Source organism: Artibeus jamaicensis, unplaced genomic scaffold, assembly GCF_021234435.1.
Source record: "Artibeus jamaicensis isolate MK-2021 breed Jamaican fruit bat unplaced genomic scaffold, CSHL_Jam_final contig_3290, whole genome shotgun sequence".
NCBI classification, from domain to species: Eukaryota; Metazoa; Chordata; class Mammalia; order Chiroptera; family Phyllostomidae; genus Artibeus; species Artibeus jamaicensis.
The window spans coordinates 1,477,953-1,600,235 of NW_026521779.1; the positions used below are offsets into that span (position 1 = coordinate 1,477,953).

General features: G+C 49.1%; 10 protein-coding genes, 1 long non-coding RNA gene and 2 other non-coding genes across 27 annotated transcripts; 9 read left to right on the top strand and 4 right to left on the bottom strand.

Moving 5' to 3' along the window:
- Window positions 1–3,241: 3,241 nt before the first annotated feature.
- On the bottom strand, window positions 3,242–10,528 carry GET3 (guided entry of tail-anchored proteins factor 3, ATPase). Its single transcript, XM_037145731.2, has 8 exons — window positions 9,914–10,528; window positions 9,068–9,275; window positions 8,118–8,265; window positions 5,385–5,533; window positions 5,154–5,304; window positions 4,274–4,381; window positions 3,991–4,188; window positions 3,242–3,587 (listed from the first exon to the last, which is right to left on the bottom strand). Exons 2-8 carry the CDS (start codon window positions 9,226–9,228, stop codon window positions 3,456–3,458), a joined length of 1,047 nt encoding a protein of 348 aa, XP_037001626.1. The 5' UTR covers window positions 9,229–9,275; window positions 9,914–10,528; the 3' UTR covers window positions 3,242–3,455.
- A 69-nt stretch (window positions 10,529–10,597) lies between these two features.
- TRIR (telomerase RNA component interacting RNase) lies at window positions 10,598–13,675 on the top strand. 2 transcript variants are annotated; one of them, XM_037145732.2, is made up of 3 exons: window positions 10,615–11,021; window positions 12,876–12,953; window positions 13,247–13,675. In XM_037145732.2, the coding sequence occupies exons 1-3, from the start codon at window positions 10,683–10,685 to the stop codon at window positions 13,352–13,354; spliced, it is 525 nt and encodes a 174-aa protein (XP_037001627.2). In that variant the 5' UTR covers window positions 10,615–10,682; the 3' UTR covers window positions 13,355–13,675. The 2 variants fall into 2 exon arrangements, with proteins under 2 accessions (XP_037001628.2, XP_037001627.2); XM_037145733.2 differs by lacking the exon at window positions 13,247–13,675 and having other exon boundaries at window positions 10,598–10,998; window positions 12,876–12,952.
- Window positions 13,676–18,147: 4,472 nt separating this feature from the next.
- On the top strand, window positions 18,148–35,359 carry TNPO2 (transportin 2). Of its 6 annotated transcripts, none has more exons than XM_037145729.2 (25): window positions 18,148–18,386; window positions 19,690–19,801; window positions 20,377–20,452; window positions 20,536–20,685; window positions 22,852–22,958; window positions 23,042–23,175; window positions 23,256–23,337; window positions 23,413–23,535; window positions 23,622–23,740; window positions 24,801–24,861; window positions 24,959–25,124; window positions 25,309–25,461; window positions 28,974–29,199; window positions 29,403–29,574; window positions 30,041–30,127; window positions 30,206–30,313; window positions 30,396–30,554; window positions 31,032–31,119; window positions 31,305–31,403; window positions 31,967–32,062; window positions 32,394–32,469; window positions 32,749–32,848; window positions 32,927–33,001; window positions 33,117–33,218; window positions 33,327–35,359. In XM_037145729.2, exons 2-25 carry the CDS (start codon window positions 19,703–19,705, stop codon window positions 33,408–33,410), a joined length of 2,742 nt encoding a protein of 913 aa, XP_037001624.1. In that variant the 5' UTR covers window positions 18,148–18,386; window positions 19,690–19,702; the 3' UTR covers window positions 33,411–35,359. The 6 variants fall into 6 exon arrangements, with proteins under 6 accessions (XP_037001624.1, XP_037001618.1, XP_037001622.1 ...); XM_037145723.2 differs by having other exon boundaries at window positions 18,151–18,386; window positions 32,364–32,469; window positions 33,117–33,244; XM_037145727.2 differs by having other exon boundaries at window positions 18,153–18,386; window positions 33,117–33,244.
- On the top strand, window positions 29,255–29,323 carry LOC119049732 (small nucleolar RNA SNORD41). Its single transcript, XR_005082600.1, has one exon. It is a non-coding gene; the product is annotated as a small nucleolar RNA SNORD41 (small nucleolar RNA).
- On the top strand, window positions 31,161–31,235 carry LOC128627172 (small nucleolar RNA ZL2). The gene has a single exon (XR_008391329.1). It is a non-coding gene; the product is annotated as a small nucleolar RNA ZL2 (small nucleolar RNA).
- A 1,221-nt stretch (window positions 35,360–36,580) lies between the features above and the next one.
- FBXW9 (F-box and WD repeat domain containing 9) lies at window positions 36,581–42,370 on the top strand. 3 transcript variants are annotated; one of them, XM_053663771.1, is made up of 10 exons: window positions 36,587–37,381; window positions 38,541–38,680; window positions 38,759–38,887; window positions 40,088–40,200; window positions 40,286–40,377; window positions 41,199–41,347; window positions 41,430–41,543; window positions 41,671–41,760; window positions 41,847–41,912; window positions 41,995–42,370. In XM_053663771.1, exons 1-10 carry the CDS (start codon window positions 36,973–36,975, stop codon window positions 42,067–42,069), a joined length of 1,377 nt encoding a protein of 458 aa, XP_053519746.1. In that variant the 5' UTR covers window positions 36,587–36,972; the 3' UTR covers window positions 42,070–42,370. The 3 variants fall into 3 exon arrangements, with proteins under 3 accessions (XP_053519747.1, XP_053519748.1, XP_053519746.1); XM_053663772.1 differs by lacking the exon at window positions 41,430–41,543 and having other exon boundaries at window positions 36,581–37,381; XM_053663773.1 differs by lacking the exon at window positions 38,759–38,887 and having other exon boundaries at window positions 36,581–37,381.
- A 517-nt stretch (window positions 42,371–42,887) lies between these two features.
- On the bottom strand, window positions 42,888–45,726 carry GNG14 (G protein subunit gamma 14). 4 transcript variants are annotated; one of them, XM_053663779.1, is made up of 5 exons: window positions 45,680–45,710; window positions 44,118–44,200; window positions 43,620–43,740; window positions 43,132–43,224; window positions 42,888–43,050 (listed from the first exon to the last, which is right to left on the bottom strand). In XM_053663779.1, exons 4-5 carry the CDS (start codon window positions 43,222–43,224, stop codon window positions 42,925–42,927), a joined length of 219 nt encoding a protein of 72 aa, XP_053519754.1. In that variant the 5' UTR covers window positions 43,620–43,740; window positions 44,118–44,200; window positions 45,680–45,710; the 3' UTR covers window positions 42,888–42,924. The 4 variants fall into 4 exon arrangements, with proteins under 4 accessions (XP_053519754.1, XP_053519750.1, XP_053519751.1 ...); XM_053663775.1 differs by having other exon boundaries at window positions 42,888–43,224; window positions 45,680–45,718; XM_053663776.1 differs by lacking the exon at window positions 44,118–44,200 and having other exon boundaries at window positions 42,888–43,224; window positions 45,680–45,726.
- A 303-nt stretch (window positions 45,727–46,029) lies between these two features.
- Window positions 46,030–49,970, top strand: DHPS (deoxyhypusine synthase). 2 transcript variants are annotated; one of them, XM_037145715.2, is made up of 9 exons: window positions 46,030–46,392; window positions 47,053–47,217; window positions 47,460–47,581; window positions 47,669–47,765; window positions 47,847–47,933; window positions 48,478–48,583; window positions 48,660–48,763; window positions 49,561–49,686; window positions 49,767–49,970. In XM_037145715.2, the coding sequence occupies exons 1-9, from the start codon at window positions 46,186–46,188 to the stop codon at window positions 49,860–49,862; spliced, it is 1,110 nt and encodes a 369-aa protein (XP_037001610.2). In that variant the 5' UTR covers window positions 46,030–46,185; the 3' UTR covers window positions 49,863–49,970. The 2 variants fall into 2 exon arrangements, with proteins under 2 accessions (XP_037001610.2, XP_037001613.1); XM_037145718.2 differs by lacking the exons at window positions 46,030–46,392; window positions 47,460–47,581 and having other exon boundaries at window positions 47,129–47,217.
- Window positions 49,860–54,426, bottom strand: WDR83 (WD repeat domain 83). The gene is made up of 9 exons (XM_037145719.2): window positions 54,051–54,426; window positions 53,848–53,968; window positions 53,661–53,766; window positions 53,247–53,295; window positions 53,032–53,158; window positions 51,783–51,850; window positions 51,583–51,691; window positions 51,387–51,501; window positions 49,860–50,164 (listed from the first exon to the last, which is right to left on the bottom strand). The coding sequence occupies exons 1-9, from the start codon at window positions 54,151–54,153 to the stop codon at window positions 50,015–50,017; spliced, it is 948 nt and encodes a 315-aa protein (XP_037001614.2). The 5' UTR covers window positions 54,154–54,426; the 3' UTR covers window positions 49,860–50,014.
- A 9-nt stretch (window positions 54,427–54,435) lies between these two features.
- WDR83OS (WD repeat domain 83 opposite strand) lies at window positions 54,436–55,862 on the top strand. The gene is made up of 4 exons (XM_037145720.2): window positions 54,436–54,579; window positions 54,702–54,807; window positions 55,256–55,353; window positions 55,446–55,862. Exons 1-4 carry the CDS (start codon window positions 54,530–54,532, stop codon window positions 55,510–55,512), a joined length of 321 nt encoding a protein of 106 aa, XP_037001615.1. The 5' UTR covers window positions 54,436–54,529; the 3' UTR covers window positions 55,513–55,862.
- Window positions 55,863–60,010: 4,148 nt separating this feature from the next.
- Window positions 60,011–76,480, top strand: MAN2B1 (mannosidase alpha class 2B member 1). Of its 2 annotated transcripts, none has more exons than XM_037145712.2 (24): window positions 60,011–60,205; window positions 60,961–61,063; window positions 61,310–61,483; window positions 61,818–62,011; window positions 62,575–62,707; window positions 62,977–63,122; window positions 63,945–64,061; window positions 68,527–68,612; window positions 68,689–68,809; window positions 68,880–68,958; window positions 69,163–69,272; window positions 69,604–69,711; window positions 69,976–70,092; window positions 70,707–70,934; window positions 71,775–71,872; window positions 71,955–72,072; window positions 73,486–73,604; window positions 73,695–73,796; window positions 73,992–74,079; window positions 74,245–74,325; window positions 74,697–74,924; window positions 75,400–75,555; window positions 75,659–75,761; window positions 76,260–76,480. In XM_037145712.2, the coding sequence occupies exons 1-24, from the start codon at window positions 60,074–60,076 to the stop codon at window positions 76,367–76,369; spliced, it is 3,051 nt and encodes a 1,016-aa protein (XP_037001607.2). In that variant the 5' UTR covers window positions 60,011–60,073; the 3' UTR covers window positions 76,370–76,480. The 2 variants fall into 2 exon arrangements, with proteins under 2 accessions (XP_037001607.2, XP_037001609.2); XM_037145714.2 differs by having other exon boundaries at window positions 60,012–60,205; window positions 68,530–68,612.
- A 10,572-nt stretch (window positions 76,481–87,052) lies between these two features.
- Window positions 87,053–107,453, top strand: LOC119049640 (uncharacterized). The gene is made up of 4 exons (XR_008391327.1): window positions 87,053–87,163; window positions 87,989–88,207; window positions 99,388–99,617; window positions 107,329–107,453. It is a non-coding gene; the product is annotated as an uncharacterized LOC119049640 (long non-coding RNA).
- On the bottom strand, window positions 94,819–113,116 carry LOC119049639 (zinc finger protein 791-like). Of its 2 annotated transcripts, XR_005082575.2 has the most exons (5): window positions 112,965–113,116; window positions 99,458–99,584; window positions 99,197–99,257; window positions 96,928–98,664; window positions 94,819–95,233 (listed from the first exon to the last, which is right to left on the bottom strand). XR_005082575.2 is itself a non-coding variant. In XM_037145711.2 (4 exons), the coding sequence occupies exons 1-4, from the start codon at window positions 112,965–112,967 to the stop codon at window positions 97,011–97,013; spliced, it is 1,845 nt and encodes a 614-aa protein (XP_037001606.2). In that variant the 5' UTR covers window positions 112,968–113,116; the 3' UTR covers window positions 94,819–97,010. The 2 variants fall into 2 exon arrangements, 1 of the variants encoding a protein (XP_037001606.2); XM_037145711.2 differs by having other exon boundaries at window positions 94,819–98,664.
- Window positions 113,117–122,283: the final 9,167 nt, after the last annotated feature.

The following is a 122,283-nucleotide window of genomic DNA, read 5'->3' on the forward strand; positions in this document are numbered from 1 at the left end:
CCTGGGGTGGGAGGGGGCTGAGGAATGAGCACGGATGGTCCCCCCCCGGCCTTCCCTTGAGCTGCAGCCTCAGAACTTTGGAGAAGTCTAGCCAGTTCGTTACCTGGAGCAGGGGGAGAAATCTCCCAGGCCTCCCTTGCTCCACCCCATCTCTGTTCCTGGCATTCACTGACAGGTTCAAGGAATCCTAGAAGTAGAGCTGGGGTTGGGGGCAGGGATTGTGTCCTTTCCAGCCTTAGACACACACACACACACACACACACACACACACCCACCCACCCCTCAATGGGGCTGGTTCACTTCACAGTCCCTTGTAATCATACAGTCACAAAGATGTACTTAGATACACACACCACAGACCCAGGCACGGATTCAGCTTTCCTCAACACCGACAGAACCATGGTGATCCACAGGGCAGTAGGTCTGTCACAGAGAAAGTCACAAAAGTCACCTAGCTCTACCCCCTCCAACATTCAGGTATATGGCAGATGGATCCTATCCCAGCAGGCTCCCAGCCACCAGCCACCCAGGAGCACATGGGCAGGAGCCCAAGGCCCAGCATTCCCCCCTGATTACACCATATAACAAAGACACATTGAAGATCACACCATCAGCAACGTGCAGACCCCAGCCAGAGCCCAGAAAGCCTGCACACACAGGTGCGCACCATCCCACAGAGGGCAGTGCCACAAATTCATTCCCGACCTTCCCTGCACAAAGATACACCCATGGTCGCACACCAGATGTGGGAGTGCCTGCCCTCTCTGCAACCAACTGCACATACTCCTGGGGTCCCTTAGATCATCAGTGTTGCAAGGACACACACAACAGTGACCCCTCAACAGTCCCGCAGACCCTGAGGGGCACATCCAGATGGGGTCACATTCATAAACTCTCATGAAACTCACCTGCATTTGCACACTGATAAGTAAAGACACCCCTCCCCTTGCCTCCTCATTGCGGTGTGCAGCCCCCCCCCCATATACACACACCTCAGATCTCAGATCCTCTCACGCAAGCTGGTGTGCCATGAACACACAAGGTTGGGGACATGAAAACTCATCCCTGCATTTGGCATGGATGGAGGACAGACATTAACTCCTTCACAGACACGCCCACAAAGGGGTCACTCCCAGTCTGGCACGAACAGCTTCCCTACCCCCCCATCTTTCAAACATGCAGCCTGGTGTGGGAGTGCTGGAGGCTCAGAAGTCCACCCTGTGTGCTAGAAGTGCAGACGTCTTTATGTGACCCCACCCAGGATCCCTGCCAGCCAGGATGCTTTGTTCCAAGGCTGGCAGATGCCTGCCCCACCTGGGATAATTAGGAACCAGCCCAGGCTGGCCATCCCTAAACCCGCTCCTCTGCTGTCCGGCTGCTGGACAGCCAATAAAAGTGGACGAGGGGTGGCACTGCTAGCTATGGGCCCCGGGGAGGCGTCGAGTTGATGAGGCAGGCTCTATTCCTGACCAGAGTCCCCCACTCTCTAGTGTGTGTATGTTTTAAAAAAAAAGATTTTATTTATCTTTTTTAGATAGAAGGGAAGGGGGGAGAGAGGGAAAGAAACATTAACACATCGTTGCCTGTCCTGTGCTCCTACTGGGGACCTGACCTGGCTTGCAACCCAGGCATGTACCTTGATTGGGAATCAAACTGGTGACCCCTTGGTTCACAGGCTGGTGCTCAATTCACTAAGCCACACCAGCTAGGGCTAGGGTATATCTTTTTAGAAAAAAATATTTATTTTTAGAGAGCGGGAGAGAAACATCAGTGTTTGTTTCTCAAGCACCTCCTACTGGGGACCTGGCCTGCAACCCAGGCATGTGTCCTGACTAGGTATTGAACCAGTGACCCTTTGGTTCACAGGCCAGTGCTTAATCCACTGAGCTACATCTAGGATATATCTTTATACACAATGCAGTCAAATTCCTCTTCCTCCCTCCTTGTGCTCATTCCCTCCTCCAGTTCAGTGTCCCCACGCAGTTCTGACTGCTGGACCTCTGCTGGGCTAGGGGCAGATTGCCCAAGCTAGTTCACATGCTTAAATGTAACAACGAATAACACTTTGGCAGGTAAATGCCTGGTGCTCTCATAAAGAGGTTACTTATTTCATCTCATTGAGTCCTTACAACCAGGCTTATGAAATTCACACTCGTCATTCCCACTGCCTGGGACTGAGGCAAAAATGACACAGCCCTTTCAGTGCACAGCTGGGATTTGAATCCAGGTGTTTCAGCTGGGAACCTGGGGTCTTTGCCATGGGCTGCACCACTGTTTGTTTACAAGTGCCACCCGGACATGCTCACACTTGCTTGTGTACACCTAGTGCAACCGAGTCAAGGACACGTCTGGGCTGGTGGCTGGGTTCCCTTTACATGCATGCACACACACCCTGACACACCCAGATCCAGGGTGTGCAGTTTGAACACCACTTCCTGACTCATACACATCCTCAGGTACCTCTTGTACATTTTTCCCTGCCCCCCCCCGCCCCCCGCAACAGCTCTGGCTTGGAACCTGTAAATGCTGGAGGTCTTCCCAGTCTTGTCTCCCTGGGGGGAGTGAATGTGGCTGTCCAGGCAGTGGCAGAGGGAGGAGTGAAAGGGATAAAGGGGCCTGCTGGGTGCCTGGCAGGCTGCCATGCTGACCCTTCAAGGGTCAGGTGAATCTGTCCTATGGCTCTTGAATGGCCGGCCACACTTATGTCTCCATGTTAGGGATGAAGCTTGGACTACAACATGACACTCAGAGATGACTACAGGAAGGACAAGACTTCAGGGTCTCTCTGGCTTGGGTCCTCTGCCATCCTGTGTCCTAATCTGTATCTGAGTGTAGCTGTGCTGGGAGGAGCTGATGTCACCCCATGGGGGCAGGAATCGGGGGTGGAGACTGTTAATCCCCAGTCTGGCCAGTCCAATCTCTGCCCAGGGTGCCCACTAATCTCCAAAGCAAACAGCAGGCAGTGCTGGGCCGCTGCCGGCCTAATCTGCTCCCTACCAGCCTGGAGCTCTCCAAGAGGCCTCCTGGTTCCCACGCTCTGAGCCTCAAAGGAAGAAGATATATATCCCTTCTGCTCCACGCATTATGGTAGGGACACCCCTACCTATAGAGAGCTAAAAATATCACCCCTTACTGAAGACACCCACCTTTGTTAGGTCTCATCACTGTGCCCCTTTAAACATGACATCTTTGTGTGATATACAACCTGTGCAACTCTATGGAGGCGCTGACTCCCAAACCCTTGTATGGTTTAAGATAATTTTTATTGAGGTGGGAGGGGCAGGGAGAGGTGGGGGCAGCTACAGCCTCCCAAGCCCCACCAGGGGGAACAGACCCCTCCCTGTCTCCCACCTTCTGAATGGCTCCCCCTGTACTATGGGGGGACTCTGTGCAAACTCTGCCCCAGTGGGGTGGAGGGTGGGTGGAAATGGTAGCAGCTGGGGCTGGCAGCGGTGCTACTGGGCGCTGGGTGGCTTGTAGGGCTCCAGGAGGAGGGCAGAGAAGGTGTTGACCTTGTCTGCCCCGCGCACCTCATGGGGCAGCAAAGGCAGCTTCACAATGTGGAAGTCTTCGTACAGGTCCTCCATCTGTGGCCAGGGCAGGGGGGCAGAGGTCAGAGGTCAGGGGGCTGGATGCAGGGCAGGGACAGAATACGGGCAGATTGAAGGGATTAGGCTGGGGGCCTCCCTGGGTCAGAGGCTTCACAGGGTCACTGGTATGAGTGCCAGTGAGGTCAGAGATCCCTGGCTGGACCACCGGTTCCCCAGGGCCAGAGGTATCCAGGCCAGCCTTGCCACAGTCCTTCAGTGCCAAACTAAGGGGAAAGGTCTGAGGTAGGGTGAAAGGTAGGAGGCTAGGGCAGAGGTCAGAGGTTGGATGAAGCAAAAAGAACATGGAGTAAATGGCTGGCAGGCTGTGGCTAGGCTGGGCCCGGTCCCCACTGCCAGGATCAGAGGTGTGAGGGCTGAATGGGTAGTTGGGCATGCACACCTGGTCCAGGTACTTGGCCTGGATCTTGTGGCGTGCCTCACACATCTTGCAGGGCTTCTCGGGGTCTGGGAAGACGAGCTGGTTGACAATGATGTTGTGTGTGTCAATCTTGCACTTGGCCAGCTCCTGGATCAGCCGCTCTGTCTCATACAGGGACAGGAACTCAGCAATGCACACACAGATGAAAGTTGTCTGCTCCTGCAAGGCATGAGAGAGGACAGTGAGGGCCAAGTGCTATCCCTGTCCCCGAAGCCTCTCACTGTCCACCTGTCCCATGACTCACAGGGTCCTTGAACTGTTCGCTGACGGAGCGAATGACGGGCAGTGTCTCCTCCAGCTTGGAGGCCAGCTGGTCTGCGTTCATATCCCCCAGGCCCAGCATGTTGCACATCTGGGGGAAGAACAAGGGAGGGCTTGAGGCTTACCTGGGGCCATTATACCTCCTGGGTTGGGGGCTTACTACACACCCGGGGTGGATGGCTCCTAACACCTCCCAGTGGTTAAAGGTGTGGGCCCTTGAGCAGCCTGAAGGGGTCAAATCCCAGCTCTGCCTCTTCTGGGGGAACGTGGCCAGGTGGCCTAACCTCCTGAAGGCTTAATTTCCCCATACGTAGACCTTACCTCCAACAGCTGGTGTCCTAGATGAGTTAACACACGTCACATGCTCAGAACAGTGCCTGGCACAGAGTAAGTGCTCTACAAATATGACTACCTGAGGCACAGGTCCCCACTGGGGGACCACACACACCACCTGCGGGCTGGGATGTGTATGTTTGTCAAGGTGTCATGCTAATAATAATAAATGGCAACACTCACATGCTCTCCATTTAGACAGGCAAGGAAGGTAAAGCCCAGAGAAATTAAATGACTTGCCTTTGTCACACAGCTATGTCACACTAGAGTGCAAAGCATTTGAACCTGGGCCACCTGGCTGTGAAATATGTGCTTTCAAGCTCTGTCTGGGGCACCCAGTAGGCGGGGGTGGACACACTAAGTCCCCTAGAGGGGGAACAGTCCTCCCATGATGAAGAGCCACCCCACCTATTGGGAACCATGGACCCAGAGGGACTGTGTGTGGGAAAGGCCTTTGTCACCGCATATCTGGGGGCCTGGGAACTGGCTCCTACTCAGGGGAGACCTGGATGCCCTGGGGCCCTGCCTGCCTGTGAGATGAAGGGGCTGATCTGGTTCTTGATCTGCATGAGGCGGCCTAAGCCCCGCTCCACGATGGTGGGGAAGTTCAGCAGCCTCAGCGTGTGGCCCGTGGGCGCCGTGTCAAACACCACCACTGAGAAGTTCATGCCCTTCACCAGCCTGCAGGGAGATGACGGTCAGGCCCACTCTGCTCCTTCTTCCATCCCAGCCCCAGGCAGCACTAGGCCGCTGGACCTGACCTCATAACCTCCGCATAGCTCATGGCCTCGTCGATGCCTGGGAAGGCGCTCATGGCTTCCTGCATCATCTTCTTGCCCATGCTTAGCATGTTGTCCTCCTCAAAGAACTCGTCAGGCAGCTCTGCCACGCCAAGGCTGGGGTCAATCTCCTGGGGGGGGGGGGCAAGGGATTGAGACTCAGGCTGCTGCTGCTGCTCCCAGGGCTTCCTCACCTGAGTGGGCACCAGGGGAGCCCATAAAAGGCCCCAACACTGGCCTTGCATCAGACCCCTCAGGGAAGAGACTGGGAAGCCCCCTAGGTGTCATGGTCTTCCCTCAGGCACTAAGGTCTCCACACTGCACAAAGGGTCAAACTATTTCAAAAACAGATGGGAAACTGCAAATTTCGATCAGTGTCCCCAGAGGGAAGCCAAAGCCTGCTGCAGGGCTTTCGTCAGCTATTTCCCCCGCTCAGGCCCCTGACTGCTTCCAGGTTATCCCTCTAATGTGAGTTTTCCCTCACCATCTCATTTAACAGCTCACCTACAGCCCCTACTGCCCTGCCTTCCTTTCTCCTTAACACCCAGCCTTTCCTCACATGACTTACTAGTACATCACCTTTCTCGACCTTCCTCCTAATCAGAATGTCAGCTCCATGAAGGGGCCAGAAACTGTATGTACACAGGAGGCCCTCAACATGGATGTGGAATCTACAAAGGTATGACAATCCCCGGTGTCCCGGGCCAGTCCTGGACTTGGTGGCTTGTTCTCTATCCTACTATGGCACCTCATCTTGGTGGCTTCATGAGTTCTGTGAGGAAGCTCCCTTCACTGGCCTCAGAGGTCCATTTTCCCACATGAAGCATTGCCTACCCATCACCCCCCCCCCCCCCCGCCAAATCACACCCAGTTACATCCTTAACGGGTTATTCCTAGTTACTGCATCACCTCTGAGCTCACACATCCCATTCTCTGACCTGGGCCTCTTTGCCTCCTGCCTCAGTTATTTAAACCTCTTTGGGCCACCTTGTCCTCTCTCCCCAGACCCCAGTTCACTGCTGGTGTCCCTCTTGGCTGGCACCCATATCCAGTCCAGGCTTCTCAGGCTGCTGCTACAAACATTCCCTTTTCCCTCTGTGGTTGGCAAAGTCCCCATCCTGCTCATTGCTGGCTCTCTGGTGCGGCTGCACTGAGCTGAACATCAGGGGAACACATCTGACAAATAGTTCCCACCTTGCTCCCCATTTCTAATCACAAATTCTCATGGGCACTTGGCAGCCAGACAATCCACCCTTGGGAGTGTTTACGTCACGTCTTACCCCACGTCAAACCCCTTCTATCCCATTTTCTCCTTGTTCTCTGCTGGGAGGTGTGCCTCACCTGGGTCTCAAAGAGAAAGAAAAGCTATTGGCTGTCAATATCCTTATCTCTGGGAAACGTCCCAGTCCCCCCGCCTTGCCTCTGAATCCCCAGCCCTGAGAAGCCAAGCCATGGGTCTGTGCACTGGATGAAGCTCATTCCCACCTGAGGACAGTTCTCTGCTAGCATCCTCACTCCCTCCTGCAACATCACTTGTCCCTTCCTGTTGGAGCATTTACATCAGCATACAAATATACTCCAGCAACTCTTTTCTAAAAAAAGGAACCCTCCTTAACCCCTTTTCCATCTCCCTCCTGTGATGACTCCCTTTCTCAGCCCCCATCATGACGATCACTGTCTCTACCTTCTTGGCTCACAAAGGCCCGCTTTTGCCCCCTACTCCCAGGGTAGTCTCTTTAAAAAGTGATATGCCTCCTGGAGTGGACCTCTTTCTGCCCAAGTTCCTTTGTCCTCCTGGAGATCCAGAGTCCATACCTTCGGGCTCTCTCACCTCCTTGGTGGCTCCTTCTTGGCCTTCTTCACTATTGAACCCTAAATGTGAATGCGCTCTCAGATTGTTTCTGGGCTTCTCTGTTCTCTCACACTCTCCTTCACTTACACAGCTTTAAATACTGTCCTCGGGGCCATGACCCCCAAATTAATGTCAACTTCCTCTGAGTTCCAGGCTCACGTTAAGCACTTAGACGTTCAGTGGGCACCTTGGACTCCCTGCAGTCAAAATGGAATTCCTGATTTGTCTCTTCTAAACCTGCTCTTGTCTTAGTCTTCCCCATCCCAGCTGCTCAAGAGCCAACCAAGAGATGCACTTAATTCGTTTCTTTCCCTCGCACATTACAACCAAGATGCAGCACTTTATTTCCAAGAGACATCCTGATCTAGCCATTTCTCCCCCAACATTCTTCCTCCATCATCTTGGCTGCCATCATCTCTTGCCTGGTCACTGACCCAAGCTCCTTGTTAGTCTCCTTACTTCCAGCCTCAACTTACAATCCGGTCTCTGCATGGCAGCCACAGGGCACTTTTGAAAAAATGAATTTGGCTTTGACATTGCTCTACTCAAAACGAAAGGCTTCCTATTAATCTTGGAATCAAAGCCAAACTGCTCCCAGTAGCCTACAAGGTCCTACACCATGTGGCTCTGATTTGACCTCTCTGAAACCTGCCTCCCCTTGCACACTAAGGGCCAGTCACTTTGGCTTTCTTTCCACTCAACAAGCATTCCTCAGTCGTTTTCCTCTGGATATGGTGAAGGAGTGAAACTAGAGAGACAAAGGATGTAGACTAGGCAAGACACTGTAGTTGATGGCAGGTGTTCACAGGAAAGGCCTGAATGGGCCTCTGCCAGAGTGGGGAGCTGAGCCTTACTCTACTCACCATGGCAAAGAGGTTGTCATAGCCTTTGACCTTGGTGGGCACCTTGGAGAACTTCTGGTCAAACGCATCGGAGATGTTGTGGGCTGGGTCTGTGGAGATGATCAGAACACTCTCCCGCCCTTTGGACAGCTGGACTGCCAAGCTGCAGCTGGGCAAGGAAAAGGTCAAAATGCAGAAAGTAAGGGATCAGTCTCTACTTTCTAGGTCTGCATAGGCTGATGCAGGGCCCAGAAGCGGGGCCTTGAGAACATGGGTAATTGTGGGATCAAGCCTCAGTATCTTCAGAGGGACCCTCTTAGATCTTGAACTCCTGTACCTGGCTAGATTGGTGAGGTCCAGTCTGGCCTGATGCCTACTTCTTTGCTGGCACAGAGTGACATGGTCCAGGTGTGTTCAGTCAGCATAGATAAGGGGGTCCCTGGCATGCCCTCAATGCTAAGGAGTCTTTTGAACCTTCTGCTAAACTCAAGATGGTTCAGTCCACCTGCCCAGGATAATTTGCCCCAGGGACCCCTCCCCTTCCTACCAGCTTAATGGAACAGTCTAATCACGTTCCCTTTCCCCCTTCTTCCACCCCCACCCCGGCCCCACGTGGGCATAATGTAGAAAGGTTCGTCAGAGGAGGATGGCTTGCCTCTACCCCTACTCTGCGCTCACTCTGGCATGGTCCAGTTGATTGGGACATCTAAGTGTTCTGATGGCACCCGTGCACTGGGTTCAATGTGGTTCGGTCCCTGAGCCCCAACGCGGATGGTCCAACTGAGAGGTTCCCAGGCCTGCATTCAGGAGTTATCTTCCATTTGTTCCAGGAAACTTCAGGAGAGTACAACCCGGAAGACCCCGGCCCAGCCCCCGTGTCCGGCTCGTGGTGGAAGAGCCGGTCACTGGCCTCCCCTTTGCCCAGTGGTACATCCCACCGGTGTTCCCGGCCCCTGCCACAGGCTCTTTACCTGCAGGTGGTCTTGCCAACGCCACCCTTGCCCCCAACGAAGATCCATTTAAGGCTACGCTGCTCGATGATGTTGCTAAGCGTGGGTTCTAGTGGCTCCACATCAGGCGCATCCTCGAACTCTTCTGTCTCAACCCCCCACCCGGCCACCCCTGCCGCCATCTTGAAACCGGCTCACGTGACCAAGCAGAGCGCACCACACAAGGCACCTACAGGGGAAATTCCTTATCATATCTCCGTCAGGGCTATGGGCCCGAGTTAATTTTCCCTTAGCCTGACTTTTAGTTGCGAATAGAAGCTATATCTTCAATGTTTTCCTTTTCTAGGGTTTTCCTTGTCAATCGGTCGACTATCTTTCCTCAAAGACGCCCCCTAACTAATTAACATATTGGCACGTTCCAGAATACTCCCCTTTACTGATTGGGCTCCAAGTCTCGCAGCTCTCTTTTCATTGGCTACATTTTTTTTTTTTAACTTTCACCAGTCACTTTCACGTCCCAGTAGCCTCCAACCTCTCCTTAGCAACCAGCCAAACACCCGGTACAGGCTCTTAAGGAGAAGTTGTGTCCTCTCTAGCCTGACTCTTATAGGCTCAATCTCTTGTCGGTCTTTTGCCCCCCGCGCTATACTCCAGATTGGGTCCCAACCCCCTCTTAGGTCCGTCTCCTGGGAGCCAGATGGCTCCTGATGCAAACCAGTCCTAGACGAATTGTTTAGTTGGCTGAAGACCGGTCCCGGCGCTGTGAGAGGCTAGAGGGAGAAGACTCTACTTGTGAGCAAGGTCCGCAGACCCTTGTCCAGTGCTCCCTGAACCTCCATGCGGGTCAAACTAGGGCAGGGACGGTACCTGCAGCTGCGCTCCTTGTCTTGGAAGAGACTCTATTCCCGAAAACCTCCTTGCAGTTTGCTCCTCGTGGAAGGAGAGACTCCAGAGAATTCCGTTTGAACTTCTGCGCTGGGTAGAATTACAAGCTGGGGTCCAGGCCCTTGGCGGACACTCTTAACTTTAAACTAGAGGACTCCAGTTTAGAAATACCTCCGGCTTCATCTGAGTATTCTAGCCCATAAAATAATAACCTGATTCTCAGATGGAGACCACAGCTCCACAGAGGATCTGTGCCTGCATTCCCAAACGAGAGCTCCATCCCAGAGACAGGACCCCAACCCAGAACCCTCTCATTTTTAATCCGGCGATAGGCTCTCTAGACCTAGTTAGGGACCTATGTTCCAAGGTGTTGAGCACACAGCCTCAAAGGGAATGGGATACTTCTTAGATTATTTCTGGTTCCAAGAAGGGGATTCTAGTCCTGGAAATCTATGCGACCCCAGTCCCAAGCGGAAACCTCATTCCGAAAAGCCAGCTACAACCCTAGACGATGGCCTCACTTCCCGGGTGTCCGGGTCTGCGAAACGCCTGCCCAAGTCTGAGCCCATGAGTCCGCTACGCCAGATTTTACCTCTTATTCACTCGGCCCCTCAAGCCCCGCCCCCACTGCAGACGCAGCGGGGCCAGACCGCTCTTCCCGGCAGGCATTGCACGGGACCTGACTAGTCGGGCGCCAAGCGCGGGGCCGAGCAATCTTCCCGGAGTCCTTTGCGCGGCACCTGGTGACAAAATGGCCGCCCGAGGGAGACGGGCGGAACCTCCGGGCCGGGAGGCGGTGGGCCCCGCGGCGGGCAGTGGCGGCGGGAGCCGATGGGCTGAGTCGGGGCCCGGGACGTCACCCGAGAGCGGGGACGAGGAAGTGTCGAGCCCGGTGTCTGGTGGCGTGAACTTGTTTGCCAACGACGGCAGCTTCCTCGAGCTGTTCAAGCGGAAGATGGAGGAGGAGCAGCGGCAGCGGCAGGAGGAGCCGCCCCCGGGCCCGCCGCGACCCGATCAGCCAGCTACCGCCGCCGCCGCGGGGCCTGGGGATCCGAAGAGGAAGGGCGGCCCGGGCCCTACGCTCAGCTTCGTAAGGAGCCGCGGGGGTGGGGGCGGGCGCCAGGGCCTTCCTTGGCAGGGAGAATCGGGCCCAGGAGAGGGGATCGGGATCCAGGTATAACACTCCAGCCCCAATGAGGGGGCATCCAGGTCACCGCTGAAGATGGGAAACCTGGATTCCCGACGAGAGAGGTTTGGGGGCGAACTTGGGCACCCCCTGTAGCCTGCTCGCGAGAACCGGGAGTCGGGAACTAGATAGGGATTCCTGTTTGAGTGGTACCGGAACTGTGGATACCGGGACAATGAACCACTATTAGGAACGGGAGCAAACTCAGATCTAGAGTCTAAGATGCGTTTGGATTAGAGATTCAGACCTCTTACTGTTACCTCAAGAAATTTGCTTGCCTTCCCTGAGTCGTGTTTGTCCAGTATGTCTCTGGAGCACCTTATCTTGTGTCGGGCATTGTGTTAGGTGTTGGATAGGCCCTGGTGAACATGACAGAGAAGATCGCTGCTTTCCTGGAGCGTTGGGGATGGCCTACCTTCGCTTTTTTATTCGCAAAAATGGACATCATCTTTTCCGCTATGATGAGAGTTCATTGAAGCCATCCTGGAAGAGGGGTTAGCATGGGGTCAGACTTACAGAAAGGGCCGAACCAGTCATTTTCAGTTGGGGATGATCTTCCCGTGTAGCAAAATGTGGAGACATTTTTGGTGGTAGAACTTGGGGAGGGAGTGCTATTTACATCTCTGAGTGGAGACCAGGGATGTTGCCCAATATTCTGCAATGCACAAGACAGCCCTCCTCACACCCCCACCCCCAGCAAAGAATGATGCAGTTCCAAAAGTCATTAGTGCAAGATTGAGAAGTTTTAGGCTAAATAAAAAGCATCTATAGAGATTGTTCACTCTGGGCTTGTTTTGTCTCTGGTGTTGAGATCAAGTCCCCATAGTGTGGAGAGAGAAGTTTTGACTTGAGAATAACAGACCGGGGGTCAAGTTTCTTTATCCACCAAAAATGGGTGTGAGATTAGTCCCATTAGGACAGCTCACTTAATGTTTGGTTGAGGGGTGGAAAAGCATGATACTGTCAAGCCTGTTGCAGCTGGTGGAGCACAGGAAACCATCAGTCAGTGGGACACCGTGGAAGGCCAGGATAGAAGTCTGGAGTGAGACATCTGTTTGAGGCTGGGTTGGTGTGAGAATGGTATGGAAGACGAGTGCCCCTTCTTGAGTGAAAGTAGCAGTAGTTATTCCCACCTTTTTTCATTTGTTCATTGAAGGGCTGTTGGGGGAGTACCCTCAAAGAGGCCAGGCCAGATTAGGTGTGGGGGACACAGTGTTGCTTGGTGGTTAAGGATACTGCTCTGTGGCTTGGACTCCCTTGATCCTGAACCCAGATCCATAGTTTGCTGGCAGCAGGACTGAGAGTACAGGCCTCTCCTTCTCAAAGATGTTTCCTTATACATAAAATGAGGATGGTTGTAACTGTTAAAGTAAAAGACAATACACACAAAGCACTTGGCACAGGGCTTGATGTACAGCAAGTGCTTAATAAAAACCTGGGTGGTCACTGCTAGGGGAGGGTGAGGCTTACAGCATGGAGAGTGAAGATGAGCCCGGCCCTACTAATGTGAGGGTTCTTCTCACTCCCTGGGAGGGCCACCTGGGAGCCCACAACTGCCTGGGCATAACGGGCCCAGGGCAGGTGCTAAGAGTCGCGTGTGCTCCTCTCTGATTGCTGCGCAGGTTGGCCGGCTGGCGGAGCTGGGCGCGGCGTCGGGACGGGCCACCCGGCCGGGCTAGAAAGGTGTAGTGGGCCTCAGCGCCGCCAAGGGCGGGCCCGGCTCCTGTAACCGTTGCAGTCTTCTGTCCCTTCACCCAGGTGGGCAAGCGCAGAGGCGGGAACAAACTAGCCCTCAAGACGGGAATAGTAGCCAAGAAGCAGAAGACGGAGGATGAGGTGAGCAGGCTAGGTATCTGGAGCTTCCCACTAGGCCTTTCCTTTCCAACCTCTGCACCTGGCTAATCAGCCCTCTCTCTCCCTGTCTAGCATCTGGGCCTTGGATGGGGGTACTGGGTTGGGGGGGGGGCTTTCAACAAGTCCCCAGATAACTTGACCCTGAATGTCTTTACCCCAAACCCAGATCTCTGGGGTGGTGACACTGGGGGTGGGTCAGTTGTCTCAGGACAGTCCTGACTCCAGTTCTTGACCTCCTTGGCATTTCCTTTCCAACCTCCTGTGTGCCCCCACAGGTATTAACAAGTAAAGGTGACGCGTGGGCCAAGTACATGGCAGAGGTGAAAAAGTACAAAGCCCACCAGTGCGGCGATGATGATAAAACTCGGCCCCTGGTGAAATGACCCCCTTCTTCCCCTGCCTGCCTATGGCCTGGGACTCTCTGCGATGTACATAACTATTTAATGCGGCGGCAGTGGCAGCAGCCTTTCCCCCCAAGGACTTAAACACAGAAGGAAACCGAGATGCTTCCCGCAGCCGCGGACGATTCTCCAGGACTCTTTTTTACCTTGAGCACTTGCCTCCTGAGACTTCATAGAACAGTGGTTTACTGTCCCCTGTCTCCCACCTCCTCGCCCTCTCTGGCTCTTTCAGTCTTCCTTTTCTCACCCTCCCTTTCCTCTCCTTATCCATCACTTCTGGGAAGTAAAGAACTTAGTGCCGGAGCTGTGTGATTGATTTGACTTCTTTATTCCTTTCAACCTAGACCCTTCCTTGCTGTGCTCACGGGATCCTGGATCTAGCTTGGTGTGGGGGTGGGATGATGGGCGTGGGATAATGGGGGTGTGCCCTGGCAGCAGACCTGGACTCAGGACCCATTTACCCTTACCCCTGACTCTATCCCCACTGTTGCCCCTCATGTTCAGGGGCTCTTCATGGTCCCATTTAGCTGACTAAAGCTGTCATTCAGCAGACACTGAGCACCTACTGTGTGCCTGGGCTGGGTCCTGGGGCCCTAGAAGAGACCAAGCTCTCTGTCCTTGTGGAAGGAGACAGACAAAAAGGGGAAGCCATTTGGGAGGTGCCTGTGAAGACTTACAGGGTTGAGTCTGGAGAAGGGTGTCTGTTTTCACTGACATCTGATCAGGGACCTGAGGGAGGTGAGGAAATGAGTTCCAGGAAGAGGGAACAGCCAGTTTAAAGACAGGAGGGAGAGTACGTGGCCCTTATGTGGAACTTCCAGGAGACCTGTATCACGAGCCAGGTGAGTGAGGGGGTGGGGTGGGTGTATTACATACAGAGCCTTGTATGTTAGGGCGAGAACTTGGAACTTCATTCTTACTTAATAGAAGCCTTTGCTGGTTTTGAGCTAAGAAGCAACCTGTTGTGCCTTACATTTTAACGGGATCTGCCTGGCCAAAGTGGAGTTGGGGTACAACCTGGGAGATGGGAGGCTGGGTCATGATCTGGGTAGCTAGGGTGCTGGGCTGTTGGCAGTATAGGAAGTGAGGAGGGCTAGGATCTGGATTCCACTGCAGCTGCTCTTTCTAGCTACTTGCAGACCTTCCAGGGAGGCTGGGATTGACCCTGTCTGGCTACGTACATGATCAGGAGGAGTACACTGGTTGGTTTGTCCCACCTACAGACATAACGACGTATTAGGGTACAGAGTATCCCAAAGTCTGACTCCCCTAGCGTTCCTCTAATGCTCCTTGTACTTCTGTACCCTCCTGGCCCCTTTGTTCATCCCATTTGAGCTGGGATGTTTTAAGATGCCAGTACCTTCCAACTCCTTCTTGGGGGCTCCCAACTCCTAATAGACCTGGGGCTCCTGACATGATCCCACCTCTTAGGCCTTCCCAGGCCTGAATGCTGAGCAGCCCCGCACTCCAGCCTGTCCTAGGGTCAGGTTCTTGTATCCCTTCCATCAGGGAAGGGTCAGGACTTGGAGAACCATGGTGGTTACTGGGGCCTGTAGAGGCAGAGGGAGGAAGGGCAGATTGTTGTGGTCCTGGGAAAAGGCTGAGATGGCAGCTGCTTGGCTTCAGACTCTGCCAGAATCCAGCCTGTGGGGGTTGGAGTGGAACACCAGTGGAGGTGACATTATAGTTGGGTAGAAACAGACAAGAAACATAATAAAACATAGAATACATCAGATGGTTATACATCCTAGGGAAAAAATAAAGATTGAAATGGGGACTGAGATGAGAGTGGAAAAGATGGCAATTTTAAGTAGGTCAGGGATGGCCTACCTCCTTGAGAAGGCAGCATTTGTCCCAGGTTCTGAAGGAGTTGAGACTGGCAGTGAAGTCTTTGGAAGTGTTCCAGGTGGGAGGAACAGCAGGTGCAAAGACCCCAAGGTGAAACCATACCTGACTTGAAGAGGCAGCAAGCTGGAGGTTTGCTTGAAGAGGAGCAGGAGATACATCCCCTTTCATCTGCTAATACACAGTAAAGCTTGTCTGGTTTATTTTCTACATTGGCTCAAAGTGCTCTTCCCACTCTGGGAATGCTAAGCTGTCCCATGTGTTGACTTTAGCCTTGGGGATATAGAGTGTGTGTGGGGGGCACATAACCAATAGAGCCATCTCTCCTCTCAGTCATCAGCAGTGGCTGGATCTTTAAAAAAACACGAGGGAGAAAGTAGGTCGCCTCTGCAGCAGCTCAGCCTCTAGTTTGAAGTGTCAAGAGGCAGGAGGAGATGGTGGAGTCTTGTCATCTCCTTTCATGGTGCTCACCAGCTCTGAACGGGGGAAAATATGAAAGGGGAGGAAAACCAAATACCAGGTTTTGGTGAGTCACGTAGCCCCTTGCTTCAAACTATTCTGATACCTGTTGAGCTTGGATAAGTCAATAAACCTTTCCGTGGTTCAGATTCTTCTTCTATAAAATAGGGGAAAAATGCAGAACCATCTCTAGAGTCAGGTTCAAATACAAGAGCAGTGCTCATATAGTAATGTTAACCCTGACATCATTGCAAACAACTGTCACTGCTTTCTGGGTGAAGCAAATGGCTTGCGTTTGGTGGCTGTGTTTGAGAAATGCTGAGCTTTTTTGTTTTTATTTTTTGAGACAACTTTCATTTATTAAAATCCATGTATATGGTATTTAACAGTCAAAAGTACAGATTTCTCAACATTCAGGCAATGAACGCTATTCTCAGAAGTGTTTTGCGAGAAGTCCAAATTCTTTGCTGTCCTTCCAAAAACAACAAAAAAACTTTATACTTCTGAAAATGATGCATGTATTACATGACCTCTCAAGAACAATCCTGTTGAGATCCCAAAAACCTTCGGAGAGTGAAGAAAACCCCCAGAATGTAAAGACTCATCACCTTTAAACACGGGTGTAGTGTGGTAACATGCTCAGGCAGGGAGGTAAAGTGATAAGCGTTTGTCTCCTATCTCAGATTCATGGTTGGGCATCAGGTCCTTGAGTATCATTTGCCCTGAAAGCTTCTACATGAAGTAAGTTTGTTGTGCACATGGCTGTTCAGAGAGTTACAATTGGAAACCTCCTGGCTGGCAGTAGGTGCTTAAGAAATGGGGGCGGGGGGTGGGGATTGCCCAAATCAACACACCGGCTGGAGAGAAGGATTTCCGTCAGTCCCAATACTGTGGACCATACAGGCGACGCCACATTATTCCACTCCGATGCACTCTTACCCGGAGGCTTGCTCAGAGTCCCTAGAAACTGCGTGTTAAAAAAGGAGGTGAACCCTAACAAATTCTTTCCTGCGTCTCTAAGCCTTATATGGGGCAGCCCCCAGCCCTGAGCAGAAAACTACCTGTCTGTACGCTCTCCGGAAACCTGCAAACCTAATGTCAGCCGCTTAGCCTGACTGCTTTACGCCCACCTCCACAGCTCTCCAGATACCTGGGATTTGAGCCCATAAACTCGCGCACGCGGCAAGAGGGAATTTGTAATTCAGGCAAGTTCCGGCGCCACGGAAGGTCATTGCGCAGGCGTAGGCGGCGGCTTTGCGCATGTGTTTCTCTGGTCGGGTGTTTGTCCAGCGTAGCCAGCTGAAGTGGGAATCTTTCCGGGAATCTGACCGTGAGGCTGGAGCTAGATGTCAGCGGACCTTTCCCAAAAACAGTACTCCGAGAGAGATGTCTTAGGTTCCTGTTTTTTATGAACGGACAGAGCCGGGACTGACTTTGCCAAAGGGAAGTGAACTAAGAAACCGATCTCCTTCCTCCAGGCTGGAGCAAAAATTGACCTTGTGCCTCTCTCAAGCCAAAAAGTTTCTCAGGGCAGGGCTGGATTGTTCTTTGGGATTAGAGCATTAGTTGATAAAGTAAATTCAGTAAATACTGGTTTAGGGAGGGGCTGAATACAGTGAAAGGATGGCCTTGGGCCCCTCCCGGTAGATGCCACGATATGAAAATTTTGGTGATGCTTACCTTACCTCTAAACCAGCATACTACGTATTTGTATACCAATTTGACAAGTGGGGAAACCAAGGCTGTGAATGGTAGGGAAAACTGGTCTCCCAGGGTCTCCAGCCCCTTCCTGGTCTTAAGAGGAAGAGGGCCGTACTATGTCCTCGGACGGTGCGAAGATCACAAAAAAGTCTTCCTTCACTACCTGCCTCTTGCCTAAATTTCCTGGGCTGTCCGCTTTATTCAGCCTCAAGTGGGGAAAGGGAGTAGGCCGTTTTGATCCAGCGTTTATTAGTTCATCTCATTAATATTTTCATATTCTTGTGAATTTTTTTCATATCCTTGTAAAAACTGTTAAACAGTACTGGGGAATATGTAACTTAAAATGTAGCAGGTTTCTGTAGAAAGCCAGCCCGTCTCAGGCACTCCTTTTGTCTGGCTTTTTAAATTATTTTTTATTTTATTTTTTGTCTCGGGTATAAAGTCCACTCCAGGCTGTCCCCTCCACTCCTTCCTTGAACACAGGCTGTGCTTCTACAGAGAATCCTCTGGATGCGGGAAGGGAGACACAGTTCAATGCTTAGAGGAGGGGGTTACGAAGGCGCAGCCAGCTCTGGGTGAGAGGTTCCCGAGTCTACGACACCTCAAAAGTCCCCACGCACCACCAAACTCAGCTCCCAGAAAAGTGCTCCCGCGTGAGAGCCGCTGAGAAAGACGCGACGCTGGGAGGACCGGCCGGCCAGAGAGGCGGAGAAGGAAAGACACACACGCTAACTCCCGGTCACGTGACCGGACCTCCGCGGGGCCTGGGTCTCCGGGGTGGCTGGCCACGTGTGAGGATTACTTCTTCCAATTGGCTCTGCTAGGCCAATTTGAACGGCATACGGAAGCCGCCGCGGCTCATATACGGCTGCGTTTTTTTTTTTTCTTTTTTTTTTTTTCTTCTCTCTCTCTCTCTTTTTTTTTAATTCCCTCGCTTTGGTTCCCTCCTTCCGCTCCAGTCTCACGAGAAGCCGCAGCATAAGGCGCTGCCGTTGCTCCCTCTAGCCCGGTAAGTGGGCCTTACCCACAACCAGGTCATCTCGGTCCCGGTTTGCGTTGAACCCCGCCAGGGTCCGTGTCTGTGCAGCGTGCGGCCGGGGCATTAGGGCCGCGCCTGACCCGGAAAGGCCGAGAACCCGGTTGGGCCCGATTCTCCAGGCAGCTAGAATGGGCAGAGGGTGGGGGCTGGGGGAAATCGAGCCGGGCTTAGGGGGTGGGGCCTCGGAGCTCGGCCAGATACCTGTGAGAATCTGGCCAGTGGGGCGCCTGGGGTCGGGCTGGAGGGGATCTAATTGGGGAACAGTGCAACGATCGGGTGTGTGTGTGGGAGGAGGCTGTTTGGGGGGCTCAGTGAAAAGTTGGAGGGTCTTGCTTGGCTCTGTTAGGGAGACTTCGGCCTGGAGGGCTTTGCTGGGTCTGACTGTAAGGCGTCTCTGGGATCCGTTGGGAAGTGTGCTGGAGGGGGAGAGTGCTAGACCAGGCTTAATTGGAGAAAGCCGCATGGATCCGATGAAGGTTGCTGGCTTGAGGAGGTGGTGGGGCTTGGCCAAACTTGACTGGGGAAGCAGCAGAGATCCGTCAGCAGGAGATAATGCTGACTTGGGGTGGAGGGCGGGAATGGGGGAGGCTTGGCAGACCTGAATGGGGAAAGGGATGGCGGCTTCTCAAGGAGGTTCTTGTAGCGGGGTGGGCATACTTGACGGGCTCTCCTTCGGAGAGGCAAAGCGGACCAGTCTTCTGGCCTGATTAAGGAGAATCGCTGAATGGGGTCTGGCTAGGCCAGAATGTGGGAAGTCTGGCATCCGGCTGAGCTTGGCGGTCCGGATGCGGGGAACCGGCAGGGATCAGGTGCAGCTGGGGAGGCTTAGAAACTAGACCGGGGAGAGGAGGCATCTGGGATGTGGCGGAGCTTGAGGGCTGGGTTTCGGAAGAAGGTATATCTTTAGGGACCGTACCTATATACGGGAGACCACGGGACCGGAACGTTATCGAGGTCCGGGGCAGGGCACTTGGATGAAATGGCTGGGCCTTCTCTGAGTGGCTTGCGAGGGACGCGGAAGCCTTAGGATCCGCAGCCTGGGGCAGATGGCAGGGGCTGCCCTGGGGAGAAGGGCCAGCCACCGCTTCCTATGCCTCTCTTCCACAGCACCCCGCCCATGCTCCCAAGCCCACAGGAGCCTGTGACTGTGTGCGCCGTGAATGGTGCAGCTGGCGGGGACCCCTCACTTGGGTTGGCTGGATTGGTGGCCTCTGCCTAGCTAGGGGCAGCCCCTGCATTCCACTTCCGCTGACCCTGGCCCCTACCCCTGCAGCTTGCCTTGCGCCATGGACTGGCAGCCAGATGAGCAGGGCCTGCAGCAGGTCCTACAGCTGCTTAAAGACTCGCAGTCACCCAATACAGCCACTCAGCGTATCGTGCAGGATGTATCCTTCCTTCCTTTTGGGCCTGGGGGAATGAGGGGTGGGGGACATCTACATCCCCTAAAGGCCACAGAGGACAGGGCCCACCCCTACCCCCCAGACTGCTGTGGTTAGGAGCTGGCCATGACAGAGAGTTAAGGATTAGAATTTTGGGGCCCCATTCCCAGAAGAAATGTGACTGTGGGGGCGGGGGAGGGAATGAAACTTTTAGTTAGGACTCAGTTTTGGTTTAGGTTCATGGTTAAGATTTTTGTTTCAATTGGTTGTTTAAAATACTGTAAGTTAAACTTTTAAAATATTTCAAGCACTGGCAAGTTTCACTTGAAAACATGGACCTGCTAACTCTCTCTTGCTCTGGCCAGGTCTTCAGGAGGTGGGGAGCTCAGGCGTGCTCCCTCACATCCTGGATGAATTTGTGCCTGAAAAGTTGCTTTGTTATGGGCATGGGTATTGACAGGTGGGGTCCCAGGAGTTGGCTACCTGGTCCTAGAGGTCAGAGGTACTATTAGCTACATGGCGGTAAGGCGGCCCCACCTGGGGAAGGCCCTTGTCTCCCAAGTCCCTTAACAACTTGGCAGAAACTCAAACAACTGAACCAGTTTCCTGACTTCAATAACTATCTGATCTTCGTCCTGACCAGACTCAAGTCGGAAGGTACGATACCCTTGATGCCCCTCCATGCAGGCTGGACCCTGTTCTCTTTCCTGTAGTCCTGAGCCTCAGCCCTTTTCTCGCAGATGAGCCGACTCGCTCTCTCAGTGGTCTCATCCTTAAGAACAACGTGAAGGCCCATTACCAGAGCTTTCCACCACCTGTGGCTGACTTCATCAAACAAGAGTGTCTCAACAACATCGGTGATGCCTCCTCACTCATCCGAGCCACCATAGGTAAGGGGGGGCAGTGGGAGTGGGCCGGTGATGATGCCCTGCGCTCTCACTCTCACCCAAGAAGCATCTCAGAATGTTCAGGGTATTGATTCACCGTGGGTGGTAGAACTGTGATTGTTGCCATTTTGCAGATGAGGAAACTAAGGCACAGAAGGGTTAAGGGACTTGCCTTGTAAGTGGCCGAGCTCAGAAGTGACCAGTGCAGGTCCATGCTCTGAACCACTCCCTCCTGAAATGTCTATTTTTGCTTCTGAGGCAGTTACTCAGTGCCTGGAGTTTTATGTTCAGATTCTGAGGGGGCAGTAGGTTAAAATCAGCTCCCTGCTCTTGTGGAACTGGGTGTCCTTAATGAGGTAGCTTTGTCTTGGAGCCTTCCTGACTCCTGGAAGGCTGCCTGAGGTAGTTAACAAGGATGACTAGCATTTTTCAGCAGTTTATCTTAAGCCTTTTCACTACTGATAAACACCAACTCTACTGTTTGTTACCATTTTTATTGAGGTTAGTTGACATATAATGACTTACATTTTTTTTTCTTTAAAATCTTTGTCGACTTGTAACACTTGCTTTTACAAGGATGTTGTATGTAACTTTTTAAAAAAATTTTATTTATTTATCTTTAGAGGGGAAGGGAAGGAGAGAGGGAGAGAAACATCAATGTATGGTTGCCTTTTGTGTGTCCCCTGCTGGGAACTGGCCTGCAGGAAACCGGCCTGCAACCCCAGTATGTGCCCTGACTGGGATTCGAACCGCGATTGTCTGGTTCGCAGGCCCGCGCTCAATCCACTGAACTACACCAGCCAGGGCTGTAACTTTTTTTTAAAGATTTTATTTATTTGTTGTTAGAGAGAGGGGAAGAGAAGGAGAAAGAGGGAGAGAAGTATCAATGTGTGGTTGCCTCTCCTCTCTCCCCCGCTGGGAACTAGCCTGCAACCCAGGCATGTGCCCTGACTGGAAATCAAACTGCAGTTGTTTGGTTCACAGGCCTGCGCTCAATCCACCAAGCCACACCAGTCAGGGCCATATGTAACTGTTTTAAATGAAAGACAGATGTGCTTGCCCTGAAGGGAAGATAGTCTTAAAATGCAATAAAGACAGAAAAATACTGTTAGATTTGAGATAGATATCTTGCGGCCTGCTGCTTCCTTCTGTTAAAAGAGACCCTTAACCCCGACAGTACCCTCATCTGATGCCAGCAGAAAGACCTGGACTTACTAAGCTCCTTCCTACTGTCAGGTTCTGCTCTAATACTTGAGTTAAGGTCACTGAAGTTTCCCAGTAGCCCTACTAGGCCTGTGGTCTTTGTCCCCATCAAAGCACAAAGAGGTTAGGTAATGTGGCTAACATCACACAGACAGGGAGGAGACTGGGACTGTCTTCACAGTCTACCTCAGGGAGCACCTTTTCTAGCAGACCTGTGAGCCAGGGTCATCTGGAGTGCTGGCACTGGCAGCTTCTTTCCTTAGGAAAGACTGCCACCTTCTGGCTGTAAGTATTATCTCTGTGCTGACATCACCCATTTAGCTCAACTGCCAGACACCTTTCCTGCCCTCACACTTTAGATACCCACTGCAGATTGGGTTTGTAGTAAGCAGTACAAGCTCTCAAGAGGCCAGGTGACCCTGCAGGACCTTCCCCCTGCCCCCTCCTCCCTCCCCACCCTCACTTCCTCCCACTCTGCCCCACTGGCTCCTTACCCACCTGTAAGCTCCCCAGGCCTGCCCCTGTGCCCAGGCCTTTGTACCTGCCATTTCCTCTGCCTGGGATGCTCTTCCCCCAGAGACCTGGATGGCATCTCCCTCACCTTTTTCAGGTCTTTGCTCAGATAGCAAGATATCACCTGAAGGAAGCTCTGGACATCCAATTTTAAGTTACTACCCTCATCCTCAGCTGTTGCTAGCCATCCCCTTTGCTTTATTTCCCCCTTTAGCTTTTGGCATATAGCCTCCCGGGCCTTTTGCCGGTTTATGTTAACCTCGCAGCAGAGACTTTGCATTTAGTTCTGTGCTGCATCCTGGTCCTGGAACAGACTGACAGTAAGGCTCAGAGGATCTCAAGGGGTGTGGAGGGCTCATGCGGAGAGCATCCCGAGTGTGGCAGGGAGCACTGGGGTGCTGAGCAAGCCCACCGGCACCCAGCCTGAGGCCGCGTCCTTTCCTGGCCGCCCAGGCATTCTCATCACCACCATCGCTTCCAAGGGTGAGCTGCAGATGTGGCCTGAGTTGCTGCCCCAGCTGTGCAACCTGCTCAACTCAGAGGATTACAACACGTGTGAGGTAGGTGGCAAAGCCATGGCCCACCCAGGTGGGAGCTGGGGCTGGACCTGGACCCATACCCATGTGTGCTTCTCCCCACTCAGGGAGCCTTTGGAGCCCTGCAGAAGATCTGTGAAGACTCATCCGAGCTCCTGGATAGTGATGCCCTCAACAGACCCCTCAACATCATGATCCCCAAGTTCTTGCAGTTCTTCAAGCACTGCAGCCCCAAGATCCGGTGGGTGCAGCTCCCCAGGGGTCTGCAGGGCACCTGGAGAGGGCAGGGCGGGGGTGACCCACATGCTCACTCCCTGCCAGGTCCCACGCTATTGCCTGCGTGAACCAGTTCATCATGGACCGGGCTCAGGCGCTGATGGACAATATTGACACCTTCATTGAGGTAGGCTGCCGGATTGGGGATGAGCAGAGTGAGGAACAGAGGTCCCCACTGTGGCTGATCCTGCCTTCCCTGCAGCACCTGTTTGCCCTGGCCGTGGACGATGACCCTGAGGTGCGGAAGAATGTGTGCCGTGCGCTGGTGATGCTGCTGGAAGTGCGAATCGACAGGCTCATCCCCCACATGCATAGCATTATCCAGGTGTGCACACCTAACCCTGCCTGGGAGGGTGCTGCGGGGCTGGGGGCACAGGGGAAGGCCTTCAGCTTTTCTTTCACCTATCCCAGTACATGCTACAGAGGACCCAGGACCATGATGAGAACGTCGCCCTTGAGGCATGTGAGTTCTGGCTGACGCTGGCCGAGCAGCCCATTTGCAAGGACGTCCTGGCCTCTCACCTGGTCCAGTGAGTGCTTCTCGTTTTCACTGTCCCACCCCAGGGTCCACATCTTTTATTTCACTTTTTATGTCAGCATACATTTTGCAAGTGGTAGGAATAATTTTTTTTTTTTAAGATTTTATTTATTTTTAGAGAGGGGAAAGGGGGAAGAAAGAAAGGGAGAGAAACATCAGTGTGTGGTTGCTTTTCACATGCCCCACACTGGGGGCCTGACCCACAACCCAGGCATGTACCCTGACTGGGAATTGAACCAGGGACCTTTTGGTTCTCAGGCTGGTGCTCAATCCACTGAGCCACACCAGCCAGGGCTGAATGTAGTTTTAATGACTTAAAAATTAGATAAATTATAGGTGCAGTAAATGAGAAGTCCAAGAGAGGCCTCAGGCATAGGCGGATCCAGGTGCTGAAAGGATGTGAAAGGCAACTGTTCAGTGTCACATTTACTTCATCTACATTGGCTTTGTTCTCAGGCATGACCTTCCTTCATGATTATGCTGGGGACTTCTATAGCTTTACAACTTAGGGACCTCTGAGAAAATAATTCCCTCTTGCCCAGTATTTCCAGCAAAAGTCCTAGGGACAATTTGGGTCACTCACCTATCCCCAAATCAGTGAAGACTCTAATTAAAATTTCCTATCCCAGGGTCCATGGGCGCCATCTAAGGGGGCTGGCTGCTTTACATGTTTATTCCCCTAATCTGGCTCCAGCCCAGTCAAGTGCCTGGTGACTGAGCCACATGTGCCTGCCTTATGGCATTCCAGGGATCAGGCTCTGTTCCAAGCTTCTCAGTGTATTCAGAGGTTTGGATTTCCTACAGTGGCCAGGTCTGGGTCAAGAACTTTCCTGTGGAGCCAGGAGTGATGTCAGCTCTGTCCCTGTCACAGTGACTGAGATTGGGTTGGGGTAGCTGCCACTAAGGGAGATTAATGGATGTGGGGCCAGCAGAATTAGTGTGCACTGTACAGTCGGCTCTTGACTCTCCCATCCATACTTTGCTTTCCTCTCACCCGGGCATTGAGCCCCCAGGGGGCCCTGCTTTCTAATGAATAGTCTCTCTCCCAATAGGTTGATCCCCATCCTGGTAAATGGAATGAAGTACTCAGAAATTGACATCATCTTGCTCAAGGTTAGCCAGGTTCAATACCAGGCCCAGGCAGATGGGTGAGGGTGGGGACGCAGGGGATGGGGTCTTGTTGGTGCTTAGTGGTCTGTCTGGCCCACAGGGGGACGTGGAAGAGGACGAGGCAATCCCTGACAGTGAACAGGACATTAAGCCACGCTTTCACAAGTCACGCACAGTGACACTACCCCATGAGGCTGAGAGGCCTGACAGCTCTGAGGATGCAGAGGATGATGACGATGACGATGCTTTGTCCGACTGGAATCTGAGTGTGTGGCTTGGATGGGGGTGGGGGTGGGTAGCAGCCCTGGGTTCCCTCTTGGGAGGCGATGAGAAGCCTCACTGGAGCAGATCACAAAGATCCTAGTCATGATGTCTGGTCTGGGGATATGGTTGAGGAGGCCCTGCCTGATGGGCTTCTGAGCCTGCCCCCAATTTCCCTTCTGGCTTCAGGGAAGTGTTCAGCGGCTGCACTGGATGTTTTGGCCAACGTCTTCCGGGAAGAACTACTGCCCCATCTCCTTCCCCTGCTCAAGGGCCTCCTCTTCCACCCTGAGTGGGTGGTCAAGGAGTCAGGCATTCTGGTGCTGGGTGCCATTGCTGAGGGTGAGTGCCCTGCTGTCCTGGCTGTGTGTGACTTCTGACCCCTGTGCTGGCGTGTGACTGGGTCTGGCCCAAGTGGGACTGCCCGTGGTGAGGGGGCCATGTCATCCCTGAGTGTTCTCCAAAGGCCTTCTCAGCCCCTTCAGATAGCTGTGGGATTTCAGGTAGCTCAGCCCCCTTCTGTGAGCCTGAAAGGAACCCCAAACCCTGAAATGCATATCCTCTCCGTTCTCGTGGACAGGCAATTCTGTGAGATCGTAAGGGAAATTATAACTACAATAGCAGTAACAGTCACTTTTTTAGTGCTTGTCCTATGGCAGGCAGCCTGGTGCTAGGGGCTTGGTGCCACCTGACGAGGTGGTATTCATAGATGGGGAAACTGAGGTACGAAGGGATGGACATCACCCACCCACCCCCATTTACCCAGGGTGCAGCTGGGCCTCAGACCTGCCCCCTGGCTGCAGGGTTGGCCTGCTAGAATAAATGTGCAGTGGTGGTACCTCTTCAAACTTCACATGATGCGCTCTTACTGGCCTGGCTTTTGGGCACCCTTTGTGCTGATGGAGTGTACAACTTGGATGACCAGAGAGGGCTTTGTGAGTCTGTTATGGGCGTCACTTGTGACTGCCTCAGCACATAGGCCTGTCCTAAAAAGTTCAGAAGTCCTCACTGTGGAGAGGTTTCAGAATTACCTAAGGAGAGGGAGACTTGTGGTCAATGTAGAGGCATTAGTAAATTCCTTGCTTCAACACACAACTATAGCAAAAAATATAGCTACACTACAAAACAAATATCACTCAGAATTGTCAGGAAATTGAACTGTGTAGAAGTCTGACAACCAAGGATTTGAAGAATCCACATTTGTCCAGATGGGTAGGAGAGGTGGAGACACATAGAGACACTGAGTTGCATGGAGAGGCATGGGAATAGGTGGTTTCATAGCCACATGCAGTAGGTAAAAAAATGGGAGGGATACCTTGGGAATGAGGGATCCCAGTTCCAAGTCCAGATCACCTAGCCCAGGGTCCCAGCACCAGGAAGATAAATCCCCATAACTTTTGGCTGTAAAAACCAGTGGGGGTTGGGGCAGTGGAAGAAACTGCATCCTCTTAAAGGACCCACAATGGATTTAGGACTCACACAGACCCACCCCTTCTGGGATTCAGCACCAGGGTGACAGCTTGAAGGGCACCAGTGGCATATGGGGAGAATGTGGAGTGCGAGTGGGGAGACTAGATTATACCCAGGCAGAACTCCTGAGGCCAGGCAGTGGCACTGTCCCCTCTGCAAACCCTCCCCCACATAGCAACAGAGTGGTGATACAGGTTGCCCTGCCCTGGCATTCACCTAAGGCTCCACTCCATACAGCTTAATAGATGTGCTATCAGAAACTCAAAGCAGCTCTACTTAATGCACAGAAACAAACACAGGGAGGATGCCAAAATGAGAAGACAAAGAAATATGGTCCAAATAAAAGAACAGAACAAAACTCCAGAAAAAGGACTGAATGAAATGGGGATACGCAACCTCTCAGTTGAAGGTTTCAAAACACTGGTTGTCAGGATGCTTCAGGAATTCATTGGGTACTTAAATGCCATAAAAAAGACCGAGGCAGAAATGAAGTTTGCATTAAGTGAAATAAAAATCTACAGGGAACCAACAGTGGAGAGGATGAAGCCGAGAATCAAATTAATTATTTGGAACACAAGGGAGGAAAATGCATTCAGTCAGAACAGCAGAAAACAAACAAACAAACAAAAAAACACCAGAATAGGCTTAGGGGCATTTTTAAACATACTAATATCTGAATCATAGGGGTGCCAGAAGGAGAAGAGGAAGAGCAGGAAATTGGAAAAAAAAAAATGAAAGAGCTTCCCTAATTTGGTGAAGGAAATGGACATACAAGTCTAGGAAGAGCAGAGTCCCAAACAAGATAGACCCGAAGAGGGACACACCAAGACCCATAATTAAAATGCCAAAGGTTAAAGAACCCTTAAAAATAGCAAGAGAAAAGCAGTCACCTACAAAGGAGTTCCCATAAGACTGTCAGCCGATTTCTCAAAAGAAACTTCAGGCTAGAAGGGACTGCAGCCTAGATTACTTTGTCCAGTAAAGCTATCATTTAGAATGGAAGGGTAAATAAAACACTTCTCAGACAAGGTAAAGCTAAAAAAGTTCATGACCAAGCCATTATTATATGAAATGCTAAAGGGAATTGCATAAGAAAAAGAAGACAGCCTTGGCTCGTGTGGATCAGTGGAGTGAGTGCCAGCCTGCAAACCAAAGGGTCGCCAGTCTGATTTCCAGTCAGGGCACATGCCTGGGTTGTGAGCCAGGTCCCCAGTATGAGTATAAGAGGCAATCACACAATTGGTGTTTCCCTCTCTCCCTGCCTTCCCCTCTCTTCTAAAGTAAAAATTTTTTAAAAGAAGAGATCAAAACGAACATTAAAATGGCAATAAATTCACAACTGTCGTCAACTTCATCTGAAAAACTAAGCAACCTTGCAGAACAGGAACAGAATCATAGGTATGGAGATCACTTAGGTTATTATTTGGGAGGGGAAAGGAGGAAAATGGGAAAGGTGCAGGCATTTAGCAGCACAGATTGGTAGATACAAAAAACATGGCGGTTAAGGATAGTATGGGGAATGGGGAAGCCAGAGAACTTAAATGCATGACCCATGGACATAACTAAGTGGGGGGTTGCTGGGGATACTGTGTGGAGAGGGGCAAAGGGGGAAAAAGTTGGGACATTTGTAATAGCATAATCAAAATATATTTTTAAAAAATGGAGAGTTTTTCTCACCAAGTAAGTGTAGTATAGCTTATGTTACTGAATGTACATGTGTTGATAGAATACATTAGGTGTTCTACATATTCACGGGAAAAGACCTAGAACTGACTCTAAACCCATAAAAACAGGTCATTTAATAGGGGTTGTAATCTGTGCTAACTGAAGAACATACTCATGAATCCCTTTTTTTTTTTTTTTCAAGAATTTTTACTCATTGGTTTGAGAAATGTTGATTTGTTGTTCCACCTATTTATGAATTCGTAGGTTGATCCTTATACGTGTCCTGATAAGGGGTCAACCCACAACTTTGGAGTGTTGGGACAATGCTCCATCCAACCTCAGTTACCTGGCCAGGGCTTGTGGTTCTCTTTTAAAAAGATGATGTAAAATAGAAATTAGAAAAACCCAAAAAAGGTTTTAAAAGAAAAGGACTTTTGCACCCATTGGGGTCACTGCTGCCCACAAAGCCCAAGTCATTGTGCAGCCCAGTCATCTGTGAGTTAGTGAGTGATCATGTTGGGGTGGAGCTGATGGAGGGGAAAGGTTTGCTCTGATGCCGCTTTCTCTCCTGACCCTCCCTTTCACTGGCTCTGGGACTCTGAGCCAGTTATTCAATCTCTGAGCCTCAGTTTCCCCATCTGTCAGGTTCTGCTGATCTCTAAAGGATGAGTGCAGCCTGGCTCAGCTGGGCTCAGGTTTGCCCCCTGCTGTCCTTGCAGGTTGCATGCAGGGCATGGTGCCCTACCTTCCTGAGCTGATCCCACACCTCATCCAGTGCCTGTCAGACAAGAAGGCCCTGGTTCGCTCCATCGCCTGCTGGACGCTGAGCCGCTATGCCCATTGGGTGGTCAGCCAGCCACCAGACATGCATCTCAAGCCTCTGATGACAGAATTGCTCAAGCGCATTCTGGATGGCAACAAGAGGGTGCAGGAGGCAGCCTGCAGGTGACTTCTGACACCTGGCCCCACAGCCCGTACCCCTGTGCCTCTGGCTGCCCTTCGGGAAGTGATGACACTCATTATTCCTGACATCTGCTGATTCTTAATGTATTCGTACTGGCTGATCCCGAGTGCCTGCTCCTGTCTCTACCTGCCTGTGGCCCAGCCCCCACCTGTATGTGCCCACTGAGCCCTTTCCCACCTTCCAGTGCCTTCGCCACCCTGGAGGAAGAGGCCTGCACGGAGCTGGTGCCCTACCTCAGCTATATCCTGGATACTCTTGTGTTTGCTTTCGGCAAGTACCAGCACAAGAACCTACTCATCCTCTATGATGCCATTGGCACCCTGGCTGATTCTGTGGGCCACCACCTCAACCAGCCGGTGAGACCCCACTGTAGCTCCCTCCTCCTAATTCTCTGTTCCCCTCTGGCATCCAGTGACCTGGCAGTGACCCTGGGTCAAATGCCATGTGCCATGGACATGGCCATGACCTCAACAGGCTTCCCTCCCAGACAGACCTGGCTCCTGCCTTGCCCTGCTCCCAGTCTAGTGGGGGAGACAGACAGTTATGAGGCAGTGTGGCAAGTGCTGTGCTGGGGGAGCTCAGGGGCCCATAGGAACTAGGATGCTGACCCAGGCTTTTGAAGGGGCAGGGGTGGATAGGGTGGGGCTTGGGATGGGTCCGAAGAACCTGGAGGTCTGACTGGATGGTGAGGCCTTGCAGGCCCCATGAGCCACAAGGAGGAGCCCAGGCTTTATTGCTCAGGCGATGGGCGATGGACAGCCTTGCTAGTTCTCAGGCCGCCACCTCTACCCAGAAAGTCCCAACTTTGTGTTCCCCTTGCAGGAATACATCCAAAAACTGATGCCTCCGCTCATCCAGAAGTGGAACGAACTCAAGGATGAAGACAAAGACCTCTTCCCTTTGTTAGAGGTGGGTGGCCTCTAGGCTCCCCCCTGCAATTGTGCCCCACTTCACCTAAATTCACCTCTCCTGCCTTCCTCCCACCAGTGTCTGTCATCCGTGGCCACTGCCCTGCAGAGCGGCTTCCTGCCCTACTGTGAGCCTGTCTATCAGCGCTGCGTCACTCTAGTACAGAAGACACTGGCCCAGGCCATGGTGAGCACCTGCCTACCCCTCTGCTTCTGCCTCAGCCCTGGCCTGCCGCCCTCACCCTCCCGCCCACCCCATCTGTGCCCAGATGTACACCCAGCACCCTGAGCAGTACGAGGCCCCCGATAAGGACTTCATGATTGTGGCGTTAGACCTGCTCAGCGGCCTGGCTGAGGGCCTGGGTGGCCACGTGGAGCAGCTGGTGGCCCGAAGCAACATCATGACCCTGCTCTTCCAGTGCATGCAGGTGGGTGGGCACCCCTTGAAGGCCTCTCTCAGTGATGACACCCAACAGCCTGTAAAGGCCACCCTGAGGGGTGATGGGACAGGGCTAGGAAAGGGGGCCTGTAAAAGAAAACCCTGTAATTATTTTAAAAGGGGATTCAAATAGGATATGAGTAAAAGCTCACTTTCAAGCCAACAATTTCCAGTAGGAAATGGGGAAGTACAGCCCCTTCAACATTACCCCAACCTGTGTATCAGGAGGGCTAGCAGTTACATGTGCTTCCCTGAGCTGTAGCTGTGTCCTGAGCCAGGCAGTCGTTCCCATGGCCTAAGTCCTATGTACATAGAGGGCCCACAGCTTCAGTGCTGGGAAGTGGAAGGGTCAGGCCGTGCCCCAGGGACTGACTGCTCCCCTAGCTGCCCTAAGCTAAGGGATTAATTGAGGCCCCAGCTTGTGGGGAGGGGAGCCCTGCCATGCTCACCCTGCTCTGACTCCCAGGACTCGATGCCTGAGGTCCGACAGAGCTCCTTTGCCCTCCTGGGAGACCTCACCAAAGCCTGCTTTATCCACGTCAAGCCCTGCATTGGTATGATACCCACCTTGTCCTTACCTTGTAACCCTAGCCCTGGCCTCAAGTGATGAACAAATGACTAGGGAGGACTGTGACCGAACTGGGATGTATTCGTACTGTCTGATGGGGCCTCCCAGGCCAGGTTGGGGAGCTCACCCTGGTGGGTCCTCCTGCTCAGCATCTCTCTTTCTCCCCACCAGCTGAGTTCATGCCCATCCTGGGCACCAACTTGAACCCCGAGTTCATCTCTGTCTGCAACAATGCCACCTGGGCCATTGGTGAGATCTGCATGCAGATGGGTGAGTGCCCTGCAGGTGGGCAGGCCCTGCCCCTCCCAATTGGCCTATTCCTGGCCTGGGGACAGGAGCCGGGCTCTGAGCAACAGGCTTCCTCAAGAGGGTGCTGGTGCTCCTTGGGGAAGGCTCCCATGGGCGAGGGGTAAGAGGACACTCTGAGCATTTTCATCAGAGATGGACCAAGTGGCTAAAAGTCCATTTGTGATTGGCTTCTGTAAAGAGGCAGGTCAGGAGGCCTGTTCTGATTGGACTATTTGCCACCTTCCCACCCTGAATGCAGTTGGCTGGAAGGTCCCCACTGGGATTGGTAGTTCCCTACCAATGGCAGCTTCCCCTTTTCCCCACAAGGAAACTGGGCCATCTGGCCTCACCTCGGTGTTCAGGGGTGACTCCAGGAAAGCTTCTGGTATTTGGAGGGTATGGGTCTGTCTCCAGTTGGCCATGGGTCCTGGCCTGGAGACCAACTGAAGGTTTTTCGCTCCCTCACTGGATGCGGTCAGCCAAAGTCTAGATGTAACTGGCTAGGTGGCATGGGCTGTGTGAGGCTGACTCTCTGATCCCCCCAGGGGCAGAGATGCAGCCCTATGTGCAGATGGTCCTCAACAACCTGGTGGAGATCATTAACCGGCCCAACACACCTAAGACGCTGCTGGAAAACACAGGTGGGCACCAGGTCTGGGCTGCTGCTGCGCCCTTGCTCACCTCCCAGAGGTGGGCTTCTTGGCTGAGAAGGTAGTTAAGTATCTTTGGGAATGAACCAGGGAAGGTATCTGGAAGGACCTGGCAGTGGTTCTGGGAGGAGGGCCAAAACAGGTGCTGGCCTTGGAGGAAGACCCAGTCTAGGCCAAGCTTCTGGGCCCTGGTGGCTGGCAGGAGCTATTCCCTTGGGGCCTGTGGGGCAGGGCTGGTGCCTGGTGCCAGAGGCCCCGCCACGTACCGTCCGGGGGCCACTCGGGGTTGCAGGTCGCTTGACGAGTCCCTCTGCCATTCCAGCCATCACCATCGGCCGCCTGGGCTACGTGTGCCCACAGGAGGTGGCACCCATGCTGCAGCAGTTCATCCGGCCTTGGTGTGTGTTCACCTGTGTGGGGCCTCCTCTGTGGTGGGCTGGGTAGCAGAGTGGGTGGGACAGGTCCAACCCATGCCCTTGCCTGTGCCCGCCCAGCCCTGCCCGCCTGTGGCAGCACGTCCCAGCCCCATCATCCACTGAGCGCCCCCCCTTCCTCCATGCCCCATAGACACATAGCCCACCCCACCCCACCCCAGCCCCACTGCCCACTATTCCCAATGGATGCCCCTCCTGCCCCAGCCCTGGTGGCTGATTCCCTGCTGCTCACCTTCCCCACAGGTGCACGTCCCTCAGGAACATCAGGGACAATGAGGAGAAGGACTCAGCCTTCAGAGGCATCTGCATGATGATAGGCGTCAACCCTGGGGGCGTCGTGCAGGTTGGGGCAGCTGGGCTGTGAGGGAAGGCACTGGGGCTGGCTTGGGCGGCCCCTCACATGGGATTCATCACATTTCAGGACTTTATTTTCTTCTGCGATGCTGTAGCTTCCTGGGTGAGCCCGAAGGATGACCTTCGGGACATGTTTTATAAGGTGAGGCTCCTGCTTCACGCTGATGTACTCCCAGGAGGTGGCATCGGGGAGACCCTGTGGGGGAAGAGGCCAGGTTCATTTGCTCTGTTTTGGGTGCCCCTCCCATCCCTCACAGATTCTCCACGGCTTCAAAGATCAAGTTGGGGAGGAGAACTGGCAGCAATTCTCGGAGCAGTTCCCACCGTTGCTCAAAGAGAGGTTGGCTGCCTTCTATGGGGTCTAGAGGAGCACTGCAACTGCCAGGTGAGGAGGCTGCATGTACAGTGGGGCTGGCCATGTCCTTGGGATGGGGAAGCACAGGCTCTGACCCCTTCTCTCTCTGCAGGTTTCTGTCTGCGTCGTCAGCAGAGGGGTTGCTGGGGAGCACACTGCGTCCAGAAGTTGCCGTGCCCTGGTCAAGGGGGGTTAGGGAGGAGTGAGTGGGACCCAAATCCAGATGCCTTCCCAGTCCATCTACCTGCCATGCCTGGCCTGTGTGGCCAGCCAGTGGTGGGCAGGTGGGTGGGCCTCCACACATCCTACAAACGGGAGGGGGGTGGGACTTCGTGGCAGTAAGGGCCCCTTTCTCTAAGTGGGGTCACCTCAGGCAGCCGACTTGGGCTAGCCATGTGGGAGGGAAGAATCAACAAAGCCGACTGAATCCGGCTTAGGATGAGCAGGGGGAAAGCAGGCGGGGAGGGGGGTCCCTGTAGAGATGCGTACACTCATGTACACATGTGGCCACACGCATGTGTGGGCGCTGCTGCCAGCCAGGCTGGGCCAGTCGCCCCTCCATTTCCCTGACTGCATGGAGACAGTAGAATTAGTGAACCCCTGAGTTAACTCGTAAGGCCTTCCGTGTAACCTGCATCTAGAGTTTAAGAAGCTTCTGCTGTTTTACTGGAATTGGCGACGACTGGGGAGGGCTGGGTGGGTTGGGGTCCTCTTCTGGGAGCCCAGGGCGGGGTAAGACGAAGGCCACCTTGGGGCTGTCCTGTCAGCACGCACACACTTTGGACCTGCTCTGCACACTTCCTGCCAACTCTGGCAGTCTCAGCCAGTGTGTCCCCTCCTTGTCCCTTCCCAGCCAGAAGAATGGAGACCACAGTAATGGCTGGGGCTGGCCAGAGGTCTCTCTTTCTCTCTCCCTTGTGCTCCAGTGACTTTTGAAGACACTGGCCTGGCCCCCCCTGCCCCCCCCCCCAAGAGAGAGAGCTTGGGGTGGCCAGAGCTGCTGACACATACCCCCTGCCTATCCATAAGCACGTCCATTTTAAGGGCAGTCTGCTTCTCTGTGCTTCTGAGAACCTGACTTAGGTTCCAGGCCCAAGTTTCTAGAATGAGGGCTGGGGCATTTAATAGACGTTGATGCAGCGAAGGCTTATGCTTTGCCAGCAAGGAGAGCAAGAGCTTGGTGAGGGGGTGGTGTCCTCCCAACCTTGAGGCCATGAGGCTTCCTGCTCATCACTGCTTCCAGTGGCCTTGAGACCCCATCAGATTGGGGCAGCAATTTTAGGGACCCTACTGGGATTGATTGGTTGGGGATGCTACCACAGTGGGAGAGGCTCCACTAGAACCAGAGGGAGTGTGGTTTCAAGTTGGCCTTGAAGTGAAGCTGGACCCTGCAGCTCCCTTAAGGTTTTCTTTTTTCTCTTCCCCTGTTTTTTACTTCCTTTGGGGGCCCCTTCTGTGGTTTGGGGGGGTTTGGCTGGACTCCTGCATTCTGGGGCCTGCTCCGTTCATCCTGCTGGGTTCCTGGACCCCACCCCTATCACAGCCCTGGGTCTTCTCAGACTGGGTCGGGCCCTGCCTCTATTTCAAGGGGCACTTGGTGCACATTCCATAAATTCAGCTAATTCCCCCTCCCCACCTTAGAAACTCCAGCAGGTCTCTGGAAGCCATTTGAAAAAAAAATTAAATACCATTTAATTTTCTGATAATTCCAGTTCTTTGGAGCATCCTCTGCAGGGCCTTAAGGAGTATGGATGGATTGGCCGTCTGAGGGGTTTGGAAACTCCTCCACCCGCTTTGGGGGTGGGGCTCCAAACACCTCCAGGGAAGTGGGAGCCTTATTCATCGTCTTTTCTTTCTTTTTTTAAAAAAGAAAACTATTTAATTTTTTAATTTATTTTTGGTTGATTTTTGCACAACGAAGTTGTAGCTTCTCAACCTTCTTTCCTGCCCAGGGCTGCGGACCCTGACTGGCTTCGATCCGCAGATCTGCTTGTTCCCATGTCCCTCCTTTCCCTTCATTTTCTTCCTCCTGCGGGTTCCAGGGTCTGTTCATTTGTTACCATGCTGTGCTGGGGATTGGCGCCGAGGTGGCGTGAGATTCCACTTGTGTAGAACTTTGTTGAGTAAAGATCAGTTTCTTGTGAACCTTGGTCTCCAATTGGCCTGTGTCCTTGGCTTTGGCAGTAGAGATGTTGAGGGAGGCTGTAAAAATAGGGGTGCACAGGATTGGGGAAATAATTGGGGGAGTGGGAAAGGAAATAAGCAATAACAAGGGGCATTTCTTGGGACCCTAAGCATCAGTTTTCCTTCCTGTACAGTGGTTAAGGTTAGTGTGAAAGATGAAGATTAAATATCACATATATGTGGGTGCATTATTGCAACTCACTAAATGTCCTGAGCTCACTAAAGGAGAACCATTAGTGTTACAGGCTAGGTTCAAGATCCCCACCTGCCTTAGACTAAACTGAGTGATAAGGGGCAAGGCCTTGCAGCACCTTCATCTTTGGCTGACTTCCACAACTGGGTCACTGGGCATCTCAGACATTTTTATAGAAAGCTCAGCTCCTAGCACCGGGCCTGGGGTAAATATGTAAGATATTAGCAACAATTACTAGGACAAATGAGAAACTGCTCAGGATAAAATGTGGCAGCCTCAGTATGGCCTGAGGATCACCTGCATCAACCTGGGAAAACAAATGACACGTCCCAAGTTTGCTCAAGTGTGTATATTTTGGTGAGAGGGAGTAGAATATAAACAATGACATGTCCCATAGAGAAGGATACAGGGGGAAGGGAGAACATTGGGGAAGAGGGGAGGTACTGTGGGAAGATGTTTGAACAAAGCCTTGTGGGTATGAGGAGTCAGGCGGAGGGTACAAGCAATCCGTAGAGATCGTTTATGTGTTAACTGCCTGGCTCAAGTGGCTTTCAGTAAGAGATCCTGGTTTTATCGCTATGGTTCAGGATATTGTTCCAGTAAGGCCTCTGCAGGGTAAGGGTGCCTGTTTCTGGCTCCAGAATGCAAGACGAGTTTAAACCACTTATATTCCCCAGGCTGCAAACCCCGGAAAGGGGGTTTGCATTTCTGAGCTCGGTGTCACGGGTGAAAGTTGACTTTCGGAGAGCCGTTTTTCTTTTTTCTTCCAAACTATAAGTGAAAGTTTATTTAGAAGGTCACAGAGGTAGGAGTGAGCTGTAGGAGACATGGGCTCCGAAAACAAGTTACACAGGTAAAAGAAGAAAGCAAGGGCCCCGTTTTTCAAACCAGAAAATCAGCACTCCACCAGCGACCCTTAAACATGCAGGAACCCTGTCTTGACTTGGAGAGTGGTCCCTTAACAGCGGAAGGTTGTGGGTTCCGTTCCTGGTCAGGGCATATACCTAGGTTGCGGGTTCGGTCCCCCTTCAGGGTGCACGGGGGAGGAAACATGAATGTTTCTCACAGTGATTTTCTCTCTCCCTTCCCCTCTCTCTAAAATCAGTAAGCATATCCTTGGGTGCTGACTAAAAACTAAATAAAATTTAAAAAAATGCAGAACCAGGAATCTGCATTTTTCAGCCCTAGGCCCATACAGCTGAAGAACGGAGACCCTTGCAGGGAGCGGCCGTCAGTACCCGGCAAGTTTCTGCTCAGCCCCTTACTTCCGCCGGTGCTCTAACGTCATCAAGCAGAGCCGAACTTGCCCTCGCGCTGCCTAGGAGACAGGACGCGGGGGCCCGCAGCCCAAGAGGCGGCGGGCCGCGCCCACTCGGTCACCATGGAGCTGCCCCCAGAGCTCCGCGACGATCCCAGTTCCTGGGACGAAGACTCGGACCCGGAGCCGGAGCCCGACCCGGACACGCAGGCTGAGGCTTACGTGGCCCGCGTGCTCAGTCCACCGAAACTCGGTCTGCCCCCCCTGCGCACCCCTCTGCTCTCCGCACCCACCGCGTCCCCCGGCGCCTTGGAGCTGCGGGCAGAGTCCAAGGGCCCGGCAGTGGGGGTCCCGGGCCTCCTGAACCTTCCTCCGGAGCTGCTGCTCCAGATCTGCGCCTACCTGGACGCTCGCCTCGTACTCCACGTCCTGCCGCGCGTGTGCCGCGCGCTGCGCGACCTTGTGCGTGACCATGTTACCTGGAGACTACGCGCACAGCGCCGCCTTCGAGCACCCTATCCAGTGGTCGAAGGTGCGCACCCCCTGGGCCAGTCCGAGGTCAGGCTTGGGCGGGGAAGGGTGTATCTGATGTGCTGTGAGCACAGCAACTAGGGCAGACTTCCTGGCTGTCTAGGGGCCTGAGGTGGTGCCAGAGTCTCTGAATTCTGAGTGGGTCATGAGCTGGACACGAGGGGGATCCTGAAGCTTTGAAATCCTACTTGGGGCCTGGGGTCCCTTGAACTGAGGATCCAGTGAGCCTCCAGCTTGGGTTCTGGTGGTGATAAAAAGGCCCTGAACCCTGCCTGGGGGTTGACACGGGGAATTCCAAGTCTCAGGCTGTTGGAATCTGCTTGAGGCTCAGAGTAAAACGAAGAATCCTTAGGTTTTGGGTCTAAATGCGGAAGCAGCTACTGGCGATGCCAAGGCCCTTCACCTCTACTAGGTGGGGGTCCGGTGGTGGCTCTGGTCTAGAGCCTGTAACTCTTGAGCCAAAGGTAAGATTTGGGATCCCTGATGCCAGCAATCACAGATCCTCAAGCCCAGGGTCCAACCTGGACTCTTAAGCAGGGGCTTGTGGTCCTTCCTCCTGTTCTCTAGGTCATTGGTCCCTGGGGGTTAAGACAACTTGGTGACCTTGAAGTGATGGGACTCTCCTGAATAACTTGATAAACATAAATGCTTGGGCTCCATCCATGTCACTGAGTCTCTACACCGGGGGCTTAGATTCTGCATCTTGAGAAGTCTCCCAGGTTTATAGATAGTAGTTTGAGAAACACTCTGGGTCTGGTTCAGATGGCTGAGGTAGAAAGTCCTAGCTCCTGTACCCAGCCTGGGGGATTAGCCAGGGGTAAGGAAAAACTTTAACGTTCTGAGGCTGCAGAATTGGGTTGGGGATGAGGCCTGGGAAGGTGGTCTTGAGGCTGTAGTTTCCAGAATCTGGGAAACTGGACCTGCTTCCAGCCCTGCACCTGCTTCGAAGGAGGAGTCCTAGACCTGCTTCGAAGGTGGATGGGGCAGTGGTCCCGAAGCTAGAGCCTGGGCCTCCTTGGGGTGGGGTGAGGGATCCAGATGGGGGCACTTCTCCAAGCCCAGGGCTGGTTGGGCTCCCTGGGAACCAGAGGTGAGCTTGGAGAGCTGGTGTGGGTAGCAGGATTCCCACCCAACTAAAACCCTGCTCATGGTTCCCACAGAGGAGGACTTTGACTGGCCGGCTGCTTGCATTGAGCTGGAGCAGCACTTGTCACGCTGGGCGGAGGATGGGCGTTGGGCTGAGTATTTCTGCCTGGCTGATGGGCACTTTGCATCCATTGACTCAGTGCTGCTGCTTCAGGTGAGATGGGTTTGGTGAGGGGCCAGGCAGGGGTGGGTCAGGTTGACCCTGACAGTATCACCTCACTCCCCTCCCCAGGGTGGGACACTGTGTCTGTCAGGCTCCCGAGATCGAAATGTCAACCTGTGGGACCTGCGGCAGCTCGGGGTGGAACCCAGCCGGGTTCTGGTCAAGGCCCTGGGCACCCAGACAAACAGCACTCACAAGGTGAGGATGGAGAAAGCATGAGGCCTGGGTACGTTGCCATGACTAAGGGTGCAGGTGTTGGCACCAGACCTCGTGGGTTAAAACCTTACTCTACTATTGTTAGTGTGATTTTGGGGTGAGATGGATGACTTCTCTGGACCTTAGTTTCTACTTCTATCCAGTGGTCAGAAAGGATGAGGATGAATGAGATGAACAGTCATTAAGAGCTTCACTCAGATTGGATGCATAGTAGGTGCTCAAGACATGTCAGGATGCCCCGAGAGGCCCAGGGCGGGGCGTCAGGAGGCTGCCCTTAGGGGTCAGCCAGCTCTGAGAATGACTGTCATTTCATGGGAGGCAGCAGTGGAGCAGCACCTCCTCCAGTCAGTGAGGTGGTATAGGCCTTGGAGCCAGGCTGCTGGGTTCAAATCCCCACCTTGGTGCGTCCTGGCTGGGTGACCTTGGGCGAGAAATGCAACCTGTGTGTGACCTCATTTGTGGAACAGGACACCGTACAGTGTCCTCCTCAGTGGGTTTGGTGAGGAATGTCAGCCTGTGCATATTATTTCCTAAGACAGGGACTTTTTTAAAAAATTGATTTTTAGAGAGAGAGAGAGAAACAAACATCGATTTGTTGTTCCACTTATTGATGCATTCATTAATTGATTCTCATATGTGTCCTGACCGGGGATCAAACCTGCAACCTTGGTGTATCAGGACAACACTCTAACCAACTGAGCTGCCTGGCCCCATTTTTTTTTAAAAAAAGATCTTATTTATTTTTAGAGAGAGGGGAAGGGAGGGAGAAAGAGGGAGAGAAACACTGATGTGTGGTTGCCTCTCACATGCCCCCACTGGGGACCTGGCCCGCAACCCAGGCGTGTGCCCTGACTGGGAATCAAACTGCGATCCTCTGGTTCACAGGCCCGAGCTCAATCCACTGAGCTACAGCAGCTAGGGCTTAATGAATTCTTAATCATGTTGTCATGTAGCCTCGAACCATTGCTGGTTCTAAGTCTCTGTGGGACTGGATTTAGGAATATTATTAGATGTGCGGCAGGCATGTCCTGGTGTCCGCAGTCAGACAGACATACAGACTTGAGCTCTAATCTCTACATGGTGCTGACTTGCTCTGTGTTCTTGGGTTGGTTAGCTCCCTCCTCTGACCCTCAATTTAGTTATCTGTGAAATGAGGACTGTCACATGGGTCTGATCCTACAGGGCTGGGTGTGGTCACTGGCAGCGTTGGACCACCGAGTGTGCTCTGGTTCCTGGGACAGCACGGTGAAGCTCTGGGACATAGCAGCTGACGGGCAGCAGTTTGGCGAGATAAAGTGTGAGGGGTCCTGGGGAGGGGGGTTGGGGGGGCGGGACAGGGCACTGTCTGGTCACAGCCCAACATGCTCCTTGTGTCCCCAGGGGCAAGGCAGCTGTGCTGTGCCTTTCCTACCAGCCTGACATCCTGGTAACTGGCACCTATGACAAGAAGGTGACAGTCTATGACCCCAGAGGTGGGCCAGGGGCCTGAATTGGGGATAGCAGGGCTGCCTGGGGGGGTCCCCAGCATCATGCTGGGGAAGGAGGCACTTGGGCCTCACAGCATGGCTGGGGTGACAGTGACATAGGCAGATGCTGACCACTCAAGAGTGCCTGTGGTTGGGGGCGGGGGGGCACTGTGGAGGAAGCTGTACCTCCAACTGGGTGGGGTGAGGGACATAGAGGGCACCCAGAGGGGAGGCCTCAGAGCTATAGACAGCCCCTGAGAAGCCTGGCTCTCCCACTCCCTAGCTGTATGTCGCCAGTCAAGCTTGAACTTCAGTTTTCCTATCTGTAAAATCCGGATAATAACAACTCTAGCCCCATAGGGTTAATGGGAGATGATAATAAGAGCATTGGTGGATTAAATGTTAGTTTATATAAAATGCCTAGAACAAACATTGCCCAGCACATAAGCTTTTGTGACTTTTTTATTCTTATTTTGTGTAATTGAAGGGCCAGTGTGCCTTATCCAGGCAGAGCAGTGGTGGTAGGGGTGCAGAAAACTGCTGGCACTGGTTGGCGTTTTATGTTGGGACTATCCTGTCCACTCTGTACTGAGAGTAGATGGGACGGGAGGTGGGGGCAGGGTGGGGGTAGAGGCTCGGGGTCCTGGGAGGCCCAGATTCGGGGGAGCAGGAGAAGAGAGAGAAGTCATTCGTGAGTTGTGGGGCAGGGAGGGAAGCCAACCAAGGCTTTTGCCACAGAGGACAGAGGCCCTGTATCCTCTGGTAGGTTGGGGGGCCCTTTGAGGGGTGCTGATGTTCCCCTTCTCCCTGGCCCATCACCCACAAAGTTGGCCCAGCCCTGCTGAAGAGCCGGCGGCTGCACTCGAGTGCGGTGCTGGCGTTGCTGGCAGATGACCGGCACATCATCTCGGGCAGTGAAGACCACACGCTCGTGGTGTTTGACCGTCGGGCCAACAGTGTCTTACAGCGGCTGCAGGTGAGCCCTCCCCAGGGTCCTGAGGGACCAGGGCTGTGGCATGGCCCAGCCTGAGCTGCCTCACCCCACGCCCCTCCCACAGCTGGACTCCTACCTGCTCTGCATGTCCTACAAAGAGCCCCAGCTCTGGGCCGGTGACAACCAGGGTCTGCTGCACGTCTTCGCCAACCGGGAGGGCTGCTTCCAGCTTGTCCGGGTCTGCCAGGGCCCTTGGCCCTGTCCCATCTTTCTGGAACTCCTCCCTCTCTCTAGACTTCAGTGGTGGTGGGTGGCTGGCCTTAGGAGAGCCTTGCCTGAGTGTCACTTGTCCCTCCTTCTTGCAGTCCTTTGATGTGGGCCACAGGTCTCAGATCACAGGGATCAAACACTCGCTGGGGACCTTGTACACCACATCCACCGATAAGACCATCCGGGTGAGGCCCCAGGACAGGCCCCCTTCCACGCCACCCCCACCAGCTGGGAGCACACCTCCTGACCTTTGTCTGTTACCCCTCACCAGGTGCAAGTGCCTACAGATCCACCAAGGACCATCTGCACCCGAAGCCACCACAATGTGCTGAATGGGGTGAGGCCCTACCCCACATGCCCTGCCCCACACGCCCTGCTGGCTGCCCAGAGCACCTCTGAGTCTTTATGTCCCTGTCCAGATTTGTGCTGAGGGCAACCTGGTGGTGGCCGCCTCTGGGGGCCTGTCGTTGGAAGTCTGGAGGCTGCAGGCGTGAGGAGGCAGACGTGTGTGGATGTGGATTTGCCAGCCAGCAGGCTGAGGCAAGGCCTCTGTTCTTCGGAGGGGGAGAGCCCTCCCCTTTGCTGGTGCTGCTCCTGCTGTGCCCCACAGGCCTGGGGCACAAGGAGCCTAAGCCACTGCCAGTCCGGGTCCCTGATCTGGGCCCCAAGCCAGGTGAGGTTGGTGTTCCAGCCCACCCAGGGAGCTGATGCCCATCCACAGACCCTGTTTAAGATTTGGACGTCTGCTCTCCCTTCAGCATAAGGGGGAAATAAACTGGCATACTGGTGCTGTGACCTGGAGTGGTGCCTGCTTGGGACCCGGGGCTGGTGCATGGCAGCCTCTGCAGTGTCTGTCTGGGTGTGCCTGTACCCACCTGAGTGCATTCCTGGGATCACATGTCTGTCCCTGGGGAGGTGGGTTGGCTGGCTGTGTGTGTCGTTATTGTAACCCCACCTGGGACCAACTGCATACCCATGAGTGTGAGTGAGGAAGATTCTGGAGGGTGTGGGCACCTACCTATGATGACACCGCTGTGTGTGATGTGTGGACAGGGGTGGTGTGTATGTGTGTGGTGTGCACTGCCATGTGGATAGGGACTGTCCCTGGATGTGTCTGTGCAGAAGGAGAGGGGATCTGCTACGGCACCCACAGATTCCAGGCAGGGAGGGGTATGAGAGACATGTGCTCTTCCGTTGAGAGTACAAGGCATGTGTGTCCCTGTGGCAGTGACCCTGGAGTGGGCCAGGTGTCCCTGCCAGCCCGCAGCTCCCCTTTGCCCCCTACTGCAGCCCACCAAGCCCTGAGGAGCATTTACTTCATGTTTATTGAGTGGTCCTCAGGGCCAATATCATAGGATGGCACAAGGCTTCTTCTCCTTGAAGGGGTTGGTGGCAGCTGGGATGCCCACCAGGAACGGGTCACTCTTGGCTTGCTCCATGCAGAACTGCAGCAGGTCAGAGGCTGCCTTGGACACCTGTAGACCAGCCCAGTCAGACTGACCTTGTCCTGTCCCTCTGCCCCTCCCCCAGACGTGTCCACCTGCCCCCAGCCTCACCTTCATTCGGTTAATGCCTGCCTCCATCCTCAGCTGCTCCACGGCCCGGCGGGCCTGCCCGATGTCGCTGCTGATGGCTGCCTTGCTGGGCATCTGGGGGAGGGTGAGCAGGGCCATAGGCAGCAGGCTGAACACCAGACCTGGGGTCCGAGGGCCACCTGAAGGCCCCCACACCACCTCCCAGGTGCCCTGGGGACTGTGGGGTGGGGGTGGATGCTCCCCCTTTGTCAGAACCACATACCTCAGATAAGGACTCTGGCAGACTCCCGGCTGCTGGTCTCCTGCAGCCTTGCTTTGCCTCCCTCCCCCACCTGCCTGGCCTCTCCAGCCCCCTCCTCCCTGACCCCTGCAGAGACTCTGAAGGCAGGACTCTCATGGAGTGAAATGTCACCAGTGACAGCAGCAGCAGCTGCCTTAGCCAAGGGGTTCCCCGCCCCAGGAGGCCCAGTTACATTGGCAGGAGTGTGGGGCCCTGGCCTTTCACTCACCTGCTTGTTCCCCTGCTAAGTAGCCCCAACACCGTCCTTTGCCAGCCTGTGTCCCCCAATGTGCAGAATGTTCCTGGGCTTGGGTGCAGCTCTGCCTCTCTTCTCCGTCTACATTCACCGCCTGGGATCCACAACACGGGTGACTCAGTCCACTCGCTTATGCCGATGGCTTCCTTTGCCCCATCCCAACCCCATCCTTGACCTCAGATCTACCTGAGGACCCTCTGGCCTCCTTTGTCCACCATACCCATTTCTCTAGTGTCTCTCAACATGGCCAAAGCTGGGCTCTGGCTTGCCTTTCCCTCTGGCCTTCTGCGTCTTTCACCACCATCCACCCACCTGCCCTGGCTCAAATCTCAAGCTCCTTTACTCCTCCTCTCTTTTCAGTATCCCCACATCTAATCTTTTCTTAAGAGCCAGCTGATCAACTTTCAAATTAGGTTCTCAGTCTGGTCACTTCTCTCCACCCCACACAGGCCCCACTCCATCTTTGCTCACTTGGACCAGTGCAGTCATCCTCACCCTGGTCTTTCCTGCCCTCCCACAGGCACCGCCCCTATTTTCAAGGCATGTGGTGGGAACTGTTAAAAAATAAAGCAGAATATAACATGGATGAATTTTGAGGGCATTATGCTGAGTGAAATAAACCAGTCACAAAAGGACACATTTATGATTCCATTACATATGAAGTCCCTAGAGGAGCCAGATTCATAAGAGACAAAAAGTAAAATTGATGGGTGCCTTTTCCCCAGGAGCTGGGGCAGGGGCCTGAGGAGCTGGTGTTCCATAGGGACAGAGTCTGGGATGATAACACATGTTCTGGAGGTGAATGGTGGTGATGGTTGCACAACACTGAATGTGCTTAATGCCACTGACCTGTACACTAAAAGTGGTTAAGAGAGTGAATCTTATGTGGAGCCTCTCACTTCCTTTTTAAAATTCTCCAGAGTTTTCTCAGCCTCTTAGGATGAAACCCACCCTCCTTACTACAGCCCATAGGGTTCTGCCTGGTCTGGTACCTTCTGCTCCTCTGAATTCATTTATCAACCTCTCCTTGGTTTATTCCTCATGGATCATGCTGGTGCCCTTGTGTGTGTTTCATTCGTTCATTCATTATCTTTGCTGAGATCCCAATATGTGTCCAGCACTGCTCAGTGTAAGGGGATTGGCAGTGAAATTAGACAAAACCCTGTCCTCACAGAGCTTCCCTTCTAGTCAGACAAACAAGAGCAAACACAATGTATTAAGAGCTATGAAAGACAATACAAGCAAGGTAAGGGCAAGACTCAGTGATATGGGCAGGCATCCTGGAGGAAGTGACATTTTGAACCGAGGCCCAGAAATTATCCCTGTTTGAAAAAAATGACAGAAGAGCACTATTTTGTAGGGAGAATTTGGCAGATGTGCTGGGGCATAGGTGTAGGTTGTGAGACGGGCAGCCATCCAGCTCAACTCCCCAGTTTTTAGCCTGGCTGGTGAGGGCTATTGCTGAGATGTGGAAGGCTGCAGCAAGACCTGGGTTAGGTGGAGAGAAGGCTGAAGTGAATTCGAGATCCAAGTGGGAATTTCAAGGATTTCAAGAAGGATGTTCTGTTTCTTCAATTAAGTTGGCTCATTTCCAGCTTCAGGGCCTTTACACTGGCTGTTCTCTCTCTCAATGGTGGGCAGTGGGGAAATGGCCTCCCCCCATAAGTTCACATATGGGGCCTTTATTAGCCTTCTGACTTTGGTTGAAATGTCACCTCCTTGGTGTCCTTCCTCAACCACCTATCCCTCCATCTAAAGCCACTGTTGTTAACTTTCTATCTTCCCAATCAAACTGGGCTCCAGGAGGGCAGGGCCCGCATCTTGTTCACTGCTAAGTCTGTACCTAGCACAGAGCCCAATGTGTGGTGCAAGTCGGACTCCATAAATGTAGAGTGAATGATTAATGAGGTCCTCTCTGGACCAGACCCTGTACATAGGAGGACCCATGAGATACAGTCCCCACCCTTGAGGGTCTCACAGTCATCCTGGAGGGAAGGAGATGCCAGCCCTAGATCCCAGAGGAGATGCCTTACCCAGAGGAAGGTCAGGGAAGGCTGTCCCCGGGAAGACCATGTGGAGGCTCTGGAGACTTTCTAGGCACAGAAAAGAATATTCTATTTGATGAGAGATGCTCACTGACATAAACTGACAGTTCCTGATGAATTCTGCCCAAAGGCGACGTCTAAGAAGCCATTCTCCCCGTGGGACAGAAACCGGTGAACAAGCGCCCCGCAACGCGGCGGGTCTCCAGTAGGCGGCAATAAAAGTAGTGCTCGCTCTTCGTGTGAGAAGAGAACGCGCGAAAAGAAATGTCTCTAAGCAGTGTCCCTATTTCGGAACTAGCCACGCCCTGAACCACCGGTATCGAAGAAGTCATGTGACTAAAGCGAGTTCCGGTCTATCTCCTCCAGCTTTCTTCTGAGCGTGGTTTGCAGCAGTCTCATAGAGAAGCTGCAAACCACGCCAGGGCTTACAGGGTTTCGAGGCCAAGGGGGCCTGGCTTGGGGTTGCTCTAATCTGAGAGCGCGGCTGCAGGAGCATGGAGGGTCCTTCCGAGGGGAAGGCGCCCGCGGCGGCCCTGGCCGCGGTGCTAAAACACAGCTCGGCGCTGCCGTCGGAAAGCATTCAGGTTCAGGGCTACGACTTCAACCGTGGCGTGGACTACCACGCGCTGCTTGGAGCCTTCGGCACCACTGGTTTCCAGGCCACCAACTTCGGGCGCGCGGTACATCAAATCAACGCCATGGTGAGGGCCGGGGCGGGACTTCCTGGGTGTAGGGGGGCGTGACCTCTAGTAGCACCAACGCGGTGCCCTACTTGGAAGGGGTGGGCTTTCCTGGGAGAAGAGGCGTGCCCTTTGCTGGGTCGATCCAATAGTTGGAGGGAGGTGGGTCTTACTTGCGGCGGGGGTTTCTGTGTTGGGGCGGGGAAGTTGCCCCTCCAGCAGCGGCAACCTGGTATCAAGAAGGGGTGGGGACTGATTTTAGATAGGGGGCAGGTTATGGGTGGGTGGGTGTGTGTGTGTGAATCGGAGAGGCCTGGGGCTAGACGTGTGTGTGTGTGAATCGGAGAGGCCTGGGGCTAGACCGTGCGGCTGAGAGTGGAATTGTAAGAAGAGCTAAGTTAGGGCCGGGCCTTGAATTTGCTCTTCCCAGTGGGCAGGGGACTGGATCCTGCAAATGAAATACTCTCTGGTTCCCAAGGGGGCAAAGCGTGAGCGTGTGTCCTGAGAGCTGTGAAAGGGACAGAGGCTGCACATGGGGCTCCTTCCCTTGGTTCCAGGTAGAAGTGGTCCCCTTTCTCTGAATGGGCAGGGCCTCAGGCAGAGTCTGATTCTGAAAACCGGTGGGGCACTTGGGCTGGAGTTTGGGTCCAGAGGTTAATTTGACCCCGTTCTTACACATAGATAGAGAAGAAGCTGGAGCCTCTGCCAGAGGATGAAGACCAGCACACAGATCTGACCCAGAGCCGTCGCCCACTCACTGGCTGCACCATTTTCCTAGGCTACACGTCCAACCTCATCAGTTCAGGCATCCGTGAGACCATCCGTTATCTCGTGCAGCACAACATGGTGGGGAGCAGATGGGGCTGTGGCCTTGGCCTCTTTGGATATCAAGCGCAATAACATTATTGGTCATTTTAGTAAGGGAGAGAGAGAGATAGGTCAGTTTTAAGCAGAGGGACAGGGTTGAGTTTTGTTTAGCAGCGGAGCTTCCTGCAAGGTTACTAGATGAGAGTTGGGAGTTAGAAGACCTGCCCAGAATGAGGGCAAGGCCCTCCGTTCTGGGCCAACCGCACTGCCTGTGGCTGCAGGTGGATGTCTTGGTGACTACGGCAGGGGGCGTTGAGGAGGATCTCATCAAGTGCCTGGCGCCCACATACCTGGGCGAGTTCAGCCTCAGGGGGAAGGAGCTACGTGAGAACGGGATTAACAGGTGGGGGGGTGGGGTTGAGTGGTGTTGGGGTAGGGGAGCTGGGCCAAGGGTCCTGAGGCCTGATGCCTATCTGCCTCCCGTTCCCAGGATCGGGAACCTGCTGGTGCCCAATGACAATTACTGCAAGTTTGAGGACTGGCTGATGCCCATTCTGGACCAGATGGTGCTGGAGCAGAACACAGAGGTGGGGCTGAAATATTCTGGGGGGCCAGCATGGTGGCAGTCAGGGAGGGCACTGCTGGCTGAAGTTGATATCCCCTCCTAGGGTGTGAAGTGGACACCTTCCAAAATGATCGCCCGGCTTGGAAAAGAGATCAACAACCCAGAGTCAGTGTATTACTGGGCCCAGAAGGTGAGGGGTTGGGTGGGGGCAAAGATGCCCATGTTAACTTGTTCCATCTTCATGGTCACCTGGGAAATCTGTACTGTTCTCATCAACTGCACTCTTAAATGAGGAATTTCAGAGAGGTTAGGCAGTTTGTCTGAGGTCACACACCTATTGAGTGTGCCCCTCATATCCTGGCTTTACTGCAGGACCATCTGGGAGCAGTTAGGGCAGTGTTTAGCAACCCTCCACCCCCACTCTGGGGCCTGTTGTAGGGTCTCCTGCTTCTCAGAGGCAATGAGATCCAGCAATTGGAAAAATAACAGGAGTTGCCTTTCTTTATATGCCAGGCATGGCCCTAAGTGTTTTGTGTGGATTTTCCTACATATGCTTCCTCATCTGTGAGGGAGGTACTGTTGGTACTGTCATTTTACAGTGAAGGAAACTGAAGCCCAGAAAAGTTAAACACCCTGCTTAGAGTCAGGCAGAGAGGGAATGCTACCAGAATGGGGACTAGGCTACCCTCACCAGGTTCTGACTCCTGCTACTGTCTTGTCCTGTTCTCCCTCAGAACCACATCCCTGTATTGAGCCCAGCGCTCACAGATGGTTCGCTGGGTGACATGATCTTTTTCCATTCCTACAAGAACCCAGGCCTTGTCCTGGACATCGTGGAGGGTGAGGTGCTGGGGCCAGAGGAGTGGGGGAGGATGGCTGGCTGGGTCCAGGGCCTGACCATAGTGCTCTTCCCCAGACCTGAGACTCATCAACACCCAGGCCATCTTTGCCAAGCGCTCTGGCATGATCATCCTAGGTGGGGGTGTGATCAAGCACCACATTGCAAATGCCAACCTCATGGTGAGTGGGGACAGAGCACCTGGTCCCTAGTGTGGGGGTGGCACTTAGGCCTGCTACGCAGAGATGTCTGTATGCTTGGTCTGTGCCATTTGCTGGAGGCACTGCCATGTACTAAACAAGCCAGGATTCCTGCTTTCCTGGGACTGATGTTTAAGTTGTGTGAGCCAGCAAGTAGGTGGCAATTACTGCCTTGGAGAAAATGAGTGATAAGATGGTAATAAAAAGGGGCACTTCATATTCCCCTTTCTGGGGAATGTGATCTGTGAGTAGATGCCTCCCTTGAGCCATGTGGTTGCCTGGTGGAAGGGTTCCTGGCAGAGGAACAGCCAGTGCAAAGGCTCTGAGGTGCTTGAAGTAAGTCAAGGAACAACCAGGATGCCTATGAAAGGGAGAGTGGGGGGTAAAGTGAGGAGGTGGCAGGCAAGTCTTGCAGGGCCTTGAGGGCTCAGGGCCTTCAAGCTGCTGTAGGGGGAACAAATGAGGCCAGGACCAGGATGGGGACCAAGGTGGAGGAGATGGGGACCAAGGAGGAGACGGGATCTTCTGAAGGTAAGAGTTGGTGAGCAGATGTGGGAGGGCCCTTGCTACCTAGGAGCTGGGTCTGGGGAAACACTGTTCATCATTTTCCCAGTAACCCTCCAACCCCTCACTGCCTAGGTGTTGACTTAGGGCCCCTACTTGCAAGGGAGGGGCCACCAAAGGGCCCTCCTTTATTTAGGACACATGGCTCAGCCTCCCTAGCTGCAGTGCCGTGTCTCCTGTGACTGGCTGACTACCTACCCTGCTCCTTCCCACAGCGGAACGGGGCTGACTATGCTGTCTACATCAACACGGCCCAGGAGTTTGACGGCTCTGACTCTGGTGCCCAGCCGGATGAAGCTGTCTCTTGGGGCAAGATCCGAGTGGATGCACAGCCTGTCAAGGTGAGGGCCAGCCAGCTGGCTGGGGTGCAGTCCCCAAACTGCTGCTTTGGGCCCCATAGTTAACTGAGTTCCCTCTGCAGGTCTGTGCTGATGCCTCCCTGGTCTTCCCCCTGCTTGTGGCTGAAACCTTTGCTCAGAAGGCAGATGCCTTCATGCATGAGAAGAACAAGGACTGAGCTGTGACCCCAGGGAGGGCCCCCCATATTTATTAGTTTGCAGACCCAGCCTCTTCTCTATTTCTTGGTTTATGGCACGTCCAGAATAAATGGTCCCAGTGGTCCAGAGTCTGCATCTGAGTGTGTCCTTGGTGGTGGTGGGTTCCCTAGCTTCAGCCAGTACCACTCTCAGCATCATAGGCCTCTTCCCGCCAGTAATGGATGTTGCCCCCCACAGCAGTCAGAAGGCAGGGCTCTGTTGGGTGGTAGGTGAGTGACTGCACCACACCAGGACCCACTTGCAAGGCCAGTGCCAGGACACCCTGTAGAACAAGAGGGAGGGAGCAGTTACCAGTGAGCTCTGCCTACCCCAACATGCAGCCGCCTGTTTCTCGTGCACAGGTGTCAAACACGAGGCCCTTGGGCTGAATCTGGCCCAGCACCTTGTTTCTAGGCAGCAGTGTGGAGCTCCTTACCCCTGGTTAAGGAGTAGTTAGTTACATTAATACAGTCCTAAAACTCCATTCGGCCCTTTGAAGGCAATCACGAGGCTGATGTGGCCCCCAGTGAAAATGAGTTTGACACCCCTGTTCTAGTGGCTTTCTAGTCACTGTAAACCTGGTCTGCCCCAAAACAAGCCCCTTAGTGGCTCTGTACTCCCAGGTACTCAGGCCAAACCCTTGAGAGTCTTTTCCACACTTACATCCCTTTATCAGTAAATCTTGGTTCTGCCTGTAGACTTTGTCCAGAGGTCACCCATTCTTTCCACCTTCACGGCCATGACAGTGCTGTGAGCCGGTTGTTTCTAGCTTTCAGCTTCCTCCCACCCCTGCCGTGGGGGATCTGCCTGTCCAGTTGGCAACACCAGTGCCCGCACTTCATCAACTTGCAGACACACTTCCACATACACAGTCTCTTAAGCAGGCTCTGGTTCCAGTTTTTACCTTGAAATGTCCCCTCATGTACCCTTCCTTTGTTGTGACCTCTCAAGAAGCAGGCAGAATGCTGGCACTTTCTTAGCTCCCTAAGAGCTGACCCGTTGAGTCCCCAAGGTCCTTCCATCTTCTTAGGGAACTTACATTCCCTGGCCAACAAGACCCAGCACCCACATCTCCTTCCATGAGGCTCTCCAGCCCTGGTTCCATTAAGTCTAGTCATTGTGTTCTCGGCCCCGTGCCAGCACCAGGCTGGGATGCATCAGGATGGGGCTCATCTCCCCTAGGGTCGGTCACCACCATTGGCTCCCCTCCCTTAGGGCCAGTCCCAGTAGGTCTGCCTGGCACTGGTGGCCCCTGCGTGACCTGGATCTCGCGGCTGCCACTGCCATCCTAAAGTGCTTCTACTTCCTGACCAATGTGTGCCATACCTCCAAGCCTTAGCACATACTGTTCCCTTTGCCAGGAAAGCCCTTCTTATCTTCTCTCTCACTCCTTCCAGCCTCCAGTTCTAATAGCACTCTCTTTTTTAGGTCTGGGAGTGACTGGGGTAAGGACAAAGGGGGACAGGGCAGGTGCTCTGGTGCAGTGTGGAGGTGGGGAGGCTCACCTCCACCAGGTCCCAAAAGAACACCTTTCCGTCCTCGGAGCAGCTGACCACATGTGTGTCACGCTCGCTCAGGCAGCAGTCCAGCTTGTACTCCTGGTTCTTATGGCCTGTGTACCTGGGGGTGGGTGGGATCAGTGGGCTTGGGACTTACCAAGGGCAGAGGTGGGGGGAGGGGCCCCATACCCCAAGTACTCACTGCCCTAGCAGCTCCCCTGTGTCCTTGTCTAGAAGTCTCAATGTGGAGTCCAGGCTGGACACCAGGGTGCACTGCCCATCCCGGCTGAAGCAGATGCAAGTGATGGGACCTGGGGGGCGGGGTGGGTAGGTATATGAGGCTGAGGCCCCCTTTGCTGCCCCTACCTCCCCCCCCACCTCCCACAGCCTGGCCATACTCACTGCCCACGTAGTCTGAGAAGAGCTGACCCATCCTTAGGTCATAGCGCCTCAGCCGACCATCCACAGAGCTGTAAGACGGGGTGGATCCAACTGAAGCCTCAACTGGGACTAGTGGTTCATGGCTCTGGAAACTCTGTTACCATACACTTCTACCTGGCCAGGGCCTAAAGACATGGCTAAGCCGGTCTCTCCCATACCCCCTCACTGTCACATTCCCTCTTAGGGCTGGCCATGGAAAACATGCATTCAAGTGAACACACGAGTGGACTTCTGAGGCACTGGCTTTTAGATTCAGACCCAGGGACCAATCAGGGATTACTCTATTTGTTTCTGATAGGTACCAAGCATCCTTTCTGGGCCAGATGCTGTAGTGGGAAGGGTGGGCTTGAGACACTGATTCAGTGAAGTTGGGAGAAACTTCTGGAGCCTCATTGACTGAGGGTAACCTATGAAGGCCTCCCCAAGGAGAATGATATATTAACATGGACTTGAAAGACAAGCAGAAGCCAACCTCTTGGGGTCGAAGGGGAGATGTGTGAGAACAAGGCTAGTCAACAGGCTAGGCAGCCTGAACTCCCCCCACAGTGGGAATGGCATTCCCTCTGGTTGTGGCAACACTTGAGCAGCGCTGCATGGGACTGTTTTTTTAAACTGTCTTCTGCAGCCCTGGCTGGTATAGCTCAGTGGATTGAGCACGGGCCTGCGAACCAAAGGATCAAGGTTAGATTCCCAGTCAGGGCACATGCCTGGGTTGCAGGCCAGTCCCCAGCAGGAGCAAGTTCCCAGCAGGGGATGCATGAGAAGCAACCATACATTGATATTTCTCTCCCTCTCTCCTTCCCTTCCCTTCTAAAGGTAAATAAAATCTAAAAAAAATTTTTAAACTCTTCTGCAGCTAGAATATCAATCCTATAAGGGCAGGATTTTTCTTATATCCCTGTCTTATTCCTTGCTATACTGCTCATTGAGAAAAAAGAGTGGCCCACAGGAAGTACCTAAATACACTTGGAATAAGTAGTAGAAGGTCAGTCTAGGTAAAGAAAGAGCAATTGCAACGCTCCTGGGGTGGGAGCATGTTTATCATATTTACTTAAAAGGAGGCTGGGAATAAAAGCTGAGAAGTCAGTTGGGACCAGACTGCACAGGGCCTTGGGCACCCCAGTGAGGAGAGTAGACATTAATCTGAGCACAGAGGCAGCTATGATCCCCAGTGGCACCTGAGGAAGGGCAATGCCCTGGTTCCACTCACCCTGACAGAACCTCATGGTCTGACACCTTCACACTGGATACACCATCCTTGGCTTCGTCCAGCTTCTGCACTGGGTCAGGCTTCCGAGAACGGCAGTCCCAGCAGCGGATAGTGGAATCGATAGAGCCTGTGAGGCCGGTATGAAGGTGAGGTCAGATCTGGGGAGTCAGGGGGAGCACCCTAGGCTCCCCTGCACAGGCACTAACTACACTTACCAGACAGGATGACCGTGGCTTCTTCATTAAACTGCACCGTGTTTACCTTCTGAAAAACAGTAAACGCCCTCAGAGAAAGACATTGCTCCGGGATCCCCTCTCTACCTTATGCAGGTCTTATATCGGAAACTAAGGTTTCCGAAAAGTACTCGCTTGGGTGTAACCTTATTATTGTCCTCCGTGGACTAATTCCTGTTTCCCACTTCCGGGCTCAAAGTTTCGGCTTTTGTACATAATGGTGGGAATACTGGAAGCTGGATTTTGGAGGAATGAGATAAAGGCAGGGTTCCCAGTGCAGATTAAAGTGAGGACAAACTCTAGAAGTAGGGACGTTAAAGGGTTCACCGCTACGAGGCTAGGTGAATGCCCTGTAATGGGGGTGCTCTAATGAGGCCTCGTGTTGCTTGTACTCACCCCTGCGTGACCCCGGAATTTACGCACGACCTGCCCGGATGCCACATCCCACAGCACCACCGCCTTGTCTCCGCCGCCGGAGCAGAGACTGCTATTGTCAAAGGAGCTAAAGGGGAGAGAAAGGGAGGTCAGTGTCGACCTTCGATCCCCGCCTCAACGTCCCCATTCCGACCTGACCCCAGCTCACCCAGCCGCGTCCAGCACCTCGTAGCCGTGGCCACTGTACGTCCGCAGCAGTGTCCCCCGTAGCGGGTTCCACAGCTTCAGGGTCTTGTCGCTGCCGCAAGTCAGGCAGTAATTGCCATCCACTGGGGAATAGCACGCGAGGGTTACTGGGCAGCCAACCTCGGGAAGCGGGAGGCAGAGTCGGAATAAAATGACGGTGCTCACCATTAAAGCGCACGGCTCGCACTGCTCCCTGCCCGCAGTCCAGCGTCTTCAACCGTTTCTGCGGCAGCTCCGGACCCCGCGGCTTTGGCTCCGGGAAAGACATAGCTCTGGGATTCCTTCCTCGCTGCCTTGTATCGGTCTGAACCAAGGTTTCCGAACCTTATTCGCTTGGCTGTAACTTTATTATTGTCCTCCGTGTACTACTTCCTGTTTCCCACTTTGGCTTTTTGGATATAATACTAGGAATATGGAAGGCTGATACTAGGTTCAAGGTTTCTTCCCCTACTTCCTGCTTCCATTAAACATTGTTGGCTTCTTCTAATTCTCCATCTTCTGACTGGAGGAGTCCTGGCCTCCCGCCGCTAGGAATAGAAGCGTGAGGGCTGCGGGTGTTACTGTAAAAATCACCCTCTATTTCTGCACCGGAAGGGGCAACTCTCGCAGCGGAAGGGGCGCGATCTCCGCCTCTCCGCCTCGCTATGTCTACAAACAATATGTCTGACCCACGGAGGCCGAATAAAGTGCTGAGGTGAGGACCCTAGCGTCATGGGAAAGTGGTTCGGTTTGTGGGTCGGGACCTAGGGAAGCGCTAGTTCATCATGGGGGCGGGACACGAGTGCCTTTCACCTGGGTTGTGCGATTGTGCCGCAGGTACAAGCCTCCGCCGAGCGAATGTAACCCGGCTTTGGATGACCCGACGCCGGACTACATGAACCTGCTCGGCATGATCTTCAGCATGTGCGGTCTCATGCTCAAGGTGGGCAGGGCTGCGTATCTCTGCCTGGCTGCGAGGCTGGGGGCGGATTCGTAATGAGGTGGGGCGGGGTCTGAGGGGGCGGGGCTGGGGTGAGGTTGGACCGAGAAAGCCAGAGCCTTGGGAAAAACCAGGGATCCGGGTCAGTGTGGGTGTGTGGGGGAGGTTGATGTGAAGGTGGGACCAGACTCTAAAGCAACTTGGAAGGGATAGTGGAGAAAGGGTGGGGTCCTTAGCATGATAGGGTATGTAAAAGGCTAGCAGTCTTTTTAGGCTTTAGGGAAATCTGTACCTCGAGTAGGCTCTGGGTAGATAGGACTGAGGATCTCCTGGGGGCTGGGGGACAAGGTTCAAGCTGCACCAGTTGGAGCCAGTGTGTTGGAAATCCGTGCGTGGGATTGCCCCTTTTCTTCCACTGACCTAACCTGGCCATCCACCCGCCTTTCCCCAGCTGAAGTGGTGTGCTTGGGTTGCTGTGTACTGCTCCTTCATCAGCTTCGCCAACTCCCGGAGCTCTGAGGACACTAAGCAAATGATGAGTAGCTTCATGTGAGGCTGGGCCTGGAGAAGGAGGGACTCCTGATAAGGGGAGGGAGGACCCAAGCTTACTCATCCTGACTGACACCTCTCTCCGGTCCCAGGCTGTCCATTTCTGCCGTCGTGATGTCGTATCTGCAGAACCCTCAGCCCATGACACCTCCTTGGTGATGTCAGCCTAGAGGGGTCACATCCTGGACCCCTCTATACACCTCCCTCCAGGGTTGATCCTTGGCTGCTCAGCCTCCTACTCTCAGCTGCTGGCTGTCCTGGGCTCCCCTGGGTAGGGGAGTGAGGTAGTCCCAGGGTCCACAGCTGGATGGAAGAAATCTGGACTTTTCCTGCTGGTCCCACTTCTGCTGGGGCAGAGAGGAGAATACCCTGGGCCTACTACTCCTGCCTTCCTTTCCTACCCTGCGTGCTGCTGGGGGAGATCCTGTCCATGTTTCTAGGTGTATTCACTCCTTTTCTTGTTGAAACCAGTTAATAATAAAGTTTTGCATTCTGGGTGTTCTCTGAGACTTCTTCTGTGCATCGCAGTTGCTGTCCTAGAAGGGCTTCAGTTCCTTTACTTAGGCCTGTAGTGAGGTCCCAGTTTGGAGCCTTGTGGTGTTTCACTTGCTTACTTACAGGCTTCCTGCCTTAAGTCAGCTGCTGGGGATAGTACAGTGACCTCCTTCTGACAACTCAGCAGATGGCCTGCTGACCTTAGGAATCTGGGCTTTGACTTTTTATCAGAGGAATGAGGTAATGTCAGTGAGCTAGATGGACTGATAGGGAATCAGAAAGGCATGAAAGATTGAGTCCTTCCCTTCTGTGGAGGAGAGACTGGACTGCTGCCAGACCGAGAACAGGACCTGGGCTAGAAGAAGGAGATTGCTACTGTAAAACCCCCTCAAACTGTCTGATTGTATTTGATGTTTATCCTGACACAAGTCAACACCCCTCTCTTGCCTCCTGCTATATGTTGGTTCTTTGAAAAGTTGTCTTGACCTGGTCAAACATGTGAGGTAAATTCTCATACCTGGTAGCATTCATGTACTAGTACGTATGGACTATTCCTCCCTTTAGTCTATACAATTCATTGGCACCTGCCAAACATCATGGGAATTTATTTAAACTTGCAGCCACTTAAGACACACCTCTATGTCAGTTTCCCTTGAACTATTAATTACCAGAGTGCAGTGGCAGCTTCTTTCATTGGTCTTTCTCCACCCTGTGCTGCTTATGGAGGTAGATTTTCAATCTCGGGGCTTTCCCCTGGGTCTGCATGTACTAAAAATTGGCCAGCCAGCCAGGAGACCAAAGAAATGATCTTTGGGAAAGGGGATCAATCTGACTTGTCGACCTCTATGTGGAGGGGTGGCTTGTATGTTAGGTATATGTGGGCTGAAATATGAGTACAGGGATGTTCTCAAAACTCTGGCTCTTTTTATGTACATCTTTAAGGAACCGCCTGCAGCAAGGCAGGAAAATTTATGGCTGTGAGTATAGGCTGGTCACAGATGCTCACCTAGAGACAAAAGATGGGCTTAGAACATTAGAGGAAGAACTGAAACTGGGAAAATAGTAGAATGTCTAGAACTCTGTTCGCATCAGGACTGGGTGATAAAGGTGGGAGGCGGAGCAGGGAGGAAGGTCCTTTGAACAGATCCCACCCTTTTTTTGGAAGCCGTGAGGTCTCTGTTTGCACCTGTATGTTTGTGTGTGTCTATATTTGTGTTATGTTTGTGTGTCATTTTCTACTTCCAATGGTATTGTTGACTTATAAAAGAGCTATGTTTAATTGGTTTAAAGGAATTAAATGCTTATATAAATTAAGAATTGGGTATTCTAAAATTCTCAGATTCAGAAACTAAACGAATGCTTTTCAGAATCATATGATCTGGGGAAATATTTGATATTAAAGCTAGTTTAAGTATATTGCTTTAATTAAAACAGACATCTCTTTAGAGTTATCAGAGTTAAATTTGATGCCTTTATTTTATCTAGGCTTGAAATTTGTCAGCAAAAGTAATAACAGAATATGGGCTGCATTAAAAAAAGAATATGGGCTGATTTTGTCTAAAATCTCATGAAGTTTTTGTGGGCAAACCTAAATACAATTGTTAAGAACTAATAACTCAGCCCTTACTAGTGTGACTCTGCAAAACAAAGGGTTGCCAGTTTGATTCTAGGTCAGGGCACATGCCTGGGTTGTGGGTTTGATGCATGGGAGGCATCAAATGCCTTGGTAAAAATACACACTTTAGACCTGGCTGGTGTGGCTCAGTGGATTGAGCGGCAGCCTGTGAACCAAAGGGTTGCTGGTTCAATTCCCAGTCAGGGCACATGCCTGGGTTGTAGGCCAGGTCCCTGGTAGGGGGCGCATGAGAGGCAACCACACATTGATGTTTCTCTCCCTCTCTTTCTCCTACCTTTCCCTTCTGTCTAAAAACAAATAAAATATTTAAAAAAAGCACTTTAGCAACTGAACCATCAGTAGACACTGCAGATAGTACACTGAAAGATATGAAAAGATGATAGTGCCCCAATAGGATAGCACATAGCTAAGGAGGCAGGGCTGGGCTGCCTTTTAAATACACCTGGTCAGTACAGTTAGTTACTGAATGCAGGTTCTATCTCCCCTATAACCCATAGGCAGCGGGGTTGGTGGAACAGAAAAATGGTGTCCAAAACAGATAATTACTAATTGGAAAACCTACTGTGACCAGGTATACAAAGATGTTTTCCCAAGTGTTAATATACTGAAATGACCAACCTGTGGGGTCTGTTGCTCCAGATGCCAGGCTAGGAATGCAAATGAGGCACCCAATATGGTAAAAGTGTGACAAACAAAGGAGACAGAAAAGTCCTGACACTTGCCATGGACCAGTGGACCATGGTATTGATGGCACTAGGCTCTGTTTTCCCTGGAGCATGGAACATTTACTAGAATCTGTGATGGGATGTTATGCTGGGATGGTTCGGGTACTTCATGTCTCTAGTAGGGGAGGAACTGCTCATTTTCCTGTAGGGCCTGTTACCCTGATGTAAGTCAAGACCCATGGAGACAGGCTCTGTGTGGACTGGTACATGCACCCTTGAAAGAGGGGAAAACATAGGGGTCCTGATCTAATATACTCTTCTCTTTGTTCACCTCCTTAGTACCAGAGAGCACCACTTCTTCCTGACCAACAATTGTGATTTACACAGCCTGGCCAGTTCCCAGCACCACAGCTACATTAACACCTAAAGATCAGACTATACATATAATTCTCATAAATCTCCTGATTCAGGTCCCTACTAAATACCTGTCTTTCTGACCTTTGAATTCCTGCTGTTCCTGTAACATCCAGTTACAGGTGTGTGTGTGTGTGTGTGTGTATGGGATGGGGGCTATGCCACATCCAAACTGAATGTTGTGTTCTTATACCAGATGAATCTACTAGTATTTCTTCTTTGTTAGCGCATATGAAAACTCAAGTAAATGCCTTACATGACCCAGCCCCAAGCCTAAGTGACTTATTAACTCACTGGGTTGGGTCCTGGCAGGTGGGGGGAAGCATGATAGAAAAAGTTGTCAGTCATATCAGGACTGCTTCTTTTAATTTGTCTCTTGTATGTGTCTGTACTGTTGTTGCAGACTGTGTTTCCAGTGAGGTCAGTTGGCAACTAAGAGAGCTACCTCCCTGCTACTGAAGCCCCTCACTGACCACTCGGGTTGTCTCAGGGAAGAGGAGGTCATGTGAAACTCTAAGAGCCAGTCATGAGAGAGTGTGGAGGAGAGACTGTTCTGTGATGTGACCTCTGCTGGACCTGAGAGCTGGACCTGGGCCAGAATGCGGAAATTGATTACTGCAAATCTCTCTTAGAGACTGATCGTATTTGATGTTCATTCTGAAATAAATCAGTACCCTTCCTTTCCTTGCCTCCTGCTATGGGCTGGTTTCGAGAACAAGTTGTTGTCCTAAACTGTTCAAGCCCATGAAGTAATTTCCATACCTGGTAGCATTCATGTAATAGTATCCATGCATGATGTTCCCCCCTTTAAGCTATATAACTATTTGGCACCTGCCAAGCAATGCAGGAATCCATTTCCTCTTGCTGACACCCAAGACATACTTCCTATATAAGTTACCCTTAATCTCCATCAGTGACCACCTTGGAGTGGCCAGTTTCTTTCTTTCTTTGGTCTTTTCCTACTCTCCTATTATAGAGTTAGATTTTTAGTTTTGGGCATGTACAAACACGGAGAATTCTCCCAGTCAGGCTGGGTGCCTCCCACCCCCCAGCACTCCAAGGGAAGTTCCTTTCCCCAACGTCTCAATCCCCACTGCACTGGACAGGACCCCCATTAACCCTTGCTCCTAGCCAGGTAAGGTCCCTCTAGGACCCTAGCCTTGAAAGTTAATGGACCATGCACTCATTCTGCCTTCTAGGCCAACCCGGCACCAGTAGGAAAATCTGAGCCCTCTCTACTTAAGGGGACAAAGGGGTACTACAAGTCCACGCGTAGGCGGCGACACACTAAAGGCTCCTCTGGCCAAACCAGCAGCCCGAAGGTGGAACAAGACCGGTGCCCCAAGGAGCACCCAGAGCCAAGGCCTCAGTCCCACTAAGAGCGGAGCTGCCCCGCCCTCATAAGCGCCTATTGGCCAGGCCAGGTTCTGGAGGCGGGTCCTTCACCCGGACTTAGTCTGGCGGAGAACACCCTGGAGGCAGTAGTGGCTGCTGCGGTGGTGGCGGGGCTATGGGAGTCGACGCGTGGCCTTCTAGAGTCCGTGCTGGCGGCCGCTGGGGTGCAGTGGGGCCACCGATGCCACCTCTTTCTTTACTATTTTTGTTTTTAGCTCTGCCTAGCTCTCGGGCTGCGGGATACAAGGTGAGCGGGGCCCGTGAGCGGAAATGTCCACGAGTCAGAGAGAAGCCCTGAGTAGGGTCCGGAGGGGTGGATGGGTCTATTCTGTAGGTGCCTAGTGAATGGTTGCTGATATGACAGCGTGGTCTGAGTACGTGCTTGGCGTGAGTGAGAGGTCTGGCTCCGTGCGTCTCTGTGAGAACGGGGCTGCCTGTACCTGCCTCTTGCTTCTCCGGGTCGGCTTGCCTGGACTGCATGGATTGAACTGAATGATTGAGTGCGTGTATGTGTGTGTGTGTGTGGGGGGGGTGGTGGTGGTGGTGGTGGCAGGGGAGAGATGGTGCTGGGTGAGACCTGGAGCTCTGCAGTCAGCTGGCCTGGAGTTCGAGCCTGCCTCCTCCACTTCCTGGCTGTGTGGGCCAGTCCCTACACTTCTCTGATTTCAATGTTCTCATCTGAAAACGAGATAATATTATCCCCATCCTGCAAGGTGGTTGCTCGGTGCTTACAGATACTTAATAAACGTTAGCTACTACTATTATTATTTTCCCAGGGTGCGAATGAGAGTGGCCTTGAGGAGTTGTTCCACTAGGGAGTTGTATCTGTGAGCACAACTATGTGTGTTTCCTCCCTGGAAGGGCCTGGCCCTTCCTCTCTGAGTCACTCACCTCTAGATCCAGTTACCTTATGCCCCCCATCCCCACTCCCACCTCAGCCTGCCTCTTAACCTTGGGATAAGGGACAGGGTGTGTGAGTGTGCATTTGGGGTATCTGTGCAGACATGCCCCACGGTGCAGCCGGACATGCTCAACGTTCACCTGGTGGCCCACACACATGATGACGTGGGCTGGCTCAAGACAGTGGACCAGTACTTTTATGGCAGTGAGTAGAGGGTGGGGACTGATGCCTGGGACTCCCATGACTCCTCTGAGCCCTTCAAATCCTTTCTTGGTCCTGGATATTAGGGTGGGGGCTATGCCCAGCTAGTGAATGGTTGCTGATATGATAGCGTGGTCTGAGTGTGTACTTGGTGTCAGTGAGAGGTCTGGCTCTGGTTGAGAATGGGGCTGTCTAGGAATGCTCCCCTTGGCTTGCTGATCCTTGATTACCTGACTCCTGTGCCCACAGTTTATAATAGCATCCAACATGCAGGCGTTCAGTATATCCTAGACTCTGTCATCTCTTCCCTGCTGGCGGAGCCTACCCGCCGCTTTGTCTATGTGGAAATGGCCTTCTTCTCCCGTTGGTGGCATCAACAGACAAATGCAACACAGGATGTCGTGCGGGACCTGGTGCGCCAGGGTAAGCTTCCCCAAGGAAGTGAAAAGAGGAAGCCCAGCTTAACTACTGTTTCTGCTACTGTGGCTTGTGAGATTTTATCATTCTATGTGCAGACTGAATGTGCATGTGATTCTGCCTGCCTGGAATTTCCCTTTATTTGTAGAACTCTTAGGCATCCTACAAGGCTCTACCTCCAGTGGGTCTTTTGGGAAGCCTGGCATGCAGGGGGCCCTCTGCTCTGTATCTGGGTACACTGGCCTGGGCATGTAGGCAGACCTTCTCATGCCATGCATTGCCAGCCCCAGCCCCACTCCTGGTCCTGACAACCTACCCAGATTTTCCCCCACTGGCACAGGGCGCCTGGAGTTTGCCAATGGTGGCTGGGTGATGAATGATGAGGCGGCCACCCACTATGGAGCCATCATAGACCAAATGACGCTAGGGTTGCGCTTCCTGGAGGACACCTTTGGCAGTGACGGGCGCCCCCGTGTGGCCTGGCACATCGACCCCTTCGGCCATTCTCGGGAGCAGGCCTCACTTTTTGCACAGGTGCTTTCCCCACTTCCCTTGCACCCACCCCTTCACTCACGTTGACTCCTTGTGCAGTTCCTCAAGCCCAACCCTTCTCTGCAAGCTCACATGGACCAGGCCCTGTTCCCTGTCTCTCTGACCTCTTGAGACCCTGCCCTTGGAGACCTACTCCTTTTCTGCTCTGGCCTTGAGCCCTCTCTTCTGTAGCCCAGGCTGACCAGCCCCCTGCAGCTGGTGACTCCTCCTATCCTGATGCTGCCCCATTTGCTAGAATTCTAGCTTCTCTGCAAGCTAGGTAGCATGTGGAGGCCTGCCCAGCTTTGCAAGCACTTCTTGACTACTGCCATGACCCCTTCAATGCTCAGTCTGCAGAAGGGAGAAGGTCTCCTTGAGTCAGGTTTCCTTCCTGGAAGGTGGAGGTGGGTTCTAGCGTTGGACCCACCCCCTTTCAGGTTTCCTAGGGTGCATTCTGACCCTTCCCTAAGTTTCCTCATGCTGAGGCAGCTGGCAGGTGGTGGTGAGAGGGCTGAGCACTTAGTCATCCACCCTTTTTCCCACTCCTCATTCTGCCCCACTCCCAGATGGGTTTTGATGGCTTCTTCTTCGGGCGCCTGGATTATCAAGATAAGTGGGTGCGGCAGAAGAATCTAGAGATGGAGCAGGTGTGGCGGGCCAGTGCCAGCCTGAAGCCCCCAGCTGCTGACCTCTTCACCAGTAAGGGGGTAGATAGGTGGGGGCAGGTCCAGCCCCAAAGGCATGTTACCTGTGCAGTCACCGAGGGCCCCACGCTCAGAAGAGCCCTGGGCTTGGTTTTACACTCTGCTGTCATCTTGAAATTTTTAATAATTTATGTCTAAGGGCCCAGCGTTTGCACTTTATACCAGACCCCGCAAATTCTGAAGTCTGACTTGGGTGGGGTGTGGCAAGCTTTGATGGGACAGGTCTGGAGTGCTGGGCCACCCTGAGCCTGGTGTGGTCCACAGGTGTGCTTCCCAACATTTACAACCCACCGGAGCATCTTTGCTGGGATGTCCTGTGTGCTGACAGGCCTATCGTGGAGGATCCCCGCAGCCCTGAGTACAATGCCGAACAACTGGTCAATTACTTCCTAGATTTAGCTGCAGCCCAGGTAACCCCAGTGCCCAGACATGGAAGACTGGGTATATAATGCATTAGACCCTTCTCACAGCCTAGGGTCTGATTCCCTGACACACTTCCTCATACCGTCAGAGGGAGGTAATATTCCATTCACCCTCACCATGCTCTCCCTCTGGATTTATGTGTTCCTGATCAGAAGTGTGTGGGCCCTTCACCACTGCACACACTCGCTATGGCCATGAGATAGCGTGGTGCGCTGCTTCAGTGCTCTCATCTGTGTGGTAGGCCCGAGAGAATGACGCAATAACTTGTGGCTACTTTTTAAAAGCATTTTACTTATTTATTTTTAGAGAGGGGAAGGGAGGGAGAGAAACATCAGTGCTTGAGAGAAACATTGATTGGTTGCCTCTTGCATGCCCCCCACTGAGGACCTGGCCGGCAAACCAGGCATGTGCCCTGGCTGGGAATCGAACCAGTGACCTTTTGGTTTGTAGGCCACGCTCAATCTGCTGAGCCACACTAGCCAGGGCACTTGTGGCTATTTTTAAAAATTAATTTTAAAGAGAGAGAAAGGGAGAGAGAGAAACATTATTTTGTTGTTACACTTATTTATGCCTTCATTGTTGATCCACGTATGTCCTGACTGAGGATCAAACCTGCATCTTTGGTATATTGGGATGATACTCTAATCAACCTGTGGCTATTTTTACTCATGTTCTTATGGTCCCGTGTCACATACTTCCACACACCTCTGTTGCCATGCCATTGTGCACCCACACTTAACCACATGTATACGAAGACACAGGGGTGGGCAGGACACTCTGGCCTGAGGACATCCCCAATCTGTCTGCAGGGCCAGCTCTACCGCACCAACCACATTGTGATGACCATGGGTTCAGACTTCCAGTATGAGAATGCCAATATATGGTTCAAGAACCTTGATAAGCTTATTCGGTTGGTCAATGCCCAGGTGAGTGTGCCCCTACTCTGTGTGTACATGTGTGCTCATATCCCTGGGCCTTTGGTCAGATGAGTAGCTATGGGTGCTCTCATTTTTTTTTGCTCCTATAATTAAATAAACACCATAAATTTAGTGGCTCAAAACAACAGAAATACATTATCTTATAGTTCTTTAGGTCAGAAGTCTGACACAGGTCTCACTGTGCTAAAATCAAGGTTCAGCAGCATTGCATTCCTCCTGGAAGCTCTAGGGGAACATTTCCGGGCCTTCTTCATCCTCCAGAGGCCGCCCACATTGCTTGGCTCATAGCGCCCTTCCTTCATCTTCAAAGTCTGATCCTGCTTCTGTCATCACATCTCTTTCTCTCACTCTCACTTCTTCCCCTTCCCTCTTCTATTTTTAAAGACTTTTGTGATTACATTGGGGTCACCCAGATAATCCAGAATAATCTCTGTTTTAAGATAATCTGATTAGCAACTTTAATTCCTACTGCAAGCCAAATTTCTGTTTGCCTTGTTGCAGGTTGCGGGTATTAGGACCTGGACATTTTTGGATGGCCATAATTGTGCCTAGCATGAATGTGTTGGTGTGGCCCTTGTAAGTGGCTTGTGGCTGTGTGGGCAGGCGGTCATTCTCTCATCAGCACAGAACCTTGTTGGCCCTCTTCCATTTAAGGTGTCCCTTCTCATCGCTTCCATCCTCAGAGTTGTCTACCAGCACAATCTCCATGTCTTCACCTTCCACTCACTCCCTGTGTTGCTGTTTCACCAGAACAGCTCTCAGTCACATCACCACGGGCCTTTAGCAGACACTTCTCATGCCTCAGTCATCCCATGCCTCTCAGGGGCCAGAACACCCTGATCACTTCCTCCTGCAAGTACCATGTTCCTAGGCTGCCAGGATGTCACACCTTCTTAGTTTTGCTCTTGCCACTGATGGCTCCTTTGCCTACTCCATTCTATGGAAATGGGAATCTCTCAGTTCAAATCCTGGCTCTGCCACTTGCTGGCTCTGTGACCTTGAGAAATGTTTAGCACCCAGTGCCTCAGTGTTCTTAACCAGAAAATGGGCATAATGGTGGTTTTCACCTGATAGGGCTCTGGATGAGAGTTTATTTTATTTTATTTTTTAAAATATTTTTAAAATTTGCCTTGCTGGTGTAGCTCAGTGGATAGAGCGGGGACCTGTGAACCAGATAATCGTGGTTCATTTCCCAGTCAGGGCACATGCCTGGGTTGCAGGCCAGTTCCCAGTGGGGGACACACAAGAGGCAATCACACATTGATATTTCTCTCCCTCTCTCCTTCCCTTCCCCTCTAAATATAAATGAATAAAATCTTAAAAAAATATATTTTTAATTTAATTATTGTTCAAGTACAGTTTTCTGTATTTTACTCCCATCCCAGCCCACCCCCCTGGATGAGAGTTTAATGATTTCATTTACATGGATCTGTTAGGACAGAGCTAGGTAAATAATAAATATGTTTTTTGGTTATTATTATTCTTTTTAAAGTATATTTTATTAATTATGCTATTACAATTGTCCCATTTTTTTCTCCCTCTTATTCCCCTCTGCCCTGCACCCCTCATCGCACCAGCATTCCCCCGCACTCTTATCCCTTAGTTCATGTCCATGGGTCAAACACATATAAGTTCTTTGGCTTCTCCATTTCCCATACTAGTCCTAAACTCCCCCTGTTTTCTACCCACCCTTTATGCTTCTTATTCCCTGTACCTTTTCCCTGATTCTCCCCGCTCTCCCTCCCCTCTGATAACCCTCCATATGATGTCCACATCTGTGATTCTATTCCTGTTCTAGTTGTTTGCTCAGTTTGTTTTTGTTTTTAGTTTCAGTTGTCGATAGTAGTGAGTTTGTTGTTATTTTACTGTTCATATTTTTTATCTTCTATTTCTTAGATAAGTCCCTTTAACATTTTATATAATAAGGGCTTGGTGATAATGAGCTCCTTTAACTTGACTTTATCTGGGAAGCCCTTCCATTCTAAATGGTAGCTTTGCTGGATAGATTAGTCTTGGATATAGGTCCTTGTTTTTCATGACTTTGAATACTTCTTTCCAGCCCCTTCTTGTCTGAAAGGTTTCTTTTGAGAAATCAGCCGATAGTCTTATGGGAACTCCTTTGTAGGTAACTCTTAACTCTCTTCATTTGCTGCTTTTAAGATTCTTTCCTTATCTTTAATCTTGGGTAATATAAGTATGATGTGTCTTGTGTTTCTCTTTGGGTCCAACTTCCTTGGGATTTTCTGAGCTTTCTGGACTTGCATGTCTGTTTCCTCAGATTGGGAAAGTTCTCCATTATTTTTTAAAATAAGATTTTAATTTCTTGCTGTTCTTCTTTTTCTTCTGGCATCCCTATGACTTGGATATTGGAACTTTCAAAGTTGTCCTGGAGGTTCCTATGCCTCTCCTCACTTTTTTTTTTTGAGACTTTTGGTGACCCTTTGGTTTGCAGGCTGGTTTGCAGGTCTGCTTTTCCACTCAATCCACTGAGCTACACCAGCCAGGGCTATTTTTTTTTAATTATTTTTTTCTTGGGGGTGAGGGGAGTGGAGAAGGGAGGTGCGGACTGGGAAACCCAGCCGGAGGGGAGGGAAGTGGGAGTGCGGGCGGGAGGGAGGCGGGGAGGGTTTTTAAAAAAATTTTTATTTCTTCATTCTGTTCTGGTTGAATGTTTATTTCTTCCTTTTGCTCCAGATCATTGATTTGAGTCCTGGTTTCTTTCCCTTCATTGTTGGTTTCCTGTATATTTTTCTTTATTTCACTTTATATAGCCTTCACTTTTTCCTCTATTTTGTGACCATGCTCAACCATTTCTGTGAGCATCTTGATTACCAGTGCTTTGAACACTGCATCTGATAGGTTGGCTATCTCTTTGTCACTTAGTTCTTTTTCTGGAGTTTTGATCTGTTCTTTCATTTGGAGCATATTTCTTTGTTTTAGAGCAGCTGTTACACTGTAAGGGGAGGAGGCTTAGGTATTGGCCAGGGTGGCATAACTCAGGTTGCTGTGTTGTGGCACTGTATGTTGGGGAGGGGTCAGAGAGAGAACAATGCTGCTTGTTCCCTCTTGGCCAGCTTTTAGTCACTTTCTCTGCTACCCACAAGCAGATTGGGCCCTCTGGTGCTCATTCCTGGGTGGGTGGTTTCATGCACATTCTAGGACTCTGCAGGCCTCTCTGATGAACTCTACTGGGAGGCTGGGAGTTTTTCCTGCTGCTGCAGTCCCCACAGGTTTTTACTGCCAGAGGTTTTAAAGTTTACTTTTCCTGTGCTGGAACCCTGGGTTGCTCAATCTGTCTCATTCCCCATTTGTTCCTCCTGGTTTGTCCTTATGCAAATGTGGGACCACCAGCCGCCATCTCGCCCGCCCGGTCCTCCAGCCTCCGCCTTGCCATGTATCCTCTCTGCTCTGGCTGCCTGTCTCCGCCCCTTTTACCAGTCTGGATGAATGTTTCTTCTATAACCCCTTGGTTGTTGGACTCCTGTACAGTTTGATTTTGTGTCGGTTCTGGTTGTTTTTTGTTTTTAAATTTGTTGTTGTCCTTCTTTTGGTTGTATAAGGAAGTAAAGTGTATCTGTCTATGCCTCCATTTTGGCCGGAAGTCTATTAATATTACTCTTTGGGGCTGAAAACATTCTGCTTCCCAGATACCAGCTGCAATGTCTCCTCCAGGAACCCTGCCGATGGAGCTCTTGCTCTTCCTCTGTACTCATATCAGTCTTCACAAATACCTGTCACATCCAGGTTGATTGTAACCAACTGACTATCTGTTCAGTCTCTCTTCTGCACTTGGCTGTGAATTCCATGATAGTGGGGCTGGCCTCTGGTTCTAGATTACTTCAGTAATCCAAGAATGTTGAAGAATCCAGTGATTGTTGAATGAATACAGTGCGTCTATAGGTCTGTGTGTGTAACTGCACATATGACTGCACGTGCAGCAGTGTAGATGTGTGTGCACATAAAGGCATGTGGTCCCATGCACTTCCCTTCATTCACTTAAATGAGTGAATGAGCACCTACTGTGTACCAGGCTCTGGTATAAACATCCTTTTCTCATGGAAGAGGTCACCGTCTTGTTCTTCTGCCTCCCTGGGTTGAAAGCGAACCTTTAGTATAACAATTGTATAACCTGACAGTGCTGAGAAATGATTATTCCTGCCCTGTGTGTTGTACTTAGTTTTTCCACAAAAGTTTTTAGTAGTAAAATTGAAATTATTTAAAAAGTTTAGTAAAATTTCAGATTTACTCATATCACTGAAATTCTTTGCAGGTTGGTAATATTTAGGTTTGGACAAAATACATTTTCACATTGGTTATTGGTTTTCACTTAAAATGTGAATTAAGAGAATATGAACCCACTGGATGCATAAATGTGCATATGAGCTTCATACCTGTGGGCCCATGTCAGGAATTTGCAGACCCCGAGGGCTCACACATGCACACCTTCCCCCAGCAGCAGGCCAACGGGAGCCGTGTCAATGTTCTCTACTCTACTCCAGCCTGTTACCTCTGGGAGCTGAACAAGGCCAACCTCACCTGGTATTTGGGGGTTTGGGGAGCTAGGGAGGGTTGGCATGCCCTGTGGGTAGTGACCCTGCCCTCAATGCCTCTGCAGGTCAGTGAAACAGGATGACTTCTTCCCGTATGCAGATGGCCCCCACCAGTTCTGGACTGGCTTCTTTTCCAGCCGGCCAGCCCTCAAACGCTACGAACGCCTCAGCTATAACTTCCTGCAGGTAGGTGGGCACTTGTCTTCAAGGGGGGACCCGACTGGCCCCATGCCTCAACATACTCCCTGCCCGCAAGGTATGCAAGCAGCTGGAAGCACTGGCGGGTCCGGCGGCCAACGTGGGACCCTATGGCTCTGGAGACAGTGCACCCCTCAGTAGGTGTCTGGCTGATGAGGGGGTTGGGGGTGGGGCTCAAGCTGGACACCAGACCACAGCCATATCCTTGAGTCCCTTCAGAAAGCCCCGAAGAACCCTGCCCATCCTGCATAATGACCTTTCACATCTCCCTGGGGTTGGGGCTCAGAGTCCTGCAGAGACTCCACTTGGCTCACCACTTGCTCACCACCATCTGTCTGCAGACGAGGCAATGGCTGTGCTTCAGCACCACGATGCAGTCAGTGGGACCTCCAAGCAACATGTAGCAGATGACTACGCACGCCAGCTGGCAGCAGGCTGGGGACCCTGCGAGGTGTGTGTGGCAGGGCCTGGGGCCAAAGGGCAGAGACAGGAATGGCGAAGCAGGTTTGCACTGAAAATGTGAATTAAGAGAATATAAACCTACTGGATGCATAAATGTGTGTATGAGTTTTAAAATTTCTGTTAAGAGGTCGTGGAGGTGGGCCCGGGATGAGAGGGGCGGAGGCTGGAATGGCACAAGGCCTAGAAGGCCTAGAGAGGGTGGGGGAGTGGAGACCGAAAGGAGCAGGGCCGGAAAGGGCTGGTGGGGCCGGCCTGGACCTGAAGGGGAGACTGCGCAGTGGGCTTGCGGAGCAGACGCATGCCTCCATGCTCCTTCCCAGGTCCTCCTGAGTAATGCGCTGGCACGGCTCAGCGGCTCCAAGGAGAAGTTCGCTTTCTGCCGCAACCTCAATATCAGCCTGTGTCCACTCAGCCAGACTGCAAAGAGCGTAAGCCACTCCTAGGTGGGGGTTGGGTGGGGTGGCGGTGGGCGGGCAGGTCCCTTGAGCCTTGGAGAGGTGAAGAGGAGGTGGAGCTGGCAGCTGAATTGTTTTGGTGGATCCCTCTGGGCCTGATTACAGGGGGCTCAGTGAAGCTGGGGTGGGATGAGACCACATGAGGGCTTGGATCACCCAGGGTAGTTGCTGTTCATTGTGGGCAGGCTCAGAGAAGGCCTGCTCTAACTCATGCCCAGTCTCATCCTCCTGCCGCAGTTCCAGGTGACCATTTATAACCCCTTGGGGAGGAAAATAGATCGGATGGTGCGGCTTCCAGTCAGCAAACACATTTTCCTCGTGAAGGACCCCAGTGGCACAGTGGTGCCCAGCGATGTGAGCCTGTTTGATGAGTGTTCTGCTCCTCACATGACTGCCTCTCCTTATGGGCATTTCTCCCTCCCCATCGGGCGCCTTCATGGTTACCTGCCCCTCCGTGAAAAACTCCTGCCCAGTACTTTTTTTTTCTTCTCTGAATCTACCCTCTCCGTCCCTTAATATAACTCCCGAGAACATTTGTCCCCTGTGAGTATCTGTCTGTCTGTTTTTAGTATCTCCCTATGAAATATTTTCCTCTTTATGAATATTCTCCTCATTCTCGAAGGCCTCTTCCCATGAACCTCTTCCTTCCCCCCAAATCTTATCTTTCCCTCATACTTTTGTCTCAAAGATCCCTTCCCCCACTGATTCCCTCACTCCTTTCCCTTCCACAGTCTCTCTAGCCTCCCAGTGGTTTTTTTTCTACCTGATGAATCTTAGAATTCCTTTTTTGTTTTCTGCAATCTTTAACTCAGAATTTCTGTCACCTCCATACCCCCACCTACGCAACACCTAACTTTCTTCTTCCTGTCCTGGCACTCCTTCCCTCCTGGAGTGCGACCCTTTCCGTATGTGCGTCTCTACAGGTGCACTCAGAGTCTTGACTCAGTTTCCCTTCTCCCTTACTCGAGGTGGTGGTGGTGCCTGACTCAGACAGGCAGGAGCTGCTTTTCTCAGCCTCAGTGCCTGCCCTTGGCTTCAGTGTCTACTCAGTAACCCAGGTGCCTGGCCCGAGCCCACAGGCTCTCATCTACCAGCCCAGACCCCAGAAGTCCTTGTCCCGCATCAAGCCCTCATCTCGCATCAAGCCCTCATCTCGCACCAAGCCTTCCTCCCGTGTCTTGACCATTCAAAATGAGGTGAGACTCCATACAGATTCCCTTTCCTGCCCTGGTGACAAATTTGGGGTGTCATGGTGAGCTGCACCGGCTCTGGGTCAGTGGGTCTAGTGGTCAGTGGGTCTAGTTCATGGTCTAGTGTCACCAGCTGCCCTATTGTGTGCCCTTGCTTTGAGTCATAATATCCTCTACTGAGGCTGTCGTGAGGGCCTAGTGGGTTTACGGGTGTCATTTGACAGATATATCAAAGCTGATGGTGGTAGGGGCTTGCAGATTGAGTGAAGGTGTGTCAGAGACTTGAGGAAGGGAGCCATGTGGCCATTTGGCCGGGAGATCCTAGAGAGGAGGTAGGGGTGACTGGGAGCACTGAGGGGTGGTTTGTAGTGTGTTTGTAGATATTTGGGGGGAAGAGGAATTCAGGCAGGCAGGCAGGGAACAGCAGACACAAAAAGCTCTAAAAGAAATTAAAATTTATAAATTTCCATGGGTCTTTAAAAGTCTTGTGGACCCTGGCACTGTGATTCCTGTCGGTTGCACAAGCAGCCCTGGACCCCCAGACCAGCTGAAGATTGGATTTAGGGGGTCACAGTGCATTCAGGTGGCTATGGGGAGGGAACAGCCCGGGGAGACCAGGAAGGGGTCAGTAGCACTAGTCCTGGAAGGCCTTGGAGGTGGTGAGAAGTGTTCAGACAGGATAAGGTAGAAGGTGGAGCTACTAGGATTTGCCAGTAGGGTCAGGGGTGAGGGGAGAGAGAGGAGGGAAGGGTGACTCTAGGGTTTACTCCTGAATCTCAGGAAGGATGAAGCTGCCCTTGGCTGAAGGGATGGTCATTAACATCTGTCTCCCCCTTTTATGTCCAGCACATCTGGGCTAGGTTTGACCCTGACACAGGGCTCTTGGTGGAGATAAAGAACCTGGACCAGGACCTCCTATTGCCTGTTCGCCAAGCCTTCTACTGGTGAGGGAGGACCACCAGGCCAGGGAGGAGGTGGGAACAGAGCTGGGGTTTCTTACCTGATGTTCACCTAATCCGGCCCCAGGTACAATGCCAGTATAGGCAACAGCCTAAGCAGCCAGGCCTCAGGTGCCTACATCTTCAGACCCAACCAACAGGAACCACTGCTCGTGAGCCACTGGGCTCAAACCCGCCTGGTGAAGGTCTGGAGCCAGGAATAATGAGTGGGCATTGTGGGCTGTGTGGAACCTGGGAGGGTGGTGTACAATGTGTGTGTGGGGGTTGGGGGTTGGGGAAGGATTTACGTCTCCATCAGATCAGAGGGCTAAGATCTGAGGGGAAGACTTGAGGACCTTTCCACAGGGCTGCTGTATTATATGGCATACAAAGGCATTCACATCTGCTGTGGGTGTCAGCCTTATACTTAGCTTTGGAAACTGGCAGGGCATTCCCACTTGGCTCATGAATGGGGAGAACCGGGTAGAGCTACTTGAAGAGTTCATCAGGGATCTGTGCTAGGGTGGGATTGCATCTGGGGTGTATATTGGAGCGTTCACACTTGGGTAGCACTTGGGTGACTCTCGGTTAGGGAGGTTATCTGTGTAAGCATCTGATTGGGAACAGCTGTCACGCTTGCAGGGTTTCCTGGGGCAGCTTCTTGACATTTCCTCTTAGGATGGGAATGAGGCAGGTGATGGTAAGACTCACCATTTTAAGAAAGAAAGATTTATTTACTTATTTTTAGAGAGAAGGGAAGGGAGAAAAAGGGAGAGAGAAACATCAGTGTGAGAGAGAAACATTAATCGGTTGCCTCTTGTACGTGCCCTGACTGGGGACCAAACCCGCAATCCAGGCATGTGCCATGACTCAGAATTGAACCGCCAAACTTTTGGTTTATGGGACCATGCCCCACCCACTGAGCCGCACAGTCAGGGCATAAGACTCACCTTTGACATGACACCCGTTGTGGTGAATGTCTGTATTCCAGGGTTAGAATATAGTTTTACTGTTGTAAAAGAGCTACCTGAATTAACCATCTAAAGAAAGGTTCTTTCCATGGAACAGAAAGTCTGGCTGGGCCACCCAGGGTAGGTAGGGTGGTTCCACAGTGATCCAGACCCCTCCTATTTTATTGCTCTGCCTCCCTCAACATTCAGCTTCTACCTCATGACCCAATATAGCTGCTCAAGCTCCAGCCATCATTTTTGCATTCGAGCTAATGGGAAAGGAAAGGGGCAAGAAATGTTCATACCACTTTGATCACTTTCCAATTGGCAGACCATAGTTATACAGCTACTAATAGCCTCAGGGAAGACTGGAGGATACAGTCTTTATTCTAGGTAGCCATATGTCCAGCTAGAATCCTCTTCTAAGGAGGGAAGATGGGATAGTGGTGGGTTCGAAGCAGGTATGCCACACTCAGGAATTATATGGCAATGACTGGTGGGGTGTATGGGCATCACACTTAAGCAGGTGGGGGGAGGTAGGCAGTGTTCTCATGCTATCACTGGGGTTGACCCTGATCTAGGCCTTTGTGAGGTTCACAGCAGGGGAACACATTTGTAGGGTTCACTTCTACTCAGGTGTGGGCTCACACCTGCCCAATATGCCTGCAGACAGCCTTGGTGCAGGAGGTGCACCAGAACTTTTCAGCCTGGTGTTCCCAGGTGGTTCGTCTATACCCAGGACAGCGGCACCTGGAGCTGGAGTGGACAGTGGGACCAGTACCTGTGGGGTGAGTGGCACAGGCTGGGGCCAAGGGAAGGGGACCAGGGTAGAGTGGAGGTAAGCCAGGCTCACAGCCTTGCTATTCCTTCAATTACAGTGATAACTGGGGGAAGGAAGTCATCAGTCGTTTCGACACTCCGCTGGAGACAAAAGGAGTCTTCTTCACTGACAGCAATGGCCGGGAGATCCTAGAGAGGAGGTAGGGGTGACTGGGAGCACGGAGGGGTGGTGTGTAGTGTGTTGGGGCTCATGGGTGGGAGGGCCATCTGCGATTCTATAGGTGTGGGAGGGAGAGGATGAAGTGGGAGTGAGGAGTGGGGGACCCGGGAAAGGGGAGCTGGGTAAGTGGAGCTGGAGCCTGGGCCTGACCGAATCCTACCTCTTCCCTCCCCAGGTGGAATTATCGACCCTCCTGGGAGCTGAACCAGACCGAGCCAGTGGCAGGAAACTACTATCCAGTCAACAGCCGCATTTATATTACGGTACCCCCACCCCCGCTCCCCAGCTCTTCTCAAAGTAGGGAGTCACCCCTCATTCTTTGCCTCTCCCAAGTGTCCTTGGCAGTGTCCACCATCCCCTGTGGGGTCTGCCTGGGGGCTGTGGCTGGCTGACAGTGTGCTTCCTTACTCTCACCCCTTCCCCTTCAGGATGGAAACGTGCAGCTGACCGTGCTGACTGACCGTTCCCAGGGGGGCAGCAGCCTGAGAGATGGCTCGGTAGAGCTCATGGTGAGTGGTCTGAGCTCCATCTAAGCTAGAGTTCTCCCACCAGTTCCACCCTGGCCTCCTGCTGGACATTGAAGCCAATTTCTGTTCCAGTTCTCTGCTAGGTGCACCCCTCTGGGGTCCTACTAAGCTGAGACTTTCGTTCCTATGTGAGAAGTTTATTCCATGCTTTTTATCCAGTTCCCACCCAGACGCCCCCTCCGGGTCCTGACCTGCTCTATCTACACTTTCGTTAGGTCCTTACCTCCCTTGTCCTAGTCCTCCGCTAGATAGGATCCGCATTTCTGTTGGGGTCCCTCTTAAAGTTTCCACAATTTCTGGCTCCAAAATTGCCCAGAGGGGTCCTTAGCCTCTCCTGGCCTCTCGCGCCGCAGGTGCACCGAAGGCTGCTGAAAGACGATGAACGTGGAGTTGGGGAGCCGCTGCTGGAGAAGGGGTTGGGGTTGTGGGTGCGAGGGCGCCATCTCGTGCTGCTGGATAAGGCCCGGACCGCTGCTGTCGGGCACCGGCTGCAGGCAGAAAAGGAACTCTTGGCCCCGCAAGTGGTGCTGGCCCTGGATGGTGGCATCCCCTACCACCCGAAGGTAGCCCCGCGCAAGCAGGTGAGGGGCTCGGGCCAGCAGAAAGAGAGGAACGAGTGAAGCTGGAGGCGGGGGCGGGGCTCTCTAGGCTTAGTCCGGATTCAACTCACTCGCTCGCAGCTCATCCCGGGGAGACCATAATCTGGCTAGCTTCTTGTCGTGGCTCAGACCTGTCCTACTTGGACAGGGTCCCCAGACTCTGGCCCCCTCCGCCCCCCACCTTCCTCACCTCGGCCCCGCCCCTCGGCCAGCCCCGCCTCTCAGTGCCTCATTTCCCATCCTCACTGGGGGTCTCCTGCCGCACCAATTTGGACCCACCCAACCCAGCACTGCCCCATCCCATCATTGGCTCAGCCCTCCCCTTCCTGGCTGAGCCCGGTCCCGCCCAGTTAAGTCCCGCCCCCATGACCACTAAGCCCCTCCCCTCACGTCGGGTCCTCACCTTCAGAACTCGGCTCAGCCCCGCCTTGTCTCCCCGGCGGCTCCCTTTCTGCAGTTTTCAGGACTCCGCCGGGAGCTGCCTCCCAATGTACACCTGCTCACACTGGAGCGTTGGGACCGTAAAATGCTGCTGCTGCGCTTGGAACACCAGTTCGCTGTAGGGGAGGACAAGGGCGGCAACTTGAGTTATCCGGTTACCTTGGACTTGAGGGTGAGGAGGGCAGAGGTGGGAAGGAAAAGGAGAAAAGGTAGAGAGGGGAGAGGGGAAACCCCGCTTTGACACCAGTGATGCCCACCCGTCCACTGTCCCCCAGGACCTGTTCTCCACCTTCACCATCATCGACCTTAAGGAGACCACGCTGGCGGCTAACCAGCTTCGGGCCAGTGCCTCCAGGCTCCAGTGGATGGCGAGCAGGGGTGGGTGCTTGCCCTTCCCTGTGGCTGGGAGCTGGGGGCTGTGTGGGAATTGTGGCAGTGTTGGCCAGGACCCAGGTCCTGATTCAGGGTCTGGGGCAGTATTCAAATCCAGGTTAGGGGTTTGAGTCTTAAGTAGGTTCAGCAAACTAGTGATGACTCTTGGGCATCTGAGGTTGGCCTGCAGTCCTAAGAACAAGATTTGAATCTTTGTCCGTGTCTAGTTCACCGGTGGGGTAGGGTTGTTCATCAGCCTTAGGGTTGACTTGACAGGCCTTGCGATGGGGCTTGAAGGTGTGAGGGTAGTGGCCAGGCATTGGGAGGATTTGGGGAGCTGGGAGTGATATCCAGGCCCTGGAAGCAGTTGAAGAATCTGGCAGTGAGGCCCTAGGAACAGATTTGAAGGTGCATGGCTGTGTCCAGGCCCAGGGGAGGGAGCACGGGGTGAGGGAGTGAGGTGGAGGAAGTCTGCACCTCTCACTCTTCCCCTGAACTTCCCAGGCCCCACATTCAAGCACTTTCCCTCCCGGCTGGACCCTGCCAGCATCACACTGCAGCCCATGGAAATCCGCACATTCCTGGCCTCTGTGCAATGGAAAGAGGACAGCTAGACCTGCTGGGGGCAGACTGCCCCCTTTCCAGCCTGATTCCCTTGTCCCTTTGCTGCTGCTGCCACCAATGAAAGCCATTAAAATGCCACTAATAAGCCTTGGGTCAAGGTGTGACTGAGTGTGGGTATTTTTTTTTTTGAGGGTGATAGAATTTATTAACCAGGAAAGTCTGCAAACTTTAGCTGACCCATGACCTGAGGTCTTGCAGAGAGGTCAGTTGCTGCCTGAATCCTTACACCAGACTCTCTGTTGTCCCAGGATTCTGGGAGGTCCTGGGGGAGGAAGTGGATTCAGAGGTAGGTCCCAAAGCTAGGCCTGGGATGGATAGGCGGAGAGAGCTTGGCCATGCCCCTGTTTTGGTGTGCCCTGGGATCAGCTTTGGAAGGAGACCTTTGGATGGGATACGAAGTTTGGAATCAGAAGAAAGTGACTTCAAAGCACCCTTGAAGGTGCTTTGAGGCCTCAGAGGGGTGTGGTTCACTTGTGGTCAAGAGCTGGAGTTTAATTGGTGAGGGGAGTTTAACTGGGGAGGGTCAGGGCTCAGTTGGAAAGGGGAGGGCTGACCAATGAGGAGATGGGGTGGGCCCAGGGGCAGGCCCTGCCCCCACCCCAGAAAATATTTCCAGGTGGAGGGCGTGGATAGGTTGGCTAGGAACCTCCGGGGAATGTACCCTGGCCCTGGATGAAGTCAGTGATGGGACCTGGGTAACAGACGTGCTTTGGAAAAATTTTCTAAGTCTTCCCCTAAAGAGATGGACCAGAGAGATCCAAGGAAGGCACTATGTGTAGTTGCTATCCTGCATGGGGTCCAGTTGTTGGGTGCATCACCTGAAAACTTTTTAAAGTTTACCTCCAGAAGGGGGAGGCAAAGGAGCCCACCAGGGTAATCCTCAGCATTTGTGCCAGGGCAGTTGCTGTCTTGTATTGGGCCCACAGAAACTGCTTAGAAGTACTTGTCTGGTGGCAGTTATCAGGAGGAGGCAACAGGCTCTAGCCACCGGGGAAGAGTAGGAAGATGATCCTCAGCCCTGCCATGGTCACATGTGGGCCTTATGTACCACCTGTGCCTCCGGAAAATGTTTCCAGCTCACCGTTTAGAGGGAGGTAGTGGCCAGGCAGCCTAGGGACCACTGTGGAGGGTCCAGCTGCAATCCTATGTGGGGCTGGGTCAACAGATGTACTTCTCAAAAATATTTTTTTTTACTCTCTTAAATTGTTTATTACGTAATAATTTTACAAACTTATATTAGCCGTAATGATGGAGATGGAGAGTATTGCGACTTCTCCAAGCTGCATGGTAAGAATCACCAATAGTGTGGTGGGACTCGTGGCCCTTACCAAGGCTATGGCCCTCAGCCTGCAGATGGCAGCTCTCTCATCTGCCTGTGCTTGTGGACTGCTTTGGTGATCCTTTGGGTGTTAGGATTCCTTCTGATAGCCTTATGGAATGGATCAATGAGGATAACCTCAAAGAATTTGTATGTGGAATCTTCACTAACCCAGTAAAAACTCAGGACTCTCAGGGCCCCACAGTGGTGTCTAGCCCACTTCCTGGCAACAGACAGAAGACTCCGAGCAGATGTCAGCTGGTTAACACTATGGAGGACAGGCTTGCTGTAGGTAGCACACTTAGAAACAGGGCCTCTGTGGCCTCCACAGCACACCCAAATCCTATATATGAGGTCTGTCTGGAAAAAAGTCCAGCTGTTGTTAACATAATGAGAATAGTTTGCATGACATCCATGTAACTTGGCAGCCAAGGAGAGTAGGCTGGAATGCACATGTGTGAACAATGACGACTTTACTGTACTAGTCAGTGGGGGTAGTAGACACCATTGAGTGAGCTTGTGTACTGTGTGGTCATTGTATTCAAAATGGCTGAGTGAGTAGAACAATGAATCTGCATCAAATTTTGCATTAAGCTTGACTATTTCTCCATGGAAATCTTCGGCCGATTCGGAAGGCTGCAGCTATGGGCAACTGGTGATTGGCAGCTTCATCATGACAGTGCACCTGCTCATCTTAAGCAGAATTTTTTTGTAAAACATCAGATCACCCAGAGGACTCAGCTCCCTATATCCCAGATTGGGTGCCCTGTAACTTCTTGCTTTTCTCAAAGCTAAAATCACTTTTGAACGGGAAGAGATTTCAGACTGTTAATGAGATTCAGGAAAATATGGTGGGGCAGCTGATGGCGATTGGGAGAACTGTGTGAGGTTCCCCAGGTGCCTACTTTGAAGGTGACTGAAGTGTCATTGTCCTACATACCATATTTCTTGTATCTTGTATCTTATATAATATCTATTTTTCATATTACATGGCTGGATACCTTCTGGACAGACCTTGTATGACATAACCTAGATTGGTCTTATATTCCACCCTGCTGTGCTTTATCAGTTGGGTAGGGTGGGGGGCCCTGTGGGGCGCAGAGAGCTCTGCCGGTACTGCCTGCAGTGCACCGGAGAATGCACATCACATCGGACTGCTTCCTGCATAGCTTCTGGACGTACTTGTAAGTGCCCATCTTGGCTTATCTGATGGCTGTGCCCAGATAGTTTTTTTTAAAATATTTTTAAAATTTATTTATCTTTAGAGGGGAAGGGAAGGAGAGAGGGAGAGAAGTATCAATGTATGGTTGCCTTTCATGCGTCCCCTGCTGGGAAGTGGCCTGCAGGGAACCGGTCTGCAACCCTGGTATGTGCCCTGACTGGGAATCGAACCGCGATTGTCTGGTTTGCAAGCCCACACTCAATCCACTGAGCTACACCAGCCAGGGCTTTTTTTTTTTTTTTTAAATATTTTTTTAATTGATAGTTTTTGAGAATATATATTTTTTGGTTAAAGATTTTATTTATTTATTTATGAGGGGAAGGGAGAGAGGAAGAGAGGGAGAGGAACACCATGTATGAAAGATACATTGATTGGTTGCCTCTTGCAGACCCCCTAACCGGGGACCTGGCCTGCAACTCAGGCATGTGCCCTGACTGGGAATTGAACCAGAGACCTATCAGTTCACAGAATGGTACTCAGTCTGCTAAGCCACACCACCAGGGCTCCCAAGAATATTGTTAAGCTCTATTGGAAGGGGGAGGCTAAGTCGAAATGGCCTGGGAGGCCAGTGGATGGCCCCCCAGCTCTCCCCAGCCCCACATGGGGCCTGGCCTTTGGTGGCACCTCCTGAAAAGTGTCTACGTGCCCCTCTGAAGGCAGAGATCAGCCCCAGCCATTAAGGTAGTTGTATGGAAGGTGCCCCGGACTCACCAGGCCACCTCCAGCTACTGTGGCCCAAGATACATCGAGTGAGACCCAGTAGAGGTGGCAACTGCGGGTGCAGGTCTGTCCAGGTTGTGCTGGTTGTTGGCTCCACTAAGTGGCTGCTTTGACATCATTCCCCTGCAGCTAAGCAGATGCCAGCATGGGAGGGGTCTGGCCCCAGCCCAAGGCAGAGTCCCAGGAGTGTCAGCAATGTTGTCCTGGCTGCAACGCACGCCACCTCCAACGGGCTCCCCTGAGATTCTTACTGTAGTGCGGTGAAGTGCAGCACCCAGGAACTGCATGGGCCGGGGGTCGCCAACTGGCACACGCAAGGCCCCTCTGCCCATGGGGACTGCCTTGGGCCTTTGCAGGTGGCTGGGGTAGGGTTTCCTGGGCTTGGCTGTGTTCCCGCCTGATGCCCAGTTGTATCTAGAGCCTGAGAAATTTTCTAGATTTCCTTCTTGGAGCCCGAATGGGGCCAAGGGGGCCTGGGAGCACCCCTCACCTGGCTGCATTCCCACACGGGGCACTGTCGCCGGATGTGTGTCCTGAATATTTTTCCTTCCAAAGAAGGGCCCAGGAGGCCCAGGGAGGGCACCCCAAGCCCAACTGCAGTGACACTGGGGCCTGTTCTTGGACACTCCCCACAAACCTCTGTGTGCCTCCCTCCAGTGGCAGGGAGCATCTGGGCCAAACGAGGATGAAGCGGTGGGTGCCCAGGACTTGGTCATGGTCCACAGAGAGCACTGGGTCTTCTCAAACACCTAAAACATGCTTCCATTCTGCTTGGGGTGGGGGTGGGGCACTGGCCCTGAGTGGTCAGGGAGGTTCAGGAAGATGCCCTGAAGGCTCCATTCTGGTGTGGGCCTCCCAGAAGGTTTTCAGAGTCTTCTGTGAGAGGCCGAATCCTTAGGGGACTGCAAGGGAGGCCTGAGGAGGTTGCTTCTGGAAGGCAACTCACTGAGCTCCAGTCATCACCTGCACCAGCTGAAACGCCTCATGAGGGAAAGGAGGCCCTGGGGTCAGCTCTCCACCGGGACATGTCCCTCCGGAAAGCTTTTCTAAGTCTGTCTCAGCAGTAACAAGCTAGCCAGATAGGGAGGCCCTTTGGCTGCGTTGGGTGGGCCCCCAGGTGGGGTCAGTAGATAGAAGCACTCCAAAAACATTTTATATGTCCCCCTACACAGGCTTTGCCCAGCCCTGGCTGTCCATGTAGGCTGGAGAGAGCAACACTGTCTTGGTCACAGTCTCATGTGCGGTCTGATTGCCATTCATCATCTGAAAATGTTTCTAAGTTCCTCTCAAGAAGAGCTCTTCCGTGTGGGCTAGTGAGGGACACCTAAAGAGGGGCCTGGGCCTGGCTGTATTCACATGTAGGGCCTGTTTGATGAATGTACATCAGAAAAATTTAAAGTGTCCTTTGTGAGGTATCCTTCAGGGACTGGCCAGCCAGAAATAAAGGCCCAAGAAAGGTACCCAGCCTAGATGTGACCCTTCGTGGGTGAGCTCTCTGGCTGCACTTTCTGGAAAGTTTGCTATGTCTCCCTCTAGAGGGTGGAGCCCTGGGTCTTCCAGGATGCACAGAGGATAGGAGATACCTTCTAAGCAAGTTGTGGAGAACCAGCTTGTCTGGTCAGCGACAACGAGAAGGCACCCAGGTCTGGCTGCAGTGTTGCAATAGATCACAGTTGTCATATATGCCTCCTGAAAATGTTTCCAAGTCTCCTTTCTGTAAGGGAGGCACTGCCCTGGGCCAGTAAAGAACACATTGTAAAGGCATCCTGGACATAGCTGTCATCGTTCGAGGGGCTTGGTTGTTGGAAGAGCCCCCCAGATGTTTTTAAGTCTCCATTGGTGGTGGCATCGGCCCTTCCTGCGAGGTCCTGTATTGGCCCTTGTCATCTGATTCAGCTCCTAAAGACATTTCCAAGGTCTAGGCAGCCTGGCAGGCTTACAGAGGGTACCTGAGCCAGGCTTCCATTTGCTGTGGGTCATGGTCACAGAGAGTACCTCCCAAAAGTTTTCTGAGTTCCCATTTGGAAGCTGGAACTGAGCAGGAAGGCTCAAGGAGGGGGACCCCACCTAGCCATGATCCCATGTTCGGCCTACTTTTAGTATGTTCCAAAGTTTTTAAGTAACACCTGCCCCCAACCCCTGCCAAGTTCCTAGCCCAGGCCTGCTAGGGACGCCATGGGAGAGCTCACTGGACCTGGCCATTGTCCTGTATGAGGGTTGGTCATCCAATATGCTTTCTGAAGACTTTAATCAATCTCCTTCATGTCTTGGGCACAGGCCATTTCTAGCCAAGGAGGCCCGGAGAGTGCTCTGGGCGTGGCAGTGGTTCCATGTGGGTTTCATTCATGGGGGACATCTCTCAAAATGTTTTATAAGTACCCTCTGGAAGGCATCCAGAGCCAGAGTGTGGCCCTTTGTGAGATCTGTATTAGTTTGCTAGGGCTATGTAACGAAGTACAGCTGACCCTTGAACAACATGGGTTTGAACTGTGCAGGTCTGCTTATACACAGATTTAAAAAAAAATATTTGTTTATTTTCAGAGAGAGGGGAAGGGAGGGATAATAAGAGGAAGAGAAGCATCAGTATGTGAGAGATACATCAATCGGTTGCCTCTCGCGCGCCCCCAACTGGGGGCCTGGCCCACAACCCAGGCATGTGCTTTGGGAATCAAACCAGCGACCTTTAGGTTTGCAGGCCAGCACTCAGTCCACTGAGCCACACTAGCCAGGGCCAGATTTTTTCAATAATACTGTAAGTGTATTTTTTTTCCTTAAGATTTTTTATTCTCTTTTTTCCAAGATTTTATTTATTTCTAGAGAGAGGGGAAGGGAGGGAGGTAGAGGAGAGAAACATCAATGTGTGGTTGCCTCTTGTGCACCCTTAACTAGGGGCCTGGCCAACAACCCAGGCATGTGTTAGAACCAGTGACTGGGAATGGAACTAGCGACACTTTGGTTTGCAGGCTGGCACTCGATCCACTGAGCCACACCAGCCAGGGTGCTTCCTTAAGATTTTCTTAACATTTTCTTTTCTGTAGCTCACTTTATTGTACAAATCTAGTATATAATATATATAACATATAAAATATTTGCTCATCAACTGTCTATGTTATCAGTAAGCCTTCTGGTCAACAGTAGGCTGGTAGAAGTTTTGGAGTGTCAAAAGTTATACATGGAGTTTAGACTGTGCAGAGGGTCAGTTCCCCTAACCTGTGTTGCTCAGGGATCAACTGTCCCCTGAACTGGGTCACTTAGACAACAGAAATCTGTCCCATGCTTCTGGAGGCTAGAAGTTGAAGCTCAGTGCATCAGCAGGGTTGGTCCCTTCTGGAGTCTGTGAGGGAGAATGTCTCAGGCCTCTCTCCTGGCCGCTAGTGGTTTGCTGACAATCTTTGTTTTTTCTTGGCTTGTAGGTGTATGACCCCAGTCTTTTTTTTTTTTTTATCCTTACCTGAGAACATTTTTTTTCCATTGCTTTCAGAGAGAGAGGAAGGGAGACAGAAGAAGAAAGAGAGAGACACACACACACATTGATGTGTGAGAGAAACATTGATTGGCTGCACCTTTGCCTGGAATTGAACCCACAACCCTTTGGTTACAGGACAACACTCCAACTAACTGAGACACACTGGCCAGGGCTTTTTCTTTTTATTTAACTTTTTTTAGAATTTATTGGGGTGATGTTGGTTAATACAATTATATAAGTTTCAGGTGTACAATTCTGTAAAACATCATCTTTATATTGTAGTGTGTGTTCATCACCCCAAACACAGACTTTACATTCATCTTTACATGGGCTTCTCCTTGTGAGTGAGTCTGTCTAAATTTCCCCTTTTTATAAAGATACCAGTCATGATGGATTAGGATTGACCCCAATGACCTCATCTTAACTAATTACATCTGTGATAACCCTATTTCCAAATGAGATCACATTCTCAGTCACTGGGGGTTAAAACTTCAACATGTGAATTTTAGGGTGACACAATTCAACTCATAACAGGTTCCAAGCATTAGAAGCTCTGCTCCGCCCCTGCCACTTTACTTTACTTTTAGATGTAAAGTTTTCTTAGTCCTCTACCAGAGGTTGAGACTGGCTTGGGCCAGACAGAGAGGCTTGTGAAGAGCCTTTTGGACACCTGATGTCTTTGGGGTCCCATTTTTAGGATATGACTTCCCCAAATGTTTTCGAGTTCCTCTTCGAAGGGGAGGACCAGTCCAGGCCAAGAGGGAAGCCCAGGAAGGTCACCCTAGGACCAGAAGTGGTATTGACTGGTGCTTGGCTGTAGAAAGTACTCCCCCCAAATGTTCCTAGCCCCTCTGTGGTGTTTTTGGGGAGTGTCTTCAACTACCAGGCTCTACATGAGACTGTGGTTGATCTCACAGGGTCCTCCCTGAAACTCCCTGGTTGCTGGAAGTGCCTGGACATTTTTCCAAGTCTTTTCCATCTATGTGTCTATCCTTATGCCAGTGCCACACTGTTTTGATTACTGGAGCTTTGAGTAGGTTTTTAAACCAGAAAGTGTAAGAGCTCCAACTTTGTTTTTCTCTTTATAGATTGTTTTGCCTATTTGGGGTACCTGGAGATCCCATATGAATTTAAGAATGGATTTTTTTCTCTATTTCAGCAAAAAACATTTTTGGGATTGCATTGAATCTGTAGATCAATTTGAGTAGTGTTGACAACATTAAGCCTCCCAATACATGAACACAGGATGTCTTTCCATTTACTGAACCATCCCCAATTTCCTTCAGCAACATTTGTAGTTTTCAGTCTACAAGTCTTTTGCCTCCTTGGTTAAGTTTCTTCCTAAGTATGTTACTCATTGATGCTATTGTAAATCGAGGTGTTTTTTTTTTAAATTCTCCGTTGAATTAATTGTTCATTGTTAGTGTATAGAAAATACAACTGATTCTTGTGTTGATTTTGAATTCTGCAAATTTGCTGAATTCATTCATTCTAAGAGTTTTTTGTGCAATCTTTAGAATTTTCTACATATAATATCATCTGTGAACAGAGAAAATTTTACATTTTCTTTTCCAATTTGATTGCCTTTGGCTTTTTTTCTTGCCTAATTGCTCTGGCTGGCACTTCCAGCATTAGAGTGAATACAGTTGGTGAAAGAGGCATCCTTGTTTTGTTCCTGACCTCAGAGAAAAATCTTTGTCTTTCATAACTGAGTATAATGTTTGTTGTGGTTTTTCCACATATAGCCTTTATTATGTTGAAGTAGTTTCCTTCTGTTCCTGGTTTATTATTACTTTAATCATGAAAGAGTGTTGCATTGTCTGCATCAATTAAGATGATCATGGATGGCCCTGGCTGGCGTGGCTCAGTAGATTGAGTTGCCGGCCTGTGAATCAAAGGGTCACTGGTTCAATTCCCAGTCTAGGGAACATGCCTGGGTTGTGGGCCAGGTCCCTAGTTAAGGGTGCAAAAGAGGCAACCACACATTAATGTTTCTCTCCCTCTCTTTCTCCCTCCCTTCCCCTCTCTAAAAATAAATTAATTAAAGAAAAAAGATGATCATGTGCTAATGGGGTGTATTACACTGTTAGAAGGAAAAGTTTTCAGTTCTCCACTGTGCTTTATTTATTTAAGCCTCATGCAGATTTCACCCTCTGCCTTGTAGAATGCTGAAAATGGAGGTTAATAAGGAAGAAGATGAAAGTTGTTTTTTTTTTTACAAGAAATCAGTGGTCTTGAAATCATAATATGTTTCATCTGTATAGCATTCTTATTATTTCTCTACATGTTCAGGATCCTGATATTAGAGAGAAATAAGGTGTAATGTGATCATAGTAACAAGCTGTAAGTCATTTCCATGTGTTTATTTTGCTGTTAAATTTATGAGAAAGTTAGTGTGGACCGTAAGTTTGTGATCAGTCATAGATACATGTTAGGAGACAATAGAATCACTTGTAACTGGGGTCTGGGCGTCCAATGGTGTCAGTCTCACACATGCTACTATACACATATTTGGGATGTTTCAGGACTCGGTGGCCTTTGAGGATGTGGCTGTGAACTTTGGTCTGGAGAGAAACCCTATGAATGTAAGAAATATGGAAAAGCCTTCATTTGTCACACAGTCTTTCAAAGACACATGACAGTGCACACTGGAGAGAAACCATACAAAAGTTCAGAATGTGGGAAAGGCCTTAGTTAACCTAGTTCTTTTCGAAAGCATGAAAAAGCATTGCCTTTCATTGCCACCCACAGACCATTTCCAGCTTGTCATTTCTTGGCTCAAGCCTACTTGTTTTTGTTCATTTAGAAACGCCCTTAGAAATCCACACATCTCCCACTCGGGAATATTTTTCTGACCGGGGCTGTGAGTTGAGAACGTGGTTGAAGCATTGGCAGAACACGTATGTCACGGGCACATTCCCCTTGGCTCCCAGCTGTTGCATATTTGTCAGATGTACTGGTTTACTTAACACAACACTTAAATACTGGCTGACTGTGAATGCAGAAACAAATGGCTCCAGAGTTTGTTTCAGTGACAAAAATGTTCAAAATTTGTGGTGCTGATGCAATGTATCTGTGAATATATAAAAGACAGTGAATTGTACCCACTAATGAAGTGTATTACATCGCAATAAAGCTATTTAAATAAATGTACGTGGAGTTTTGAATCAATGTGTTTAGTAGTTAAGAATTTTCAGGTATGTCCTATATTTCCAAAAGTTTTATTCTTTTTTCTCATATTGGTAATAATTGGAATTCAGTTGCTTTAGGGATATCATAGCGTTTACATTTCAAAATCTCTACGCACACACTCAAGAACTATCTAAAATAAGTTTCCTTGTATGATAAAATATACACCTGAGAGTTACACTGAACACACCTTACAATATATGGTTGGTGCCCAGGCAAGTGTTTCCGGGTTCAAACTTCCCAGCAGAGTCACGACCCTGGGAAAGCGAGGGGACTCTAGCTAAAGTACCACGTGTGTGGAGGTGAAGGGTCATGAAGCTGTCAACGAAAATCAAAACGTAGCCAGACTCCATTTTGATGGAGGTCATTTTTCAATGGGTTTGTAAACAAGGAACACAGTTTTATGGGTGGCAGTCTATGCCAACCCCTGACCGAGGGAATACCTACGATTCTCAGGTCCCCAGGCTGCCCTGAGGGACGCCTGGGGCGTCCCTCCTGCTCAGGACAACGGCGTCACTCCACCTAGAAACTGAGTCTGGATCACCTTGCGTACACCAGTGTTTCAGGTTCAGAAAGAACTGCCGGAAATACCACCGGCTCACGGACAGGCCTCGCCCACTTGCTAAAGCAGTTTCTGCAGGCCCTCTGACCTCCCCCGGTTGTCACTCAGGAAACTGGTGGGCGGGTCCTTGTGAACTGTCCAATCAGGGACGTAGCGGCTGGGCAAAGCTCGCCAAACCTCCTGGACCCTCCAGGGGGCGCTCCTTAAGTTCTCTACGGATATTCGTCCAGGTTCCTCCCGTTGTGAAAGTCCAGGGCTGGGGTGGCCGTAGGGACGACGCCTGGGGTACCCCAGAAGCCGGGAAATGGTGAGTGTGCGGGGCTGGGTGTCCTGGGACAGGGACGCCGGATTAACTGGGTCCGGCTGTAGCGTGGCCTGGCCTCCCCGCGGTCAGTCCGGAGTCTGAGGATCGGAGTCCCGCGGGGGCGCCGCGCCAACCTCAGTCCCCTCCGGCAAGAAGCGTCCTGTCCAGTCACTGCGTTGGCCACTCTGGCCCCGAAGACTCCCTCGGCAGTTCTGTGTCCCCAGCCCCTATCTCCCAAATGTGCGGGGACCACGGAGAGGGTCACTAGTGGACAGTCCTGACTCGGTCTGCCGGGTTTGTGCGTGGGAGGAGCTGTGGTCTCTGTGTTCCCCAGCCCTCCATTCTCCACGGGGGATCGTTTTCTTCAGAGTTTTCAAATTGTTTTGGGTAGCAAGGTCTCAAATCCACTACCCTGGCCCCCCACCTCTTCTTCAAAGGAGCAATAAATTTCTGAATTTCTAGATCCCTCCCGCGTTTTTTTTTTTTTTAAGATTTTATTTTTAGAGAGAGGGAAAAGGCGGGAGAAAGAAAAAAAGAGAGAAACATTGATGTGAGAGAGAAACATCGTTTGGCCACCTCCTCAATGCACTCCAAGCTGGGAGGAACCCGCAACCCAGGCGCGAGCCCTGACCAGGAATGGAACCCGAAATCTTTTGCTGGGCAGGACGACGGCCAACCAACTGAGCCTGCATACCAGTCAGGGCCCTCCCGCGTTCTTAAACGCCAGATTGCCTTCTCTGATTCACAGCATCATTATCAATTAGCCACAGATGGCTCTTTTAAAATATTTATTTATTTATTTTTGTCTGTGCATATTTTACATGATAGGAAAGCCGAGAATAACCACTTTGACAAAAACTTGAAATCCGTTGCTTGAAATCCAGCACCTCCGCCCAGGACCCTCCCTGGACACAGACATCCTATGCGAAGTCCTTTGGGTGGAGGTTCTTCTTGAGAAAGTTTCCTGGGTATTTTGTCCTGTGAGAATGGCCCTTCTTGGGTTTGTCACCTGGAAAGACTTGTGGACTTACTCCTTTTTCAATAGAGGTAAAATATGTTTAATGTTCTAGTAGTGCATACATTTGTGTACGATAGAATAACTCTTTCCACTCTTTCTTCCACTGAGCATGTGTATTAAGTTTCCAAGGTTTGTTTTTCACTTTGGGTGATTTCAAATAAAATTCCAGATATAGATATGCAGAGCATATGTGTTCAACTATGATTAATTATTTACAAACCAATTACTTTTCCTCTAAATAGAAACAACTGACATCTTAAAAAAAAATGTTAGGGGCTTTCTAATTGAACTAGTGAAAGGCTCTTCTTCCTTTTCATATGAATGCTGGGTTTATGTGGTTTTGGTAGATTGTTCAAACACTGGATTTTTGACATTTAAAATATCTGTGGTGGCCCAAGCAAGTCCACTAGGGAATAAGAACCCTGTGGTCAGTGACTCAGGCTAAGGCCCCCCTGAGCCTGCAGGGGCAAGTGCTTGAAGGCCCAGTGGATCTTCTTGGGGAGCTTCCCCCTGCAGGTGTCCTGCCTGCTCAGCCGCCCCCGCCCCCCGCCCCCCCCCCCCCCCCGGTGGAAGGAGCCTGTACAGCAAGAAGCCACCACAGCGCTGGGGAGCTGGGGGCGCATGTGCACATGGGGGAGGGGGGGGATGATGTTCTTTCTGAGCTCTTAGTTGCAGTTCCCTTTGCCTTGTTTGTAGCCATAGGATGGAGTTTTACATCCACAATATAGGTGCACTTGGAGTGTAATTGGTGCACATCTAGAGTCTATATTTCGAATCACTCCCTCCCTTTTAACATTGTTGTCATTCATTTCAATTATCTGTAAGTTATAATTACTGAATACATTGTTACTCTTATGACTTGGAACATAGTGCTATCTGTCAGATTAAATAAAATAACAAATACAATTAATTTCACATTCATTTATTCTTTCTCTAACACTCTATCATTATCTTTTTCCTGACATATTTAACATTTCTTACAAAGCAGGTATACTGGTGACAAATTCCCTAATTTTTGTTTGTGTCATAAATTCTCATTTCTTCTTCACGTTTGAAAGATAATTTTCTCTATACAGAATTCTGTTTGGATGGTATTTTAACTCTTTAACTACTTCACAGGAAATAGTTAAACTTCACAGGAAGATTGTCTCCCTGTTTGCATAGTTTCTGAAAAAATCTGATTTCATTTTATCCTTGCTTCTCTATAACTAAGGTCCTCCTCTACCCCCATCCCACCCCCGCTTTTTTCAAGATATTCTTTGTCTTTGATTTTTCTCAAGTTTGAATATGATATTTATAGGTGTGCATTTTTTTGTTTTTATCTCGTTTGGTGAATTTTGAGCTTCCTGGGTTTGTTGGTTTGGTGTCTGTTGTTAATTTTGGGAAACTCTGAGCCATCATTGCTTCACTTATTTACTGTTTTAAAATCTTTATTCTCCTTCATGGGTTCCCATTATGTGTTTGTTGCACCTTTGTAATTGCCACAAAGTTCGTGGGTTTCTGCCTCATCTTTTTTTTTTAAAATTTTTTTTATTGATTATGCTGTTACAGTTGTTCTATTCCCCCTTTCATTCCCCTCCACCCTCCCCCCCCATCCCCACCATTACCCCCCCTTTAGTTTATGACCATGTGTTTCAAGTCCTTTAGATTCTATATTTCCCATGCTATTCTTGCCCCCCCATCTATTTTCTATCTACTGTCTATGCTACTTATTTTCTGTACCTTCTCCCCCCTTCTCCTCCTCCCACTCCCCTGTTGCTAACCCTCCCTGAGATCTTTATTTCTATGTTTCCACTCCTGATCTAGCTGTCCTTTTAGTTTGCTTTCGTTTTAGGTGTGGTTGTTAATAACTGTGAGTTTGTTGTCCTTTCACTGTACATGTTTCTTTAACTTCTTTTTCTTAGATAAGTCCCTTTAACATTTCATATAATAAGGGCTTGGTGATGATGAACTCCTTGAATTTGATCTTATCTGAGAAGCACCTTATGTGTCCTTCCATTCTAAATAAAAGTTTTGCTGGATAGAGCAATCTTGGTTGTAGGTCTTTGGATTTCATGTCTTGGAATACCTCTTTCCAGCCCCTTCTTGCCTGTAAGGTCTCTTTTGAGAAATCAGCTGACAGTCTGATGGGGACTCCTTTGTAGGTGACTGTCCCCTTAGCTCTTGCTGCTTCTAGGATTCTCTCCTTCATTTTAATCTTGGCTAACGTAATTATGATGTGCCTTGGTGTGTTCCTTCTTGGGTCCAACTTCTTTGGGACTCTCTGAGCTTCCTGGATTTCCTGGAAGTCTATTTCCTTTGCCAGATTGGGGAAATTCTCCTTTATTATTTGTTCAAATAAGTTTTCCACTGGTGGCTGTGCCTTTCCCCCTTCTGGTACCCCTATAATTCGGATGTTGGAGCGTTTAAAGATGTCCTGGAGGTTCCTAAGACTCTCCTCATTTCTTTGAATTCTTGCTTCTTCACTCTTTTTTGTTTGGCCATTATTTGCTTTCTTCTGGTCCACTCCATTGATTTGAGTCCCAGTTTCCTTTTCATTGCTATTGGTGTCCTGTGCAATTCCATTCATTTCAATTAGTTTTGCCTTCATATATTTGTCTAATTTGTGGCTATAATCAACCAGTTCTGTGAGGATCCTGATGACCAGTGTTTTAAACTGTGCGTCTGAGAGTTTTGCTATTTCTTCATCGCTTAGATCTATGGGCTCTGGGGCTTTGAGATCTTCTTGCGACATTTTTGGTCTGTTCGCACCCTTTAAGTGTGAGAAGCGTCGCCTTGGACTCCCAGGTTGCTGGGTTGTGACGCTATATGTGGGGGCGTGGTCAGAGCGACCCCCTCTGCTGTTTCTCACAGCTGGGTGAGGAGTAGCGCCTTAGGTGGTTCACCTGGGCCGGGCCACTCAGAGTCGCTGGGTTGTGACGCTGTATGTGGAGGTGGGGTCAGAGCAGGGAAATGGCGGCGCCCTCCACTGCCGCTTGCCAGACCCGCCGGCCTCGGTCCAACTGCCCACTCCCTTGCCTGTCCACCCGCGCGCAAATGCGCGACCACAGTCAACCTGCAGCCCTGCTCCCTCGCTGTCTCCCCTGCGGTCGCTCGCCTAGTCGCTCGGTCGCTCACTAGGTCCAACCCTGAGCCTGGATTCTGCGCCTGGATTCCGCGCACCTGGATTCCGAGCGCCTGAGTCCGTCCGACCGAGTTTTCCTGTGCAACCCCGCTTCACCAGCTGCTGGTTTCGCCCCTTACCGGTCAGGCTGAAGAATTTGTTGTTATTGGACTTCCGAAAAGTTCAATTTTCCGTGTTCTGGCTGTGTTTTCTGTTGCTAATATTTAGTTGTCTCTAAACTTGGTTGTGTGAGAAGGCATGGCACGTCCACCTATGCCTCGATCTTGGCGGAAGTCCTCCTGCCTCATCTTTTTTGTTCTGTTCATTTCTGTGCATTCGCTTTGGAAGGTTGTGTTCACATTTCCCCGAGCTCACTGATTCCTTCCTCATGTTTCCTCTGTATCCATGAGCTGTTGTTGCCCCACATCGAGGAATTCTTCATTTGTATTGTTGTTTTAACATCTTTCTTCCTTCCTTTTCCCTTTCCTTCCCTCCTTCCCTCCCTTCTGATTTTATTTATTATTTTTAGAGAGAAGGGAAGGGAGGGATCCCTTAAAAAGGAGAAAACATTCATGTTCGAGGGAAGTATCAGTTGCCTTCCACATGTGCCCAACCGGTGACCTGGGCCACAACCCAGATGTGCGCTCTGACCGGGAATCAACCAGCGACCTTTCAGTTTGCCGCAGGACACCCAATCCACTGAGCCACACCTGTCAGGGCTTAACGTTTTTTGTTTTTGCTTACGTTTCCTGTTTTGTGATTTCTTAGGGTTTCCATCTCTGCTTACATGACCTGTCCTCACGTTGTCCACTACTTCCATTAGAGTGCTTGCACGTTAATTGTGGTTGCTTTATGTTTCTGGTCTGATAATTCCAATATATCTGCTGCATCTGAATTAACATTCTTTTGCTTGTTCTGCCTCTTCACACTGTGTTTTAATTTTTAGCATGCCTTTTACTTTTTTGTTGAATGCTGAACATGATGTGCTGTGAAAAAGGGACTAAGGTAGATAGGCCTTTAGTGCAAGGTTTTATGTTTATCTGACTAGGGAGTTAAGCTTTGTTTACTATTGGTTGTATCAGAGGCTAAAATATCCTCAGGTGTCCTTGGTTTTTTGTCTCTATGTCATCTTTAGGGTTCTACAGAGGCTTCTACATAAGTTCTGACACTGCAGCCCTTCCAGGGTGTGCTCCATGCTCCACTGGAGTGCCGTTGCTGGAGGGTGGTGCTGTGGGTGGAGGGGCAGCCTTCTGCAGTCCTATGATTTGGGTCCATATTGTAATGAGCCTGTGCCCTGGGCTGGGACCTTCTGTGGTACAATGAGAAAGATGCTGTATCTTTGTGCATGGTTCCTAGCAAAGACCTCCTTAAAGCCCTTGGACTACCAGAATGACAAGGGTGATAGGAGCATCTTAGGTTCTAATGGGATGACTGTTCGCGGGCCCCTCACTGGCTTCAAGATGGGTTATTCACTGCTGGTCAGTGATTTTATTAGTCATGCCTGGGTAAGGAAACCCCATCTGAACTCCTAACTGTAGGATTCAGAGATCCAACTGGTGGACACATCAGTGTGGTGGGTGGGTGTCATGCCTGGACAGCCTATGAAGCTCCTACTCTGCACCCGCCTTTGCCCTGAGCGCCCTTTCCATTTGGCTGGTCTGACCTGTTTTACAGTAATCTGATAATAATAAGCAAAGCACTTTTGTTGGTTCCAATAGTTTTAGCAAATTAACAAACACGAGGGCATGTCCTGGGAACCTCCATATTTGTAGCTATGGAGAAATGTGTATGGTCTGAGCCACCACTGGCAGGGGGCCTCTGACATGTGGGCAGTGTGTGGGGCTGAGTCCTTAACCTGTGGAGTCTGTTGTTGACTCTGGTTGGTGGTAGAATTAGATTGTGGGCCACCCAGTTGGCATTGGGGAGGTGGAGAAATGGTTTGGAAATCACAGCATGTATTTCCTGTCAGGAAGAAAATACATCCTGTGATCCCGGCAGATGTTTCTGAGTCTGAGCCCCCCAGCCTCAAGGTAGGTCAGGCAGAGTGGCTGGGGGTGTAAATTGGCAGTTTCCCTCCCCAGGTCAGTCAGGCTCTGGTGAAATAGAACCTTTGAGGACAGGCCTTGTTAAGAAGAGCAGAATATTGTGGAGACTGCCTCCTCCACACTGAGACACCAATCACAAGTAGTAGGTCTGCAGGTTACTCACGACTTCTGACTGGGCTACAAATCAGAGGTTCCTTAACCCCCTCCTTGGGTTTAGTTTCCTAGCATGCTCAAAGAGCTCAGGGAAACAGTTGTTTACCAGTTTATCAAAGGATATACATGAATAGATAGATGAAGAGATACTTAGGATGAGGCCTAGGAGGGAGGTGTGAGGGGAATGCTGAAGCAACATGTGGCTGTAACCTGTCCTTAAGTTAAAGTAGAACGTGTTCCCCTTTGGGCACTATTGTCTTGTCACAGCTCCTTCTCAAGGTGGGTACCAAGGCATGCGGGGGGAGTTCCAGACTCAGTTTCCAGGTAGAGCAGTACCCCTGTCTAGTGCAGGAGTGGCACCCAGGCCAGGCCAATCCAGAAAAGGAAGGCTTACTGTCCTTCTGGGTCAGGGTCTGAGGATAAAGCTGCAAGGCCACTCCTGGAACTGTGACCTTGTTGACACACATACCACCTCACTATATGTGGTAAAGAGTCTGGCTCCGTTTCAGTTAGACTTTGTGAAGGAATGGTATTCTTCCTTTGAATATGTTGGAGAATTTTGTAGTGAAAACATTTTTGCCTGGACTTTTTTTTCCATATGGGTATTTTTTTTCATTACTAATTCAGCTACTTTTACTTGTTATAGTTATATTCAGATTTTTCACTTTCTTAAGTTAGTTTTGATAGATTTTTTTCTAGGAATTTGTCCACTTCATGTAAGTATTCTACTTTGTTGGTGTATGAATCTTCACATATTCCTTTATAATGATGATTATTTTTAAATATTTTATTTATTTTTAGAGAGGGGGAAGATAAAGAAGAGAGGGGGAGAAACATTATTGTGTGTTTGCTTCTCAAACACCCCTTACTGGGGACTTGGCCTGCAACCTAGGCATGTGCCCTGACTGGGAATTGAACTCGTGACCCTTTGCTTCACAGTCCAGTGCTCAATCCACTGAGCCATACCAGTCAGGGCATATGTATTTTAACTGAGGTACTTTACATGAAAAAGTGTCCCATATAGCATAGGGAATATTTCCATGTTTCAGTAAGAACTATTATGATTACCACGGACAGAATTTAGTTCACCTCCTCAAGGTATCTCATACAGAGGAGCATTTTCCTTGACTACTAATCCCATCACTTGACATAAGCCCAAGACCTTTTGTGCACCCTCTTAGTGATGCAGCTGATGACCATTTACAGTTTGTGGTCATCCTTACCACAATTCATTATACCCCTTTCTTTGAGGCTGGGTGTGATCCTACAGTTTCTGGCAAGAAGGCACCGACAAAACCATGATATAAGTTTTTTTATTAAGAATTAATAAGAGGTTAAACACAAACATTTTTAACTATAGGAAAATTTAAAAAAAACTTGCCTGAAGAAAAATATACATGATAACACTGATTCACCATATACAATGATTAACTGGACAAATCACAAAATTGGTCTAAAAATCCATAACTGCAATGGGATGTTTTAATATATCCTATCAGGAAGTGGAAGAGATATTTGTTAGTGCACAAAACACATACAGAAGCATTTGTTCGACAAAAAAAATGAACAGTTTTAAATCACATACAAACATAATAAAATGTACTGAGGACTTACGTTCAGCTGTAATCAGAAATACCCACGATCTGCCTGACACGAGGAAGGTGCCACTGCTCACGTGGAGGGACTGTCAGAGCAGTCACTGCACGTGCAGCAGCAGGACCGACTCCCATGTGGTTCTGACGGCACCACTGTAGCTGTTTTGGTGGAATCAGGGACATGGTCACTAACAATGTTAACAGAATGAAATGTCTGCTATACAAATTAGACCTTATTCAAATACTGTCTAGACAAGAAGGCAGTCAGCGTTTCAGAGAACATTTTCAAACATGAGTCTACATTGGTTGCATGAAGGCTTGTAGGAAAATCCAAAACTGATGGATCTTTGCTGTGGATCTTGTGGAGGCATCTGTGGAAACCTACAGCTCTGAGAAAGTGAGAGTCATGTAGTGGTGGTAGCACTGAGGTTGCTTTTGGCTGGCAGGACAAAGAATCAGGAAAATGGGTTGGAAGCGGGTATATATGAAATATCAATGCATCTGTCTTTCTGTGCTTTGTGGCTCAAACACTAAGGCCTTCCAAATCTCATGCGAATGAGATTGTTAATGAATTTTAACATGGACCCATAAAAAAACCAGAAAATGTTCTAGAAAATGTAGGTCACAACATTACCCATGTTGATGTAACATATTTTGGGAAACCCATCTCTAATTCTACATTTTATTGTCCTGTCACAGGTCTCCTTTTTTCTGTTTCTTTTTGTTTCTTTTTTTTAAAACAAATTAAAGGCTTATTGGTATACCAAAGTTAATGTTATTACAAAAATGAATCAAAGTTTAAGTGTTAAAAACACTTAGGAAAGAAGCTAGAAACGTGATTTTATTTAGTTTCATAGATGTGAAGCACTGTGAGAGCAGTGACCACCTTAGTTATGCTCACTGTTGTAAGCCCAGTGTCCAGCTCAGGTACCCAGTAGGTGCTCAGTATGGACAGAGGGATGGTGAGACCACTGGGTGACATCAGTGAGATCATATAATCATTCTGATTGTATTATGGGTAAAAGATACCTTAAATGGTAACATAGAATACTGTAGGAAGATTTTAATGGGTTGAGGGGAGGTGGGAATGTTGCTTTGGTACAAAGATATTATAGCTGTGAATTTAAATCTAAAACAATTATAATTGTAAACATTTTAAAGTTGTTTTGTAAGTTTGAGGTTGATGTCAATACAGGTTGCTCTCCTTAATGTAAAGTCATCATCCAAATCACTGTCAGAGGGAATGACAACGAGTGAGGGGGAATAGATATAAATAGTGATTCCAGTGAGATTATACTCTATGATAAACTTTTCCTATTTACAAATTTATGCCAACTATCTATTTGTAAGGTGAATTAGTAAGGCTCTTCTGATGAAAGAAAAAGAAAGTTTTTTTTTTTATCATAACAAAGGAAGAATATTTATAATGGATAAGGAATATCTGGCATTTGCCATATGAAGCCAATAGGAAAATCCTAAGAAATAACAAAGTATCATTATTCCCCTTAACTTATAGAACAATTAAAAATGTATATAAAATTAACCCTACTAGTATATATTACATTTATATTTCAATTCACCAATAGACTTCAGAGATTTTATAAGCTGATTTAAGGAAAAGCATTACATACTAAAAGCGATGTGCCACTGCTTAAAAAGTACTTACAGAATTGTCTCAAGTCACTGTTCATTTGCACAAGTAGCAAATAGAATCCATAGCCAGAGACTGAGTTTCAGTATGAGCCACTGACAAAGAAAAGCTATTTTTATCTTTTAAAACATATTTCATGTCACAAATTTTCTGGAGTATTAAATGTGAATTAATTTGCATCAGGCCTTCCTGTATTACTTACATTTATAGCCATCTCTCCAGTGGAATTTTCACATTTCTTTCCATGTGAAGAATGAAAACCTTCTTGTGTTTATCAGTTGTAATTTATCCAGTGTGCATTCTCATGACATGTTTGTGTAAGGATGTGGGCCAGTTGAAGGCCTTCCCACAATGCTTACACTGAAGAAGTTTCTCTCCAGTGTGAATTCTTTCATGGCTTCTAAATGAACTGGGTCGACTAAAGGCTTTCCCACAGTCTTCACATTTATAGGGTTTCTCTCCAGTGTGCATTCTCATGTGGCCTCGAAAGGTTGTGCGATAAATGAAGGCCTTCCCACACTCCTTACATTCATAGGGTTTCTCTCCAGTGTGAGTTCTTTCATGTACTTGAACATAACTGGAACAACTGAAGGCTTTACCACAAATTTTACATTCGTAGGGTTTCTCTCCAGTGTGAGTCCTTTCATGTATTCGAAATGAACTGGGACAGTTGAACGCTTTGCCACACTCCTTACATTTGTAAGGTCCATCTCCAGTGTGCGTCATCATGTGTCTTCGAAAGCTTGTGAGAGATACAAATGCTTTTCCACATTCCTCACATTTATAGGGCTTCTCTCCAGTGTGAGTTCTTCCATGTATTTGCAAACCTAGAGAAGAACTGAAGGTTTTCCCACACTGTTTACACTCATAGGGTTTCTCTGCACTGTGAGTCCTTTCATGTCTTCGAAAGGAAGTGGGACAACTGAGGGCTTTCCCACACAGCTTACATATATAGGGCTTCTCTCCAGTGTGAGTTCTCACATGGACTTGGAAAGTGGTGAGCCAATGGAAAGCTTTCCCACACTCCTTACATTGGTAGGGCTTCTCTCCAGTGTGAGTTCTTTCATGTGTTCGAAAGGAACTAGAACAACTGAAGGCTTTACCACACTGCTTACATTCGTAGGGTTTCTCTCCAGTGTGAGATCTTTCATGTATTCTGTATGAACTGGGACAATTAAATGCCTTCCCACATGCCTTACATTTGTAAGGTCCATCTCCAGTATGTGTTATCATGTGTCTTTGAAAGCTTCCAAGAGAAATAAAGGCCTTCCCGCATTCTTTGCAGTCATAGGGTTTCTCTCCAGTGTGGGTTCTTTCATGTTTTCGAAGAGAACTGGGGCAACTGAATGCTTTACTACACTTTTCACATTCATAGGGTTTCTCTCCAGTGTGAGTCCTTTCATGACTTCGATAGGAACTGGGACAACTGAGGGCTTTACCACACTGTTTACATTCGTAGGGCTTCTCTCCGGTGTGAGTCCTTTCATGTGTTTGGAAGGTTTGATGATATCTAAAGGCTTTTCCACATTGTTTACATTCATAGGGTTTCTCTCCAGTGTGAGTCCGTTCATGTTTGCGAACAGATTGGCGATATCTAAAGGATTTCCCACATTCCTTACATTTATAGGATTTCTCTACACTGTGGTTTCTTTCATGTTTTTGAAACGGTTGGAGGTAACTGAAGGCTTTCCCACATATCTTACATTTATAAGGCTTCTTTCCATACTCCTGATACTTGTATGGTTTGGGCGCAGTATGAGAGCGCACGTGCCTATTAAGGGATGAACGGCTCATGAAGACTTTTCCACATGCACTGCACTCCCATGATTTTCCTTTACTAGGAGTTTTCTTGTTCAGATTGAGATCTGAAAGACGGCTGAACTTTTCTCCACACAGACTACCTTCGTTACTTTCACAGAGTCTCTCTACTATATGACGTCTATAAAAAAAATCAGGAGTACATGATTAATGATTTATACTTATTTGTAAACATCAGAATTTTGTATTTACAATATATAGGGAAAGTGCAGGTTTTCTGCTGTCTGAATTGTCTGAAACTGACTATAATGCTCTGAAAGAAGCTTCTTCTGAATTAGTGTTTTGGATTTCTCCAGGTATATACCCAGAGGTAGAATTGCTGGGTCATAAGGCAATTCCATTTTTAATTTTTTAAAATATATTTTTATTTTTTAAATTTTATTTATTTATCTTTAGAGAGGAAGGGAAGGAGAGAGGGAGAGAAATATCAATGTATGGTTGCCTCTCATGCGTCCCCTGCTGGGAACTGGCCTGCAACCCAAGCATGTGCCCTGACTGGGAATCAAACCGCGATCGTCTGGTTTGCAGGCCCGTACTCAGTCCACTGAGCTACACCAGCCAGGGCCATTTTTTATTTATTGAGGAGTGTCTGCTTTCATGATATATGAAAATCCTCTTGTGGGATACTGATTTGTGTTGTGAATATAACTCACCTTAGATTTCTTTCCTGGTTTTTGTACTTATCTTCAATGTTATGGTCTTCCCATTTTCTCCCTAAAACGCAGACCCAGACAAAATAAAGTTACTGGTCTGTAATAAAGAAATATTACATTACAGGTCTTTGATAAGCTCTGACCATTCCTGGTTTATTTACCAAAGTGTTCTCTTTTCCTGTTCAAATCAGAGAAAATGTTGATAGACAAGAAACACTTGTTCTCTTAAGTGGCTAAATGAAGATATGTTGTCATTCTCACCTACTGAGGCCAGATTCCTCAAGGTTTCCCGCATCACATCTCTATAGAGCTTCTTCTGTGAAGGATCCAGCAGAGCCCACTCTTCCAGACTGAAGTTCACAGCCACATCCTCAAAGGTCACTGAGTCCTGAAACACCCCACATATGTACAAGGAAGACAGGTGAGATGGACAGCACTGGGCATCTGTAGTCAATTCATAAGAGGTTCATGTATGATTCTGTGTTTTCAAAATAATTATTCTTTTTTAAAAAGATTTTATTTATTTATCTTTAGAGGGGAAGGGAAGGAGAGAGGGAGAGAAATATCAATGTATGGTTGCCTCTTGTGTGTCCCCTGCTGGGAACTGGCTCGCAACCCAGGCATGTGCCCTGACTGGGAATCAAACTGTGGTTGTTTGGTTCCCAGGCCCACATGCAATCTGCTGAGCTACACCAGCCAGGGCTTCAAAATAATTACTTTTTGACTTGGTCATAATATTCAATATTCATAACCACTCCCTCATAAATCAGCATCATGAATCTTTCAGGCACATAATTTCCTTAAACACTGGTGCTTGAAAAAGGTCATTAACCCATTGACATTTCCATGCAGGGGATAGAGAAATGTTCCCCCACAATAACTCTGATGGTAGAATTTACCCACTTGGTTAAAGAACAGAATAGGAAGACCCCAGTTCTTGGTGGGTACACAGAGGCCAGTATTTAGGGCCCATCTAGTTACAGTGGAATACATGGAAAGAACCACACCTATCAGACCTTATTTGAGAAGCCTCTAGAGCAGCGGTCCCCAACCTTTTTGGCACCAGGGACAGGTTTGCTCACTTACCCGCCACTCATCTGTTCCTAACAGGCTGGTGGACTGCTACCAGTCTGCGGCCATGGAGTTGGGGACCCCTGCTCTAGAGAACTCCCAACATTACAGGAGAGAGAGAAAAGGAAGGACGCCAGATATAGCCTCTGATACTTACAGATACATAAATAGTAAACAGGCTAAGCCCCAGCTAGATAAACTTCAGAGCTGATACTAAAGGTCTATTTACCCAGCTTCCTTCTCAGTGCATCATATCTGGCTTCCAACAACAACAAAATCACACAGCACACTAAAAAACTTCATCTTAAAAGAAGCCAGAGGGAAAACCACACTTTAGCTATAAAGAATAACAAGAATTAAATAAGATAGTTTTTTTGGTTCCAAATAATACAAGCAAGAAGAGAGTGGACTGAAATAGTTAAGAGTGTTGATAGAAAAAAAACAACTTAATTAAAATTCCGTGTCAACTGAAATGATCCTTTAAAAGTTAAGAAGAAATTTCTGAGAAAAACAAATAGAATTTGTCATGAGTACACCCACTTTGCTTTGCAAGAAATGTTAAAAGTAACTCTTCACAAGCAAGGAAAATGAAGAAAGGGAGAGCATTTAAGAAGGAATACATGAAGGGAAAATAACATCACTTTAAACACTCTTAATTAATTTGAAAGGTAACACTTTGTTCAAAATAATACTAGCAAAAAAGTATTTAGCAATTATAGCTTATGGATGAGTGAAATGAACAATAGTGATGTTGTAAGGTGCAGAGAGAAGAATTGGGAATACTCTGTTAATGAGAAATTTGTACAACCAGTGAAGTGGTTCAGTGTTACCTGAAACAGAACTTGGCTTAACCATAACTATATATGGCAAATCTAAGGGCAACCAATACAAGTTTTTAAAAAAGTATAACTGATACGCTAAGAGAGAAGACAAAATAAAATCAGGTAAAATTCTCGAAGCCAGGGAAGGCAGAAAAAAAGGCAAAAGACAAACGAGAAACTAGTAACAAGGGCAACAAATAGAAAACACCAATGATTATGGTAGATACTAATTCAACTATATCAACAATCATTTAGAAAGTCCATGTTCTAAATATAACAACGGAAAGATACTGTCACAATGAATAAAACAGTAACAACTCCCAATTATATGTTGTCCATAATAAGCAACATTAGCAATAAAGTCAGGTAGACTGAAATTAAGAGATGGAAAAAGATGTATCATGTTAACATACCATATGATCTCACTTACATATAAAATCTAATAAACAAAATAAATTGACAAACTAGAACCAGAGGCATGGATACATGGAACAAACTGGCAGCTGTCAGAGGGGAGAGGGGGCTGGGGAGACTGGATGAAAGAAGGTGAAGTGTTTAGTCAAAGTGTTTAGTCAAAGAACATGTATGTATAACCCATGGATACAGACAAACAATATGGTGGTGGCCAGAGGGAAGGGGGGGCTGGGAGCAAAGTAGGAGGGAAATGGGGACATCTGTCAATACTGTCAACAATAAAAATAAAGGGGAAAAAAGAGCTGGCATATCTCCATTTTCAGACAACGCACAGGGATAAAGAGGGGCATTACACAAAGATACTGGGCCAAGTCTTTAAGGAAACACAGCATTCCTTAGTGCTCACGTGCATAACAACACAGTGGCACCAGGGGACAATGGGTGGAACTGCAAGGAGAAACAGATGAATTCACTATTATACTGGAGATTTCAGTACCGCTCTAGTAGTAATTATGAATACTGGTAGGAAGAAAATCAGAAAAGCCACAGCTGAACTGGTCAGTGCCATCAGACAAAAAGATTGGGAAACCCTCAGATATGTGGGAGATTAAACAACACACTTAAATAACTCAGGGATCAAAGAAGAAGTCTCAAAAGCAATGAAAAACTATTTTGAACTAACTAAACAAAAATGAACATACATTTACCAAAATTTGTGGGATGCAGCAAAAACACTGCCTGGAGGGAAGATTATAGCACTGAAGGCATACACTTGCAAAAAGAGATCTGTACTCAATGATCTAAATCTAAGCTTGTCTTATGAAACTAGAAAAAAGCAAATGAGACCTAAAGTAAGCACAAAAATAGACATAAAAACCAAAGAAACCAAAGAAATTTCAGGAAATTATGAAAAAATGATATAATCAAAAGCTGGTTCTTTGAAAAGTTTAATAAAACACCTACACAAGATTGCAAAACACCTACACAAACTGAGAAAAAGAAAAACAAATTAATATCAAGAATGAGGAAGGGGGGAATGTAAAAGCATTTGACAAAATCCCAAATCCATTTCTGGTAGCAAACTAAAAGTAGAGAGGCACTGCCTCTTGAAGAACACCCTGTACGAGAAACTTGCAGTTAACATACTTAATGGTGAGAAAGTAGATGTTTTCTTGGTTAGATCAAGAATAAGGAAATGATGTGTCCCCTCTCACCACTCCTAGTCAACACTGTACTGGAAATCTAAGCTAATACAGTAAGACTAGAAAAGGATGTAAAAAGCATACAGAATGGGAAGCAAGAAATTAAACTGTCTTTGTTGCATATGGATTACCTATGGAGAAAATCTCAAAGGAAAGCAACAAAGAAAGCCTGCTGAAAAATAAATAGTTAATATAAAACAGTCAATTCTTTCCTGTAGACCCAAACAAATATAATTAACTGAGTTTTGACAATTCAATGGAGAAAACACAGCCTTTTCAACAAATAGTGCCAAGAAAACCAGACATCCACGTGCAAAAATCAGTTGATCAATTTAGACACAAACCTTATACTTTTCACAAAAACTAACTCAAAACAGATTATTGGTCATATATAAAGTGCAAAATTACAAACCTTCTACCAGACAACATAGGAGAAAATCTAGATGACCTAAAGTTTGATTATGAATTTTTATACACAATACCAAAAGCAAGATTGATTAAAAGAAAAAATAAGTTTGATGTCATTAAAATAAAACCTACTCTGTGAAAGACAGTATTAAGAGACTGAAAACACAAACCACAGACTGGGAAAAAAATCTTTGTAAAACACGTATCTGATAAAGGGACTATATGGTAACGGAAAAAAAGAAAGATTAATTAAAAAAATAAAACACACAAAGAACTCTTAAAATTCAACAATAAGACAAGCAACACAATTAAAAATGGACAAAACATCAGAACATATACTTCACCAAAGATGATACATAAATAGTAAATAAACATGGGAAAAATTCTCAACATTGTATGTCTTTAGGAATTGTAAATAGAGGAATGAGATATTATGAGACAATTATTACAATAGCTAAAATTCAAATCACTGAGCGCTAACACCAAATGATGGCAAAGACATGGAGCAACAAGAACCCTCATCCACTGCCGGTGGGAATGGAAACCAGTATGCCTACTACTGAAAACAGGCAGTTTCTTAATAAACTAAACGTATTCTTAGCATACAACCAAGCAGTCACAGTCCTTTTAATTTCCTCAAATAAACTGAAAAAATACTTTCATAAAAATTCTGCACATGAATGTTTATAACAGCTTTATTCATGATGACCAAGACTTATAGGTAATGAAGGTATCCTTCATTAGGAGAATGGAAAAATAATCAGTAGAGTACTTATATAATGAAATATTATTCTGTGGTTAGAGGAAATGAGGTGTCAAGTGAAAAAGACATGGAGAAACCTTAAAAATCATATTGCTAAGTGAAAGTAGCCATTATGACGTGGCTACACATTTATGATTCCAAGCATATTTCTGGAAAGGACAATACTATGAGACAGTGAGAGACCTTTGGTTGCCAGGGATTTAGAAGTGGAAAGGATGGATGAATGAATGAATGAATGAATGGGGTGGAGCACAGGGCAGTGAAAGTTTTCTACATGTTGTAGAAAAGATGGACACGTGTCATTTTACATTAGCCAAGGCCCAGAGACTGTGTAACACTCAACACTAATGTAATGGGCCAGCTGCACCTGGCCTGCAGCACCACATTAGAAGTCACGTCGTAAGAAACAGTAACGGAATCACAGTTTTCCTTGAAGACAGTAGCACTAAGAGCATTTGATCATCCTTTGTTGTTGTACTATTCTCTCTCCCAAGGATTGTATTACTTAAGCCTCCTTGCACAACCACATCAAAATTACAACTAAACTACAAAGCCATTATTCAGAACAACCAGAAATCAAGGTGAATAGAAGTCTTACAACTATAAAATTAAAGAAACCACATCGAGACAAAGCCAGCAGGCAGGTGTCCTCTCTGAGACTCCATCAACTGGGTTCACACTGTTTGCCCCACCTTAGTGATTCCTTCAGGCTCTGCCCCACCCAATTCTGGGTCCACCCAAGCTGTTTCCAGTGGCTTTTCCATATGAATGGATCATGCTTCAGATTTACTTAAACTCTCTCAAAGAAGCAGCATCTGGTCTCAGCAAGTACTGTATGTCTCCCTAAGTAGCCCCAGGCTTGGCACTAGCTGCAGCTGGCCTTCATTTATAGCTTGACCTTGCTGGGGCACCTACGAACCCAGCACAAGTAGCAACCATCTGTAGATTGCTTTGTAGCTTATGCTGAGTGGCTCCAGAGAGAACACAGGCAGTAGCTGACCTTAGCTTGCACCTCCTGGGAGGTCCCAGAGCCTGTGTTCCTAGTGGACGGCTATAGACCATGTCAGAGTACCACCACCCAACCACCTCCCCTAGTGACACACTCAAGGGCACCAGAGCCCTGCTGAAGTAAGTCCTGCTTGGTGGAGTCGGCCCCTGCACAGCTGATTCTCCATGATGGTCAGAGGTTGGTGGTCGGTCAGTGGTCACAGCCAGTCAGCTGATCAGCCTTGCAGCTGATTAGCCTGGGAAAATCCCTCCCACTGACCTGCCAACAGCAATCATGGCTCAACTACACAAGGAGGCTGTACATAGCTCACACAGTGGGCGCATCTTGGGTACCCAGTTTAGGTGACAGGGGAGGCTGTGCCATTGGACCCTATAGGACACCTACTACATTAGGCCACTCTACTAAGCCAGGGAGCCATAGCAGAGCTCTACTTAATACATAGAAACAAACACAGGGAGGCTGTCAAAATGAGAAGACGAGTAAACATGGCCCAAATGAAATAAATGAACAAATCTCTAGAAAAAAAAAACTAAACAAAATGGAGACAAGCAATCTACTAGATGTAGAGTTTAAAATATGGGTTATAAGGATGCTCAATGGATTTAGGGGAAGAGCAGATAAACTCAGAACTTTAACAGCATAAAAAAAGAACATGGAAATCATAAAAAAAGAAAACCAGTCAGAAATGAAGGATACACCAATTGTGATCAAGGATACACCAACTGAGATGAAGAATAATTTACAGGAAATCAACAGTAAGTGGATAAAGCTGAGAATCAAATCACTAATTTGGAATATAAGGAAGCAAAAAACACCCAATCAAAACAGCAAGAAGAAAAAAGAATCCAGAAAAAGGATAGTATGAGGAGCATCTGGGATGATTTCAACTACACTAACACATTCCCATCACGGGGATGCCGGAAGAAGAGAGAGAGCAAGAAACTGAAAACCTACTTGAAAAAATAATGACAAAAAACTTCCCTAACTTGGTGAAGGAACTAGACATACAGGTCCGGGAAGCTCAGAGTTGCAAACAAGATGAACCCAAAAAGGCCCACACCAAGACACATCATGATTAAAGTGCCAAAGGTTAAAGACAAAATCTTAAAATCAGTAAGAGAAAAGCAGTTAATTACCTATAGGGGAGTTTCCATAAGACTATCAGCTGATTTCTCAAAAGAAACTTTTAAAGAAAGATTTTATTTATTTATTTTTAGAGAGGGGAAGGGAGGGAGAAAGAGGAGAGAGACATTAATGTGTGGTTGCCTCTTGCAACCCAGGCATGTGTCCTGACTGGGAATGGAACCAGTGACCCTTTGGTTCACAGGCCAGTGCTCAATCCATTGAGCCACACCAGCCAGGGCTGATTTCTCAAAAGAAACTTTGAATATTTCTTGGTAATTCCTTCTAGCCTGCAAAGTCATAAAAAGCTGGGACATACAGTCAGAGTTGCTCTACCCAGCAAAACTATTATTTAGAATCAAAGGGCAGATATAGAGCTTCCCAGAAGGGAAAAAGCTAAAAGAGTTCATCACCATGAAATCAGTATTATATGAAATGTTAAAGGGTCTTCTTTAAGAATATTGAAAATTTGAACAATAAAATGGCAATAAATATATATGTATCAATATTTGAATCTAAAAAAAATTAAACAAGCAAGCAGAACAGAAACAGAATCATAGATAGAACATTTTCATGGCTGCCAGATGGGAAAGGGGTTGGGGAGATGGGTGAAAAAGGTGAAGGGATTAAGAAGTACAAATTGGTAGTTACAGAATAGTTATGGGGGTGTAAAGTATAGCAGCATAAAGAATATAGCAGCCAAAGAACATATATGCATGACCCATGGGCATGGACAATGGTATGGGGACTGCCTAAGGGAGTGGGGGCGGGTCTGGGTGGACAGGGGCAAAGGGGAAAATTGGGAGGACTATTATAGCATAAACAATAAAATATAAAGTAAAAAAACCAATAAACTTTCATAAGGAATGAAAAAACCAAAATATCTTCCTACCTTAAAAATAAAAACACTAATGTAAACTGTGGACTTTAATGCATTAATAGCAAATATACCACAGTAATACAAGACATAAAAAATAGGACGAACTATGTGGAGACAGAGGGGTTATGTGGGAACTCTCTGTACATTCTGATCAAGTTTTCTGTAAACCTAAAATTGCTGTAAAGAAATGCCAACTCTATCAAGAAAACTAAAAAAGATAAGACATACATTACTAGTGATTGCTGAGGACTGGTGGCCGAAAGAAGCCATCTTTCATTCAATTGATTTGAAGTTATTTCAGTTAAGTCATTCAGGTGTTTTATGAGGCCTGCACCGAGACCTGAGAGGAGGAACTTCCACTGAATGCCTTTCCCAGAGCCCAGCTCTGCATATTCTTTTTTTTTTTAATTTTTTTTAAAGATTTTTATTTATTTATCTTTAGAGGGGAAGGGAAGGAGAGAGGAAGAGAAACATCAATGTATGGTTGCCTTTCGTGCATCCCCTGCTGGGAGCTGGCCTGCAGGGAACCGGCCTGCAACCCAGGTATGTGCCCTGACTGGGAATCGAACCGTGACTGTCTGGTTCGCAGGCCCGTGCTCAATCCATGAGCTACACCAGCCAGGGCTCAGCTCTGCATATTCTGAAAAGTGAAATGAGTCCCTTCACTACTATCTGTGGTGTTTAGAACTCCCACATGCAGGAGTGTCCTGGCAAAGCCACACACTGTGGTCTAAGTATATGTAGAAACAGAGGTTACCTTGATTTACACTGTGGGTAACTGTGAGGCAAGGCAGTCCCAGAATTCTTTTGCCACAAAAGGGCAACTTAATCATCCAAGAGTCTGTAAACATGGCCGGTGAAGCCAATTCTGGTCAGTGCTAAGATGATTGCCTGCTGTTTGGTCAGTCGTATGGACCCTTGAGTCCCATCCTTTAAAAGGATATTCCAGTTAAAGGATATGAGTAGTAACTGCCTGAGCTTCATCATGTACAGATGAGGCGATGTTGTCCCTGAAGGCTATGAATTCATTTCCTTTAACTCGGGGAATCCTAAAGTGCTCCCCAGGAAACCTAGAAGTCTGAGAAAATGGTGACCTCCTTCAGCACCTGGCAAGGGACTGAGGAGAGGGAGGCCACCCCCTCCTGGTAGAATATGCCCAAGGTGCCAGGTTTAGCTATATCTTGTCTCAAGGGGTCTTGATAACAGAGTTCTTAGTTATAAGAACAGAGTTCAGAGTTCTTAGCTGACCTTGATAACACTGTTCACAGGTCCCAGGGCATAAAGGGTAGCTTCCTAAGGGGTCACAGGTTCAGGACCATTTTTAGGACAGCTTTACAAGCAGTGACAACTGCGCTCTAATGGCATACAGTTTGGAGCCTCAGGCAGTTTCTTGCATCAGAAGCCTATGGACAACTCAGGGCCATCGTGGGTAACTCTGGGAGGCACAGCAGGAGGTCACCGAAGGCTCTGCTGTGGAACAAGTGTCTGTGGGCACTATGGGAGTGCCCATCGCATGGCAATCTGACTGACTCCAGAGCCTTTTGGTTTTGCTGCAGGGGTACCTACCGTTCAGGGTGGGTGTTTGTAAGAAACAGTATTAATGGACTCAAGTGCAGCATGTAAATGGACTGTGTTTCCTCCAGAGCACCCAAAGAATCTAGACAATGTAGCGGGTGCTAAGAGGGGCAACAGCTGTTTCTTTACTGCTTAAGGATGAAGCAGGACCCAGATTACTGAATACGTTTTAGGAATTTAAACACGGGGCCAGGGCCTCACCCGATATACACAGCAATGGCCTGTCCTTTTTATGAGTGACTTTTGTCAATATTTTTATGTCCTGAGGACCCTCAGAGGACGATGTCACTAATGCAATGTCGTTGTACCTGTGCCCCGGAGCAGGATGGATGCGGTCCAGACCCTGCCTGCAGAGACCGTGTATGCTGGCAATGGTGCTGAGGTCCCGAAGGTAACCAGGTAAAGGTGGATCAAGTCCCTTCAGAGGTGAAGGCCAATGATACTGATGTCACAGGTACGAGCAAAACAGTCAAATCTGTGACAGCAGGATATTGACCAGTTGCTGAGTGGATAGAGGCAGTAACTTCCATAATGCTGGGGACTGAGAATAGGGAGAGGCTTACTTGGTTTGACCACAGCCTCAAGGTTGCAGTAATCCACTGTGAGGTGTCATTCTTTCTTGACGAACAGGCCAACTAAAAATTCACCATCACCAATTATAGTTACCCAGTTATTATAATCAATGCAATTAATGACTGCTTTTTCACAACACAGGATCTTTAAGTTTGTTAAGTTCACTTAGAAATTTATTCTGTCAAGTTGAATTCAGACCATCTTAAAAAAAAAGCCAAACCAGCTATTCAAAGGTGAAGCAGAGGGCATAATCACTTCTTCACTAAATAGGTGTACAGTGGTTTTCAATCCTTTAACGCCCTGTTTAATTTACATTAGGCCACATGAATTTAACTGGGGTTAAGGACTATGGGGTCCCATTTTGTTAATATATTTTGAAAGCGCCAAAGGCTAAATTACAATTTAACTTACGAGTGTAACTCATTGATTTAAACCTTCCTTGCTGACTGTGGCATACTTTAAGAAAATGGGCACTATAACCATGGAAAATTAGGTAAGACCATAATTATGGTGAAACATCCCTATCTGCACTCTATATTATATTTGGTATCTCCCCTAACATTATCAGGGGTATCCTGCTTACACCAAGTGGGATCCCTTTGGAATTACGAGTGTGGAAAAGAAGGAGTGTGGATCCTCCTGCCACCTACTGGCCGCCTTTCCTGCCTCTCCTGCTTTTCTTTAAATAACTGCTCTTGCACGAGCAACCACCTGATGGTTCCACCTCTTGCACAGGGTATGCACCCCCCCCCCACCTGTACCCTCTACATTGGGGCCAACCCAGCCTCTGGAGTCCTAGTCCAAAGGCAGGGGCCTTTGTGATTTGAGTTTTTTGCCATCTCTAGAGGAAAGAACATGTAGACTTTTTCATCAGTTCATCCAGGTGGGAGGGAGCCCAAGGGGTAGAGGGAGCGGGGAGGCTTCAGCCATGAACAGTTAGATATCAAAAAGTGTGGAGTCCAATTGCTTGTTATAAAGAAATACTAATAGGATGCTCAAGAAATTCAACACTGGTTACTGGGGTTAGCTAAAGCAAGAGCCCTGGAGGGAACCGGGATGTTCTGGTGGTGAGTGGAGTTTAAACCTTATCTTATAGACTTTTGCTAGATGTTGCATGCATTATTAAAAAATAATAATTCTGCCCTGGTTGGTGTAGCTCAGTGGATTGAGCACAGGCCTGTGAACCAGAGGATTGCGGTTAGATTCCCAGTCAGGGCATATATCTGGGTTGCAGACCGGTTCCCTGCAGGCCAGTTCCCAGCAGGGGATGCACGAAAGGCAACCATACATTGATATTTCTCTCCCTCTCTCCTCCTCTAAAGATAATAAATAAAATATTAAAAAATAATTCTTAGTAATTCTTAATTCTACATAAACCATATTTTTCTATTTAATAGTCTTTAAAGAAAGATTTCACTTACTTATTTTCAGAGAGAGGGGAAGTGAGCAAGAAAGAGGGAGAAAAACACCAAAGTGTGGAAAGCCTATTATAGCTTTATTTGGGTCTAATCCACTGGATGCATCAGGATTTTCAAAGGTTTATATAAGTTTTGAGTATTAAAATAGGAATTAATTTCCCTTATGCCTAAGCAATATTATAGCATTTACATTTCCAAAGCTCTCTAGGGACATGAACATAACAAGCACTGATCTAAAATGTAAAATCTACTTGAGAGCTCAAATACACCCATCTTGTATCTTGATCTCTTGCCTACAAGGAGCAAATACTCTATCTGGTTCCAGAATTTCTTGCCTTATTCCCATGTATCTTTCAATCAACTTATATTTCCAAAGCCCAAGAACTAAAAACCTTACACACTCACCCAGAAAATATCATAAATTGCCAATGAAAACTAGAATTGGGAGCTTCAGTATGCAATATTATGAATATCCAAAGAAAGAAATACAAATCTTTGCATCAGGTGAGATAGGCTGCCTGCCTCCTCACAGTTCAGAAGAAAACCCACGTTCTCAAGCTTGTAGTCCATACACCCCCTTTTGGGATATAACTCTTAAAAGCTGGGCCACTCCCTGCTGACGGAGCACCCACAGAAATGATTTCTGGGAGCTCCACATGCCCATCTCCTGAGGTGATGGAAAGGCTTCCTCTCTGAGGCTTTAATTCTCCTAATTGAGGAAACTTAGCCAGATTCAATTTAAGGTTCTCACCCCCCCACCACCCAAAACTCCCAAATTTATAAACCCTCTCTGTCTAGAAGACAGAACTGACATTCACAGACTCTCAATGTACATAGATTCCTCTGATCACACCTACACTGCTCAAGCCTATAAATCAGAAACAGGCCCTAGGAAATCACCCTTTGCTCCCACTTCCCAGGGCTGTAGCTTCTCTCAGTGTGCAGGCTCCTTCCGGGATCTGAGCAGGGAGGACACCAGCAAGGGGAGGCTCCTCAGAGAGAACCATTGGGCCTTCCAGGACTTCCCTGTGCAGGCTCAAGGAGGCCTTAGCTTGGAGACACTGATTAGCTTGGAGACACTGACCTGAGAGGCTTCTGCTTTGACACAGTTGCTCTGGACCACGACTGGTTTTTTCCTCTTTTTAATCCTCACCGGAGGATGTTTATTGATTTGAGAGAGAGAGGAAGATGGGGTGGGGGGACAAAGTCGATATGAGAAACAATTAATTGCCTCCTGTATGTGCCTGGACTGGAGATCAAACCCGAAACCTTAAGTTGTACAGGACGACGCCCGAGGCGAGCCACTCCCAGTGTTTGAGCAATCCAGTAAAACCACTCAAATCCAGTGTTTACGTGTAAAGGATGGGGGAAAAGGGTAAGGAATTTTTGTGGTTTAACAAGAAATATGCAAATATTGATTCCTTTCAGAAAATAAATGTGAATTATTCATTTCCATGGCAAGTAACTGTTTGGAGAATGATTACATCGAACACATTTCTAGGTCTTGTAAGTCTAAGCCCTGATGTTGCCTTTGAAATCAACCAAAAGAACCGATCTCAGAATGTTTCTACACTCACTCATGGAAGAAAAACAGAAACAAAAATGTTACCAAATAGATGTGATGATGGAATTTTTAATTTTTTCTGAAATTCACCTCTTTCTTGGAAATATTTTATAATTTTTCTTTTTCTTAAATACATTTATACTTATTGAACAATGGAGGATTAAAGTACAAAAACCACAGACTCAGAGTGAGGCAGCGCTTGGCCTGGAAGTGGGATGAACGGGCAGATCACCCAGGAAAGTTTCCAAACATGAGCACCCATAGCATGTGTGCACCCAGGGGTGAGGTACAAGGTTTTTACACAACAGAGTTCTAGGCAGTTATTCGTGGCTTTCCTCTTACATAAAACATCTACAGGGGAAAAAAGTAAATCTGTAAAAAGAGAACCATCCATGGCTGTGTGGAGAAATGATAAATAAAATACTGTGTAGTGTGAAATGTACCACCGAAGACAAATAGTTAATCATGCTGTGAACAAGAGAGGGGAAGATGGCGTTCAGGAATGCAGGAAAAGATATGGAAACAGGAATTTACTGCCAGTCCCAAGAACGCCTGGGTGTGTGTGACGGGGGGACCAGGTCGTGGATTTAAGACTCCGCTACCCATTTGCAAAACTCAGGAAAAAACGGGTCCCCTTGGGGAGAAAGGAGGGGCTGAGGACCCCACAGACCCCAGCTCTTCCCACTAGGAACCCTGGAAAGTCTGATGACCCTCTCCCGTGGTCACCAAACATTCTTGAGGTGGGGGCGGCGGGGAGGAAATGCAGCCGCGCCGTGACTGGAGAAAACACCTGGGGGTTCCCGCTGTCGGCCGAGCCCCCGTGCTGCGTGCCGCGTCCCCAGTGGACTCCTGTCCCAAAACTCTGGAGTGTCCCCCAGGAGGCCGGGTCCAGGCACGCTGTTCCACCAACACTTCCTCCCTGTCTTCTGACCCACGGCCCACACTCACCATTTCCTAACTTGTGCGGTTCCCGATCGTCCACCCTATGACTCCTGCGGCAAGTACCGGCCACAGTCTCAATGATGTGGCGTAGATCCTGAGGCCTTTAAAGGCAGGGAGAAAATGCATGCACAGATGCGGAGAGAAGCGCTCAACACGCAGTCCACACGTCATCAGAGCGACGCGCTTATGTACGTTATCTGCGACTCCCCTGATTGGACAGCCCCCAAGGTCCCGCCCTCTCCTGCCTACGCGACTACAGGCCAGAGGTCGCGCCTTTGAGGGACCTTGTCTTAGCAGTGGGTTGGAGTCTATGCTTTTATCATGAAACTGTCAGGCCATTCACGGAATTGTGACTCTTCTTCACAAAGAGACACTTAAAAGTAACCTGTCCATATGTAATGATGACTCTGGCTCCATTTTTGATCGTGGTCCATTTCCAGTGGGGAGACAACCGCCCTTCTGTCTCCCACCCCCACTCATCTGGGTACTTTAGAGAATCCTGCGGTCTCAGGGGCACTTAGTTCTGGTGGGAGGTTTGAAACCCATAGTCTTGGACCAGGCCCCCAGCCTCAGATGCCAGCATGTGTGAAACACAGGGGGCAAAGTATTCACCGGAAAACTTCTTCAAGGAATTCCATTAATACCCACTTGGTGAAAGCTCAAAGGAGGCTAAACTGAAAGAACACTTCTTGGTGAAAATAATAGATGGCAAAGGTATGATGTACAGTGGCACTTCTCTAGCAATAACAAAGACAATATTTGGAAACCCCTCAAATACTAGAAGATTAAAAACACACTTCTAAATAACATGAGTCAATAAGAGTGACAGCAACAAGATAGTAGAATAGGAGTTTTTATCAACATCTCCCCCACAGTGCACTAATTCTGACAACCAGCTAAGGATGAGTGCACCTTTGTGGAAGTCTGGGGGTCCAGTGGAGAAGTTCCTGCACACCACTGGAACATAAAATCTGAGAATACACACTATGATAGGGGTAAGAAGAACAGTTTCACTTTACATGCAACACCCTTCCAAAAACTCACTGCTGAGACCCGCCTTGGCCAGATATTCTTCCCAGGGAGAAAGTGACAGTGTAGTGACTGATCTCATGGCTTCCTCAGGGGTGTGGGACAGTGCCCAAGGGGCTCACCAACTTCCCATCTCACTAAAAATGCTGAGGGGCTGAAAATCTGGGGTCAGGAAAGTTACAAGGACACACAACAATCAGGGTTCAAAACTTAACAAATGGCTGCACCCCAACTAATAGTCGGCTACCCCACCAGGAGGTTTGCATTTCAGCCACTGGATGTGATGCTTGTTGAAACCCCCAACTGTCCTATGGGCATGCCCAATGCACTGCACCTCACTCCCACCCTCCCACCTCCATATGCCTTCTCCAGACAGCAAGTGCAAACATCCAGTGTCTTATTAGCACACACATTCAACTGGCTCAGCTCATGGAACTGGGAGAAGACACATGAACTTGAGCATTGCAGGGGACTACCCTTGGGAGAACTAAATGGAGGCTCTCAGCACCAGGAATGGCTTTAAAGGATCCAGGGAAGGCATAAAATCTTAAGAATTCCCCCTAAGGAGGAAACAAGCTGGGTGAGGTGAGTGCATCCATAGAAAAGTTCTGACAGAGCCTCAGAATCCCTCTGGGGCTGACTGGTGAAGCTGTTTCCCCAAACCAGGCAAGACTATGGGGCGTGACTGCTTCTTCAAATGTGAACACAGCAATGCAAGGATTCAAGGAACACCTTCCCCACACAGACACACAAAAACTGACATCAGTAAAGGAATATAATGATTTTCTAGTAACCCATTCCATAAAAATGGAGAGCTACAAATCACCTGACAAAAATTACAATTACTTGTTCAAAGGAAGTTCAGCGGCCTTCATAAGAACACAGATACTCAACATAATGAAATCAAGAAAATAAACTCAACAGGTAGACAGAAATCATAGAGAACCAAACAAATTCTGGAGCTGAAGAATATAATAAAAAATGTAAGAGAATTTTAAGACTGGATGAATCAGAAGAATCTGTGTACTTGAAGACTGGTCTTTTGAAATTACTCAAGAGGAGAAAAAAAGAAAAAAGAAATGAAGAAATCTTTGAGAATACCAGCAAAAGAAATACTTTCCAGAAAGTATTTAGTCATGTAATATAAAAAAATAGACATTTACTGAAGGAAATATAGAAACATGTACACAGGACAATGATGCTTAAGTCCCCTTCAAAGTACCATATTTTTAGGACTATAAGATGCACTGGACTGTAAGACACACCTAGGTTTTAGAGGAATAAAATAGGAAAAAAATTAAAGCAAAAATGTGGTAAAATATTTAATAACCTGTGACCCTGCTCCACCACCGCTGCCCCCCCAACCACAGCAAGCCAGTTAAGTTACATTTGGACTATAAGACACACCCCTCTTTTCCTCCCAAATTTCGGGGGTGGGGAAGTGGGTCTTGTAGTCCAAAAAATATGGTAGGTACCGTCGGACCTCACACAGTTCTCCCAGTGTCTCTTCTACTCTTAAAAACACTCTGCAAAATCCTTTGTTGAAACTGCCATCAGCTGTCCTGTTATATTTTCCTGAATACCATCAATGATCTGAAATCTCTTCCCTTTCAAAGGTGATTTTAGTTTTGGGAAAAGCCAGAAGTTACAGGGCATCAAATCTGGGCTGTAGGGAGGCTGAGTCACCTGAGTGATTTGATGTGTTGCCAAAAAACTGCAAAAGATGTGATACATGAGTGGGTGCCTTGCTGTGATGAAGCTGCCAATCACCACTGCCCACAGCTTTGGTTGTTTTCATTGTGTTGCATCTCTCAACCGACAAAGAACACTGAAGTAGTACTCCTTATTGTTTGGCTTGGAGGGGCATATTCGTGATGGACAACACCTTCCCAATCAAAAAACACAGTTGACATGGTCTTGCTTTAATCTTTGCTACTTTGCCGCACCTTCCTCAGGTATGAAGAACAAGGTGATTTCCACTGGGACAACTGGGCCGTCGTTTCTAGATCTTAGCTGTAGACCCATGGATTCACCTCTGGTTATCACTGGTAGCGATTTGAATCAAGTCATTAGCAACTGCAGCACAATGTTTCTTTGTTCTTTTAGCAGAAGCCACAGAATGAAATTTGCCAAAACATGTTTCATGCCAAGGTTCTGCGTCAAAATCTTGGACAATGTGGTTTTTTGAATCCCCAGGTCAGCTTCTAGTTCTTGCACTGTCAATCGCTGATCTTTGTTGGCTGCAGACTGTACATGTTCAAACTGTACATGTTCAACATTCTCAGGTGTCCTGCTTGTTGCAGGCCTTCCAGAACCTGAATCATTTTTAACAGATTCTTGACTATCTTTGATGCATTTGTGCCACACTTTTATGAGCTGCACTCATTGTATTGTCCCAGAAATCCTTCTGAATCATTCAAAGTTTCCACAGAAGAATGTGCAAGCTTATTGCAAAACTTATATGGATTTTTTGCTCTACTCCCTCAATCATTTTGAATGTGACAGCTACACAACCATGTCTCACTCAACCATGTCTACCACTCCCACAGACTAGTACAATGAAGTGTTATTGTTCACACATGTGCATTCCGGTCCACTCTTCTTGGCTGCTAGGTTACAGCTATGTTGTTCAAACCATTCTCATTATTAACAATGGCTGGACTTTTTCTAGATATTATGGAACTTCTAGAGGAGAAGGATAGAAATCTTCTGTAATGAAATAATGGCTAGAAACTTCCCAAATCTTGGAGAGATATGGACATCTAGCTTCATGAAGCTCAGAGATTCTGAAACAGGTTGTGTATCAGTGGGGAACTGTAACCCACCCCACCATTCTTTGTTTCTGTAAGTGCTGACTCCAATATGTAGCTTGTAGATAAAAAGCATGTTTGCATAAGAATCCTAGGAACTAACTTCAAAAGATTCAGACTTGACCTTCAGGCATCCCAGCTCCAGGGGATTTGCTGACCTTCAACAGTGGCGCCAGGATGACTAAATCAGGATGACGCACACCAGACCATCACTTGCTTCATTGGAATGGACTGTGCTCATTTGTACATAGAGAACTTTTCAATCCTCTCCCTTGATCTCTTTGTTTCGTTCCCCTCTTCCTCCTTATAAAAAACCTCTGGCTGGCATGGCTAAATAAAACCTTAAAAAAGGAAAATAAAAAAGAAAACCTCTGCCTGCCCTGAGTTGTGGAGGTGGGGCTTTGAGACATGAGTCCCCCATCTTCCCAGGGAGATGGGCTCTGAGACACAACTTTCCCATCTTCCAGGTAGCTGGCACCTGAATAAACCATTTTCCTTTTACATCATACCTGTCTCTTGAGTATTAGCTTTCGGAATGGCAGGGGGAGCTGGACTTGCATTTGGTTAGAGCTGAACTCAAAAAAGATTTCACAAAAAACATTTTAATTAAAGTATCAAAAATCAAAGAGAATTTTGAGAGTAGCAGGAGGAAATGACTAGTCATTTACAAGAGATCTTCAATTAGACTATCAATAAATTTCTCAGCAGAAACCTTGAGGACAGGAGAGAGTGGCGTGATATATGCAGTACTTAAGTAATGAAATTAATAATGCTTTACTCAATAAAGCTGTCCTTCAGAAATAAAGGAAGAGGAAGGCTTTTGCAAACAAAAGCTGAGGAAGTTCATCATCACTACACATGCCTTATAAGAAATGCTACAGGGACTTTCAAACTGAAATGAAAGACTGCTAATTAGTGATGCAAACATAATGTGAAAGTGTAAAACTAACTGGTCAAAGAAACCAAATTAAGAGTTGGTTGTTTGAAAATATATAACGAATAGACAAACCTTCAGCTAGGCTAAAAAAATAGGGAGAGAAAAGATTCAAATTAATAAAATCAGAAATGAAAAGGAGAAACTATAACTGATACCACAAAAATAGAAAGGATCATAGGAAACAACTATGAAAAAGTATATGCCAACAAATGTGATAACCTAGTAGTACTGGATTAATTCTTTTTAAAAAATTAACATACTACCTACTACCTAGACTGATTCATGAAAATATAGTCTGAACAGTGGGTAAGGAAATTGAATCAGTTATTAAAAACCTTCCAACAAAAAGAAAAAAAGGACCAGATGGCTTTCCTGGTGAATTCTACCAAATAAATAAGAAGAATTAATACCAATCCTTCTCAAGCTTGTCCAACAAGTTGGAGAGGAGGGAACACTTCCAAACTCACTTTACCAGGCCAGCATTACCCTGATAACCAAAGTCAGACAAAGACACAAGAAAAGAAAATTAGCGGCTAGTATCTCTGATGAACATAGGTGCAAAAATCCTTAATACGCCTAGTAATTCTCAAACTGGCCAGCTCTGGTCTGGAACTGAGGCGTGGCAGATGCAGCAAGGCCCCCCAGGGCAGCATAGCTCACAGCACCAGCTCCCCAGCCCCCAGCAGCCCCAGCACAGGCCACCACCAGGAGCAGAGCCAGTGAGCAAGTCCGAGCAAGGGAAGACCGACCATGAGGGTGGTCATATAGGGACATGCTGCTCACAGTGCCAATTGTTAGGGTCAGCTGCAAGGTGGCCCACACATACACAGAGGGTAGGAAAAGGCCTAAGACTCTCATAATTGAGGTCTCCAGGGAGGGCAAGATGGTTCTCTCAAGCAGCTCTGAAATGGCCCGAGGGAGCAAGGAAATGAGCCTGGTCTGGGATTTTACTGTAGCTGGGGGTGTTAAAGAAAAAATACTCGATGATACCTGTCAAAGATGGTAAAGCAGGGGTAATTCAGAACCATTGTGAGAGGTATATAGGCCATTGTGATGGGGCTTCACAAGACAGCAATGAGCCTGGGCTCAGCTCTGAGTATAGCACAGCAAACGGGAATTCATGGCCAGAGGATAGGGTGGGGGTCAGTGGATGGAAAGTTACTCAAAAAAGAACCAGGGGTTAGTATGTTCTGGCTAAACTGACCTAACAGGATTCTCAGTGCACACAGGCCGGGGTGATCAGATATCACCTGACGGTGGAGGAGGAGGAACCTGGTCAGATACCGAGGGTGGTCAGAGGAGGGTGGGGGATTCTGGGTCACCACCCTTACAGGGTTCCTGCTAAAACTGGATTTTATAACAAGTGCAAAGCTAGCCCTGGGAGGCGCCTGATAGATTCAGGAGCTTGACAAGGTTTGATCAAGCAAAGCGTCCTGGCTGGGGGTGGGGCAAGAGTTCTTCACGCAGGTGGGCTTGTGTGGTTGGAAACTGAAGCCAGTGCCAGAGGAGGGACTTTCTTGTCCACCTGTCCAGGTGTGGACACAGGAGAGAGGGAGGGGGCAGCTTAGCGGTCAGCTAACACCAAATAGTGCGGAGTCTGACTGCTCATTACAAGGACAGACATGAGTAAGAAAAATAGGCACTCAAAATGGCTTTTTATATAAAGAAATATTAGGCCTAGTCAGGTAGCTCAGTTGGTTAGAGCATAGTGCTGATACACCAAGGTTGTGGGTTTGAACCCTGATAAAGGCACATATAAGAATCAACCAATGAATGTGTGAATCAGTGGAACAACAAATTGGTGTTTTGTGTGCACTGTCTCTCAAATCAATAAGCCAAAAATTAAAAAAAGAGAAATACTAATAGGAGCTCAAGAAATGATCAGAACTGTATATTTGGAGGTGGCTGGAGGGACCAGGATTTGTGGGCAGTGAGTTTTCTTAACTTAGACTTTTTCTACCTTACAGATTTAAAATAAGCAGAGAAATGTATATAATTATGTTTTACTATTTACTAGTTTTTCTTTAACTTTTGTACATGGGAACTCATTCTACTTTTAATTTTTTTAAAATTTTCTTTTTTTTTTTAAGAGAAGAAAGAGAAACATCACAGTGTGGTTGCCTCTCATGCGCCCCCTACTGGGGACATGGCTTGCAACCCAGGCAGGTGCCCTGACTGGGAATTGCACTAGCGACCCTTTGGTTCACAGGCTAGCACTCAAGCCACTGAGCCACACCAGCCAGGGCCCATTCTAAGATTTAATTCCTTTAAACACTAAGGGTTACAAAAATGTAACCATACAAAATGAAAATTTCAAATATCTTGGTAACTAAGATGCATCCCAGTTTATCCTTCCTTCATATCTCACATGGAGGTATTTTCAGGAATAAGTAGCATATTATGAAGTAATAGGCATTTGGGTTTAATTTTGTAAAGGTGGTAGACTTTTCACAGAGAAATACTAATAGGAGCTGAAGAAATGATCAAAACTCTGTATTTGGAGGTGGCTGGAGGGAACTTCAAATGAACTTTGATTTTTTAAAAGTGAAGTTTACTTCACATCACTTAAAATAGAAATTCAATTGCTTTTAGCCTTTTAAATTTCAATGTTCTCCAGGAACATGCACATACAAACACTGATGTAAAAATAAAAAAAACTGACCTGAGAGTTTAAATACATTCATCTTACATCTTGAGTTTTTCTTGCCTAAAAAAAATTCTACTTAGTTCTATAATTACTTTGACTCAATACCATCACATCTTTCCATCAACTTTTTAAGCTCAAGAAACTAAATACGTTATTTCACAAACATGAATTAAAATTACAAAGTGCTCAGGGTAACTGGAGTCAAAGGGCTGCATTATCCAGTGGATAAAGGATCCAAAGGAAAGAAACGCAGAATTGGAATCAGCTCAGATGAGCAGCCCATTTCCCACAGGACAGAAGGAGAGCCCCTTTCTTTCATAAGATTCCACTTTCCAGACTCTCCAGGTTGAGAAAGATCCCCAGGATGGAGGGTGCCTGGGGAGGGACACGTGTGTAGCACCAGGAGTGAACTGTGGGAGTTCTGACACCCTCCTCTCCCGGGGAACAATGGAAAGGCTCCCTCTCTCAGATTTCAGCTCCCTGTGAGGAAATGCTCAGCTGGATTCAGTATCAGGTTCTGACCCAAATTAACCCCAAATTCATGAACCCTAACCCAGGACACCACAGACTCCTGACTTTCACAGACTTTCTCAATGTGCATGAATTACACTGAATACACCCACACTGTGCATGCAGAACTCCATCCTATGTCTAGAAACAAGCCCAGGGAACTACAACTAGAACCTCTGAAGGGGCATTTCTCCCCCACGTGCACATGCACAACCAGTTCTCCAGGGCTGCAGCTTCTCTCAGTGCACAGGCTCCTTCCTTGGTGGGTGTGAGCAGGTGGGACACCCGCAGGGGAGGCTCCCCAGGAAGAACAACTGGGCCTTCCACTACTTCCCTGTGCAGGCCCAGAGGGGCCTTAGACACACTGCCCTTCACTACGCACCCCTGGAATTGCTTTGGAACACTTCGATAGCGAGCGTTCGAACAATCCACCAAAACCATGCGGTCCCAGCGTTTATGGGGGAAGAAAGGAAGAAAAGGGGTCTTTTACTAGTTCAGTTAGAAAACCCCTAATATGTATTTTTTTTCAGAAAACGATGTCAGTTATTTCTATTTAGAGGAAAAGTAACTGGTTTGTAAATAATTCCTCACACTTCAACACTTCTGCTCTACAAGTCTAAACCTGGAATTTTATTTGAAAACACCCAAAGTAAAAAACAAAACAAAAATCTCAGAAACTTACTACAGTATTATTCAGAAAATAATACTGAAATATTTAGTTTCTTTTCTGAAATTAATCCCTTTCTTGCCTGTAACTATTTTGTCTTCCAAGCTCTACTGATGAAATATAGTTTACCCCTTCTGAAAGACAAAACATATATGTCAATTTTTTCAAGTGACAAAAGCAGGGAGGGGACCTGCTCACAAGGCAAAACACCCAGTCAAGTTTCTGAAGAGGAATCTCCACCCAAAGGCCTTCCGGTAGGATGGCTGTGCCCAGGGAGAGTTCTGGGGGAGAGGAACGGGATTTCGTATAAGGTGTTCCAGGTGGTTATTCTTGGCTTCCCTCTCATGTAAAATATTCAGTGAAAAAAGCCCTTTTTATTTATTCATGGCTCTGTGGATAAATGCTAAATAGTTGATGCTGTAAATCGGATATGACAAATTGGCGTTCAGGAAGTCGAGGAAGGATCTGGAAATACAGAAATGTATATTGCTCCTCCAAGGAAGAAACAGGGTGGGTGAGTGAATGGGGAACAGAGTCGTGGACTCGAGACCCTGTTTCCCAAACATTTGGAAAAATGAAGAGAAACCGGGTCCCACTGAGGCTAAAGGAAGGACGGGACCCAATAGACTGCAGCTCCTCCCACGCACAAACGCTGCTGACCGAGCCATGCTCTCCCTCGGTGACCCTCCCGTGGTCACCGCGCGTCACCTGCGGAGACGCGGGGC

Excerpts from the sequence above, each read along its gene's own strand:
- GNG14 (XM_053663776.1), bottom strand. The coding sequence starts at position 43,224 with ATGCCCAGCAAGGCAGCCATCAGCAGCGACATCGGGCAGGCCCGCCGG.
- WDR83OS (XM_037145720.2), top strand. The coding sequence starts at position 54,530 with ATGTCTACAAACAATATGTCTGACCCACGGAGGCCGAATAAAGTGCTG. Across the intron at positions 54,580-54,701 it reads AGGCCGAATAAAGTGCTGAG|GTACAAGCCTCCGCCGAGCG; the intron begins GTGAGGACCCTA and ends ATTGTGCCGCAG. Across the intron at positions 55,354-55,445 it reads CAAATGATGAGTAGCTTCAT|GCTGTCCATTTCTGCCGTCG; the intron begins GTGAGGCTGGGC and ends CTCCGGTCCCAG.
- LOC119049639 (XM_037145711.2), bottom strand. Across the intron at positions 99,258-99,457 it reads GAGGAATCTGGCCTCAGTAG|GGAGAAAATGGGAAGACCAT; the intron begins GTGAGAATGACA and ends TCTGCGTTTTAG. Across the intron at positions 98,665-99,196 it reads AACCAGGAAAGAAATCTAAG|ACGTCATATAGTAGAGAGAC; the intron begins GTGAGTTATATT and ends TTTTTTTTATAG.
- GET3 (XM_037145731.2), bottom strand. The coding sequence starts at position 9,228 with ATGGCGGCAGGGGTGGCCGGGTGGGGGGTTGAGACAGAAGAGTTCGAG. Across the intron at positions 8,266-9,067 it reads GTTGGCAAGACCACCTGCAG|CTGCAGCTTGGCAGTCCAGC; the intron begins GTAAAGAGCCTG and ends TTCCTTGCCCAG. Across the intron at positions 4,189-4,273 it reads GCGAACAGTTCAAGGACCCT|GAGCAGACAACTTTCATCTG; the intron begins GTGAGTCATGGG and ends CATGCCTTGCAG.
- TRIR (XM_037145732.2), top strand. The coding sequence starts at position 10,683 with ATGGCCGCCCGAGGGAGACGGGCGGAACCTCCGGGCCGGGAGGCGGTG. Across the intron at positions 11,022-12,875 it reads CGGGCCCTACGCTCAGCTTC|GTGGGCAAGCGCAGAGGCGG; the intron begins GTAAGGAGCCGC and ends CCCTTCACCCAG. Across the intron at positions 12,954-13,246 it reads AGCAGAAGACGGAGGATGAG|GTATTAACAAGTAAAGGTGA; the intron begins GTGAGCAGGCTA and ends GTGCCCCCACAG.
- MAN2B1 (XM_037145712.2), top strand. The coding sequence starts at position 60,074 with ATGGGAGTCGACGCGTGGCCTTCTAGAGTCCGTGCTGGCGGCCGCTGG. Across the intron at positions 62,012-62,574 it reads AGGCCTCACTTTTTGCACAG|ATGGGTTTTGATGGCTTCTT; the intron begins GTGCTTTCCCCA and ends CCCCACTCCCAG. Across the intron at positions 74,326-74,696 it reads ATGGCTCGGTAGAGCTCATG|GTGCACCGAAGGCTGCTGAA; the intron begins GTGAGTGGTCTG and ends CTCGCGCCGCAG.
- FBXW9 (XM_053663771.1), top strand. The coding sequence starts at position 36,973 with ATGGAGCTGCCCCCAGAGCTCCGCGACGATCCCAGTTCCTGGGACGAA. Across the intron at positions 38,681-38,758 it reads ACTCAGTGCTGCTGCTTCAG|GGTGGGACACTGTGTCTGTC; the intron begins GTGAGATGGGTT and ends TCCCCTCCCCAG. Across the intron at positions 38,888-40,087 it reads AGACAAACAGCACTCACAAG|GGCTGGGTGTGGTCACTGGC; the intron begins GTGAGGATGGAG and ends CTGATCCTACAG.
- WDR83 (XM_037145719.2), bottom strand. The coding sequence starts at position 54,153 with ATGTCTTTCCCGGAGCCAAAGCCGCGGGGTCCGGAGCTGCCGCAGAAA. Across the intron at positions 53,969-54,050 it reads GCGAGCCGTGCGCTTTAATG|TGGATGGCAATTACTGCCTG; the intron begins GTGAGCACCGTC and ends GCTATTCCCCAG. Across the intron at positions 53,767-53,847 it reads GAGGTGCTGGACGCGGCTGG|CTCCTTTGACAATAGCAGTC; the intron begins GTGAGCTGGGGT and ends TCTCCCCTTTAG.
- DHPS (XM_037145715.2), top strand. The coding sequence starts at position 46,186 with ATGGAGGGTCCTTCCGAGGGGAAGGCGCCCGCGGCGGCCCTGGCCGCG. Across the intron at positions 47,934-48,477 it reads TGTATTACTGGGCCCAGAAG|AACCACATCCCTGTATTGAG; the intron begins GTGAGGGGTTGG and ends GTTCTCCCTCAG. Across the intron at positions 48,584-48,659 it reads TGTCCTGGACATCGTGGAGG|ACCTGAGACTCATCAACACC; the intron begins GTGAGGTGCTGG and ends GCTCTTCCCCAG.
- TNPO2 (XM_037145729.2), top strand. The coding sequence starts at position 19,703 with ATGGACTGGCAGCCAGATGAGCAGGGCCTGCAGCAGGTCCTACAGCTG. Across the intron at positions 23,176-23,255 it reads CACTGCAGCCCCAAGATCCG|GTCCCACGCTATTGCCTGCG; the intron begins GTGGGTGCAGCT and ends ACTCCCTGCCAG. Across the intron at positions 32,849-32,926 it reads ACCCTGGGGGCGTCGTGCAG|GACTTTATTTTCTTCTGCGA; the intron begins GTTGGGGCAGCT and ends ATCACATTTCAG.